This window comes from Neomonachus schauinslandi, chromosome 13 (genome assembly GCF_002201575.2).
Source record: "Neomonachus schauinslandi chromosome 13, ASM220157v2, whole genome shotgun sequence".
NCBI classification, from domain to species: Eukaryota; Metazoa; Chordata; class Mammalia; order Carnivora; family Phocidae; genus Neomonachus; species Neomonachus schauinslandi.
In genome coordinates, this window is record NC_058415.1 from 72,686,673 (window position 1) to 72,830,851 (window position 144,179).

The 144,179-nt window shown below is 39.6% G+C and overlaps 1 protein-coding gene across 1 annotated transcript; it reads left to right on the forward strand.

Annotated features, from left to right (window-relative positions):
• The first annotated feature begins 4,142 nt into the window (after positions 1 to 4,142).
• Positions 4,143 to 68,027, forward strand: HSDL2 (hydroxysteroid dehydrogenase like 2). Its single transcript, XM_021691508.1, has 11 exons — positions 4,143 to 4,246; positions 17,510 to 17,673; positions 19,306 to 19,404; positions 23,528 to 23,642; positions 31,563 to 31,666; positions 32,357 to 32,455; positions 43,608 to 43,802; positions 45,784 to 45,855; positions 51,799 to 51,948; positions 55,250 to 55,378; positions 67,297 to 68,027. The coding sequence occupies exons 1-11, from the start codon at positions 4,230 to 4,232 to the stop codon at positions 67,407 to 67,409; spliced, it is 1,257 nt and encodes a 418-aa protein (XP_021547183.1). The 5' UTR covers positions 4,143 to 4,229; the 3' UTR covers positions 67,410 to 68,027.
• Positions 68,028 to 144,179: the final 76,152 nt, after the last annotated feature.

The window sequence follows — 144,179 nt, forward strand, 5'->3', positions numbered from 1 at the left end:
AGATTTGGTACATTATCAGAAGGAACTGCCATACCCTCAAAACCCCAGGGATTTCCCCCATTTAATCTGGACCAGGGTGAGCTGTCTTGTGGGTGAAGGAAATTGAAAATTTCAAGAGCCTTGACTCTTCCAAAGCCATTGAAAGCATCTGCATTGTTTGTTAGTCTCTGACCATTCATTAGTAATTTTATATTTGACTGGAGAAACCTAGAATATCTTAAAAGGCAAGCTGAAAAATCACAATGGTAAATAACAACACACTAAAGCAGTGTTTTCCAAACAGTAGGTTATGATCCATTAATGAGTCATCAAAATAATTTAGTAGGTTATGATCAACTTGATAGAATATAATAGATTCAATAAAATAGAAAACTGTGTGTACTGGGTCTAGATGAAAAATTTCTTTCTTTATGGGGCACCTGGGTGGCTCAGTTAGTTGCGTGTCTGACTCTTGGTTTCCGCTCAGGTTACGACCTCAGTGTCATGAGATCAAGTCTTACATCGGGCTCCGTGCTCAGCGGGGAGTCTGCTTGAGATTCTCTCTCCCTCTGCCCCTCTCCCCCACTCTCTCTCGCTCTCAAATAATCTTAAAAAAATTTTCTTTCTTTATGTGGGTGTGGTCAACAAACTTGAATGTTACTGCATTATATACCTAAAAAAAGATATTCTTACAATGCCTGGGTGTGTCGGGGCGCCTGGGTGGCTCAGTCGTTAAGCGTCTGCCTTCGGCTCAGGTCATGATCCCAGGGTCCTGGGATCGAGCCCCACATCAGGCTCCCTGCTCTGCGGGAAGCCTGCTTCTCCCTCTCCCACTCCCCCTGCTTGTGTTCCTGCTCTCGCTATGTCTCTCTCTGTCAAAAAAATAAATAAAATCTTTAAAAAAAAAAAAAAAAGAAAAAAAAAAGAATGCCTGGGTGTTTCAGTTGGTTAAGCATCCAGCTCATGGTTTCAGCTCAGGTCATGATCTCAAGCCCCATGTCAGGCTCCCTGCTAAGCAGTGAGTCTGTCTGAGGATTCTCTCCCTCTTCCTCTGTCCCTCCTCTCTCTCTAAAAATAAAATAAATCTTTAAAAATATATATATTCTTATGCAAGATAGAGTTAGAAAAGTCCTTATTTGATAACTTTAGATTGAAGTTGTTCTCAGTGTCATACCTTCTTTTTTTTTTTTTTTTTTATGTTTTTTTTTTAAGTAATCTCTACACCCAACATGGGGCTTAAACTCTCGACCCTGAGATCAAGAGTCACATGCTCTTCCAACTGAGCCAGACAGGCACCCCTCAATGTCTTATCTTTTAATATTTCAGCTTAAGTCTGCATTTTCAATTTCCCATGCATTTGAAAATTACTTTTTATTTTTATTTTGTAATAAATTCTATTTATTTTTTTAAAGATTGTATTTATTTACTAGAGAGAGAGAGCACAAGCAGGGAGAGGGAGAAGCAGGCTCCCTGCTAAGCAGGGAGGTTAATATCCAACAATTACTAATAAAATAGTGACTGGGAATAATTCTTTGAGTCACCCAGGTGCCCCTAAGCAGGGAGCCTGATTCATGGCTTGATCCCAAGACCCTGGGATCATGACCAGGAGCAGAAAGCAGACACTTAACCAACTGAGCCACCCAGGTGCCCCCAAAATTCCTTTTTAGTATTGGTAATATTAATAATTAATTAATAATTAATTTAGATAATAAAATGAATTAGTATCACAATCCTGTTTTTAATGATACAAAGTATTTTAAGGAATTTAAAATATGCCTCCTCTTATTTCCCCTTAATAGGAGTCCTGTAGAGAACTTCATGCTATATTTGTCTTAATCAACTCAGATTATAATAGTGTATCATAATAATAAATTGACATTTTGCTTTATATAATTTGAATTTTAAAATAACAGCGCCATCTGGTGGTTCTCCTGAACATGTTTACATTTCTCTTGGGGATATATCAAAAGGTACGATTGCTCTTTTGCATGTGGATCTCCAGTAGATGATAATTTTAACTTTTTGAGGGGCTGCAAAACTGTTTCCCGAAGTGGCTATGCCTTTTTACATTTCCACCAACAATGCACGAGGTTTCCAATTTCTCCATATCCTGGCCAACACTTGTTATTTTCCATATATCCTATTATAGCTATCTTAGTATGTGTAAAGTGGAATCTCATTGTAGTTTTGATTTGCAGTTCCCTAATAACTAATGTTGGGCATCTTTTCATATGCTCGCTGACCACTTGCATATCTTCTTTGGAAAAATATCTATTCAGATTCTTTGTTCATTTTTTTTTAAGGCTTTATTAGTTTATTTGACAGAGACACAGCGAGAGAGGGAACACAAGCAGGGGGAGCTGGAGAGGGAGAAGCAGGCTTCCCGCTGAGCAAGGAGCCCCACGCGGGGCTCCATCCCAGGACCCCGGGGACCATGACCCGAGCCGAAGGCAGACACTTAACACTGAGTCACCCAGGTGCCCCTTTGTTCACTTTTTTAAAAAAGATATGTTTGTTTATTTATTTAAGAGAGAGTGAATGAGAGAGAGCACACGTGTGTGTGAGCGGGAGAAAGGGCAGAGGGAGAGGGTAAGAGAGAATCCCAAGCCAACGCCGAACTCGGGGGACGCTCGACATAGGGCTGGATCTCACCACCCTGAAATCATGACTTAAGCCGAAATCAGGAGTAGGATGACTAAGCAACCAAGCCAGGAGCCCCTGTCCACTTTTTAGTTGGGTTGTTCATCTTTTTATTGCTGAGTTCTAAGAGTTCTTTATATATTCTGGATACTAGACCTTACTGGATATATCACTGCAAATATATTCTCCCATTCTGTAGGTTGTATTTTCACTTTCTTGAGTGGAGTAAGCTTTTATCTAACAGTCCCTCTCAACACTCCTTTTGAAACACTTAATATCTACAACAGTCTAAGTAACACATTGGCTACTCCTCATTCCTCCCACACAGGCAGACCTTGTCTTTTTTTGTTGGGCTGCATCTCCAGCGACCAGCATGCACTAGGTGCTACTATTTGTTGAATAAACAAATTCTTCTGGAGTCTCTAAGGACAATATCATAGACCACCAACTCAAATGCCTATAGGAGGCTGGCAATATACATGAATAAATAGAACCATTTAGGGCTTCCAGTAAATGGGAGAGGACATATCCCATCTCCAAGCTAGTTTAACTAGTCCTCATGTAACCACCTCATTGTCCTGTTCTACCCTTTCAAAATACAATTTCTTCACGTCTCCCTAAAGATATGCCAGTCTTCAGTTCATTAGGGTAGCTGAGTAATGTCCAAGGTATACTATAAAAAACAATACTAGAGTGCACTTGTGATGAGCACCTGGTGTCCTATGGAAGTGTTGAATCACTATATTGTAAACTTGAAACTATTATTACGCTGTACGTTAACTGGAATTTAAATAAAAACTTAAAAAAAAAATCCGCCGTGCTAGATCCCAAAATTCACCTTATTCCTGTACTGAGTTTGGGCGTTTCTTCTGGAAGACCAGAGCTAACTATGCATTCTTCCCCAGGCTATTGCGAAGAGTTCAGATCCAGAAGTTGCTGCTCATCACAGGGCTATCTTTAGACGGGTGAGGTCCGGCGGGCTTTAGTCCAGATGCCTTGCGAGAGTCCAAATGCGATCCTGGCCGGCTTCTGGCAGCAAGTATCTGGCGAGGAAAACTTGTCCCTCTTTGGAGCGCGTGCAGCCAGACAGGCACCCAGGCTCGGGCCACGGAGGGACAGAAGAACGAGAGCCAAAGTACTTGCAGGTCAGGTACTCCTCTGCAGAGGAGGAGCTGCACCCTAGCCCTTTAGGTCCCCAGCGCTCGACTCAAACGGCCACCCCACCAGCGCAGTAACGAAGCAGGGAGCAGCGTACGTAGTGGCTGACGCGCCCACTACGCGGGACGCCGGCGGGAGACCGATTGTCACCGCAAAGCCCCGCGAGAGGGTGGGGTGGAATTGCCTTTCTTTCCCAGCGCTTGCGCAGAGAGCTCGTTTCCTGGAGCCAGGCCGGGGAAGGTGGAAACTAGCGCCGAGCGCCGGGAGGCCCATTGCGTGCGCAGGCGCACTCAGAGATCTGCCGCTACCTCCGACACCCATTCCCCGCAGGCCTGGGGGTGGGGAGTGGGGGGTGGGGCTCAAGGGACTGGGCTAAATGAGGCGAGAAGCCCCGCCTCTCACTGTACGCTCGCTGCCGCAGCTGTCGCCGTCGCCTCTGCTCTAAGAAAATCATGTTACCCAACACGGGGTAAGGGCATGGGGGCGTCGCGGGGTGGGGAGGGGGAGAGGGGGAAGACTCGGCCGGGCGGAGTGCGCGGCTAGGTGGGGCCAGAGTGGATGGCTCGGGGGTCGCGGCCCCGGAGGTGGGAGGGCGAGCTCTGGAGTGCTGGTCCACGCTGGCCGCAGTGTTCCTGGAATCCGCTGTGACGCGTGAAAGTACCCCAGAATTGTGTCCCTCAGGGTGGCAGCCACGTGCAAATCTCTCCCACAAATAAAGGATCCAGAGTGGGTTACCCCGCCGCTCGCGGGGCGGGCCCTATCTTGGGTTTTTGCATTGTTTTGCTGAAGGTTTTGTAAGTTCTGGGTGAAAGGTCACTGTACCGCTAATGGTTCTTCACGTTTTCCGAACTCACAGTTCTGAAATAATGACGGGGTGCTTAAAAAGTGATTTTCAAATTAGTAACAAATTAAACTAATCTTAAATATGGGTATCTTTTTCTCGGGTTCTCGGGGGCAGTTCACTTAAAATTTTTTAAAATATTGGTAAAATACACATAGCAGCATCTGCCTTTTTTTTTTTTTAAGATTTTATTTATTTATTCGACAGAGTGAGAGAGTACAAGCAGGGAGGAGTAGTAGAGGGAGAGACAGAAGCAGGCTTCCCGCTGAGCAGGGAGCCTGTCGCCGGGCTCGAGCCCAGGACCCTGAGATATGACCTGAGCCGAAGGCAGACACTTAACCATCTGAGCCACCCAGGCGCCCCAGCATCTACCATCTTAACCATTTTTAAGTGTACAGTATATTCACATTGTCTGCAACCATTCTGCAGAACTTTTTCAACTTGCAAAAGAAACTCTGTACCCATTAACTCCTCCCTCTCCTCCTTTCCCTATTTAGCCCCTGGCAACCACCATTCTACTTTGTTTCTAGTGTAAATGGCTTGAGCGGAGTGACTTGTCTGTTTTATAATTTGCTTGAAACATACAGGCACATGGCGAAAAGACTTAAAAAAGTCCAAAAGGGTGTAAGGTAGAAAGTGAGTTTCCCCATCCCCAATATTCAGTTTCCCATTTACTCTCTCGTATGTTTCCAGAGATAGTCTCTGCGTTTATAAACATTTGTACACCCCCCTAAACACACACAGAGACACAGACCACTTTTAAAAAAATCGTAGCACACTCCCTTTTTATTTTTACATAATATGTCTTGGGACACGCATACATTTTAGGTATGTATATGCAGATCTTCTTTTTTAGTGGTTACATGGTATTCTATTGATGTACCATTATTCGTCTAACCAGTCCCCTATCATTGGATACCAGATCATTTCTAGTTTTTTATTACTGCGTAATTGCTGCGTGATTAAACTTGTATCCACTGTTTGCACATATTTGAGTGTGTCTGTGTGACACATTCCTGGAGGCGAAGTTCCTGGATGAAAAAGTATGTGCACTCTGTACTTCGATGGCAAATATCCTTGGCGCTCCAAAATAAGTTGCACACCCAAAAGATTGAATGAGAGATTTCTAATCTCAGACGTTGGCAAACAACAAAATGTTTGGTAATAAAAATAGTTGTTTTAATAATAAAAACCTAATTGAAAAAAATGGCACTTCATTACAGTTAAATTTTGCATCACGAGTGAGGATGGGGATCTTTTTAAATGTTTAAAGTCCACATCAAGGAGCAATTTTGACCCTTATAGGACATTTTGCAATATCTGGGGACATTTTTGGTTGTCATAATTGTGTATGCATGGGGGTATGTGCATCTTTCGAGTCCAGGAACGTTGGTAAATGTCCTGCAATGCACAGCGTAATCCCTTACAGTAAAGAATTATTTTGTCCAAAATGTCAATAGTGCAGGTTGAGAAATTCTGGTTTAAAGCCATCTGTGTATCTTTTTTCTTTGCCTGGCTTACAGGATTCTTTTTTCATTGTGTCTTGATTTTGACTATACTGTTTGTTTATCATGCAGAAACATGTTTTTATTGAGTCAGAGTTAGTCTTTTTTTTTTTTTAAGATTTTATTTATTTATTTGAGAGAGAGCGCCAGAGAGAGAGAGAGAGCACAAGCAGGGGGAGCAGCAGAGGGAGTGGGAGAGGGAGAAGCAGGCTTCCCGCCGAGCAGGGAGCCCGATGCGGGGCTCAATCCCAGCACCCTGGGATCATGACCTGAGCCGAAGGCAGACGCCCAACGACTGAGCCACCCAGGCGCCCTTTTGCTTACTATTTTGACATAGGAAGTGAGTTAGGAAGCTCTCTTCATTTTGGTTCAGATGGCTGGCTGTACAGTTGTACTAGTACTGTTGATTGACTAGTTAATCTTTCTGTTAGAAATTCCACCTCTATCATATAACTGAAATCTTGTGTGATAGGGGTCTGTTTTTGGATTTGCTATTTTATTACTTTAGTCTGTCGATTCATGCACCACTACTGAACTATTTTAATTGCTCTAGTTTTATAAAATGTTTAAATATCTGGGAAGGCTAGTTTCTGCCTCATTTGGAATTTTTTTCAGAATTTTCCTGGTTATTCTTGGATGTTTATTTTTCCAAGTGAACTTCAGAGTAGCTTGTATAGTTTTTTTTTAAAAAAAGTGATTGCGGGGCGCCTGGGTGGCTCAGACGGTTGGGCGTCTGCCTTCGGCTCAGGTCATGATCCCAGAGTCCTGGGGTCGAGTCCCGCATCGGGCTCCCTGCTCCTTGGAGCCTGCTTCTCCCTCTGCTTCTCTCTCTCTCTCTCTCTGTGTCTCATGAATAAATAAATAAAATCTTTAAAAAAAAAAGTGATTGCTTTTCTTTTTATTTATTTATTTTATTCTTTTAAGGTTTTATTTATTTGACAGAGAGAGACACAGCGAGAGAGGGAACACAAGCAGGGGGAGTGAGAGAGGAGAAGCAGGCTCCCCGCAGAGCAGGGAGCCTGATGGGAGCTCGATCCCAGGACCCTGGGATCATGACCTGAACCGAAGGCAGACTCTTAACGACTGAGCCACCCAGGCACCCCTTGCTTTTATTTTTAAAAAACAAAAACTTCATCACATTTATTCTGATTTTGAGGTACCAGAGAAGTTTGGTAAATTGTAGTGTAGATTAACTCTACATTAGCAGGTTTTAGCCGTCCACCAATGGTACTGACAAATTTGGACTCTTTCTTTCTTGCTTGACTCCCATGGCTCTAAGGCTTTTGAGCTGGAGGGGGTTCCTTAGTAGGACAGCCCAGGGCTTCAGGTTAAGAGGAGAAACTGTCTTTGCCTTTCTTTTTGCCAATGCCTGAAACTCTTTGTGAGGAGAAAAATGTCCTTTATCCTGCTGGGAATCAATCCAACTACACCAAAGGCAAAGGGATGAGGCTTTTTTTTTTTTTAAAAGATTTTATTTATTTATTTAACAGAGAGATAGTGAGAGCAGGAACACAAGCAGGGGGAGTGGGAGAGGGAGAAGCAGGCTTCCTGCCCGGCAGGGAGCCTGATGTGGGACTCGATCCCGGGACCCTGGGATCATGACCTGAGCCGAAGGCAGACGCTTAATGACTGAGCCACCCCGGTGCCCGGGATGAGGCTTTTAAAGCAATAGTTGAGACATACTCATCTCAATACTTACATTCAAAAAATCAGTTTAATAGTCTGTGAAGAAAGGAAAATTACACACACATACACATGATGTGTTTTTATACATATATGTGTGTGTATTTGTGTATTTTTGGGAAAAAAAAAAAAAAAACTACAAGAAGGATAAGCCAGAAATAATTGAAGCTGGTTACCTACAGGTAAGAGATTGGACTTCTTTGTACATATTTATAAGGTTTAACTTTAAAATCATGTACATGGGGGCGCCTGGGTGGCTCAGTTGGTTGGGCGACTGCCTTCGGCTCAGGTCATGATCCTGGAGTCCCGGGATCGAGTCCCGCATCGGGCTCCCTGCTCGGCGGGGAGTCTGCTTCTCCCTCTGACCCTCCTCCCTCTCACTCTCTGTCTCAAATAAATAAATAAAATCTTTAAAAAAATAAAAAGATAAAAAAATAAAATAAAATCATGTACATGTTTTACAACGTCCTTCACTAAAGATGAGAGAAAAGAGATAAACTAAAATGGAATGCAAACATTAACAAAGGAACTTAACTATGTATCCGGTGTATCTCAAATATACAGAGAAAAAGAAATAATTCAAATAATTTGTAAAAAGATTTTATTTAATAAAATCTAAAAAAACAAACAAAAAAGAAAACAGGGCACGTGGGTCGCTCAGTCGGTTAAGTGTCTGCCTTCTGCTCAGGTTATGATCCCGGGGTCCTGGGATCGAGCCCCGCATAGGGCTCTCTGCTCAGTGGGAAGCCTGCTTCTCCCTCTTCCTCTGCAGCTCCCCCTGCTTGTGTGCGTGTTCACTCTCTCAAAATAAATAAATTAAATCTTAAAAAAAAAAGATTTTATTTATTTACTTGAGATTGAGAGAGAGAGGAGGAGCAGAGGGAGAGAAACAAGCTGACTCCTTGCTGAGACCGATATGGTGCTTGATCTCAGGACCCTGAGATTATGACCTGAGCCTAAATCAAGAGTCGGGTGCTCAGCCAACTGAGCCACCCAGGCGCTCCAATTAAAAAAATTTTTAACATAGTAATTTGTATATCTTCAGAAGGATTTGGCCTAATGACAGAAATGTTCAAGAAAACTTGAATTTAGTAGATTTATTATTGGTAGTGGTATTAGTGCAATAATTTGAATACTGTTGTATTTTTATAGTATATACCTTCCTCTTGTCTGCTTCCATAACAGAAGAACAGATGAAGATCTTTACTCTCCCCTTTGCCTTGGGCAAGAGCATGTTACTGGGTTTTTTTTCACATCCCCTAACCTGGCTCTTGGTACTTTTGTCCTTTTTCTTGTTGAAAGCCATGTCACTCGGCATCCCATCCTTGTCTCCCAGAACTGTTAAGGTCTTGGATTTCTTTAAAAAAATTTTTTTTAAAGATTTATTTATGTATTTTTTTAGAAGATCTTATTTGTCAGAGAGGGAAAGAGCGAGCATGAGCACAAGCAGGGGGAGCTGCAGGCAGAGGGAGAAGCAGGCCTCGCCCCCGCCCCTCAAGGAGCCCGACGCTGGGACTCGATCCCACAACCCTGGGACCGTGACCTGAGCCGAAGGCAGACGCCCAACCAATGAGCCACCCAGGTGTCCCAAGATTTATTTATGTATTTTAGGGAGAGAGAGAGGGTATGTGCACAAGCGGGAAGAGGGGCAAACGGAGAAGGAGAGAGAATCCTCCAGTAGACTCCCCACGGAGTGTGGAGCCCTCGATCTCACAACCCTGAGATCATGACCTGAGTCGAAATCAAGAGTTGGATGCTTAACCAACTGAGCCACCTGGGCACCCCAAGGTCTGGTATTTCTATTTGTCACATTAATGCAGAAATTTTAACGTGTAAATAGCTTACAATGTCTAAAGTAAATAAAATTTTACCATTCCCTCAAACAATGCAAGGACCTAGAAAAGTTAAAACTCTAATCACTCTGTTTTTAATTTATGTTATTCTAACAATATATTTTAATTCTGTGCAAATATTGTGTTATTACTAATTATTATTATAAATACATTTGTAGATTTCTGTACTTAATTTACCAGTACTTTTTTTTGTTTCTTTTGTTTTAGTATTTTTGTGGGGTTTTTTAAATTAACATATAATATATTATTTGTTTCAGGGGTACAGATCTGTGATTCATCAGTCTTACACAATTCACAGTGCTCACCATAGCACATACCCTCCCCAATGTCCATCACCCAGCCACCCCATCCCGCCTGCTCCCCTCCACTCCAGCAACCCTCAGTTTGTTTCCTGAGATTAAGTCTCTCATGGTTTGTCTCCCTCTCTGGTTTCCTCTTGTTTCATTTTTCCCTCCCTTCCCCTATGATCCTCTGCTTGTTTCTCAAATTCCTCAGATCAATGAGATCATATGATACTTGTCTTTCTCTGATTGACTTATTTCGCTTAGCATAATACCCTCTAGTTCCATCCACATCGTTGCAAATGGCAAGAGTTCATTTTTTTTGATGGCTGCATAATACTCCATTGTATATATATACCACATCTTCTTTATCCATTCATCTGTCAATGGACATCTGGGCTCTTTCCATAGTTTGGCTATTGTGGACATTGCTGCTAAAAACATCGGGGTGCAGGTGCCCCTTTGGATACTATATTCGTATCTTTGGGGTAAATAGTAGTGCAATTGTCTGGTCATAGGGTAGCTCTATTTTCAACTTTTTGAGGAACCTCCATACTGTTTTCCAGAGTGACTGCACCAGCTTGCATTCCCACCAACAGTGTAGGAGGATTCCCTTTCTCCGCATCCTCACCAACATCTGTCGTTTCCTGACTTGTTAATTTTAGCCATTCTGACTGGTGTGAGGTGGTATCTTGTTGAAGTGTTTTTTTTTTTTTTAAAGATTTTATTTATTTCAGAGAGAGAGAATGAGAGAGAGCACATGAGAGGGGGGAGGGGCAGAGGGAGAAGCAGACTCCCTGCCGAGCAGGGAGCCCGATGCGGGACTCGATCCTGGGACTCCAGGATCATGACCTGAGCCGAAGGCAGTCGCTTAACCAACTGAGCCACCCAGGCGCCCATCTTGTTGAAGTTTTGATTTGTATTTCCCTGATGCCCAGTGATGTTGAGCACTTTTTCATGTGTCTGTTGGCCATTTGGATGTCTTCTTTGCAGAAATGTCTGTTCATGTCTTCTGCCCATTTCTTGATTGGATTATTTGTCCTTTGGTTGTTGAGTTTGATAAGTTCTTTGTAGATTTTGGATACTAGCCCTTTATCTGATATGTCATTTGCAAATATCTTCTCCCATTCTGTCTGTTGTCTTTTGGTTTTGTTGACTGTTTGCTGTGCAAAAGCTTTTTATCTTGATGAAGTCCCAATAGTTCATTTTGCCCTTGCTTCCCTTGCCTTTGGTGGTGTTTCTAGGAAAAAGTTGCTGCGGCTGAGGTCGAAGAAGTTGCTGCCTGCGTTCTCCTCAAGGATTTTGATGGATTCCTATCTCACATTTAGGTCTTTCATCCATTTTGAGGCTTTTTTTTGTGTGTGGTGTAAGGAAATGGTCCAGTTACATTCTTCTGCATGTGGCTGTCCAATTTTCCCAACTCCATTTGTTGAAGAGACTTTTTTCCACTGGACATTCTTTCCTGCTTTGTCAAAGATTAGTTGACCTGTCGCTCCCCTGTCATATGGGGAGCGACAGGCAGAGGGAGAGGGAGAAACAGGCTCCCCACTGAGCAGGGAGCCTGATTCAGGGGCCCTAGGACCCTGGAATCATGACCCGAGCCAAAAGCAGATGCTTAACAACTGAGCCACCCAGGGACCCCAGATAAGCTGATTCTAAATTAATGTGTGAAAAAGCAAAGGTCCAAGCATAGCCAAGAAACTCTTGAGGAAGAACAAACTGAAAATACTTGCCTTATCAGTTATTAAGACTGATAAAGCTATTACACTTAAGACAGTGCAATCCATGTGGACCAATGGGACAGAAGAGAAAGCCTAGAAACAGCTCTATATTTATGGAGACTCATCTTGACAAAGCTAGAATTGAAGATCTGTAGGAAAGATGGGCTTTTCAGACTGGGACAGTTGGTTGTCCATATTGGAAAAAAATGTAATTGGATCCCTACCTCAGTTCATACATAAAAGTGAATTCTAGGTAAATTAAAGACTAAAATTTAAAAGATAAACCATAAAATTTTTGAAAGACAAATTAATACAGTTGTGATTAGGGAAGGATTTTTTTTAACCCAAAAGCACTGGCTGTAAAAGAAAAGATTCATAAATTCTACATGAAAATAAAGAATTTCTGCTCATCAAAAGATATTATAGGGGTGCCTCTGTGGCTCAGTTGGTTAAGCGTCTGACTTTGGCTCAGGTCATGATCTCAGGGTCATGAGATGAGCCCCATGTTAGCACCCTGCTTATTGGGGTGTCTGCTTCTACCTCTCCCTCTGCCCCTCTCCCCACTCATGCTTTTTCTCTCTCTCAAATAAATATAATCTTAAAAAAAAAAGATAGTATAAAGATAGTGAAAAAGCAAGCCACAAATGAGAAGATATTTTAAGTATATATGATTTATAGATACATGTAATGCATATATTTGAATATGTAAATATATACGAATATGTATTTACATAAGTGAATACTTTTTAAAATCAATTATTTGAGAGAGAGCAAGAGAGAGAGAGCATGAGCAGGGGGAGGGGCAGAGGGAGAAGCAGACTCTCCACTGAGCAGGGAGCCCAACATGGGGCTCAATCCCAGGACCCTGGAATCATGACCTGAGCTGAAGGCAGACGCATAACTGACTGAGCCACCCAGGCATCCCCATACATGAATACTTTTTTGGTGAAGTTTATTTTTAGTAATCTCTATACCCAGTGTGGGGCTTGAACTTATGACCCCAAGAATAAGAGTGTCTTGCTGTTCTGACAGAGCCAGACAGGTGCCCCAGTATATGAATACTTACATAGTTTATATGTAGTATATAATTTACATTTACATATTTATAACATTTAATCTATACAATTTTAAATATATATGATTTATGAATCATTAAGAATATTAAGATGAACAAAACAATAGAAATTACACAGAAAAAGAACATGACTGTTAACATAGGAAAATATTTTTAGCCTTATTAAGTAATCAGGGAAATCTAAGTTGAAACAACACTGAGATACCATTTCATATCTACCAAATTGGTACAAATTTTAAACGTCTAACAGTAAGTATTGGGGAAGCGTGGAGTTATGGAAACTTTCATATATTACTGCTAGTAGGACTATTAACTGCTTTGGAAAGAGGTTTGGCATTATTTGGAAAAGTTGAGCTTCGATGTGTGTTTCAGTTACCTGTTGCCGTTTAACAAATGACTCCAAAACGTAATGGTTTAAACAACAGTGATTTTTTTTTATTATCCACAGTGTGGGTTAACTGGATTCTTCTGCTCTGTATACTCTAAGTTGAGTTCATTCATACGGTTGCATTTAGCTGAGTCCTTGGCTGGGGCTGAAACATCCTAGACAGCCTCTTACCCTCCAGGGCCTCTCTCACTTGACTGGTCATCATTTGGTAATCTGTCCCACTTTGTATCATGGCATCCGGCTACCAAGAGAGAGACAGTGGAAGCTGCCAGCCATCTTACGTATGGGGTTGAAAATCTCAGAATATCACTTCCATCACATTCTATTGCTCAAAAAAAGTCATAAAGCTAACCCAGACTCAAGGGGAGGGGAAAAATACATTCTTCCTCTTGATGGAAGGAATGCCAAAGGATTTGTGGCCATGTTTGATCTACAGCAGTACCCTATAATCCAGCAGTTTCACCAGCAGGTATATATGCCTTAGAGAAATTCTTGCACATGTGACTGGAAAAAGTGAATAAGAATATTTTTTTCAAAGATTTCATTTATTTGAGAGAGAGAGTGCGTGAGAGAGAGAGAGATCATGAGCAGTGGGGAGTGTGAGAGGGAGAAGCAGGCTTCCCGCTGAGCAGGGAGCCTGATGCAGGACTCGATCCCAGGATCCTGGGATCATGAGCTGAGGCAAAGGGAGACACTTAACTGACTGAGCCACCCAGAACAGGAATATTTTTAGCAACATTGCTCATAATAGAAAAAAAAGAGGGATGCCTGGATGGCTCAGTGGGTTAAAGGTCTGCCTTCGGCTCATGTCATGATTCCAGGGTCCTAGGATTGAGCCCCATGTTGGGCTCCCGGCTCAGCAGGGAGTCAGCTTCTCCCTCTCCCTGTGCCCCTCCCCGCTGCTCGTGCGCACTCTCTCTCTATCTCAAATAAATAAATAAAATCTTAAAAAAAAGAAAACTGGAAGCCATCACCCAAATGTATAAATAGTAGAATGAATAAATAATTTATAGTATGTTCATATGTAGATATTATGTATTAATTAAAATAAATGTAGCTATCTGCACCAACATGGATAAATCTCCACACTATTTTGTGAAAAAAGCGAATCGTACAGTAACATACTATATGAATCCATTATATAAAGTTCAAATTTAAGCAAAAATTAAACCGTATTTTTTTTTTTAAGTAATTTATATGCCCAACATGAGGCTTGAACTCCTGACCCCAAGATCAAGAGTTGCATGCTCTACTGGTTGAACCAGCCACACACCCCAGGCAAGCTTTTCCTGTAAAGGGCCAGATAGCAAATATTTTAGGCTTCATGGGCAAAAGGCAAAATTGGAGGTAGTATGTAGGCATGAGATGTATATATGACATTATATGTAAGTATATACATGTACCTGACACATACGTATAACAAGAGAGAAACCAATTTCCACAATATTTTTTATGAGTGAAGTTCAAAATGACATATATAAGTATATACATGTACCTGAGACATATGTATAACGAGAGAAACCAATTTCCACAATATTTTTTATGAGTGAAGTTCAAAATAAGTACAATTTTTTGACAATACAATGAGAAGAATTAAATTCTTTCTTGGGGGGAAGAGAGAGGGTTTATTAGTTTCCTAGGGCTGCTATAACAAAGTACCACAAATTGAGTGGCTGCAAATAAATTAATTCTCTCACAGTTCCGGAGGCTAGATGTCTAAAATCAGGGCGTCACCTGGGCCATTCTCCCTCTGAAATTCTGGGTAGAATTCTTCCTTGCCTCTTCCACAGTGTGAGAAAGCTTCTGGTGACATCCAGCAATCCTTGGCATTCTTAGCTTGCATCACTCCAATCTCTGCCTTTGTCATCACATGGTATTCTTGTATATGGGTCTTCATGTAGTCTTCCCTCCTCATTTTCAATCATACTGGATTAAGGGCCCACCTGACTCCAATATGACCTCATCTTATCTAATGACATCTGCAACAATCCTGTTTCCAAATAAGGTCACATTCTGAGGTACTAGAGGTTAGGACTTCAACATATCCTTTTGGTAGATACAATTCAATACACAGCAGGGAGGTAATGTTTGGCTTCATTGGGGTTCTAAATTAGTGTTCCCAGGGCACCTGGGTGGCTCAGTAGTTAAGCATCTGCCTTCAGCTCAGGTCATGATCTCAGGGTCCTGGGATTGAGCCCCGTGTCGGGCTCCCTGCTCAACGGGGAGCCTGCTTCTCCCTCTCCCTCTGCTGCTGCTCTGCCTACTTGTGTTCTCTCTCTGTCTCTCTGTTAAATAAATAAATAAAATCTTAAAAAAAATTAATGTTTCCTATCCTCAAATTGATCATAAATATTAATCTGTAAACTATTCTTAGCTTTAGGACTATACACAAATAGATGGAGGGTCAGATTTGGCCCTTGGCTTAGGCATAGATGTGTTGGTATTAGGAATAGTAAAAAACAGGGGAATGAGGAATCATATGTAAACTAGTTGTTACTTTGTGGGGTGGGAGAGAAAGGAGGATAGAATTAGAGGAATAGACTGGTGGCTTCTGGAATGTTGGTAATATTGTTTCTCTTCACCTCTTCTCCACTCCCTTCTTTCCTACCAAAATAATTATTTCTTATTTCAAAACCCTTCCCCATGTTCACCTCTGACCTTTTCTGGAGTGTAAGTCCTATAGATCTTGGCAGAGACCTTATGTTCTTTTTTGTTAACAAGTCTGTTTATCTGGTTACTGTCCCCTTTTCTCTTTGCTGTTGTCACTTTCACTGTATTCTCGTTATCCTTCTCCTTCGACAAGCTTTTTTTTTTTTTTAAGTAGGCTCTACACCCAGCAGGCAGCCCAACATGGGGCTTGAGCTCACAACCCTGAGATTAAGACCTGAGCTGAGATCAGAAGTCAGATGCTTAACTAACTGAGCCACCCAGGCGCCCCACCACAATCAATTTTAAAACCTTTTCATCATCTTCAAAAGAGACCCCACACCTCTCAGCTATCAACTCCAACCCCTGCACCCCTAGGCAACCACTATCCTTGTGTCTCAATAAATTTGCCTATTCTGGACATTTCATATAAATGCAATCATACAATGTATGGTCCTTTGTGACTGGCTTCTTTCACTTCGCATAATGTTTTCAAGGTTCATCCATGTAGCATGGATCAGTACTTTCTTTTTATTGTTGAATATATTTCACTGTATAGATATACTGCAATTTATTTATCCACTCATCAGTTGATAGACATTTACATTTTTCCCAATCTGGCTATTATGAACAATGATGAGCATCTGTTATGCAATGATTTGCTTTTAGATAATTTCTTTTAAGTGGTATGTATTCACTGTAGAAAATTTGAAAAAGCCTGAAAAATATAAAGAATGTGATAAAATTTATTCATAATCGCATCACTCAAAATAAGCTTTGTTAACACTTTCTCTGTGGGGAAAAAAATACATGTGTGTATAGTTTATTAATTCCTCATTTCTTGTTAAGATTTACTTTTTATCTGGGGGTGCCTGGGTGGCTTAGTTGGTTAAGCGACTGCCTTCAGCTCAGGCCATGATCCCAGGGACCTGGGTTCGAGCCCCATGTTGGCCTTCCTGCTCGGCAGGGGAGCCTGCTTCTCCCCTGCACGCCACCCCCCACCGCCCCGCTCATAACTCTTTCTGTCACTCATTCTGTCTTTCAAATAAATGAATAAAATCTTTACCCAAAAAAAAGGTTTACTTTTTATCTGGCCAGATTTTGTTTGCCAAATCAGAACAAGACTGGCCAACTGCAGTTGTAATAATTTATAAATCATTGTGCAATGGCAGTATCAGAGCTGTTAGCTTTCAGGGAGGGAGAGAGGGAGGTAGGAAGGTTTAGAGAAAGTTTGTTTTTATGTTTTTAAAGATTTTACTTATTTGAGAGAGAGCATGAGCGGGGATGGGGCGCGGAGCAGAGGGAGAGGAAGAAGCAGGGAGCCCGTCTTGGGCTTGATCCCAGGACCCGAGACCACCACCCAAGCTGAAGGCAGATGCTCAACTGACTGAGCCACCCAGGTGCCCCGGTTTAGAGAAAGTTTTACTTATTTATTTTTAAAGATTTAATTTATTTGTTAGAGAGAGAGAGAGTGAGAGCACGAACAGGGGCGTGAGGGGCAGAGGGAGAAGCAGACTCCCCGCTGAGCAGGGAGCCCGATGTGGGGCTCCATCCCAGGACCCTGAGATCATGACCTGAGCCGAAGGCAGATACTTAACCAACTGAGCCACCCAGGCGTCCCTAGAGAAAATTTTAGAGGAGGAAACATATATATTGTGAAAATATGCAGAAGTTCCTGTTCCTGATAAGTAAATAAAACATTGAGGTTTCTTATAAGGTCATTATTTGTTCTGTTCTAGGAGGCTAGCAGGATGTACAGTTTTTATCACAGGTGCAAGCCGTGGCATCGGCAAAGCTATCGCATTGAAAGCAGCAAAGGATGGAGCAAACATTGTCATTGCTGCGAAGACCACGCATGTAAACCCCAAACTTCCAGGCACAATCTTTACTGCTGCTGAAGAGAGTGAGTGAATGGGGTGATGCCATTTCATGGAATGTTTTAACCATGGTTTCAAAACACAGAGAATTTGCTGGAGAGTTTAATTCTAGCTATTTGAAAGCTACTCTAAAAATAATTTTATCTGGTTAAAGAGATATTTTGTCACCTTAGGGCAGTGATTTAGGAACTGTTTTTTTTCCCAGCACTTTTGTATGATATGAGAGACTCCCCTTAAAAATCATGTCTCTTGAGGGCAGTGGTTCTTGGATCTGTGCAGAGAATGGGGGAGTGGAAATGAGAGGTGGATGATTGAACACTTTGAAAAAGTTCTCCATGTTATTTATTCTCTGTGCCATTTGAAACTCATTATCTTTATACTTCCAGTTCACAAATAATTATCAAGTGCTTCTATTCAAGGCATTGTGCTAGGCACAATATCAGGAGGGAGGGCTTAAAATGCAACTTCAGTGAATATTGCCAGTTTTGTTAGTCATGTTAATAGCATTGTGGTTGTGTTAGGGGAACACATATGAGGTATTTATGAATGAGATGATGCCTGAAATTTGTTTTAAAATACACACCAGCCAAAAACAGGATTGGGGGTAGAAAAATTAAACAACTGGCAGAGCATTAACAATCATTGAAGATAGGTGATAGATTCATCGTAGTTTATTATACTATTCTTTTTTTTTTTTTTTAAGATTTTATTTATTTGGTAGAGAGAGACACAGCGAGAGAGGGAACACAAGCAGGGGGAGTGGGAGAGGGAGAAGCAGGCTTCCTGCCGAGCAGGGAGCCCGATGCGGGGCTCGAACCCAGGACTCTGGAATCATGACCTGAGCCGAAGGCAGACGCTTAACGACTGAGCCACCCAGGTGCCCCTATACTATTCTTTATATTTTTGTCTATTTCTTGAATTTTTTCATAATGAAGTTTTTTTAAATTAACTTCCTTTTTTTGCTTTTTAATAGAATTTTTTTAAATTACCTTTTTGTTTTGTTTTTTTTTAAAGATTTATTTATTTATTTTAGAAAGAGAGCACGTATGTGCACTCGAGTGGTGGTGGGAGGCAGAATCCTCAAGCAGACTCCCTGCTGAGTACCGAGCCCAAGCAGGGGTCAGTCCCATGACCCATGAGATCATGACCCCAGCTGAAACCAAGAGCTGGATGCTCAACCGACTGACTGAGCCACCCAGGCGCTCCTCCCCCGCTCCCCCCCACACTTTTTTTGTTTTTTAATAGAGTTGGTCTCTTTACTTGGAAGCTGGATATGGGTTTGTCTGTCCTACTGTAGGGTGGAGCCACTAGTAGTTATAAGAACATAGTTATTTTTTTTTTTTTTTAAGATTTTATTTATTTATTTGACAGAGAGAGACACAGCGAGAGAGGGAACACAAGCAGGGGGAGTGGGAGAGGGAGAAGCAGGCTTCCCGCAGAGCAGGGAGCCCGATGCGGGACTCGATCCCAGGACCCTGGGATCATGACCTGAGCTGAAGGCAGTCGCCCAACCAACTGAGCCACCCAGGCGCCCCAAGAACATAGTTATTTATATTGATTTTCTGAAAATAGGGTACTTATTTCTTTTGATTCATATCAGAATGAAAAGTTTAGTATTTGAATGTCTCAGTGCTTTTTTGTTTGTTCATCCTTTGTAGTTGAAGCAGCTGGAGGAAAGGCCTTGCCGTGCACTGTTGATGTGAGAGATGAACAGCAGATCAGTAATGCAGTGGAGAAAGCAGTGGAGCGATTTGGAGGTAGTGCCTTAATTCTGAAATAATTATTGAATATTGTAACTATAATTTGAATTAAAATTTTTTTTTTTAAATTTCCTGAGTCTCTGGAGTATAACCAGATATGAGTATTCACTTATGTAGAAATGCAGCTTAAAACCATCTGATGACTTTTTTATTATTAAAAGTTATTTTGAATAATATAGCACATCTATAAAGTTAGGCCCTTGACAATAACATATATCTAACTAGTTTCCCAGATCGCATCCTCTTGCCTCTCCTCAATTGATGTAGCCATCATTTGATGACTTTTGATATTTATTGGATTAAGTGTAGCTAACTTACTGGCATTCAGGATATTTCACATTCTGATCTCAACAGACTTTTTTGGTTCCGTCATTTTTCTATGCCCCTATATAAACACTTTATTCTTCCCCAAATAGTTTACTTCCAAATCCTTGCCTTGACGTTTTTGCCTCTTAACTTTTTCTCCTCCCCATCCTGAGGCTTCTCCAGTGCCCACCTCTCCATCTCCAGTCCTACCTGAAATCCTCCCTTCTCTGTATCTTTTGAAATCCCACCTTTCTGTGGTTAAATCTCATCTCCTCATGAAGCCAATTTCCTCACCATGCCAACTAATCAGAAGTGTATTTTTCTTTCTCTGAATTCCAAAACATTCCTTTGATCCTTACCTTGTACTACTTTATTTTTTTTTTAAAGATGTATTTTATTTTAGAGATAGAGCAGCGGAGAGCAGAGGGAGAGAATCTCAAGTAGACTCCCCACCGAGCATGGAGCCTGACACCGAGTTCGATCTCACAACCCTGAGATCATGACCTGAGCCTAAATCAAGAGTGGGACACTTAGCCAACTGAGCCCCTCGGGTGCCTCTGTTGTACTACTTTAGATCTTAGTATTTTTTTTCCTCAATTAGTTCATAAACTCCTAGAAGGCAGGTGTTAGGGGTTGAGCTAAAGCTTTGATGGTATTATAGCAAGGCACCTGGCCGTGTCCAAATCCTGCCCAAACCGTTACCATGCTTCCCTGCTCCCCCCATAATATTCCAGAGACTGTATGTATGTACATGTGAAAGATATTGATCAATGGGAAGAAAGGTAATATTTTATTATTAGCATGGCTTATGCTTATAACCTTCAATGCCAAGCACTATGTTATAAAGGACTGGAGCACAGAGTTTAATTTTCAATTAAGAGGATATGTTTTCAATACCTTTGAGGGGAAAAAAAATCTTCCAGTATATTTTGCTACTTTTTTTTAAGATTTATTTATTGGAGAGTGAGAGAGAAAGCTTGTGCTCGCGTGGACACAGTGAGGAGGGACAGGGGAAGAGGGAGAGAGAAACTGAAGCAGACTCTGCGCTGAGCACACAGCCCGACACAGGCTCAATCTCATAACCCTGAGATCAGACTGAGCCAAAACCAAGTCGGATGCTCAAAGGACTTCACCACCCAGGCCCTGCCCCTGCTTTATTTGAGAGAGGCATCTGAAACACTTTTATCTTCTTGATAAATTTACAGATTGGCAGTGGAGTTACCTCTATTTTGAAGTCTTTCCTAAGATTTCCTTTCCTCCTCCTTAGTAACCACTTTGATGTATTTCAGTTTTTTTTGCTTTACTTTTACCCATCAGTTTCTGCTTTCCTGGCATAATACTGCACAATGAAGAGGGAACTCTGTTAAACTACTCAGCTGCCACTCTCTCATAATTATTAAGATGCCTCCTTTATAAGAGATGATTCATAAGCTGCTCCTTTTTTTTTTTCCTTTCCCTCTGTACTCTTTTTCCACAGAGAGGCCAAGCTTTTATTTTTTGTTTGTTTGGTTTTAGTTCCATACTGTGGTTCCTACTATTGTGGCCGTCTGTTTTGGAATTCTATAGGCCTTTGAATTCTGCCTTTTGGGAAGACTTTACCTTTTCCTGATATTTCTCTCTGCTGGAGAATTGTCTTTAACAAAGTCCTGAGCAGTTGATAATGCTTTCAAACCTGTACCCTCAGGGTTCTCTGCCACAGGGTGCTCCCTATCACCTTGCCTTCCCTCACCTTCAGAGTTTTCCAGGCCTTGAGTAAATTATGCTATTTCGTAAACCACAGAATCATTCTTTCCTGCTAACTTTTTTTTTCTGCAGCAGGTATATATATATATGTATGTATACACACACACACACACACACACACACCTGCTTGTGCATTATTTTTCACTATTATTCCCTGATCCATTTTAATTTGGCCCATCTGAGTTTGAAATTTTAACCTACCTCTTAATTGGAGCTATTTTTTTTTTATCACTGGCAAGTCAACCATAATTTACCATGTCAGTATATCCTCATTTCTCATCTACTTTCTTTGCTTTTGGGCCCAGATGTTTGCTCTGCTAACATACTTGTCACTTGTTGTCACAAAGTGAGAGAGATGAAGTCAATAAAGTCTGAATTTGCTTAAGGAATCTATTGATTGGATCAACCCTCACTAGCTTCATCTCTCTGAAGAGGGTGATTCTACACAGGGTGGTGTATATACCCATCAGCCCAGCATCTCACTCAGACCTTCATTCAATTCGCTTTGCTTCCACCTGGCTTCTTCTTTAGTGAGTATCCTTTTTCTTGCCTCATAGGCCCTAGCAGAGTACCTTATGTAGCATAGCCACTCGCTGATTATCTTTCAGTGATGTGGCTGAGTAGCTCATAGGTTTGTGGATTGACAAGTATGCCCTAGATTTAAAAATTCTTTTCACAGGTCTTTGCTACTTGTGAAGGCAACCATCATTATGTTCATCCTAGAAGGTTGGTAGTCACAGGATCTAGAACTTGTCTCAGATATATGGATGACTTACTTGAGTTCAGTTTTGTTATAATGAAGCTATAAAATGTAATATAGTTGAATCCAAAGTTATCCTAAGGACACATTTTAAGAAAACACTATTAACACAGAGTTTATACAAAAGAATATAGAAACTGAAGAATGAGGATGTGATCAAGATCTTATACTGCTATATATGAAGAAAGGGTGCTTATGACTAAAATGTTTTAGAGAGTATAATAGCCTTATTTAAGCCCTTATCCACATATTGTGAGAGAGGGGCATAGTAAAGAGGGTAACAAAAAATGTCTATTGCAACAGTCTAAGCCAGCAATAGTAGAAGTTGTGATGGTTCTAATTAACTGAATATTAAGTACCCTTTAAAAAGAATTTTGAATCATGTAGAACCAGAGAAGTGTTTAAGATACTTTTGTATTTTACTATTTTCATTTAACATTACTTAACTAAACTTGTAACTACAACTTATAACTAAGCTTGTAAACAAGATATGTTACATATAGAGGGACTGGACAGAATGTGCATAAATAATCATTATTCTAGATTAATTTTGTGTATGAATTACTGAAACAAACTTGGTATACTTTGATGATTTGCCTAGAATTGAAAATTCACTCTAGGTCTTTTCTCTTTCCCCGGTTCCCAAGACCAGGAAGGACCTCTTTTATTAAAGTGAGGGTCTTAGGGCGCCTGGGTGGCTCAGTCGTTAAGCGTCTGCCTTCGGCTCAGGTCATGATCCCAGGGTCCTGGGATCGAGTCCCGCATCGGGTTCCCTCCTCGGCGGGAAGCCTGCTCTCCCTCTCCCACTCCCGCTGCTTGTGTTCCTGCTCTCGCTATCTCTGTCTCTGTCAAATAAATAAATAAAATCTTTAAAAATAAATAAATAAATAAATAAATAAATAAAGTGAGGGTCTTAGGAGGGAGACTAGTGAGCTTGGAAGGAGGGCCTTGGAAAGATGCTAGAGAGAAGGGAAAACTTTAAGGAAGTTAACCTAATGTTCTTGGAGACAAGGAGGGAAGACTGGGAGGTAAGAGAACAAATAGGAATGAAGCTACAAACCACTGAGGACTAAGCCTCCTTGTAGTTTCACGTGGAGCTCTGGCAATTGGCTTTCTCCATTGTGCCAGTGAAAATCATTTGGGTGTTTTGACACAGCTGTCGAGTCTTGCATTGGTATATCGTCAGTCATGTTACCTAAAAGAAGTATTTGTGAACCAACTTAGGGTTCAACTATATACACTAAATGTTTTTATTTCTTTTTGTTATAAAGTTCAAATTACATTAATGGGAAGTTGATTATTTGAAAACAGGAATTGATATTTTGGTGAATAATGCCAGTGCCATTAGCTTGACCAACACATTGGAAACACCTACAAAGAGAATGGATTTGATGATGAATGTCAACACCAGAGGCACCTTTCTGACGTAAGTTACAGTGGTTGGGGAGAACCTTGCAATGTGTTCTCAGAGAACTAGTTGTAAACAGATTTGAACCAGATTAGCAATACAGTTTAAAACCTACTAAGTTGTTACAAAGGCCTAAAATGCTCCAAGTCAATAAATAGTATTTTAAATAGTTTTATTCAGAGCTCCTTTTCTCTGTAAATCTAATAAAGTCTAAAGTATAGCTCCAGCATTTTCAGACATTTGAATGAATAAATATATACATGCATGCCAATTCTTCTGATTATTCAAATCAGCAAGTCTTTCCTTTCTCTGAAAAACACTGGCTATAGTTATGTAAATCATAGGAAGCTTATTATGAATCACATTTTTTCCCCATTTTTATTAAGTTTTTAATTTTAATTCCAGTATATAGTTAACCTAAGTGTTATATTAGTTTCAGGTGTCTATGAATCACATTTTAATGTAACAAAAGGTTAATGCTATCTTGGGGAATATCAGGGGGAATACAGAATACAGAATGAAACCAAATGTAGTCGTGATCTGTTCTGGATCAGTCAGACAGTCCACTCTTGTTTGTCCATTTTTTATCTGTTTATTTACCCTCAGGTTCTATCACTTTTTCTTTTTCTTTTTTTATTGTTATGTTAATCCCCATACATTACATCATTAGTTTTAGATGTAGTGTTCCATGATTCATTGTTTGTGCATAACACCCAGTGCTCCATGCAGAACGTGCCCTCCTCAGTACGCATTACCAGGCTAACCCATCCTCCCACCCCCCTCCCCTCTAGAACCCTCAGTTTGTTTTTCAGAGTCCATCATCTCTCATGCTTCGTCTATCCCTCCGATTTACCCCCCTTCATTCTTCCCCTCCTGCTACATTCTTCTTCTTCTTCTTTTTTTTCTTTCTTAACATATATTGCATTATTTGTTTCAGAGGTACAGATCTGAGATTCAACAGTCTTGCACAATTCACAGCGCTTACCAGAGCACATACCCTCCCCAGTGTCCATCACCCAGTCACCCCATCCCTCCCCCCCCACCCCCAACTCCAGCAACCCTCAGTTTGTTTCCTGAGATCAAGAATTCCTCATATTAGTGAGGTCATATGATACATGTCTTTCTCTGTTTGACTTATTTCGCTCAGCATAATACCCTCCAGTTCCATCCACATCGTTGCAAATGGCAAGATCTCATTCCTTTTGATGGCTGCATAATATTCCATTGTAGATATATACCACATCTTCTTTATCCATTCATCTGTCGATAGACATCTTGGCTCTTTCCACAGTTTGGCTATTGTGGACATTGCTGCTATAAACATCGGGGTGCACGTACCCTTTCGGATCCCTACTTTTGTATCTTTGGGGTAAATACCCAGTAGTGCAATTGCTGGATCATATGGTAGCTCTATTTTCAACTTTTTGAGGAACCTCCATACTGTTTTCCAGAGTGGCTGCACCAGCTTGCATTCCCACCAACAGTATAGGAGGGTTCCCCCTTTCTCCACATCCCCGCCAACATCTGTCGTTTCCTGACTTGTTAATTTTAGCCATTCTGACTGGTGTGAGGTGGTATCTCATTGAGGTTTTGATTTGGATTTCCCTGATGCCGAGCGATATTGAGCACTTTTTCATATGTCTGTTGGCCATTTGGATGTCTTCTTTGCAGAAATGTCTGTTCATGTCTTCTGCCCATTTCTGGATTGGATTCTTTGTTCTTTGGGTGTTGAGTTTGATGAGTTCTTTATAGATTTTGGATACTAGCCCTTTATCTGATAAGTCATTTGCAAATATCTTCTCCCATTCTGTCAGTTGTCTTTCGGTTTTGTTGACTGTTTCCTTTGCTTTGCAAAAGCTTTTTATCTTGATGAAGTCCCAATAGTTCATTTTTGCCCTTGCTTCCCTTGCCTTTGGCGATGTTTCTAGGAAGAAGTTGCTGCGGCTGAGGTCGAAGAGGTTGCTGCCTGTGTTCTCCTTTAGGATTTTGATGGACTCCTGTCTCACATTGAGGTCTTTCAACCATTTGGAGTCTATTTTTGTGTGTGGTGTAAGGAAATGGTCCAGTTTCATTCTTCTGCATGTGGCCATCCAATTTTCCCAACACCATTTGTTGAAGAGACTGTCTTTGTTCCATTGGACTTTCTTTCCTGCTTTGTCGAAGATGAGTTGATCATAGAGTTGAGGGTCCATTTCTGGGCTCTCTATTCTGTTCCATTGATCTATGTGCCTGTTTTTGTGCCAGTACCATACTGTCTTGATGATGACAGCTTTGTAATAGAGCTGGAAGTCTGGAATTGTGATGCCGCCAGTTTTGCTTTTCTTTTTCAACATTCCTCTGGCTATGCGGGGTCTTTTCTGGTTCCAAGGTTCTATCACTTTTTCATGTGGAGGTAAGGAAAGCTAGCATAGAACTTGTTTATCACCTCACATGCATCTTATATGTATCTGCCGTACGGTTATACATAAAATCGGTTAAGACCAATTAGGACCTTGGGCTTTGGAGTTAGACTCCTTTGAGGATGTGCTATCTCATGACTTTGTGCAAGTAACTTCTTGCAGATTCTCTTTCCTTATTTGTAAAATAAGGATGTGAAGTATGTCGTAGGATTGGTCATGAGAGTTAAATGTAAAATTTGTTGTTAATCTGGAACTTTTCTCTTAGAGATACATTTTGTTGGGTCTACAAAACTGGTCCCTGACAGTGTAAAACAATGTTTTTATTAGCTCCTTTATTAGCTCAGAATTTTATTAGTTACCCATATGAAAAAGATCAGATTTACACAAAAATCCAGATTTCTGGCTTTTCTTGAAATTGGAAAATCTGGTCACAGCATACCCATATGGCAACAGTTAGCTGCTGTAGCTGAGTGGCAGAGTGTTAACTGCCTCATTAGAGACATTAGCTATGGCCTTTTGTTACATTACAGTGTGATTCATAGACACCTGAAACTGAGGACAGGCTAAAAGGTTGCCATTTTTATCTTGTTGTGTGCTTGCCCTGCTATTTTTCTTAAAGAGGGAAGTAAAATATTTCTCATACCCATGTGTCTGTCTGAAGTGGGAGAATGAGACATATGCCAAGAGAGCCATATGTTCAAGTAAAATGAGTGAGAGCCTACTTCTTTATAGATGTGGGGCGTATTTCTATAAATTCAGTATGTAAAGTACATCTCAATTGAATGGAAACCACAGTGAGTCAAACCATGGTAAGAACTATGGCAAACATACAGAAAAGACTGTGGTGAAAAAGGACTAACACTTCAATAGGATTTGTGTTTATTTTCAAATAAAACAAGCAGTGCTGCTCTGTGTTGCAGTCATGTGTTACATGAAGAAATTATCTGGGCCTCAAAATCTTTTACAGATGGTAACTTGTGAAAGAATTTTGATTAAATATAAACACTCATTTAAACAAGCATTTAAAAATATAAACCTAAGCAGGAATACTGTTGCTCAGCATGTTGAATTAAGGCTTAGAAGGACACGATTTGTGAAAAGTTAAATCATTTGTGGCAGTTTCAATTGTAGGTGATGAAGCCAAGGATATAAATATTCTACTCACCAAGTTTTATTTACTTAAGGTGTCAGGAGAATTCTGAAGTGATTAAAAAACTTTTAGACTGGTACCCATGACATGAACATGAAAGTGACTTGTTAAGTGTTGAGAAACATCTTAGGAAGTTTAATATAGATTTGTCAAAATTGTAATAACCGTAACTGTGGACAGTGCTGTTGCAATGGTCGGGGTTAACTTTAAGCTGTAATGAATGGTCAGTGTTAGCTTTAAACTTATTAAACTAATGTAGAAATGTTTCACAGAGTTGCAGAAAATAATTTTGTTCATCGTATTGTTCATTAGGAGTTGCTCTTGCTAAAAAGTTAAAGATGCACTGTGTTACGAACTTTAAGAACTAAACACACTTCTTTTTTTTTTTTTTTAAGATTTTATTTATTTATTTGAGAGAGAGAGAATGAGAGAGCACATGAGATGGGGGAGGGTCAGAGGGAGAAGCAGGCTCCCTGCCAAGCAGGGAGCCCGATGCGGGACTCCATCCCGGGACTCCAGGATCGTGACCTGAGCCGAAGGCAGTCGCTTAACCAACTGAGCCACCCAGGCGCCCCTAAACACACTTCTATGGTTTAAACCACAGTTATGTGCTTTACAAATGTGGACTACAAACATGATAGTCTCCTCTGTGAAAAGATTATGTGGCTATGGTGTATTGTTGAAGAGATTTTGTTTGTTTTTTAAGATTTTATTTATTTATTTGAGAGAGTGAGTGTGTGTGTGTGTGTGAGAGAGAGAGAGAGAGAGAGAATGAATAGGGGCAGAGGGAGAGGGAGAAGCAGACTCCCCACTGAGCAGGGAGCCCAGTGCGGGGCTGGATCCCTGAACCCCGAGATCATGACCTGAGCCGAAGGCAGACGCTTAACCGACTAAGCCACCCAGGGGCCCCGAGATTTTGGTTTTAATTGGAAAGAAATCAACTGTTTTTTGCCACCCATGAGAGAGTTCCCAGCTCAATTCCCATACAAAGACTGGATCAAAGACTTGACTTTATTAGTCGACATTATGACTAACGTAAACACAAATGTCTGACTCTCATTGCTCATTCCTTGTGAAATTATGTCTTTGGAAAACCCATTTGGCAAGAACAACCTGGCCCCTTTCCTATACCATGATCATTTTCCAAAAATGAAACTGATGGCTTAAACTACGTTCCTGCAATTATAGATTTGAAGGTTCAGTTCAAAACAAAGCAAAAACCTGATTTCAAACTGAGAAAATGAACTAACCTTGTTCAGGTACCTTTCTCAATGAATACTACTTGTGTAGTTGGAGAACTACAGATGGAACATATGAGCCATAGGGCACTAATGTACTAAAAACTAAATATGAGTACATTGGAATAGCAGATCTACAAATATCTCAGGAAGAGATACACTAAAATAAAAACCCTTTTTTAAAGCAAAGATTCTATTCATTTTTGAAAGTTCCTACATTTAGGGACAGGTATTATTTTATTTTACTTTAGTTTATTTTATTTACTTTTTTAAAGTAGGCTCCATGCCCAACGTGGGGCTTGGACTCATGACCCTGAAGATCAAGAGTCACATGCTCTACTGACTGAGCCAGCTAGGTGCCCCTGGAACAGCTATTTATTTTTTTATTTTTGGGGGGGGGGACAGCTATTTTTAAAACAATACTAAATATTTTTCCCAGTTAAAGCCATATTGCAATGCCAAATGAAAGACCCGATATTGACCTTTGGACCAAAGAACAGGTGTCAGGTTTTTGGCCCTCTGTGGAAGTTATAAGTTATAAAAGAGAAAATTGATAATGAAACACTTCCATTTTAATTTTAATTTTATTTTTTATTTAGTGATGCTCATTTATTCATGGAAGGAAAGTATAGATTGTTTCCTCAGGCAAGTCTGAGAAATATCGTCAGGGAGAGAATGGGGACAAGGCCCAAAGAATTGACCTGTTTGGAGGTTTCAGCAAGGATCTAGAGCTGTTTCCTGATCCCTGGCACCCAGGGCCCCATGGCCTGTGACTTGTATCACAGGTTTACAGAAATAGGGTTGGAAGGCAGAGATGAGGTAGAAGGCAAATCCTTAATTTGTATTTTTATTTTATTTTATTTTATTTAAAATTTTTATTTATTTATTTGAGAGGGAGAATGAGATAGAAAGAGCATGAGGGGGGGAGGGTCAGAGGGAGAAGCAGACTCCCTGCTGAGCAGGGAGCCCGATGTGGGACTCGATCCAGGGACTCCAGGATCATGACCTGAGCCGAAGGCAGTCGCTTAACCAACTGAGCCACCCAGGCGCCCCCTTAATTTGTATTTTTAATAAAAGTTTTAAATATGTAATCTCCAGTGTAATGCTTATAGAAATTCAGTAGTAAAGTTTAATTGCATTTCTGAACAGTTAATTTTTCTTTCCTATACACAGCTCACTTTATTCATTTGCTCAAATGCCCCATAGGCATTTGAGCTTGTAACCCTAATTAAATAACATAATTCATGTAAGAGTAATAAGGGCAGTGCCTAGCACACAGTAAGTTTTCAGTAAGCTTAACTATTTTATTAAGCTGGAAGTATTAGTATTTAAGTGTGGTGCTAATAGTCTTTAACAAAGAAGATTGAGCATGTTGCTGTTAAAAATGCAGCTGATTTGGGATTAGTAAAGCTGAGGGCCAGGCAAGCAAAGTGCAGGTGGAAAGGTTTTATCTAATAGATCAAAGGAGAAGCTCATGTTTATAATGTAAATGAAATAAGCTCTTTTCTTGGATGTAAAATGTAGTCATGGTCTTATTGCCTGGAATAGATTTGGTTTTTCCTGTTCAGATTTTGAGGTGCAGCTTCATTGTTTTAATGAATATCAGCTGTAATATTGTTTGCCCCTCCCCAACTCACCCCCATGAAAGTGAAGCACTTTTGGAAAGGAAAAACAATATGTATAAAACCCTTTAGTGATATTGATTATATTTGGTTTCTAGACCTGAAAAGACGTTGCAGATGGTAATAAGAATGTCGTACATTAGTTAATAAAAAAAACTGAAAAGAATTAACTAGTTCAAAGTCCTAGAAATTATTGAATGTAAAATAAAACTAAAAGCTATACAGCTTTAAGCTACGTGTATGTTATAGCTTAATAACACAGTGTAGCTTAATCATTAATAAATTAAAAATATTGAACCTGAGTTTTAAAAAAAATGAATTGCCTACCTTTTTGGACAGTTTTTAAAAAAACATATAAAAACTAAATATTCCTCTCAAAGGCATACTGCATTGCATATTGGTGCAAATTAAATTTGGGAATGTATTGGGAGTTATGTTATTAAATTACAGTTCCAGCATAGTAGGAATACCACACCTACTAAGATGAAATAAATCAGCATACATAATACTAATAATAGTGGTTGTTTATTTCATGTTTGACATATGCACTGTTCAAAGTGTTGCATATTTATCATCTCATTTTAATACCTGGGTCAGTCCTAGATGGTAGCAGGTATTACCAATACTTACAAATGAGAAAACTGAGAATATATTTTGCCTAAGATCACACAATGAAGGGGAAGAAAAAGGATTTGAACCCCGGTGTGTCTGGCTTGAGCACCATATTCTTTACCGTAGTGTAGTGCTGCCTGGCAAGGACATTAACTTGCTGAAAATTATGCGTGTTTGTGTGTGTGTGTGTGTTGGGTGGGAAGAATTGAAAGGATGTAGTTGAGGATAGCTTCAGTTGGATTTAAGGCTAATGTGCCAAGGATTTGATATTTTCATCAAGCAGATCATTTTGTCAGGCTGTTAAGCAAAGTTTCAAAAAATGAAAATTAATTGCTTTTCCTACCTTCATTTTAAAAAAGTAAACACAAACAAAAGTACCCTACATATTTCTGACCAAGTTTAGTTGCTTTGTAGAAGTACTTTAAAATATAATTTTAGGGACACCTGGGTGGCTCACTGGGTTAAGCGTCCAACTCTTGATTTTGGCTCAGGTCATGATCTCATGATTGTAAGATCGAGCCCTGCATCAGGCTCTGTGCTCAGCAGAGAGTCTGCTTGAGATTCTCTTTCTCCCTCTGCCCCTCTGCTCTCGTGCACGTTCTCTCTCTCTCAAATAAATAAAATCTTTAAAAATAAAAAAATAAGGGGTGCCTGGGTGGCTCAGATGGTTGAGCGTCTGCCTTCGGCTCAGGTCATGATCCCAGGGTCCTGGGATCGAGTCCCGCATCGGGCTCCCTGCTAGGCGGGGAGCCTGCTTCTCCCTCTGCCTCTGCCTCTCTCTCTCTCTCTGACTTTCATGAATAAATAAAAATAAAAACATTTAAAAATAAAAATAAAAATAAAAAAATAAAATAATTTTGAGAAGTGGGGAAGTTGTTAGAAAGCTATTAACTTGATGTGTTTTCTTTTGCTTTCAGATCTAAAGCATGTATTCCTTATCTGAAAAAGAGTAAAATTGCTCATATCCTCAATCTCAGCCCACCACTGAACCTAAATCCATTGTGGTTCAAACAGCACTGTGGTAGGTGGTAGGTTGAGGGAATGGTTTGTTTGGTTAATTTGTTTTGTATTAAATCAGTGTTTCTATGGTGTAATCACAATTTTTACATAATATTCAACATTAAATTTTCTATGTAGAATCAATAGCACTTTGGAAACTAGATTCTTAAACTTTTATCTGTAATTTAAAACATTGAGGTATAATTTACATTCAGTAAAATGCACAGATCTTAATGGTTCAGTTTGAAGAGTTTTGACAAATGTATACATCTGTATAACCAATAGCCAAATCAAGATATGGATTTCCATCATTCCAGAAAGCTCCCTCAAGTCTCAATGGGTGTGTTTTATTGTATATAACTTAGTCTTCAGTGAAGTTGGTTAGAAACTATGAAGTACTTTTCCTTTCACAGCGAACTAAGATTTGAGGTGAGTATGCATTAAATTACAAGATTTATGTAGAGGTACCTCCTTTAAAATAGTTACATCAGGTACTTACTCCTCCTTTGTACATAATTCACTAAAATTTGGACAGGTAATTAGAATAGAAAGCCACAGGGCAAAACTGAAAGAAGTTCTGTTTTAATTGACTAGGTTAGCAAATCTCCAACTTTTTGTTCTTGTTTTACTAGCAGTATAGCCATAGAAAGTGGTTATTTATACTCACAAAGTTGTTTGTTAATTAAGCACTATTCTTTGTGGTTTCTTTCAGCTTATACCATTGCTAAGTATGGTATGTCTATGTGTGTGCTTGGAATGGCAGAAGAATTTAAGGGTGAAATTGCAGTCAATGCATTATGGCCTAAAACAGGTATGTATTTAAAAAAAAAAAAATCCAGTTATTGGATTCTCATTTATTGTCCTTGACACTTTTGAGATACATCTTGGGTAGGTAGGTTGAGGTGGGAAACAAGTTAAACTTTTTTTTTTTTTTAAAGATTTTATTTATTTATTTGAGAGAGAGAGAATGAGAGAGAGCACATGAGGGGGGGAGGGTTAGAGGGAGAAGCAGACTCCCTGCCGAGCAGGGAGCCCGATGCGGGACTCGATCCCGGGACTCCAGGATCATGACCTGAGCCGAAGGCAGTCGCTTAACCAACTGAGCCACCCAGGCGCCCAAACTTTTTTTTTTTTTAAGAGAGAGGGCGAGCATGCGCATGAGAGCCAGCCTGCACGAGCGGGCAGGGGTGGTTGGGGGGCAGAGGGAGAGGGAGCAGGAGAGAGAGAGACTTGGGGCTTGGTCTCATGACCCTGAGATCGTGACCTGAGCCAAAATCAAGAATCAGACATTCAACCGACTGTAACACCCAGGCACCCCTAAACTCTCTTTTTAAAACTTAGAAGTTGGGGAAGGGTGAAATATGGAAGTAATTGAATTCTGAAGGGCTTATAGGAGCATGGGAAGATTGGGGAAGGAAAAGTATTCTAATAGTCTCATCTTGGGGCAGCCACAATACTAGATGGTATGTTTTTTAAAAATTATATTTTCTGTTTGGGGCTAGGGTATAGAAGTGCTTCTGGATATTAAAATTATAGACAACTACCTACCTTTTTTATTTAAATTAAATTTTTTATTTTAATTCCAGTATAGTTAACATTCATTGCTGTATTAATTTCAGGTGTGCAATACAGTGACTAAACAATTCTCTATGTTACTCAGTGCTCATCCAGATAAGTGTACACTTAATCCCCTTCACCGATTTCACCCATCCCTCCACCCACCTCCCCTTTAGTAACTGTCAGTTTGTTCTCTGTACTCAAGAGTCTGTTTCTTGGGTGCCTGGGTGGCTCAGTCGGTTAAGCCTCTGCCTTTGGCTTGGATCATGATCTCAGGGTCCTGGGATCGAGCTCAGCAGGGAGCCTGCTTCTCCCTCTCCCTTTGCCCCTTCCCCTGCTTGTGCTCTTTCCCTCTCACTCTCTGTCAAATAAGAGTCTGTTTCTTGGTTTGTCTCTTTTTTTTTTTATTCTTTTGCTCATTTGTTTTGTTTCTTAAATTCCACATATGAGTGAGATCATATGGTATTTGTCTTTCTTTGACTGACTTATTTTGCTAAGCATTATACTCTCTAGCTCTTTCCATGTGTCTCAAATACTTTCTCCGCAGTTGGTTTATTCAAATCAGGATATAAACAAGTTTCACACATTATATTTGTGTGATATGTTTTTCATGTATAGTAGTTAACACTTTTAATTTTTTTTTCCTTGCCACTGATTTCTTGAAAAACGAGGTCTTTTTTTTTTTTTAAAGATTTTATTTATTTGACAGAGAGAGACACACAGCAAGAGAGGGAACACAAGCAGGGGGAGTGGGAGAGGGAGAAGCAGGCTTCCCGCCGAGCAGGGAGCCCGATGTGGGGCTCGATCCCAGGACCCTGGGATCATGATCTGAGCTGAAGGCAGACGCTTAACGACTGAGCCACCCAGGCGCTCCGATAAACCAGGTCATTTATAGAGTTTCCAACATTCTGGATTTTCCTGATTTCTCCCCGTTGTGTCTTTTAACATGTTTCTTTCTTGTCTAAGGACCTTTCTATTGTTTATTCCTATTCTTCTTTCTGGAATTATTTTGTTCATTTATTGGTCGACAAATATCTGTTGGACAGTTATTATGTGGAGACATCATGCAGGGCATGATGGATGACGAGGTTGGTAAGAATTGGCCATGAAAACACATTTAATCCAGCATTTTTGCAAAGTATTATAGCTCTAGGGGTACTCTTGAACTGAAATGCCACATACAAGAGTGTGAAACTAACCCAGAGTTCTAGTTTAGGGACATTTGAGGGATTTCTTTTTATCTTTGTTCCCATCTGCTGTCTGCTGGGTGAAGGGATTTTATCTGCTCCAAGCAGAAGTGAAAGGGCCAATGACCTATGGTATTAATGTGGGGGAAATGGGAGGCTATGGGTGAGAATGTATGGAGCACAGGGGCATGTTGCTAGTGGAACTTTTAGGAGAATTTAGCTGTTGCAACCACCTCTGTAGTCACCACCTTTGTTTTCTTCTAAGGGCTCAAAGGATCATTTTTTTTTTTTAAGATTTTATTTATTTATTTGACAGAGAGAGAAATAGTGAGAGCAGGAACACAAGCAGGGGGAATGGGAGAGGAAGAAGTAGGCTTCCCCGCGGAGCAAGGAGCCCGATGCGGGGCTCGATCCCAGGACCCTGGGATCATGACCTGAGACGCTTAACGACTGAGCCACCCAAGCGCCCCTCAAAGAATCAATTCTTAAAAATTCCTTTCTTCTGCTATTTGACCAAGATTCCTTTCTTCCATGGCCCACTGTGGGATCGGAACCATGTTTTATTGCTTCTTCATTTTTCCTTATGTTTCTGTAGCAGACACAGTTCTTCTAAGATTTTCTGGAGAATGATATTCTTTGCAGTGGGGCAAAAGATCAAAGTGAAAAAGTGCTTCTGTAGTGTTTTTCAAACTGCATGTCAAGACTCATTGGTGAGTCATGAAATCAATTTTGTGGATTGTGAAATTGAGTTAGAAGGTAGCAGCCAGAATTTTGTTGTTTTATTTCTAATGGAATGAGATAGAAAATAGTAGGGAGTATTGCAGATTGTCAATATTGGTTTCACATATAAATGAATACAAATGTAGTTGTGAGTGTGTGTATATGTAGGTAGTATGTATTCTTAGTCATTCGGTAAAAAGTGTTACTGATTATGGATCACAGTTAAAAACTTTAAAAGCTCACACTTGACTGTGCCTTTCTTCTTCAACTTCCTTTCCTTCTCTCATCCGTTCTCAGCCTCCTCCTCTTCCCACTTCAATCATTGCTGTTGTTGGTAGATAGAGTCAGGAAGTTAGTTTGAAAGGCAGGTCTCCCAGAAAATGAAGTCCTAACATAGTATTTTCCCTTTTTTATACCTCTGTTATGTTACTTGTCATTTTCTATTCATTCATTTTCCAAACATTTTTATATGCCAGGCAGAGTTCTCTGTACTATTTATTTATTATGCATCCACAGATAATTTATTAAGTGTCTATCTGTGTACAAGGGATTAAGGGGTACTAAGATGAATAGGATGTAGATCTTACCCTTAGAGTTTACTCTTCAGGGTGGTTACCATCATCTGCATTTTGTCCTTCCCTTCTCACCTCCGCTCCCCTAACCTTTAGGTCTTTGGGATCCTGGGGTAACAAAGTTAGAAAAAGCCTAGAATGACTCTAAGAATTAAAGATTTTATTCATAAAATAGATAATTATTTGACACCTTTTATGTGCCAAGTTCAGCTCTAGTAGCTTAATATGCATCAGAGAACAAAACAGGCATGAAGCTCTGTCCTTTTGGAACTTACAGTTTCATTGGGAGAGATACAGTAGACAGTTAACATAATGAATAGTAAAGTATCTAGAAGGTGATAATGCTATAGAAAAAAATAGAACAAAGTAAGGGGGATTGGGAGTCTCAGGGACTGGAAAGATAGATTACAATTTTATTTTATTTTTTAAGATTTATTTATTTGAGAGAGAGAACACGTGGAACACATGAGCAAGCAATGGGGAGGAGCAGAGGGAGAGGGAGAGAATTTTTTTTTTTTTAAGATTTATTTATTTAGGGCGCCTGGGTGGCTCAGTTGGTTAAGCGACTGCCTTCGGCTCAGGTCATGATCCTGGAGTCCCGGGATCGAGTCCCACATCGGGCTCCCTGCTCGGCAGGGAGCCTGCTTCTCCCTCTGACCCTCCCCCCTCTCATGTGCTCTCTCTCTCTCATTCTCTCTGTCTCAAATAAATAAATAAAATCCTTAAAAAAAAAAAAAAAGATTTATTTATTTATTTGACACAGAGAGAGGGAGGGGCCAGGCAGAGGGAGAAGGAGAAGCAGGCTCCCCGCTGAGCAGAGAGCCTGATGTGGGGGCTCGATCCCAGAACCCTGGGATCATGACCTAACCTGAAGGCAGACGCTTAACGGACTGAGCCACCCAGGAACCCTGGAGAGAGAGACTCTTAAGCAGACTCCCTACTGAGCGTGGAACCCAACACGGGGCTTGATCTCATGACCCTGAGATCATGACCTGAGCTGAAATCAAGAGTCTATGCGTAACCAACTGAGCCACCCAGTCACCCCTAGATTGCAGTTTTAAAAAGAGTAGAAAGAAAGGTTTGGCCTTTTTGAGAAGGTGACATTTGAGCATGGACTTGAAGGGGGTGCTGGAGTTAGCCTTGGTGATGTGTTAGCTACAGGGTATGTGAGGGAAGCATTGAAGGCAGAGGAAATAGCCAGGGGAAAGGTCCTAAGAGGTGAGCATGCATGGCATGATGAAAGAGCAGGGAGAAGGCCAACGTGGCTGGAGTGAGGGGAGAATAGCAGAAAATGAGATGATGCCCATAAGGAAATGGGGAGCAGATGTTGTAGGTCCTTGCCAAGACTTGGGTTTTTATTCTTAGTGAAATGGGGAGCTTTTGCAGGGTTTTGTTTTGATTTTGTTTTAAAGATTTTATTTATTTAGAGTGTGTGTACACATACGCAGAAGCGGGTAGGGGCAGAGGGAGAGGGAAGAGAGACTCTGAAGATTCCACACCCAGCACGGAGCCCGATGTGAGGCTGGATCTCATAACCCTGAGATCAGTATCTGAGCCAAAATCAAGAATTAGATGTTTCACCGACTGAGTCACCCAGGCACCCCTTTGGCAGGGTTTTGAGCAGAGGAGGGACGTGATGATACTTGAATTTTTTAAAGGATCTGTCTGGATGCTCTTTTTTTTTTTAAGTTTGTTTTTTTTTTTTAATATTTATTTGACAGAGAGAGAGAGAGAACAAGTAGGCAGAGAGGCAGGCAGAGGGAGAGGGCGAAGCAGGCTCCGCGCTGAGCAGGGAGCCCGATGCGGGGCTCCATCCTGGGACCCTGGGATCATGACCTGAGCCGAAGGCAGCCGTTTAACCGACTGAGCCACCCAGGCGCCCAGGATGCTCTTAAGAATAGATTCTTTGGTGGGTGGGTGCCTGGTTGGCTCAGTTGGTAGAGGACCCGACTCTTAATTTAGTCTCAGGTGCCATGAGTTCAAGCCCCACCTTGGGTTTGGAGCCTACTTAAAAAAAAAAAAGAATAGAGTTTTGTTTTGTTTTTCTCCCGACAAACCCTTGTGTCGAGGGCTGACTTTCAGTAGATCGCAGCGAGGGAGCTGCTCTGCTACGTTCGAAACCCCGACCCAGAAGCAGGTTGTCTACTAATGGTTCAGCACCAGGTTCCCCACAAACGTGCCTTGCGTGACGGGCGAGGGGGCGGCCCCCTTCCGGTCGTGCCTGTTTCCCAGGAGGAGGGGCTCCCCACAGCTGACCCTGGTCCCCATGTGCAAGGCTGCGACCTACCTGCAGGAAAAGAATAAGTTCTTGAGGGTCAAAGGGAGAAATAGGAAACAGAGAGACCAGGTTGGAGACTATTACAGTTACCTAGACAATATGTCTTGGTAGCTGTGACCAGAGTGATAGCAGTAAAAGCAGTGGAGAGTGGTCAGATTCTGCTGTATTTTGAAGGTGCAACCAATAAACAGGGAAAGCTGCAGATGGGGCAGGTTAGGGAGGTTAGGAATTCATGTGGGGGCATTGTGTTTGTGCATCCAAGTAGAGATGGTCAGTAGACAGTTGGATTTGCAAGTGTGGGTGTCAGGAGAGAGGTCCAGGCTGGAGATAGAAATTTGTGGGTTATCAACATGTAAATGGTATATAAGAAGAGAAGGGACCATTGGCCATTGCAACATTCAGAGATTGGGAAGAAGAAGAAAAACTAATTTGGAGGGAAAAAAAGGAACTATATAGGAGAGTAAGGTAGGAAGAAAATTAGAGTATGATATCCTGAAAGCCACTTGAAGAACCTGTTTCAAGGAAGAAGGAGTGATTCATTGTGTCAAATGTTGCTGATGGTTCTTACAAAATGAGGACTGACCCTTGGATTTAGTAGTCTCTACATCTCCTTCATATTACTTACAACATTTGTAATTAAACTATTGATTTTATAACTTGGCTAATGTCTTTCTTGCTGGAAAGTTTCTTAAAGGTAGAGACAGTATCTGCTTTGTTCATTTTATTGTAGTCCTTGTAGACATTCAGTAAATATTTGATGAATTAATGAATGTACAGTATGATTACCTTCTGCCTAGCTCCAAATTAGACATTCTGAACAGAACATTGCATGACAGCTAATGTGGAGGACACTACCAGGATTGACAAGAGAAATCAGTTCACTTCCAACGTCTTTGCTTTAGCTTTGAGATATTCATTTTAGAAGTTTTACTAGACATCTTGGAGCTATTGGTATTATTTGGGGCCTAGACTTGATGGCACAGTAAACTGAATTACAGCCCTGTTCCTTGCAATACATGACACAATGAGTACAACTTGAGCAGTTGTCTGGAATGTTGGGTAGGTGTGAGGTTGTTGTGGGGAGGTGGATGACTAAGCCCAAGGTCTTGATTGCCCAAGTTTAGGAGCTTGAATTTTAACTTGTATTCAGTACAGAGCCACTTCAGAATTTCAGAAGCAGGAAAGCAGAGGAAAAATAGGAGCAGTGGAGTGATAGGGTTGCTGATGAGGTTTAAGAAGTTTAATTTGGCATCTGAATGTAGGATGGCTTGTGAGATCGTGGAGAGAGGAGGCAGGAAAGCTAGCTAGGATATTGCATTATTCATGACTAAGGCAAGAAAATGGATTCGAGAGGGTGTCCAGGCTCCTGGCTGTTTGTGAGGCTTCTTTTTTTTTTTTTAATTTTTTTTTTTTTTTTTTAAGATTTTATTTTATTTATTTGACAGAGAGAGACACAGCGTGAGAGGGGACGCAAGCAGGGGGAGCGGGAGAGGGAGAAGCAGGCTTCCCGCTGAGCAGGGAGCCCGATGCGGGGCTCGATCCCAGGACCCTGGGATCATGACCTGAGCCGAAGGCAGACGCTTAACGACTGAGCCACCCAGGCGCCCCGTTTGTGAGGCTTCTATTTAAAAAACAACAACAACAGGTTTTCTCTTCCTAGACTGTATAGAGCAGCTCTTTATGCTTGCTGGAACCAGTAATCTCCCAACATTATTCCCTTCAAGGAAAAGGAGATTTATTGCACTTAATGGGATGGACACAGTGTAACCTATATTAACCACGATCAGAACAGTGTCCTGGTCCACTCTTTGTCCTCTCTGGTTCAGTGTTCCTTCTGTACACTGGCTACATTTTCCCGTCTGGATTTAGAACTTTTCACCCCACTGAATTCAACTCATCCAGAGAAGTGGTCAGAGAACAGGCCTTAGTAGTTTAATAACATGAGGATCTCAAGCCCCAGCTAGGTCAGCTTCAGAAGTGTAAGTTTTTCTTTTTACAAGACTGGCTTCATAATTTCTGCCAAAATGGAGGGCGAGGAGGGGGGTGGCCTGCTGTTCCGAATGCCTGCTGCCTCTTACATCTTGAGCGTTCAGAAGGAGCGTGGTAGAGGAGGGAAGTCCACTTGGGGATAGAACTCACGGAGGCTGGGTTGCGGAGCCTGTGAACCCAGCTGCTGATGGTGGGCCTGGCAGCCGAGACAACGATAGCAGAAGTGTCACAGAGCAGCTGCAGTCCTCTGTCACCTGGACCACGCTACAAATAGACACGGGGACTCAGCTGACCAGGGAGGTCAGGGAAATGAGGTAATAGCTGGTCTCCCTGGTGCTAGAAACCAAAACTAATTTCCCTGTTTTTTTAACGGACTTGCTTACCAACTTGTTTAAGTAACAGTTCATCTTTATTTCACTGATTCTGAGATGCCCATGTTTTCACATTTTTAGATCTTGGATATCAGGATGCTCTTACTATTGATGATGTACCATAGTTTAATTTGGCACGTGTTCTTTTTTCTCAGCGGTACACTTTATAATCAGTGATATCTTTGGTTTCTGTCCAGAGGAGGAGGAGTCAAAGACAATGCTGATGTCTTAAGTCTGATATGTACTCTATATGTTAGTGTGAAAAGGACATCTTTGGTGGATTTTTTTTTAAGAGATTTTATTTATTTGAGAAGAGAGAGAGAGCATGGGGGTTGCAGAGGAAGGAGGGAGAAGCAGACTCCCCACTGAGCAGGGAGCCTGGCACCAGGACCCTGTGATCATGACCTGAGCTGAAGGCAGATGCTTAACCAACTGAGCCACCCAGGCGCCCTTCTTAGGTTGATTTTAAGGCTCTTCTTACTGTTTTGTGTTTTGTGCAGTCTGCAATCAGGAGAATCAGTTGGAAGCTATTAGATACTTCTCCAATTATTCCTTAATAATACTTAAGTTTAAGGGTCACCTTTCGGATTCTTGTGATCCAAGGCATATCAGGTGTCTTTAAAATTTTTGCTTAGTTTTGCTTATTCATCAGTGAATTTTCATTTGATGTATTCTATTGTGAACCTGCTTTTATTGTCAGTTTTATAACCTATTAGGGTAGCCTATGACATTGCAAAACCTTTGTTGAAAATAACTCTGGCTTATTTCTTGATTTTGAGCATCTGTGCCTTCTTCGTATCTTCCATAGAAAGATTACTGAAGTAAAGATAGGTTTGGGGAAATCATTCATTGTTCTTAGGTTGTGTATATGTGTCTATACATATGAACACACACAACATATGTATACATCCATGACATATTCTTAATTTAGAGTTTTAAGAATTCTTACACCATTCATGTAGTCTATAATGAGACTTAGTGTATACATATGCATATAGTTTTAAGGTGCACTATATTGAAATCTTTTTTTAAAAGTTTATTTTTTTAGATTTTTTATTCATTTAAGAGAGTGAGAGAGAGAGAGAGTGAGAGAGAGTACAAGCTGGAGGAGGGGCAGAGGGAGAGGGGGAAGCAGGCTCCCCACTGAGCAGAGAGCCCAACGCAGGGCTTGATCCCAGGACCCTGGGATCACGACCCAAGCCAAAGGCAACTGCTTAACTGACTGAACCACCCAGGCACCCCAAAAGTTTATTTTAAGTATCTCTGCACCAAACGTGGGGCTCGAACTCACGACCCAGAGATCAAGAGTTGCATGCCCTCCTGATTGAGCCAGCCAGGTGCTCCTATATTGAAATATTTTTAGAAAAATTCTACAGTTCGAGTGCCTGGGTGGCTCAGTCGGTTAGTGTCCAACTCTTGGTTTCGGCTTGGGTCATGACCTCAGGGTCCTGAGATCAGGGCCCATGTCAGGCTCTGCGCTGGGCATGGAGCCTGCTTGGGATTCTCTCTCTCCCTGTCCCTTTCCCCCTCCCCCTGCCTGTGTGCATGTGCGCTTGCTCTCTGTCTCTCAAAAAGAAAAAGAAAAATTCTGCAGTTTATGGGAGTGAGATAACTGAACTCTAAGAATGCTCTTTAGTTTCATGGTTAAGATCCTGGCTCTGAAGTCAAGTCAAGCTGTCAAGTGTTTGAATTCTGGCTCCTGTAATCTTGGACAAGTTACTTAACCCCTCCGTGCATGAGTGCTCTCTTCTGTAAAATGAGAATGATAACAGTACCTACCTCATAGAATTCATTCAGATAACTTATCTAAAGTATGTAGCAACATGCCCAGCATAGGGCACACTTGATAAATATTATCTGCCATTTTTTATTAATAAGGTATCACATCAAGAGCAAAACCAGAGCTCTTCAACTTGGTTAAGCAAAAAAAATTTCTTCCTAGTAAAGGAACTGTAGTTATAAGGAAGGGACATATTTTCTAACTTAATGCTTTTAGGAAATTCCCCAAGTTAATTGTGCTGTCTTTGCAGTAGGGATTTATGCTAGAATGTAATCACCATGAAGGTAGGGGCTTTTGTCTGTTTATCAACTCATTTGTTCCCAATCCCTACAATAATGCCTGACTTATAGTAAGGACTCTATCACTATGTGTTGAATGAATGGAAAGGGGTCAATGGCTCTTGAAAGCTACAAACTTTTCATCGTAAATTATGTAATTTATTCCAGTATGTAATGATTTAAAATGATGGTTTAACAGTGGTATGGAGAGAACTTTAAATTACTAGAGACTGAAACCTAAAGTACTTAAACAAGTTGATTTTCATTGTTCAAAATATAAGCTAAAATATAAGTAAACTGAGATAAGTTACTGTTCACAACTTTGACAATGTATAATTAATAGTGTACTATGAATGGCAGAATTTCAAGTTACTTCATAAAAAAAAAACAAAAAATTTAAAAATCACATGCACCTAAAACAAGGGTGCCTGGGTGGCTCAGTCAGTGAAGTGTCTGCCTTCGGCTCAGGTCATGATCCCAGGGTCCTGGAATGGAGACCTGTATGGGGCTCCCTGCTTAGCAGGGAGTCTGCTTCTCCCTCTTCCTCTGCCCCTATATTCTTTTTTTTTTTTAAGATTTTATTTATTTATGTGATAGAGAGACACAGCGAGAGAGAGAACACAAGCAGGGGCAGAGGGAGAGGGAGAAGCAGGCTTCCTGTGGAGCAGGGAGCCTGATGCAGGGCTCGATCCCAGGACCCTGGGATCATGACCTGAGCCAAAGGCAGCCGCTTAACGACTGAGCCACCCAGGTGCCCCTGCCCCTATATTCTAATAGGGATTGTCTAATAGACAATAAATTTAGGGAATGAGCTCCATATTTAGAGACAGGGAACTGAGGCCCATAGAGGTTTAAGTGACTTACCAAAAAGCACAACATAGTTGGCATAAAAGTCCCGCTCACCTGCCTTACTGCTCAGTGCTTTTCCTGTTACACCTTCTTGGCTTTCTTAACTTTCAGTACTCATATGCAAATTCTTGAGCATTCTAAATCAGAAGTCTAATTGAATTTTGCAGTGAGTCTCACAAAGGAGTTCTATTTTATGAGGCAGTGTTGTGTAGAGTAAGGAATGTGTATTCTACCCAGTCATGTCAGAGCATTTGGCAAGTCCCTTAAGCTCTCTGGATCTTGTTTTCATCACCTGTGAAGTAAAGCGATCAGCTGTCTTGTTTGTTACTTCCACAGTCCTCTTGTTTTCATTTGGAGTTCTCTGTGTGTGTTCTCTCCACAGCCATCCACACTGCTGCTATGGATATGCTGGGAGGATCTGGTATTGAAAGCCAGTGTAGAAAAGTTGATATCATTGCAGATGCTGCCTATTCCATTTTTAAAAAGCCAAAAAGTTTTACTGGAAACTTTATTATTGATGAAAATATCTTAAGAGAAGAAGGAATAAAAGATTTTGACATCTATGCAATTAAGCCAGGTAATGCTTCCAGTTTTTAAAAGTAGTGATGTATTTTTCTACATTTCCTGCAAGGAACATACATCTGTTTTGTGTGCAAGTTTGTGTGATCATAAAACGAATATGTTCTTTTTTTTTTTAAGATTTTATTTATTTATTTGACAGAGAAAGATAGCAAAAGCAGGAACACAGGCAGGGGGAGTGGGCGAGGGAGAAGCAGGCTTCCGGTGAGCAGGGAGCCTGATGCGGGGCTCGATCCCAGGACCCTGGGATCATGACCTGAGCCGAAGGCAGACACTTAACGACTAAGCCGCCCAGGTGCCCCCGAATATGTTCTTTTAAAAGTATCCTCCCAACGAAGGGGAAGACCATACCAGCACAACTTCAAGAAGAGAGAAAGGAAAAATGGAAGTGAATTGAAGACTTTTAAAGGGATGTACAGATACAGAAGGCACATCAGCTATTAGCCATTTCCAAATCTTGAAACTAAAAATGAAAATTGGTTTTTAAAGTTGATCTTAAAATCACAGATAAAGACTTTATTCAAGGATGTGGTAATAGGTGATACAGGAGTGCGTTTTCTATGAAAACTTTTTAGGAATATGGACTCTTTCCAAATGTTTTTCTCTTAAGTGCAGTCTGTTAGAGTAGCTAGCTTACTGATGGATGGTGAAGACGAGGGAACACAGTCTGCCCTTTGTACAAGAGTATGATCTGAGAAGTTCTCAGATGGCCTCCTTGTTCAAAAATCATTCTTCCTCTCTGAAATTGCAGTCATGATGGTGATGATCAGGCATTTTTACTTTATGTATGAAACATAATCTGTATTAAATAGTAGACAATGTAGGCATAAGCAGGAATTCTATTTATTGGTGCAAAAGTGTGTTCTAAATACTATTCATTAGGTTGCGCTTCCCCATGTTTATATTTGTGTCATCCCTGTCTCTTCAGTTTGAACTGAATTAAATAGCTCTTTATGGTTTTACAAAGCAGTTTTATATACATTATCTATTTAACCCTCACAGCAATCCTGTGAGGGAAGCAGTGTTGTTTAGGGATTAAGAGCATGGAGTTTGGGAGAAGACAAACCAGGTTCAGATTCCAGCTCAGCTGCTCACAAGCTGTGTGACCTCTGGCACGTCACCCACTTTCTCTGAGCGTCTCTTTTCTTACTGGTAAAATTAAAGGAATAGCTTCCATACAGGATTTTTGTAAGAATGAAATGCAATAATGTGTATAATGTGCTTGGCACAGCGCCCAGCATATGACAATCGCAGTACTCAGTAGTTAATATTTACAGTAGAAAAACAGGCTCAGAGAGATTAGTCTTTGCGTAAGAGCAGTCAGCTAATAAATGGCAGAACCTGAACAAGATGCAGGTCTTCTGGGTCCTGAGACAGTGTAATTATCACTTTAGGTTTTAAAGACACAGTGTCATTGTGCACAAAATCTTAAATTTGATTTAAGATTAAAAATCCTATCAAGTGTAGAGAACATAAGATGAATAGGTACTTTGATAAGCATTAGGATATAACAAAGACCAATGCATTCCTGACCTCCAGTTTTTTTAATCTTCTGAGAGGGAGAGACAGAGATGGGAAACAAGTCCTTCTTAATGAGGAACCCCCTTCTCTCAGGGGGCCAGGTAAGAAATGAGTCCTTAGCACTTTGGAGGGATGTAGGACAGAAGGGTTGCATAGATAGATGAAGAGGGGGCAAAGCCTCCTGGGACAGCAGTTGAGGGCTTAACGTAACAGGTGGCTCTTTGGTTGGATCTTAGAGATGAAATTTGCCATAGGAGAGGAGGATAATTTGGTGATGGGAAAAGTATTTTAGCTTTGTGAAGGTCAAGTAGTTTGACAGTTCTCACGGGAGTCTTTCCCATTGCACAAGAATGATCATTACAATAAAAACAGATATAATGTTCATTAAACAGGTGTTAAAATTTTAATGTATTGATGTTGTCATAGTAACCTGAGTATTTTTGGGGTCTATTTTCCAGGCCATCCTTTGTTACCAGATTTCTTCTTAGATGAATACCCAGATACAATTACCAAGAAAATGGAATCACATGGTAAGACATAGAACATACTTTATGTAGGAAAATAAAGATGCTAAGTATGTATTTCTTTCAGAATATAAAATTGGACATTTCTGCCTTATGCTTTTAAACCGTTTTGTAATTTAAACTAGACAAGTAATATGTGGGCTTAGTTAATTCAAGCAAGAATGGTTGTCTTTTCCTTCTACCGGTAAGAAGTTATTAATATATTCTTTTCATTTGATTATTTAAAAAGTCTAAAAAGAAAACAAACCCTTTTTAAGGTTTTATTTCTTTTCCTTGGCACTGTCTTTAGGTTTTCCATGTTGATGTATTATTTTATTTTGAGGGAAAATGTGTCACATCAAAGTACACCTAACACCATTCTCAGAGTTTGTGCTGTGTGACTACTTTATGGGAGAAATTAACTTCAAAGGAGGTTTTGGTTTTACTTTATTTTGTTTTTATAATTGGTCCAGAGTTCAGTCTTTGTGTTCGACATTATGCCACTAGCTTACTGAAAGATGTCAGAAGAAACACTCTTTAACAAATACCCATGAGCTGGGGCGCCTGGGTGGCTCAGTTGGTTGAGCGACTGCCTTCGGCTCAGGTCATGATCCTGGAGTCCCTGGATCGAGTCCCGCATCGGGCTCCCTGCTCAGCGAGGAGCCTGCTTCTCCCTCTAACCCTCCCCCCTCTCATGTACTCTCTCTCTCATTCTCGCTCTCTCAAATAAATAAATAAATCTTAAAAAAACAACAACAACAACAAATACCCATGAGAAGAGTCTCTCTCATGCTTTATTAACAAGAATAGCTGTGCTTCTCCTGGGCCCTTACCTTATTTTTATCTTGTAGACACTGTGAATCTCCTAAGTGATCACAGATTCTTTAGATGGCTGCTAGAAAACTTAAGAACAAATTTCCTCTCTACCTTCATAGCAGATTTATAGAACCTTATACCACAGTGCATTTTAGTGCCATCCTTTTTTCTGGCTTACTCTTTTCTAGCTTTATCTTTTCTTTGTCCGAATTCTTGGAGATAGTTTAAGAACTTATTTAATAAAAATGGCAACTTTTCTTTTGTATCATAAAAAACTTGAAAAATATACAGCTTATCAAAGTCTGAAAGAGTCTAGTCTTCAGGTTAGGCAAGAGCAAAATTCTGATTTTTGATCATCACCTTAACATTGGATCTGAGCTCATTTAAATTCCAAATTTAAATTAATAAGAACCACGTATTGATCACGTATATTCATTTTGTTTTTCAACAAGTATTTATGGGGCACTCCTATGTATCAAACACTATGCTAAGTCCTTTGCATTCATTGTCTCATTTAACACTTATGAACCTACAAGTCAAGTGTTATTATCTTCATTTTACATCTGAGATCATGTGGGTGGCAGAACCAGGATTTAAATTCATAGTTCTCCAATTGCAAAGCCCATAACCTTAACCAGTAGATTTAAATTGCTTTTCTAACTCCCGAATACTTAAAAGTCCTTTAAATTAGCATATTTCCCCCCAGTAATCCAATTTATTAGTTTGTAATGAGGAGTTGCCATCTCATGGACTAAGCGTGTAGTTGCTATGATCAGCCCATTCTCTCCCTTGGGTCATAATGACAGGGAACAGAATCATAATCAGAAGGTTGTTTCATGACCGTGGAATCAGAACAAGAGGGGTTAAATAAGTAAAATGTAAGATAAATGTTTATTAGCATCAAATTTCAATAGGAGTGATTTTGCCTTTGGGATCAGAATATGTCAAGTGCGTTGCTGCAATCCATATATCCATCTCCACATGAGGGATACCCTCATCCTTGAGGTCACAATACTCACATTCCTTTGGCTAAAGCTTCTCTTCCCCATATGATGCTGGAGAGAGCATTTGCTACTGTAGCTCTCTTGTCCCTATTCTTCCTCGTTCATTGCAATTCTATTCAGTATTTTCTGTAGATATATTAATATATTCATATAGGTAATAGTCCAGTATATCTGGCCTGGGATCTAACATCTCTTTTAGGTGATTTTTTAGTCCATATCCACATCCACTCTATGTTGACTTCACACTTCCTCTCTCCGAGGTCTGCGTGTAATCCCTCATTTCTCAAGTGGGAACGGCTCACCTTTCTATTTAATAATCCTATTTGATTGCACCTTTTCTGGTTATTTGTGCTGTGTGTATTTGTTTTATATAACATATTTGTAACTGTGAAGTATAAACTATGCACATAACTTCACATTCATGGTTTTTCTCATATTAAAAACAATACTGTCGTTTTTTCATTGATCTCCCCTCCTGGCACCACCCCATTGCAATGCAGGGAGCCCACAGATTCTTATTTGTTGGTTCAGTTTATTGTTGTTGTTGCTGTTGTTGTTATTTTTCTTTAGTTCTAGTTTTAGTTGCTTCTGTTACAGTTGTTCTGGGTTCTCCCCAGAAACACTTACTCTTAGCCTGGCTGTCCTTTTCCTTTACCCTGTAGTTGTCACCATCTTTTCTTATTTCTATCTTACGGTTCTTTCCTTCTGTGTTCTGGGAGACCTTTTCAAGTTTGAACTCTACTGATAAGACTTTGACAGGGTGCCGGCCTGGCTCAGTCGGTAGAGCACGTGACTCTTGATCTTGGGGTTTGAATTGAAGCCCCACGTTGGGCGTGGAGCCTCCATTAAAAAAAGACTTTTGCCACTTTCATCTCTTCCCTATGGCCTATGATGTTTATTTTAATTTTGCTGTTGTACGTTTTGTTTCTCATGTTCCCTATTTCCTTTTTCATTTTATTCCATTGGCTTTTCATCCCAGCCAGTTATATATGACTCTGTGCCCCTGTTTCATAGAGTTTTCATGTGGAGGAATCCTTGTGAGTTTCACAGTAAATTATTTTTAGAGATAAGTTGTTTTCTCTTCAGGATAATTTTCCTTTACCTTGTGGTACATTGTTTTTCATAGGCATCAGGTTATTTTTTTCCCCCTGTTAATTCATCTTCATATTAGGAGCTATCTCTAGAGCTAGCAGAGCCAGATGACAGACATGCGTAGATTGCTTTTGGCTCCACTCCTTGTCCATCTGGTGGAATTCCTTTCTCAAAGCTGTAGCTTCTGTTGTGGTACCTGTTAGGCATATAGCTAGTGCCAGTGTGCAAGACTGACATGGGACCTTCTTTTACTTCCTACTGTCCCCTGCGTGCCCTGCTCCCAGGGTTCTTCCCCTCCCCACTTTTATCCGTAATGCTTTGAGGCAGGTACTTTGCAGGATGAACCACTATCAAGGCTCCCTCTACTGTCTGCTCCTCTGGTATTTGGAAACTACAAGCTTTGAAATTGGATTTGAAAGATGGAGGAGTTCCTAAAAGTGGCATTATAGAACAGAGGGATGGATCCTAGTCTTCTAGCTGGCACAAGCCCAGAGTCTGGTCCAGTGTTTTAAAAATGCGAAAACCAGCGGAGCCTTTGATAGCTCAGTTGGTAGAGCAGAGGACTGTAAAAATGCGAAAACCTATCTTGTTTAGGTGAGCAGAGCTATTCTTTCTCTGAGATCTTTCAGGAAGCAAAGCATAGGCATTCCTGTGTTCTTAGGCTGACTCTGTCTACCTTAGAGTTACTGAACATTTCTTCCTAGATTCTGACCGTAGATTGTGAGTCTAGCTGATGTTTAGTATTTGTTCACATGTTTATATTTATTTAAGTGTGAAGTTAGGAGAGGCTATGACAGGGGCTGCTAGCCATGTATCTTTTTTTTGTTGTTGTTACTGAAATGTTCTTTCTCAGTAAAGCTTACATATTTGTAGTCTATTGACAGTACCTTTCAAATATACTACTGATTTGTTTTTTGTCTCCTGCAGTTTTATTCTCTTGTGAAGAGTCATCAGGCCATGTCTAAATATTCCAGGTGATAAATTATGCAATTTACATAAAAAACTTTACACTAAAGATTTTGCTGTGGTCTCTTTGACACCACAGGCTTCTGGGGGACTTGTTATGTCCTCTTCCTTGACCTAGGTGATGATGACACAGTATAGTCACTTATTGATAACTTCTTAAAAATATATTGAAGTATAGTTGACACAGAGTATTGCATTAGTTTCAGGTGTACAACATAGTGATTGGACAACTCTATACGTTATGCTGTGCTCAGCACAAGTGTAGCCACCATATGTCACCATACAGTGTTATTACAATACCATTGACTGTATTCCCTATGTTGTACCTTTTATCCCTGTGACTTACTCATTCCATAACTGAAAAGCCTGTACCTTTCACTCCCCTTGACCCTTTCTGCCCATCCCCCAATTCCTCTGAGAACTTTTTGAGCTGTATACTTATGGTCATGGTTCATACATGTTGCCCATCAATAAAAAGCAGCACCATGCCAAGGGCAAGGCAGTCAGGGTTGTTTGCTCTGGGTGTAGGCAGTAAAGGGGTGCACTATCTGTAATGAATTTAAAAATAATAACAAACTGACTCCAGGTTTTTTAAAGAGTGTGTATCTTCTTTGCTCCATTGGATCTTGAGGATTTCATCGTTAATATCTGTTTGGATTTTAACTTGTAAGAAGAGAAGGATTTTATTGTTTTTGTCTGTCTCTGGAATCATCATAGTGAAAGGTAATTTATATCCAGCAAATTTGGGATACTTTTATATTGCTTCTGTTGTACCATGGAGTATCTTTATGCTATCAGTTAGATTTCATTTAATAACCTTTGGTGAGTTATATTGGACAGTATGGCTGGGTATAATTTGAGTTGGGAAGTAGATGGAGAGTTAAATTTCAGCCTAGGGCACAGATTGGCCTTGGAGTTAATTTAATTAATGAATTGTTCTCAACTTGTTTCTGGGGCAACTGCCAAACTACGCACAAGTGGTTCCCAGAGGATGAATAAAGGAACAGAGGTTGGTATTGAGGGACAGCTTCATGCTATGGGAATTGTCCTATGGACTGCAGATCCCCTGGCACATTATGTGCTGAATGGTTATGGTTAGTGGGTTAAGTGGATACAAGTTGAAAAATACTGTAATTCCCCTGGCCTTGTGTTTCTTGGCAGGGGGGGCTTTCGTGAGGCCGATAGTCTCACCTCCCTCTTCATCCAGTGGGAGGAACCACGAGGCTGATGAAATTGGAAGAGGAAAGGACTGTGTGGTTTAGACTGCTGTGAAGGTTCTTTCTTTCTGAGCAGGTTTTCCCTGTTCTTCACATGATCTTTACTTTCAAAGGCATTTCTAAGCCCTGATGGGAGGAAGCAGGTTCAATCCAGGGATGAAGGAACTAAGTTTAGTTTAGAGGCAAAGTTATCAGGAAGTTCACTTGATTGTTGATTCAAGCTACAATCTCCAATTCAGCTCCATTGATTTACATGGTTGATGTTCTGATCTCCAGTGTCGTCTTTTCTCATTTGGTTTTAGAACTCGGAGGGGGTAATAAAGGAGTGATTAATTATTACTCCTAAAAGTGTGTTTAGGTCTGTTTTAAAAAAACAAACAAAAAAGCCACTACAGTTTAGTAGTGGTTTGGATTTTTTTTAACCTAATCTGAGAGTCAACCTTTTACTTGGAGAGTATAAACCATTTACATTTATAATCATAACTAATGTGTTTGGATGTTATTCCATCAATTTGATTTATGCCTTTTGATGTCACCAAATGTATTTAAAGTCATTTTTTTTTTTTTAATTTTATTTATTTATTTGGCAGAGAGAGACATAGCGAGAGAGGGAACACAAGCAGGGGGAGTGGGAGAGGGAGAGGCAGGCTTCCCGCTGAGCAGGGAGCCCGATGTGGGGCTCGATCCCAGGACCCCGGGATCACGACCTGAGCCGAAGGCAGACGCTTAACAACTGAGCCACCCAGGTGCCCCTAAAGTCATTTTTGTCAAACAAGTCTAGTTGGTGGCCAGTCTTTTCTGCTAATTAATTAATTCTGTGTGTGGCCTTATACTGCCTAGGCTTTCAAACCATTTATATCAGTAATATTTTACAGATGCTGTTCCGGAATTGAAAGAAGAGAAGTCACAGCCACCACCAAAACCATGTTCTGGAGCCGTGGCAGAAACATTTAGAATTGTTAAGGACTCTCTCAATGATGACGTTGTTAAAGCCACTCAAGCAATTTATCAGTTTGAGCTCTCAGGTAAGGAGGATATCTGGGAATGTGGTGCTTTTATGAAATAAAGTAGGATATTTCCCTCAGAAGAAAACCAGCTTCCAATAGCAATCACCTTGATAGTTGGCTGTATCCAGAACCCTTAACCCTAGAATGTAGACATTCAAGAATAGCAAATAACTACTGATTTGTATTTTTTAAGTTAATATCAGTGCATATGGACACATGTAACATAAAATCTCATTACATAGACTTCCAGTGTTAAATAAATTTTTGGCATATGTAGTTGAGAGAAAATCCTACTTAGGAGGGCATATGGATCATGACATGTGGTGTAATACAGTAATGTATCATCAGCCACGGCACCTTGCCATTTTTATCTTTGAAATTAATCAAGTCAGTCTGCATGTAGTCAGCTGAAATTATTCAAGTCAGTCTGCATGTAGTCAGCGTTTTCAAACTTATCAATATTTTTCTTCTCAACATAGTATTAACACATATTTTTTTTTTTTAAAAGATTTTATTTATTTATTTGGGAGAGAGAGAATGAGAGAGAACACATGAGAGGGGATAGGGTCAGAGGGCAAAGCAGACTCCCCGCCGAGCAGGGAGCCCGATGCGGGACTCGATCCAGGGACTCCAGGATCATGACCTGAGCCGAAGGCAGTCGCTTAACCAACTGAGCCACCCAGGCGCCCAGTATTAACACATATTAATGATAGCTTTAAGAACTAGCTACTTCAGTCCCATTGAATGCAAACTTTGACATTATCGGCTTTTTCCTTTGTCTCCTCTGTTTCCTCTCTTCTTCCTTTTTTCTCCTTAGCGCCCATGGTCCATTGCTTTAATCACTCTCTTGCCTGTGTCCTAAATTTCCTGGCCTTTTTGTACTTATGTCACCACCTGTCAAAAGTCTAGTCCTGGGGCACCTGGGTGGCTCAGTTGGTTAAGCGACTGCCTTCGGCTCAGGTCATGATCCTGGAGTCCCGGGATCGAGTCCCACATTGGGCTCCCTGCTCAACGGGGAGTCTGCTTCTCCCTCTGACCCTCCCCCCTCTCATGAGCTCTCTCTCTCTCAAATAAATAAATGAAAAATCTTTAAAAAAAAAAAAAAAGCCTAGTCCCGGATGAATCACACTATCTGACTGTCCCACAGTTGCATCCAGGCTGCTCCGTACTCCTGGGGCAATGGAAAAAACCCATCACACTACCAGTAGATCTGTACGAGTAGACATTCATCATCGCCCTTCTTCATCTGGGGTCTCAGTGCGCCTCAGAATTCTGTATTTCTGTGGTCAGCTTCCTGCCTCATTTTCCACAGTGACTATTTTAACACTTCCCAGTGTTCCACAAATCTCCCATCTCTCCCTTCACCACTTCCCTGCCAGTTTCAGCAGATAACCCCACCTCCTCTTTCACAGAGATAATAGAAACTGGCAGACAAAGTGCTTCAGCTTCCTGTCCTCTGATACCAAATCAGCTGTTAATGAGCATCGTTCTTCCTTCCTTCCCAATAGAATAGAGCTCAGCTCTAGATTTATGCATCTCAAGCTTTAATGTTCATAGTGATCATCTGGGACCCTGCTAAAATGCAGAATCTGATTCAGCATGTCTCAGGTAGGGTCTGAATTCTGCATTTCTGACAGGACTGCAGTCCACAGATTGCACTTTGAGTAGCAAAGTTGTAGATCCCATTTCCTGTGGCCTCCTAAGGGACTTTGTGCTGTTATTTATGCCCTCTCTCTCACCTGCGTATGCTGCAGCCTGCTTTCCGGTGATAATTTAACATTCTCAAAGTCGATTTCATCTTTAAAACAAAACACAACGCCCCGAGCCCCACTTCTTACCCCCACCATTCCTCTCCCTTTCAGAGCCAAACTTCTTTTCATCTAGAGTTCACTCTACTCAGGTATCGTATTTCTCCATTCCGCTGAATTATGCTATTACCAGGGTCCTTGGTGACCTCTATATCATCAGTGGGCCTTTGTCATTCTTTTTTTTTTTTTTTTTTTTAAAAAGTTTTTTTTTTTTTTTTTGAGAGAGGGAATGAGAGAGAGAGCACATGAGAGGGGGGAGGGTCAGAGGGAGAAGCAGACTCCCTGCCGAGCAGGGAGCCCGATGCAGGACTCGATCCCGGGACTCCAGGATCATGACCTGAGCCGAAGGCAGTCGCTTAACCAACTGAGCCACCCAGGCGCCCCGGGCCTTTGTCATTCTTACCTTGTCACCACTTTACGGCATTTGAAGTTGTTGACTGCTCTTGCCTTCTGGAAAGGCTCCTGTCCTTGGCTTCCCTGACAGCAGCTCTCCTTGCTTTCCTCCTTTGTCTGTGATCATCCTTGTCAGTTACAGACTTGCCCTAGGAAACCTCAGTCACTCACACAGCTTCAGTGACCATAGGCAGTGATTACTTACATATCTATATTTCTAGCCTCGTCAGACGTCATTTGACATTTTCACTTGGTTGTCACAAAGATGCCTCAATCTGAAAATGTCTAAAACAGCTCACCATTCCCAACACCTGGCTCAGACACTGCCTATTCAATCTGCTCTTCTCAGTAGTCCTCTCTCAGTACAAAATACAGCCATACTCACCTGGTTTCCTGAGCCAAAAACTGGCAAATCATTTCTTATGCACTCTCCATCCCTTTTCCTCATCATATTCATTTACTGAGTCTTGTGTTTCTGCTTTGAAGTTATCTCTCAAATATGCCTACTTCTCCCCAATCCCTACGCCACAATCCTGGTCCAGGCACACATCCTCAAGTTCCCAAACTACCCAAACACCATCCTAACTTGCCTTTTGCATCCTCTTTATCCCTCTCCAGTATATTCTCCACACTGCTCTTAGGGTGATCTATTTAAAATACCAGCCTTATGTCATTCTCCTTCCATGGCATATCCCTTAGGATGAAGTCAGTGAATCTTTCAGATGGCCCACTACCCCCTACGTCTGGGCTGCTTCATGAGCTCATCTCATGCCACTCTTCATTCTCTTTCTACCTTCAGTCCTCCTACACTGTTTTCAGTTCCTCATCTGGCTAATTCTTACCTGACTTTTCAATCTCATCTTCCACGGGGCTTGCCTGACTCCACATTACCCTGTACTTCATCTTGTGTAAGAACCATGTTACTCCAGGGTCTTCAGAGCCTAGACCAGTGCCTGGCATGGAAGTACTTAATCAATATTTACTGAATTTGATAGAGGCCTGAGGGTTTTAACCTGGAAAACAGCATTATGTAAAATTATTCTAACTATAGCAGTTACTAAGTTTAAGAAGAATGGGGCTTCTTTGGCATTTTTTCTGTATCTTTGTATTTTGTGTAGGTGAAGATGGTGGAACGTGGTTTCTTGATCTTAAAAGCAAAGGTGGGAATGTTGGATATGGAGAGCCCTCTGATCAGGCAGATGTGGTGATGAGTATGTCTACTGATGATTTTGTAAAAATGTTTTCAGGTGAGTTTTCAATTTTATTAATTGACTGATTGTTCAAGGAAAATTTACTTCTAACTTTATTCCTTTCCAAATAATCAAGACTTGTGTTTGTAGCCGTAGAATCTGAGTGGCTATTGATGTTAAAGAGCACATAGTCTTCAAAAGGTGGGTCTTACTGTTTGGTAAGTTCTGACTGTTCAGCCAACAAGTGGGAAGTCGAAGTCAGAATTTCCTTTTTTCGTGACTGAGAAGCCCATAAGATAATCTTGGAAATAGAGAGGTAATTCAAAAGGACTCCTAGGTGGACTTTATTTCTACTAGTTGGACTAAGATAGCCCTTCCAATAACACCTGGGACACAGGAGGTGCTGAACTCAGCTGCACCTCATTTATTGAGAGTAAGGTTCTGCTTTGATCTTGCCACGACTGTAATAGGAAACAGGGGCCCTCTCCTGTGGCCCTGTGATCCTGCTTTCTGTGAAATCCTTAACCAAGAGAACCTTTTGCATAGTTTTCTGTTCTGCCTGTGTACCTCTAACTATGCCAGAGAATTTTAAGGGAATCTTTTCTATTTTCTACTCTTAGAATACTACTCCAAATTGTAATTATCACATGTATTTATTAGAAACAACACTTTAAACTAAGACATTATAACATTCTAGTAAAAAAAATTCACTTAGTGATCTATAAATGTAATTCATTCTTTGTTCTGTTTTAATCTTCATAAATTGAAGATCACAGTGTACTCTGTGCCATCTAGATCTTGCTTTCCAGTTCCTTTTTTTTTTAAGATTTTATTCATTTATTTTTGAGAGAGAGCATGCATGAGCGGGGAGGAGGGGCAGAGGGACAAGCAGACTCCCCGCTGAGCAGGAGCTGGATGCGGGACTCGATCCCAGGACCACAGGATCCTGACCTGAGCCGAAGGCAGACGCCCAACCCACTGAGCCACCCAGGCCCCCATTGCTTTCCAGTTCTAATCCAGGATGCTAATGGCCTACATATTATCTGAGCCAGTCTGTGTATGTTACTAATCATTGAGGTCTCTTCAACTTTTCCTTTTTTTTTTTTAAAGATTTATTTATTTTAGAGTGCGAGAATGGGGGTGGGGGCAGAAGGAGAGAATCTTCAAGCAGACTCCCCACTGAGCGCAGAGCCCAGTGCAGAGCTCAGTTTCACAACCCATGAGATCATGACCTGAGCTAAAACCAAGAGTCAGACACTTAACTGAGCCCCCCAGGCGCCCGACCTTTTTTTTTTTTTGTACAGTAGTATTAAATAACTCATGGTACAAAATCAGAAAATACACTTAAAAAAAAGCAAAATAAAGGTACTTCTTTTTTTAAATATTTATTTTTATTTATTTTTTTAAGATTTTATTTATTTATTTGACAGAGAGACACCGCGAGAGAGGGAACACAAGCAGGGGGAGTGGGAGAGGTAGAAGCAGCTTCCCGCTGAGCAGGGAGCCCGATACAGGGCTTGATCCCAGGACCCTGGGATCATGACCTGAGCCGAAAGCAGACGCTTAACGACTGAGCCACCCAGGTGCCCCTATTTATTTATTTTTTAAGACTTTATTTATTTATTTATTAGAGAGAGAGAGCATGGGCAGGGGAGAGGGGCAGAGGGAGAGGGAGAAGCAGACTCCCCGCTGAGCAAGGAGCCCAATGTGGGACTCGATCCCAGGATCCTGGGATCGTGACCTGAGCCGAAGGCAGCCGCTTAACCAACTGAGCCACCCAGGCACCCCAAGATTTATTTATTTTAGAGAAAGAAAGGGAGAGAGAGAGTGCATGAACAGGGGGAGGGGCACAGGGAGAGGGAGAGAGAATCTCAAGCAGACTCCCCACTGAGTGTGGAGCCTGACATGGGGCTCAATCCCAGGACCCTGAGATCATGACCTGAGCTGAAATCAAGAGTCAGCCGCCTACCTGACTGAGCCACCCAAGTACCCCTAAGCAAAATAAAGATACTTCTTTATCGCACTACTGAGAAATCAACCATTAGTTGATTTTGGTTTAGAGTCATATATTTCTGTGAATGTATATAAATATACACGTGTGCTTATAAAAACAGGATTATAGCATTACTGCTCTTTGGTAGTCTTTTTCACTTATACATTATAACATCTTTCAGTGTTAATAATTATCTCTTTAGTCATTTTCAATAGTGTCTTTAGTGTTTTAGTATTCCAACAACTATGTCCTCATAAAACTTAAAGTGCTTTGGACATAGCTAGATGCTCAGTAAATGTTGGCAAATTTATATTTTATAAATAATATTTTGAACTTAAAGATCATTTAAAATAAAAATTGTCAATTTCTAAACTGAAATAACAATAATTATAGCTAATATGCATTGTATGATTGCTATGAGTTGAGCAGTACTCCAGGGGTGGAGTTGTTAAGCGTCTGCCTTCGGCTCAGGTCATGATCCCAGAGTCCTGGGATCGAGTCCCGCATTGGGCTCCCTGCTTAGCGGGAAGCCTGCTTCTCCCTCTCCCACTCCCCCTGCTTGGGTTCCCTCTCTCGCTGTGTCTCTCTGTCAAATAAATAAATAAAATCTTAAAACAAAACAACAATCCTCCAAACAGTGCTTGGAGATAAAATATTTTCTCCATTTTACAAAAATGGAAACTGAGACACCAATGGATTAATCAAGGTCACATAGTGAAGAAATGTTGAAGCCAAAATTTGAATCCAAGCTAACTCTTGGGCTCATGCTCTTTTAATCATTATGGTACTCTGCCCTCCAAAGGTGAGAGTCAAATGACTAATTTATATTTTATTTATGTATCATTAACCTGTAGTAATGGGCTTTCCATTTATATCTTTCTGTGATTGTGCTCCTGGATTGACTGGGGGAAGTCAGTCAGATAAATGAGTAACTTAAAAAAATATTCTTACATGGTTTCTTATAGCGATAGTGAGTTTACTTCTGCTTCTTATGTCCTTTTGTTCCACTCTTGATCCCATCTGCTTTCCTTTGAAGGGGCACAATTTAGACCTTATATCCTTATATATTTCTGACCTAATTTATATAGTGGATACTTTATAAATAGAAAAACTTGAAGCAACTAGTGATCATCTAATCAAAATCTCCTTTTGGCCAGTAGAGGCCACTGTAGGGTTGAGCATTAGAATAGAAAGGAAATAAATTGTATAAGATCACCTGTTTAATATAGGGAGGAGATAGGATATTGTGCTTACTAGCTATTTTAAAGTTATTTTTTAAACAGTTTTATTGAGGGATAATTTACATATCATAAAATCCACCCAGTATAAGGGTTAAACATGATTTTTAGTAGATTTATAGAGTTGTACACCCATCACTTACAATCCAGTTTGAGAAATTTCCATCACGCCAGAAAATTCTCTCATGTCTAATTGTAATCATTCCCCATTTTTACCCTCAGCTAGCCAAACACTAATTTGCTTTCTGTCTCTATAGATTTCTGAATAGTTGATGTAAATGCAATCAAACAGTATATAGTCTTTTGTATCTGGCATCACTTACCATAAGGCTTTTGAGATTCATCCATTCATGTTGTAGCATGTATCAGTAGTTCAGTTCCTTTTTATTGCTGAATAGTATTCGACTGTATGGATATACTACATATTATTTATCCACTCACCAGATGGTGGACATTTGGATTATTTTAAGTTTTGGGCTATTATGAATAATGCTGCTCTGCGTATGGTCATACATGTATTTGGGTGGATGTATATTTTCATTTCTCTTAGATAGATTCCTAAGAGTGGAATTGCTGGGTCATATGGTAAGTAGATAACTTTTGAGAAACTGCCAAACCATTTGCTAAAGTGGCTGTACTAATTTTACCTTCTCATTAGTAATGTATGAAGGTTCCAGTTTCTCCAAATTCTCACCGAAACTTATTAATGTTGGGGGTTTTTTTTACAGCTTTATTGAGGTATACTTGACAAAAACTATATATATTTAAGGTATAAAACAGAATGACTGGATACATATAAATACATTGTTAAATAACTATAATCAAGCTAATTAACACATTCATCATCCTACATAATTACCTATTCTATGTTTGTAGTGAGAACATTTTAAGATCTACTCTTAGCAAATTTCAAATATGCAATACAGTATTACTAACTATAGTCATAATGCTGTACATTAGATCCCCAGGAATTACTCATCTTATAGCTGAAAGTTTGTACCCTTTGACCAACATCTCCCCATTTCTCTCACTCCCAACTCCTGGCAACCACCATTTTACTCCCTGCTCCTGGATTCCACTAAAAGTGAGATCATGCAGTATTTGTCTTTCTGGGTCTAGGTTCATCCATGTTGTCACAAACGTTAGTGTCTTTGATATTATAGCCATTCCGGTGAGTGTGTGGTGATATCTTATTGTGACTTTGTATTTCCTTAATGTTGAGCATCTTTCCATGTGCTTAATAGCTATTTACATTGATGAACTGTTCAAAACTTTTGCTCGTCTTTAAATTGACTTGTCTTTTTATTATTAAATTGCAAAATTCTTTATAAATTCTAGATGCATGTGATTTGCAAATATTTTCTCTCAGTCTGTGTGACTTATCTTTTCATTTTCTTGATGTCTTTTGAGTTACAAAAGTTTTTTAGAATTGATAAAGGCTAATCCATCAATTCTTTCTTTTATGGTTCATGCTTTTTCCCTGAAGTATTTCATTCTTTATGCTATTGTGAATGGAATTATTGTCTTTAATTTTATTTTTGAATTATCTGTTCCTAGTATACATAAATACAGTTAATTTTTGTGAATTGATTTTATATCCTGTGAAAAATCAGTGAAGCCATTTGGACCTGGGATTTTTTTGTGGGAAAATTTTTAATTAATTCAATTTATTGTTATATCTAACAGTAGCTTTTATTTTTTTACCAGCTTTATTGAGGAATAATTCACATACCATACAATTCATCCATTTAAAGTGTACAGTTAAATAGTTCTTAGCATAGTCACAGATATTTGCAACCAGCACCACAGTTGCTTTTAGAACGTTTTCATCACCTCAGAAAGAAACCCCATACCCATTAGCTGTTAACCCCATATCTCCCATCAGCCTGCCTTCAGCTCTAAGCAACCATTGATCTACTTTTTGTCTCTATAGATTTCCCTTTTCTGGACTTTGATATGAACAGAATAGTGGACTTATGTTTTCATTTCTTTTGCAATGCTGGCTCATGTGGTAAATCTCTGTTTAACTCTTTGAAGAACTGCTAGATTTTTCCACGGCAGCTATACCATTGATATTCCTACTAGCAGTGTATGAAGGTTTCTATTTCTTTGTATTCTTGCCTTACCAGCACTCCTTATTTTTGTTTTTGTTTTAATAGCCATCCTAGTGGGTGTGAAGTGATACCACATTGTGGTTTTGATTTGCATTTTCCTAATGACTAATGATGTGTTCAGCGTTTTTTCATGTGCTTGTTGGTTACATGTACATCTTCCTTGAAGAAATATCTATTTGGGTCCTTTGCACATTTTAATTGGGTTGTCTTTTTTTTTATTGAGTTTTAAGAATTCTTTATATATTCCAGATATAAAGCGGATATCCTTTATGAAGTGTATTATTTGCAGATATGTTTTCTCAGTTTTTTGGGTTATCTTTTCACTTTTTTGATGATATAGTTTGAAACACAAAAGTTTTAGAATTTGATGAAGTCCAATTTGTAGTTTTTTTTTCCTTTGTTGCTTGTGCTTTTTCATTGTCATATCTAAGAATCTTTGTGAAACCTAAGTTTTAAAGATTTGTGATTCACTTTTTTTTGAGGGTTTTTTTTTTTTTTGAAAGAGAGAGTTGAGGGGGCAGAGGGAGAGGAAGAGAGAGAATTTTTTTTTTTTTTAAGATGTTATTTATTTATTTGAGAGAGAATGTGAGTGGGGAAGAGGGGCAGAGGGAGAAGCAGACTCCCCTAGCAGGGAGCCCAAGGCAGGCCTTGATCACAGGACCCAAGATCATGACCTGAGCCGAAGGCAGCCGCTTAACCAACTGAGCCATCCAGGGGCCCTGAGAGAGAATCTTAAGCAGAACCCACGCCCAGCGCAGCCCAACATGGGATTCGATCTTACAACCCTGAGATCATGACCTGACTCAAAATTAAGAGTCAGACACTTAACCAACTGAACCACCCAGGCACCCGAGAGGGTTTGTATTTTTATTTTTTTAAAGATTTATTTATTTATTTTAGAGAATAAAGCGGGGAGGGGCAGAGGGAGAGGGAGAGAGAAACTCAAGCAGGTCCGCGCTGAGCGTGAACCCAACGTGGGACTCAGTCTCACAACCCCAAGGTCACGACCTGAGCCAAAACCACGAGTCTGACATTTAACTGACTGCACCACCCAGGTACCCCTTTTTATTTTTTTAAGATTTTATTTTTATTTATTTATTATTTTTAGTTTTTTTTTTTTTTAATTTATTTGACAGAGAGAGACAGCGAGAGAGGGAACACAGCAGGGGGAGTGGGAGAGGGAGAAGCAGGCTTCCTGCAGAGTAGGGAGCCCGATGCGGGGCTTGATCCCAGGACCCTGGGATCATGGCCTGAGCTGAAGGCAGACGCTTAACGACTGAGCCACCCAGGCGCCCCAAGATTTTATTTTTTAAAATAATCTCTACACCCAACATGGAACTCAAACTTACAACCCTGAGATCAGGAGTTGCATGCTCTTCTGACTGAGCCAGCCTGGCGCCCCTTTTTTGAGGGTTTTTAGATTTAACTCTCATAGCTGGGTCTCTGACCCATTTTGAGCTAATATATATATATGGTGTGAAGTAGAAGCCCAACTTCATTTGTTTGCATGTGGATATCCAGTTATCCCAGCACCATTTGTTAAATAGATTATTCTTTTCCCATTGAATGGTCTTGGCAACCTTGTTAAAGATCAGTTGACCATAGATGTTTGGGTTTGTTAAACCCATAAAATATATAGGTAAAGTTAATTTAGAATTACCATATGACCCAGCATTTCCACTCCCATATTCAAAAGAAAATTCTCAAATATGTATATATATATATATATATATATATATGTATATATATATATATATATGTTCATAGCAGCACTATTCACAGTAGCCAAAAGTTGGAAACAACCCAGGTGGTCATCAACAGATGAATCAATAAACAAATTATTTGTGTGTGTCTGTGTGTGTAATGAAATATTATTCAGCCATAAAAAGAAATGAAGTACTGATTCATCATACGATATGGATGAACCTTGAAAACTTAATAAGCGATAAAAGCCTGACAAAAGATCACATATTGTATGAATCCTTTCATATGAAACACTAGAATAGGTAAATTCATAGAGACAGAAAGCTGATTGGTGGTTGCCAGGGTCTAGAAGGAGGAGAACTGTTAATGCATAGTGGGTACAGGGTTTCCTTTTGGGGGGATGGAAATGTTTTGGGACTAGATAGAGGTGGTGGTTGTACGACCTTGTGACTGTACTTAAACGCTACTGAATTGTTCACTTTAAAATGGTTAATTTTATGTCATGTGAATTTCACCTCAGTTTTTAAAGTACCTATTTTTATTTTATTAAAAAGTTTTTAAAGTAATCTCTATACCCAACATGGGGTTTGAACGCATGACCCCAAGATCAAGAGTTACACGCTCCACCAACTGAGCCAGCCAAGTTCCCCAAAGTATATATTTTTAAAAGGTGTTCTTTGGGGGCGCCTGGGTGGCTCAGTTGTTAAGCATCTGCCTTCGGCTCAGGTCATGGTCCCGGGGTCCTGGGACCGAGCCCCGCATCGGGCTCCCTGCTCGGCGGGAAGCCTGCTTCTCCCTCTCCCACTCCCCCTGCTTGTGTTCCCTCTCTCGCTCTGTCTCTCTCTGTCAAATAAATAAATAAATCTTAAAAAAAAAAAAAAAAGTGTGGGGCGCCTAGGTGGCTCAGTCGGTTAAGCGACTGCCTTCGGCTCAGGTCATGATCCTGGAGTCCCGGGATCGAGTCCCGCATCGGGCTCCCTGCTCGGCAGGGAGTCTGCTTCTCCCTCTGACCCTCCTCCCTCTCATGCTCTCTGTCTCTCATTCTCTCTCTCGCAAATAAATAAAAAAAATTAAAAAAAAAAAAAAAGGGGTGTTCTTTGGCCTTTCCTGCTTCCACTGCACAGAGGTGATCACCTTCAGGTCTTTCTGGTGTCTCTTTCATTCTGTAACTCCGCCTTTTTCAATATGATCACATTTCTCAATGTTAGATGTATACTTAAGCACTGTTTTGTTTAGATTCACTAATCTAAAGACTGGTAGGTGAGATTTAAGTTCTCTTACAGCACCTTGATTTTGCTTTACCTCCCCCTTACCTATCCCCCCAATATAATTATATTATCATTTTTGCCTAAATCAGTACTCTGTGTTTAAATAATTATGATTCTGGTGTAGTTTGCTGCTGAGTCAAATAGTATACTATTATTATGTTTCCTCTCAGAGGACTTTTCTTCTTCCTGGATATAAATAATTGTCCTATTTTCCCCCCCACTAAAATAGGTATAAAGAAACTAAGCAGAATCTTCCTATGCTCTTCCCACAAGCTTTTGATACAATTTTCCACTGCCAAATGTGTCAGATTACCTGTCGGTCTGCTTTTTTCCTGGAGCCCTTTGTCTTGTTATAATAGATAGATAGGCTTATTAAGCCTGCTACACAACTGTGATCCTAGAAATTTTTAACTCTCTCCTGCACTGAATCTCTTTATTTCCTGTGTCCCATGTTCTTTCTTGGTTTACATCCTCTTTTGGCGGCACACATTCTCCAGTAGCTTCATGAGAAAGGAGATTTATAAGAGATAGTATTTTTTTAGTATCTCAGACTACTTGTATTCTGCCAGCACACTGCTTGGCTGGGTAGAGCTTTCTGGGTTGAAACTCATTTTTCTTCAGAATTGTGAAGCCAAGGGGCGCCTGGGTCGTTCAGTCAGTTAAGCGCCTGACTCTTGATTTCGGCTCAGGTCATGATCTCAGGGTTGTGGGATCGAGCCCTGCATTGGTCTCCACACTCAGCGTGGAGTCTTCTGGAGTTTCTTCCCCTCTGCCCCTTCCCCTGCTCACATGCTCTCTCTCTCAAATAAACAAATAAATAGAATCTTAAAAAAAAAATAATGAAGCCATTGCTCCATCTTCTAAGATTACCATTGAGAATTTGATACTATTGTTTTTCTTAATCTTTTGTGTCTACCCTCTCTTCTTTCCAGAAGCTTTGGAATCAGAATGCTCTCTTTCTCTATAGTGGTTTGAAATTTCATGATGATGCAAGGTAGTGTGGTCTTTATTCTTTCATTTTCCTGGGTGTTTGATGGACTCCTTGGGAATGTATCTTATATTATTTCTTTGATAGTTCTCTCAGTTCTCACTTTCTGGAGAAAACATTCGATCTTTGATTCAATCTTTGACCATCTCTTTCTCCTATTGCACATGTTTTTATATGACTTTTTTACTTTTGGGGAGATTGATTCACCTTATTTCTACTTACTATCTTTTTTTTTATATAGTAAGGAGAAACTTTATTTGTAAAGAGTATTATGGGGGGGGGTGCATGGAGAGAGACTTTTGCAGTAGTGGGGGGATGGTAGCAATGAAGAAGATTGACTTCTGTGACCAGAAGATCTGCAAGTGCCTCTTGCCTTTTGTATTTTAATATTATCTCTCAAATTTTTAATTTCTAGGAGTTCACCATTGTGGTCACTGTTTCTTCTTCTCTTATTGCCCCCTTTCCACTCACTGGATCCCATTCCATTTGCCTTCTCCTACTGCTTCTTTCCCTTCCTCTCATTCTCCTCCCATACCCCTTTAAGTGTCTCCTCTATTTCTCCCTCTTACCTGTGCTTCTCTTCTTCCCCTTTCTCCAGCATACTGTTCTTGATACATTGCTGCTGTATCTTCTCTTATCGATACGGACATGAACTGTGGAATTTTTTGTTTGTTTACTTTGTTTTAGCTTTCTTCAGTGCCTGCCAAATGGCTTTTATCTGTTTTTGTTTTTTGTTTTTGTCTCCATTTGATGTCCATTTGTCTTTATAGGCAGGGCTCCATAAAGCTAGTGGAAGCTGTGTATGTGTGAGCAAGGCTTATGGACTGGTGGGTTTCACTGTAGGGTGACAGAACAGGGAGCCAGTTTTTCAGCAGGAGGGCACCCAGATGTCAGTATTTTTGTTTCTGGAGGAGCTGTTCTGTTCCTTTATTATTTTTTTTAAGACTTTATTTATTTATTTAAGAGAGAATGAGAGAGAGAGAAAGAGAGCACATGAAAGGGAGGAGGGTCAGAGGGAGAAGCAGACTCCCCACTGAGCAGGGAGCCCATTATGGGACTCCATTACGGGACTCCATTCCGGGACTCCAGAATCATGACCTGAGCTGAAGGCAATCACTTAACCAGCTGAGCCACCCAGGCGCCCTGTTCTATTCCTTTAAAGAACAAAGATTTTCCGGTATCTTCTATGTAAATCAAAACTATCCCTTAGTTTATTATTTGTAAATTTAGGTATTTTAACATCACATTTCCATAGAATAATGCGCAGCTATTTATTCATTAAAGAATTGGACTTGATTCTTTCTGTCCCTAAGCAATCTATAGTGCTTTGTACAACCCCTACATAGAAGAATTTAAATGTATTTAATATCTCAACACATATAAATACATTAACCCACACATTTTTTTTTTCTACAAAGAGCCCATCTGCGTGTGGCTCAGTAGAAGTTTACTGATGCACCAGACACATATTGTGCCTGCTGGAGAGATGATCTACAGATAAATTGGCATCATATAGCTCAGAAAACTATAAATAAGAGTCAGGGGCACCTGGGTGGCTCAGTCGGTTAAGTGTCCAACTCTTTTTTTTTTTTTTTTTTAAGATTTTATTTATTTATTTGACAGAAAGAAACACAGGGAGAGAGGGAACACAAGCAGGGGGAGAGGGGGAGGGAGAAGCAGGCTTCCCATTGAGCAGGGAGCCCGATGCGGGGCTCAATACCAGGACCCTGGGACCATAACCTGAGCCGAAGGCAGATGCTTAACAACTGAGCCTTGATTTCTGCTCAGGGTCATGGGATTGAGCCCCACATCCGGCTCTGTGCTTAGCACAGAGTTTGCTGGAGATTCTTTCCTTCTCCTTTACCCACTGCCCCTTCCCCTGTTCACATGTGTGTGTTCTCTCTCTCTCAAATAAATAAAATCTTAAAAAAAAAAAAAATCAGAAACACCTGGCTTTGAATTGTACTGTGTCATATACAAGCTGTGTGACATTGAGTGAGTCAGAATCCTCTCTGAGCCTCGGTTTCCTCATTAATTCCACCGTGTGCCTGATCCTGTACTAACACTGGAATAAGAGTAGCAAATAAAGTTTCCTCCCTCCATGGAGCTTCTGTTTCTTTTATGTTGTTAATAACTACAATTCTGTTGTAATGCTCATGTTTTCCATCCTGGCATTTCTGTGGTTAAAATACTGCTAGCACATACTTTTGTTGTCTGTACACTATGTTTTTAATGATAATTTCTTAAGAATATTATATGCATTTATACCATTTGATTTTTTGAATCTAAACCTGAAATGTTAAAAGTTTAATGAACTATAATAGATTGGAAAATTAACTAAAATAGTATTTGTTTACTACAATTCATCTGAGGGCCATGTATCCTTTAATGCGTTGTAACTAGTATATAAATGTTGCATCTTCAGCTTTTTGGTATAATCTTTCGCTGATTGTTTTTACATTATCTCTCATATTATAAGATATTGTTAATATCTAAGTCAAGGAATTGGGATTCCCAAGATACTGATAAAAAAAATTATGGAATAGAAATTTGTGTGCTTCAGAGGTTTATAGAACTAAAGAAGATTCTTTTTATAATGCATGTTCTTGAAGTGGTATCTCCTTAAGGGCACTAATGGATGCTTTTCCTTCCCTCATTTTCTCATTTTAGGGAAACTAAAACCAACAATGGCATTCATGTCAGGAAAATTGAAGATTAAAGGAAACATGACCCTAGCAATCAGATTGGAGAAGCTAATGAATCAGATGAATGCCAAGTTATGAAGGAAAAGAAAAAAAAATGTCAATCACTAAGCTCAAAAAGTAAAAGGGATCAACAGTTAAAATCTGTTTGTTTTCTTCCCTTTCGTATTATAAGGATATGCAAATTTGTTTTGGAAAAAACAGAATTTCTGTATCTGTAAGACTTGAAATTGTAATTTAAACGGCTAGCTAATTAAACATAAGCTTCATTAAGTGGAATTCTAAGACAGTCTGCCTATGGAATTTTCTGAGTGTTGCCCTCTGAGAGCTAGATTTCATTCATTGTGGGAAAGGTATGATCAGGTTCAAGCAGTAAAGTTAGCTCTTTTCAGTACTTCCCATATAAAAGGAGATTAATCTGTTTTAAATTTTTCAGTTTGGGATTGTATGCTAATGAAATATTAATGATATTTTAGATTTTCATATACTTGTTTTAAGGAAGATCTTCTATAATGCATTTTTGCAGAAATCACATAAACTAATAAATAGTGAAGACTAATGAAACAAAAACAGTTTTTCATTCTAACTAGCTTTCCAGGTATAAGTTACCTATTATTAATGTAATTTCGCTAATGTAATTCAATATGTATCCTCTTTTAAATGTGTAAAAATATCTTAAAATAAAATAATTTCTCCCCAGAAGTATGCACTTGGTCACAGTGTTGTAAAAAGAGAACATCAGAATAGATGGTTGTTTAGTGCTGAATTGTAAACCTCCCAAGCTCATTTGTTGAAATCCTAACACACATGCACACACACGCACACACAGAAGTCCCCCCCCGACGTTGAAAGAAGTGATTAAGTTAAAATGAGGCTTTTAGGGTGGGTTCTAATCCAGTCTGACTGGGGTCCTTTTAAGAAGAGGAAATTTGGAGATAAAAGACCAGGGATGCACACACAAAGGAATGACCATGTGAGGACCAGCAGGCCTCAGAAGAAATCACATCTACCAAGACTCCTGTTCTTCAGAACTGGAAGATATCTGTTGGTTTAGCACCCCAGCTAAGGTTTAAAAAAAAGTCCTTTCCTTTCACTTTAATCAGTTAAAAATACTTGTTCAGTATAATTCTTTTACTTATCTTCCGTTCTGTAATATTACTGTGCTTAATTCTGACATTTCCTAGAATTGTAATGTTAGAAGCATTTAATGTCTATTTTACAAATGAGGAAACAGGATCAGAAAATGGGAAAATTAACAAAATCCCTATCCAGCAAAAACCTCCCAGGACATTAGCCTTGAATAGAACCTGAAGACCTTACCTCCCCATCCAGGAAGCCCAGATGGATTGCCTTTGGGATGGCAGCCTCACAACTCCCTTTGCATCTGCCAGTCATTCCTAGCTATGTGAAGATCCTGGTCAGGTGTTGCCAGCCGGCTCGTTTTCTACTGAAGGTTATTAAAGGCTTCTCTCTTTGCATTTTCCAAATGGTCTCAAAGCTTTGGGAAAATAAAAAGAAAATATGGTGAGACAGGAATTCTGGGTTCTAATCACTAAAATATGAACTGGCTTACTAAGAGGCTTTGGGATATCGGGAAAAAATATTTTCACAGGACCCTGGTTTCCACATCTATAAGTGAGGGAGTTGCATTAGGTCCTCTGCAGCCCCTTTGTGCTCATTATTACTAAGGAGTACCAAACAATTTGCAGTATCCTATCAGAAATAAAGATAGCCACACCTAGATTCCTGAAGCCTTCTCTTGCAACATCCCCCTGATACCTTAATGAATTCACATGTTCCCTTTCCATGGATCTTGCCCATTAATTGCACTGAAGTTGTAGAACCTCCCAGAAGTTTTGGATGGCCATTTTGTGTGTTGTCCAGCAGCCAATTGAGCCCATTTCTGAAATTAAATGGTATGGAGGTAAATCAAGGCCATGGGTCTTTAATTAATGATTGAGTGAAGTTATTTAGACATTATTTTTAAGATGGTTTGTTGCTAGTAATCCAGTATTTCAACAAATCCTCTTATATAGTGCCTCTTAAATAAACCTCTTAAGTAGAAGAAAAAAAGTCTTTTACCTCTACCTATCAAGTTTTCAGCTGGGGTCCTGTAAATTAGATTAACAAAAGATAGCTTAACAAGAGAAGAAGAAATTGAAGTTTACTAACATGTGCATTACAAATATACATGGGAGTATTAAGACATGAGTACCTCCAAGGAGTGGTTAGAACTTGAGCTTATATAACATCTTAACAAAAGAACAATAGATTTTTGGAGAAATAATACAAAAGAAAAGAACTTTGAGTTTCTAAAGTGGCAAATTGTGCAAAGGAAAATACATGGTAGTAGGTTTAGTTTTATAAGAAACTGAAACTGTCTTCCAAAGTGGCTGTACTATTTAGCATTCCCCCCAGCAATGAACTTGTGTTCCTGTTGCTCCACATCCTCTTGGGTATTTGGTATCGTCGGTGTTGTGGATTTTGGCCATTCTAACAGGTATGTAGTGGTATCTCCTTTTAGTTTGCAATGTTGAACATCTTTTCATATGTTTACTTGCCTCTGTATCTTCTTTAGTAAGGTGTCTGTTAAGGTTTTTGGCCCAGTTTTAAATTAAGTTGTTTTCTTACTGTTGCATTTTAAGAGTACTTTGTATATTTTGGAAAACACTCCTTTATCATATGTCTTTAGCAAATATTTTCTCCCAGTCTGGGACTTGTTTTCTTATTCTTTTGACATTGCCTTTTGCAGAGCAGAAGTTTTTCATTTTTTTTTTTAAATCTTCTTAAGTTTATTTATTTTAAGTAATCTCTACCCAGTGTGGGGCTCGAACTCACAACCCCGATCGAGATCAAGAGTTGCATGCTCTTCTGACAAAGCCAGCCAGGTGCCCTGAAGTTTTTCATTTTAATGAAGTCCAGCTTAGCAATCATTTCTTTCATGGATTGTGCCTTTGGTGTCCTATCTAAAAAGTCATTGCCATACCCGAGGCCATCTAAGTTTTCTCCTGTCATTTTCTAGGAATTTTATAGTTTTGCATTTTGCATTTAGATCTGTGATCCATTTTGAGTTAATTTTTGTGAAAGGAGTAAAGTCTTTGTTTAGATTCTTTCGTGTGTGTGTGTGTGTGTGTGTGGATATCCAGTCCCAGCGCTGTTTGTTGAAAAGACTGTCTTCTCCTTTGTCAAAGATCAGTTGACTGTATTTATGTGGGTCTATTTCTGGGTTCTCTATTCTGTTCTACTGATCTATTTGTTTATTCCTTCACCAATATCACACTTCTTGGTTACTGCAGCTATATAGTAAGTCTTGGGAGTCAGGTAGTGTCAGTCCTCCAACTTTGTTCTCCTTTAATACTGAGTTGGCTATTCTGGGTCTTTTACCTCTCCATATAAGTCATTAGAATCAGGGTCACCTGGCTGGCTTAGCTGGTGAAGCATGTGACTCGACCTTGAGGTTGTGAGTTCAAGCCCCACATTGGATGAAGAGCTTACTTAAAATGAAAAACTTTGAAATCAAAAGTACTTCTCAATTAAAAAAACCTTAGAATCAATTTGTTGATAGCCACAAAATAATTTGCTGGGATTTTGATTGGCATTGCATTGAATCCATATATCAATTTGGGATAAACTGATATCTTGACAATATTGAGTCTTCTTATCAATGAATATGAACTATCCATTTATTAAGTTGTTCTATGGTATCTTTCATAAGAGTTTTGTAGGTTTCCTCATACAGATCTTGTTAGATTTTAAGAGTTGTACCTCAATATTTTGGGGGGGGTGCTAATATAAGTGGTGATGTGTTTTAAATTTCAAATTTCACTTCTTCATTACTGGTTTTGGAAAGTGATTGACTTTTGTATATTAATCTTATATCCTACAACCTTACTGTAATCATTTATTAGTTCCCAGGAGGGGTTGGTTGGTTGGTTTGTTTGTTTTTTGGTCATTTTTTTCAGGTTTTCTACAGAGACAATTATGTCAGCTGTGAACATAGTTTTATTTCTTCCTTTTATTTCCTTTTGTGGTGTTATTGCATTAGCTAGGACTTCCAGTATGATGTTGAAAAGCATTAATGAGAAGGGACATCCTTGCCTAGTTCATGATCTTAGTGAGAAAGTTTCTAGTTTCTCACTATTAGCTGTAGGGTTTTTGTAGATATTCCTCATCAGGTTGAGGAAGTTCCCTCTATTCTTAGTTTACTGAGAGATTTTATCATGAGTGGGTGTTAGATTCTGTCAAATGCTTTTTCTGCATCTATTGATATGATCTTGCCTGTTGATGTGGTAGATTATTAATTATTTTCGAATGCTGAACCAGCCTTGCATACCTGAAATAAATCCCATATGGTTGTTTTTATATGAATATTCAAGTCTTCCCCCCATTTCATATGTTGAAATCCTAACCCCCAAGACAATGGTATTAGGAAATGGGGCCTTCAAGAGGTGATTAGATCGTGAGGGTGGGGCCCTCGTGATTGGATTAGTGCCCTTAATAGACCCCAGAGAGCTAGCTGGTCCGTTTTACCATGTGAGGACACAGTGAGATGGTACCATCTATGAACCAGAAATCAAGCCCTTACGTCTACTGACTCTGTATGTGCCTTGGTCTTGGACTTCCTAGCCTCCAGAACTGTGGGAAATAAAGCTTATTGTTTAGAGGCTACCCAGTCTCTGGTTCGGAGGGTCCCTGATTTAATGATGGTTCAACTTACAATTTTTCAACGTTGTGATGGTGTGAAAGTGCTAGACATTCAGTAGAAACCACACTCTGAAATTTGAATTTTAATGTTTTCCTGGGGTAGTGGTATGTAGAATGATACTCTCTCTCATGATGCCGGTCAGTGGCAGTCAGTCACAGCTCCCAGTCAGCCACTCGGTCATAAGGGGGGACAACTGATACACTTAACAACCATTTTGTACCCATACAACCATTCAATAAATTACATAAAATATTCAACACTATCATAAAATAGGCTTTGTGTTAGATGATTTTGCCCAACTGTAGGCTAATGTAAGTGTTCTGAGCATGTTTAACACAGGCTAGGCTAAGCAAGGGTGTTTGCTAGGTTATGTGTATTAAATGCATTTTTAACTTATGATATTTTCAATTTACGATGGGTTTACTGGGACAACCCCATGGTAAGTTGAGGAAGATCGGTATTTTGTTATGGCAGCCTGAACAGGCTATCACAGTTGTAGCATATAGTTCTTTTTATACATTGTTGGATTCCATCTACTAATATTTTGTTGAGGACTTTAGTATGTATCCATGAGAGATACTGGTCTGTAATTTTCTTGTAATGTCTTTGTCTGGTTTTGGATTAGGGTAATGCTGGCTTCATAGAATGAATTAGGAATATTTTCTCTATTTCTGTCTTCTGAAAAGGACTAGAGAGAAATGGTATAGTTTCTTCATTTAAATGTTTGTTAGAATTCATAAGTGAGGGGCGCCTGGGTGGCTCAGTCAGTTGAGCATCTGCCTTCAGCTCAAGTCATGATGTCAGGGTCCTGGGATGGAGTCCTACATCAGGCGCCCTGCTCAGCAGGGAGTCTGCTTCTTTCTCTCATCTGCCTCCCCCACCCCCTGCCCTCATGCTCTCTCTCACTCTCCCTCTTTCTTAAATAAGTAAAATCTTTTTAAAAAATGAAGTCTCTTTAGAGAAGATTTGCTATTTTTCTTGCAGGCAGATAGAACTTTATGGAAAGATCATCTTGACCCACCTAGTCACTGAAATAGTTCAGGCTGTTTTAGGCATTGTTAGTGCTGTTTCTATTTGCTTTTACTCTCAGGGTATAGTTCTTCAAGGATCTCAGTTGAGATTCTTGAGGTGTGTACCAGGGCTCCTCCTTCCTGTTTAATTCTTTCTAGCGCTCTGAGACAGCAAAGTGTTAGTGCTCAGATTTTTTTTTTCTTTTTTTGTCTTAGCAGTTGGTTTCCTGGCTTCTTGCCCCTTGTGTGTACAGATCAGGAATTATCAAATGCTTTGAGGATAAATGGCGTGTAGAGTGATTGGCTCTTCTTGCTGTGACTGCCTTTTCTCTGGGATCTTGGGCTTTCAAGTCCTAGCTGTCTTGATAGACTTGACCTCCAAATTTTGTATCTGTAGCCCAATCAGACTGTCGAAAATTCTAGGATGTTTCTCACTGTTTGGTTTCTATACTCCTAGACACAAATCAACAATGCCCTAAGAAAGAAAAGTGGTTGAGAATGTAAGATTCACTTCAGTGTGTTTCTCTTCTTGCTGAGCTCTTGGACTCTCAAGCCTTGGTTGCTCTAGAATAGCTTTAAACAACCTTTGTTGTTTGTTGTTTTAAATACAATGTTTATAGTTCCAGTTCTTAGTGGGAGAGGTAGTTTATTCAACAAGGTAGCCCATCATAGCTGGAAGTCTACATCATTAAAGAAATTCATCATGATGGATATATCCTTTAAATGAGATTGTATTTTCAAAAAGTTATTTGTGGTAAAAAACACAATATAAAATTTATCCTCTTAACCACCTTTAAGTATACAGTTCAGTGGTGTTAACTATATTCACATTGTTGTGTGACAGATCTCTCTAGAGCTTTTTCATTGTGTCAAACTAGAATTCTATATTCATGGAACAACTCCCCATATTCCCCTCCTCCAGTTCCTGGCAACCACCATAATACTTTGTTTCCATGATTTTGACAACTCTAGGTATTTCATGTAAGTGGAATCATATAGTATTCCAGTAGTCCTTTTGTGACTGGTTTACTTTACTCAGCAGAATGTCCTCAAGGTTCATCCATGTTGTGGCATATGACAGGATTTCTATCTTTAATGAAGAAATATAAGATTTAAGTCTGAGTAATATTCTATTGTATGTATATGCCATATTTTGTTTATCCATTCATCCATCTATGGACATTTGGGCAGCTTTCCCCTCTTGGCGATTGGAATATGCTGCAGTGAACATGGGTGTGCAAATATCTCTTCAAGTTCCTGCTTTAATTGCTGGATATATACCCAGAGGTGGGATTTCTGAATCATAATTTTATTTTTTAAAGAACCCCCATATTGTTTTCTATAGTGGCTGTACCATTTACATTTCCACCAGCTATGCTTAAGGTTCCAATTTCTCCACAGGATTACATATTTGAAATATGTGGCAATTAACTTTTTTTTTTTGGACAGACATTATTCTGTCAAAAATGTTTACATTTTTTTTTTTAATTCAGCCTAGACCAGGAGTGTTGACAGAACAAGGTGTTAAGAATCCTTTCTTTTTTGTTCAGAAGTTAGTCTCTTTCTCTGCCTCATATTATTCTCTCTCCTCATGTATGGCAAGGGTAAGAGAGACTGAGGTTTCCTTGTCACAGTGGGGTGAGGTCAGGATGAGCACATTTGGCTAATCAGTCAGATATGCTTTAAATGTTATTTATTACCACTATTATTATTTTGGAGATACTTAATGCTGTAAGTAGAAAGGGGGTTAAGAGCATGGAATCTGGCTCCAAACCGCCTGGGATGAATCCGGGTTCCTCCAGCTATTACATGATCTTGGGCAGATGTCTTAATTCCTCTGTCCCTCAGTTTCCTCATCCATAAATTGGCAATGCTAACAATACCCACTGCATAGAGTTCTTAGGATTAAATAAATTAATATCCCCTAAGCACTTAGTGTAAACCCCGGTCACATCTAGTCAGTACTATAAAAGTGTTTGCTAGGTAAAATAAAGGTGGAGGGCTCCAGCCTTACCTCTATGATCCTGAGCTGTGTAGGTGGTGTTATTGTATGCCTCCCTGGTCCTAGTGTGTTTTAGGTGTTATTAAAATGCCCCCCACTCCATGGGATGGATGCGAGTGTTGTAGTTGGACTGGGAACTTCCACGGGGCAGCAGTGACTGTGGGTTGTAAGTCAGTAGATGTTCCTGAATATGCCTACTCGGTGCGTTAAAACAGGTGTTAAACACCAGACGAACGGAGCAGGTTCTTGCAAGGTCCGCTCCTTGCGTTTAGGTGAAGCTCTGCGGAGCTCCAAGGGGGCAGCAGGGACCGCGGGCCAGGGCGCGCGGCAGGACGGAGTGCTGCCCACTTCAGAACATCGCGGGGACCGTGGGTTCCACACCTGTCTGGGCACAGAGACCGAGCTCGTGAGCGCCGGTGTGTGCTAGGAAGGTCGGTCCACACCTCCTCCCGGCAGCGACGACCGCGAGCTCGGAGCGCTTCGTAGGAGGTGTCGTTACACACTTCCTGTGGGTCTCGCGGACCACGGCGCGTTTCCGGTGCCGTCTGGAGCCCGGGGTCCAAGCCCCCGCCCCGTTCGCCAGCCCCGCCCCGCCCGCGCCCCGCCCCCCGCGCTCCGAGCCGGGCGCGCGGAGCCCGGGGCGCACGGAGCGGCGCGCGCCGGTCGGCAGAGCCAGGCTGGCGCCCCCGCCCCCCGCCCCGCGTCTCCGTCCGCCGCCCGCCCGGCGCCTTCCCCGCTCTTCTTGCCTTCGTTCCCCGTTCTCCCGGCCACTTTCCCTCCCTCCCCTCGGTCCCGCCCCGTCCAGCCCGGGCTGCCGGCTCCCGCAGGCCCCCCCGCCGCCCGCGTTCCTATGGACAGACGCACAGACACCTGCAGGTGGGTGAGAGCCCGCGCGCGGGGCGGGGACGAGCGCGCCAACGCTGCGACCTGGGCCGGGGAGCCCCTTTGTGTGGGGGGCGGCCGCGCTGGGGTCCGCGCTGCCTCCCTTTCGGCAGCCGAGCAGTGACCCGGCTGAACCCTCTTTTGTCTCCTGGGGGGGCGGGGTGGGAAGGCCGAGAGTCAGGGCAGCGACTCGGGCGGCTGGCCGTCGCCGACGACGGGCTTAGGGGCGCGAGGGGTGAGACCCCGGGCGGCCGAACGGGCTCCCGGAGCGAGCGCGGGCGGCCGCGGCTCTGGTCAGCCTCGGCGGAGCCGGCCCGCCGCCTAGCATCTCCTGTCGCCGCCGCGGGCGCGCTGCGTGGGTCTGGCTCGCCTGCTCCTGCTCTTGGGTCTGTTTGGAGGTGGGAAGGAGAAAGAAAAGATCTGCCTTCTTAGTTTCCAAGTCTTGAGACGGTTGTGGAGAGAGGGAGAGAGGTGGTCCGGGTCTTTGCCCGACTTGTTTCCCTCGCGAGAGGCACGCTGAGGTGCGTGTGGGGCGTGTGTGGAGGAACGTGCATCGCTTCGGTCCCTTATTTATTGTTTCTAACGGAGGAGGGCTTTCTCCGAAGGGCTCTTCCGCCCCCTCCCCCATCTGAGGCTGCGCGCAGTGATTTGTGTTTGTTATCAAATACATCGACAAATGTACTCCCCTGGGTGCGAGGAGGCTCGGCTGACCGAAATCAAACCAAAATCACAGACTGTTTCTGGTTTTCAGGTGGCTTTTCTTCTTTTCTTAAGATTAAGTAGGGACTTACAGGCAAATCAAAGATAAACATGACTGTGATTTTTACGCTTTTTTTTTTTTTTTACATGTATACCTATTTTAAAGTTTGATGGTAAAGTTTTGTTATTTCCCGTGGTCGTTAGGATTAGCATGACAGAATCTTCTACCTATTAAGTAAACAGTTAACAAGCGAGTCAGATAGTGACAGCTCCCACAGTGGAGGTTAAATTGGAGTGCAATAAATATCTAGCTTTCCGTTTAGGCTGAAACCTGTATTTTTGCTGGTTTAAAATATGAGGTCTTCCACAGCATATGGGGACAACGTGAATGTTAGAACTGATTTTTCTCTCTGTGATTGTGCTTTCCCTCTTTTATTGTGTTTTTATGTATTCTCTCTCTCTATAAAACCCAACGATTGGGTTGTACATGGTGGATATAGTTTTTGAAAAGTACTGTAGGTGATATTTCTGAATTATATTATTTATCTGGCTGAGTTTCTTATGAAGAGTTGATATGTATTTGTAGATATTCAAATTATAAATGAAGTTGAATAAGCACCCAGAAACTTCATTTTACAGATTCAGATTTTTAATGCAGGTATGGATTTATATCTTTGTATTAATCTCAATCTAGTGCTCACTTCTGGAGACTTTTTTTTTGCCTATTGTGTGAGAATCCATATTGACAAATTTAAATCTGATGGTTATCAAGGAGATTAAAAAAATAGTTTTGGGTGCACTCAGTTATATATATAGCTATATGTAGAAAGAGGCTTTCTTAAACATCTGAACTTAAAGGAAAAACATTGTGGTGGAAAACAATTGATTTAAATCTTCATCAAGTAAGATGTAGAAATTCATCAGAAAGCAATGTACAATTTTAATGCAGTTTTAATTAGGCAAACTGATTTTTGTCATTATAAAGAGGAGACCGTTTTAGTGTGCCGAAAAGAGTGGTCTTTTTCTAGGAGAAAAAATTAGCCTAGATTCTTGCCCTAGTTACATTAACAGACTATTATTATTGCATGCCTAATTTTGTAAATATCTGGAGTGTACATTTTTGTACACTTAAAACCTAGAAGAGGCTACATCTAACATTAATTTCACCCTTTGAATTTATCAAATTTTATTCTTGCTTTGACTTCCTGTCTAGATTAGCTAAACGAATTTAGACTGCATAGGGCTCAGTGCAAGGCGCTAGTAGGCCCCTGAGGAAGGTTCCTCTTTCTTTTTCAGTAAGGATGGCCCAGAGAGCATAGGTATTGAAATTTGTTCAGGCTTTATTAGGAATGGTGGGATGGAGTTCAAAAATACTCCCAGAGTGTTAGATTACACACTCCTAGTTCTTAGAAGTTTTAAAAAAGATAAGCTAACAACTTGAATTGTTTGTTTAGGTATTTATTTATAGGACTGTCAATCAGAGGAATAAGGCTTAACAAAGAGTCACTGTGTAAATTAAATATTAAGAGTGTGGCCTGTGTTGAGAATTGCTTGGCAACTTGTAGTTACGCCTAACAGTTTTTTGGGATTGGCAGTGTAGTGTCTTCACGTGGGTTGGCTAAAAGAGAACAACTAGTTTTTTTCTGTTTTGTTTTTATTTTTGGCTCTGAAAAGTGGATATTAATTTTTTGGTTTTTGTATAATTAACATTAATATTTTCGTGTAACCAGAAGCAGTCCAGAGAACCTTACATATTTTCAACTGATTTCTCTTCTGGTTTGTTGGTGTTTAGGAGGGTGTATAAATTATGTTTCACTCTTCATGAATGAAATTTTTTTCTGATACTTTTGATATGACAAATGTTACTTTCAGAAATTTTGAATATGTAAAGTTGGATTTTAAATATAGCTAAGCAATATAAACTAACATTTGCCAGTTTCTTTTTTTTTAAACAACGCTAAGCTGCCCAGTTAAATTTGATAGGCTTGAAAATCCATAGACTTTTCCTGCTTGTTAGTTATCAGTGTGGTACCATGAAAGGAAACTCAAAATGGCCACTTAAGGTTACCTGGAACCCTCAAAGGACTAGTATTATCATTAGTACTAACCAAATGGAAAACTGAAAAGTAACAGTTTTATTCTTTGTAATAGATCTGTGACTTTCAAATACTTCTTTTTCATGAAGTTTTTTATAGCGTAGTGTGGAAGCAGGTCTGACTGTGAGAAGTATGGACAGTGACCTCTCATTCCAGCCTTTATCGGCCTGCATTGTTTAAGAATGGCATAAACTCATGCTGCTCTTTGAAAATGCGGAATTCATTCTTGGATTAATATTATGCTACCAGATGTACGAGGCTGGCTCTGAAGAAGCTTTTTCTCTTAAATACTGTCAAAAATAGAGAAGCTGAAGATTGGAGAGAAGCCATTTATTTTGAACAGTTTATTTTCTGACAGTTTGTGTTTGTAAAGAAACCTGCTCATAATATTTACGTAAGAGATCTACATAGTTGCCCGAAGAAGCCCCACAGGTTTCTTTTTTTCCTTTAAAAAAGTTTCCATAGAGCTTAACTCTTATGTGATACTTCTTGACTTTGCTTCTGATTAGTTGATTTATGGACTTTATTTACCAGCATGATTGGAGAATTCTTTTGCTATACAGAAATTGCACTCTGCCTGTGCTCTGGTCTGTTTCCTAGGTAACAAATGTACTGCATAGATTCCATAATGAGGACTGTGGTTGGCTAGTTACAGTGTAAATTCTGTTGTTTGGTAAAGCTTAGTCTCAAATTCAAATAAAGGTCAAGAAACCAAAGTACTCAAGATGCGAATTTTTGAATTTTATTTTGTATCCAATGTCAACAAAGTTTAATACACTTTTCTGGAGAAAGGCAAATTATGCAGCAGTATTCAAGTGTATTTTGTAAAGTCTTAAATAGTTGGAGAGCTTTTTGACTCTTCCATATTGGTAATACCAATGGCTCTAGTAACAAAGAAAATATTTCAAAACACTTTATCACACTTTATTTTTTATTTTTTTATATTTTTAAAGATTTTATTATTTATTTGACAGAGGGAGACACAGCAAGAGAGGGAACATAAGCAGGGGGAGTGGGAGAAGGAGAAGCAGGCTTCCCGCTGAGCAGAGAGTCCGATGTGGGGCTCCATCCCAGGACTGTGGGATCATGCCCTGAGCGGAAGGCAGACGCTTAACGACTGAGCCACCCAGGCGCCCCTATCACACTTTAATATAGAAAGCAAAGGGATATTGTCTAGGATGTCAGTAACTGGCTTTTTTATATTGAAAGAAAAGTAACATGATATATGTTGCTAAAGATAAATTGTGCAACTTCTTGTGAAGTACAACTTTTAGGGGGTCCTGGGTGGCTCACTTGGTTGAGCATCAGACTCTTGTAAAAAAAAAAAAAAAAAAAAGAACTTTAAAAAACTTTAAGAAGACATTAAAACATTTTAAGAAAACATTAAAAGTCTTGGGACACCTGGGTGGCTCAGTCGGTTAAGCGTCTGCCTTCGGCTCAGGTCATGATTCCAGGGTCCTGGGATCGAGTGCCGCATCTGGCTCCTTGCTCAGCAGGGAGCCTGCTTCTCCTTCTGCCTCTGCCACTCCCCCTGCTTGTGCTTGCTCTCTCTTTCTCTGACAAATAAATAAATAAAATCTTTAAAAAAAAAAATTAAAAGTCTTACTGTGAAATGATACATTGGTACTCTAGCTATTTTCTCTCTGATCAGCCTGAATTTTGGCCTGCTCAGCACCAGGGAGCAAGTCTGTCTTAGGTAGCTACAAATTGGAGAATAGCTTTCCGCTCCCCCTTACTCTCCTCTTGAAATCTATAGCTCTAGATGCAGGGCAAGAAATAATATATGTGCAATTGCTAGTAATTATTACCTGTTTGTTAAAAAGAAAATTTACAGTGAACCAGAATTCCATTAATACCCATTGAAAATATCTTTTCATTTGATGCCTGAAAGTGTTTTGTTGATCATCAGGGATTCTATTAGGTGAAAAAAAAATTTTTTTTAAAGATTTCTTTATTTTAGAGAGAGAGTGAATCTTCAAGCAGATTCCCTGCTGAGTGCAGAGCCTGATGCAGGGCTTGATCCCAGGACCCTGAGATCATGACCTGAGTGGAAACCAAGAGTTGGATGCTCAACCAACTGAGCCACCCAGGTGCCCCTGAAAAAAAAAAAATTTTTTTTTTAAGTTAATTTGAGGGGTACCTGGCTGACTCAGTTGGTAGAGCATGTGGTTCTTGCTCTGGGGGTTGTGAGCTCGAGCCACATGTTGGGTGTAGAGCTTACTTAAAAAAAAAAGTTGGGGCAACTGGGTGGCTCAGTCGTTAAGCATCTGTCTTCGGCTCAGGTCATGATCCCAGGGTCCTGGGATCGAGCCCCACATCGGGCTCCCTGCTCAGCGGGAAGCCTGCTTCTCCTTCTCCCACTCCCCCTGCTTGTGTTTCCTCTCTTGCTGTGTCTCTCTCTGTCAAATAAATAAATAAGATCTTAAAAAAAAAAAAAGTTGGGGTGCCTGGGTGGCTCAGGTGGTTGGGTGTCTGCCTTTGGCTCAGGTCATGATCTCAGGGTCTTGGGATCAAGCCCCATATTGGGCTCTTTGCTCAGTGGCGGACCTGCTTCCCCCTCTCCCTCTGCCTGCCACTCCTCCTGCTTGTGTGCACTCGCTCTCTCTCTGTGTCAAATAAATAAAATTTTGGGAAAAAAAGTTAATTTGAATTCTAAAATATTATCCAAATTGCTTCAATTGCTTTCCCTTGCTTAGCAGGATTGGTTTGGATTATTTATTTACCTTTTTAATTAATTTTAATTTCAGGGATAAGATGTATCTTGTTTGGGTTTTCTTTCTTCTTGGTTTTCCTCAAAACTGACAACTACTTTAAACCTTTCTGGCCTTTTCAGGTTGCAAATATTGTACCCCTTCAGTTTTCCCTTGTATTTTCTCTATAAATATTTACTCTTTAAAAAAAAAAATTTTTTTTTTTTTTTTTTACTTTTTTTTTTAAAGTAGGCTCCATGCCCTGTGTGGGGCTTGAACTCATGAGTCTGAAATCAAGAGTCTTATGCTCTACTGACTCAGCCAGCCAGGCACCCCTATTTAAAATTTTTTTAATCATTGCGTTATTTAAGGCATAATCACTACATATCAAAAGCTCTACTTTTCTGAGACTTCATACTTCTGGGACGGAGTTAACAGTATTTGTGAACTCCTACCTAGCCAAAACAACTTCCTCTCCCCAGCCAGTATTAGTTAACAAGGGCTGTCATAACAAAATATAAGAGACTGGGTGCCTTAAGCAACAAAATTTTCTCATAGTCTGGAGGCTGGAAGTCCCAGATCAAGATGTTGGCAGAGGGGCGCCTGGATGGCTCAGTTGTTAAGCGTCTGCCTTCGGCTCAGGTCATGATCCCGGGGTCCTGGGATCGAGCCCCTCTTCGGGCTCCCTGGTCAGTAGGAAGCCTGCTTCTCCCTCTCCCACTCCCCCTGCTTGTGTTCCTTCTCTCGCTTTGTCTCTCTCTGTCAAATAAATAAATAAAATCTTAAAAAAAAAAAAAGATGTTGGCAGAGTTGGGTTCTTCTAAGGCCTCTCTTGGCTTTTTTTTTTTTTTTTTTAGATTATTTATTTATTTGACAGAGAGACACAGCGAGAGAGGGAACACAAGCAGGGGGAGTGGGAGAGGGAGAAGCAGGCTTCCCCTGGAGCAGGGAGCCCGATGTGGGGCTTGATCCCAGGACCCTGGGATCATGACCTGAACCGAAGGCAGATGCGTAATGACTGAGCCACCCAGGCGCCCCACTTCTTGGCTTTCAATTTCAGTCTTCTCAGATGTTTTCACAATATGCCTGTCTGTGTCCTAATCTCCTCTTCTTATGGGAAATCTATCCATAGCCTTAGAACTCACCCAATGACCTTGTTTTACCTTAATTACCTCTTTAAAGGCCCTATCTCCAAATATTGTCTCATTTTGAAGTACTGGGTATTGGGACTTTAGAGTATGAATTTGGGGGGGAAAAACTATACAGCTCATAAATATAACCTATTCCTCCACTCATTGTCTTTCATACATATAGACATACTTTACTCCATATGTGTGATATAATCGAGCCCTTAGACTCCTTGATTCCTACTCCCTAAGATTTCTCAGTTCTGTTTGCCCCCATACAAATCACATACTACTCTATCACCTTTGCCTATCATTAGCCTTGGTTCTACAGTTAAATTTATTCAATGCACAACACAAATCCTTGTGCTAAGGCTTCTGTAATCATCATTTGATAGTCTGAAGCTCTTTGAATCCTCATAAATGGCTCATGTGAATAATGTGTCCTATCTTTCATGTTTAAAGCTGTTTATCTGGGGTTTTTATACTTGAAGGCCAGTGTTGCTGAATAGAAGTACGTGGCTCACATTTTCTTTCCTCAAGTTTCTTAAATATGTTACTCTGTTGTAGGGTTTGGCAGACCTTTTCTTGAAAGGCCAAATGGCAATTATTTTAGGCTTTGTGGAACATGGGTCGCTGTCACAGTTATGTAACTGCGCCACAGCAGTGCAAAAGCAACCATATAGAGTATGTAAATGAACGAGCATAACTGTGTTTGGTAAAACTTTGTTTATAGAACCAGACAGTGGGCTGGATTTGGTGCACAAGCCATAGTTTGCTGAGTCCTAAAAAAACTAGTTTTTTTTAGATTTTACTTATTTGAGAGAGCGAACATGCATGAGAGAGCATGAGCAGGGGGAGGGGCAGAGGGAGAAGCAGACTCTCTGCTGAGCAGGGAGCCTGATGTGGGGCTCCATCCCAGGACCCTGAGATAGTGACTTGAGCCAAAGGCAGACGCTTAACCAACTGAGCCACCAGGTGCCCTGGAGTCCTACTCTATTGTATTATAGTAAAAAGTGTTATTGTCAGAGTCTAGTACCACTATGATTTTCTTTTTTTTTTTTTTTAAGTGACTTTATCTTTCTCTTAGATGCCCAAAGGACTTTTTTCTTCATCTTTAAAGGCTGGTAATTTTACTAGAGCATGTATTAAGTGTTGGCTGTTCTCTGTTAATTTTTCCAGATACACAATGTGGATTTTATAATGTTGCCTTAAATATTTTTTCATAAATATTTTCATCAGTGATAGATTTTAGTATTTAATCTGTTTTATTGCTTTCATTTTGTTTTTGGGGGGATCTCCTGTTACATGTATGTTGGATCTTCTTTGCCTGTCTTTTATACCTATACCTTTCTTCAAATTCTTTTTATCTTTTTTAATAATTTGTTTTATTTTTCTATTTTTTCCTTTTTATCCTTTATGAGGCAATTTCCATGGTATCTATTAAGTCCAGTTTTGTCTTCCTTTCTGAATTTTTTTCTTTCCTATTCTGTCCTGAATTCTATCATTTCTCTTTGTAAATGCTCTTGTTCTGTGGCCATTCCCTTTTTTTCCCACTTTTCTATTTCTAATGTATATTTTATAGCTTCTATCATTTTCTTAATTTCTTTTAATATTAAAATATTATGCTATCGGGGCGCCTGGGTGGCTCAGTTGTTAAGCTTCTGCCTTCGGCTCAGGTCATGATCCCAGGGTCCTGGGATCGAGCCCCGCATCGGGCTCCCTGCTCGGCGGGAAGCCTGCTTCTCCCTCTCCCACTCCCCTTGCTTGTGTTCCCTCTCTCGCTGTGTCTCTCTCTCAAATAAAGAAATAAAATCTTTAAAAAAAAAAATATTATGCTATCATTCTCATTGTACTTTATGGCCATATTTTTGTGATGTGCCTTTATTGACTATTGGTACCTTATTTGGTTCTTTTCCATCTTTTTCTCATAGTACCTCACATGGGATTAGATTGCATTCCTTTCTCTTGTTCATGTTTAAATTAGATGGATTTACCTGTACTTTAGGAGAAGGTTTCTGTGATGGAGATGGAAGTAGACCAAGGTAGTTCTTTTTTAAAAAGTTTCTTGGTGTGAAATTTTTTCCTTTGTTGCTTATGTGAAATATTAAAAAATATGGCCACTCAATTAAAATTAGAGTGAGATACCATTGCATACCCACTAGAATGGCTAAATGAAAAAGATGAAAAATATTAAGTGGTGATGAGAATGCAGAGTAGCTGGAATTCTCAAGCACTGCTATTGGAAGTATAAATGGGTACAGAAATATAAATGGAGGGACGCCTGGGTAGCTCAGTCAGTTGAGCATCCAACTCTTGGTTTGGGCTCAGGGTTATGATCTTGGGGTCGTGAGATTGAGCCTCATGTCAGGCTTGGCACTCCACACAGTCTGAGATTCTTTACCTCTCCCCCTCTTCTCTTCCCACCTTCCCCCCCCCAAATAAATAAATGAATAAAATCTTTAAAAAATATAAATGGATACAAGCAATTTGGGAAGCTGTTTGGCAGTATTTACTGAAGCTATGCATATGCTTGTTCTATGGTTCAGTAATTCCATTCAAAGATATATGCTTACCAAAATAAATGTACTAGAATGTTCATAGTACTGCTTATAATATCCCCCAAACTGAAGTCTGCATAAATGACAATCAGTATAATATGTGGTAGAGTGTTACATTGATGGCCCCAAGTAAATGACGTTTCTTGGTGTCTATGACCATGTATTATCTCTGCACAATGATTCTGATTTTAACCATGTAACTTACTTTGGCCTGTGGGACATTAGGCAAGTGTGGTGCAGCAGTAGCTTGATAAATGCATACACATTGGAGGGAAATACTGCCCTGAGACCATAACCTAAAGAAATACTCAAGTAGGAGAGGTCAGGTGGAAGAAAATTGAGGTACTCCAGTTGATGACCAGCACTTACTGCCAGAGAGGTGAGTAAGACCATCTTTGACCTCCCAGTTCACCTGACCCTCCAGCTAAAAGTAGTCACATGAGCAAATCCAGGTAAAGCCAGGAGAAAAACTGCCCAGATAACCCACAGAATTGTGAGAAATGAGGAATTATTTTAAGTTACTAAATTTTAGGGTGATTTGTTATACAGCAATAGGAAACTGAATCAGAATAGATAAATTGTTCTATATTCATGAAGTAGAATACTGTGGAGCAATGAGAATGAACAATCTTTAACTACATAGTATGTATGAATCTCACAGACCTATGTGGAGCTAAAGAAGCCAGGCAAAAAGAGTTCAAACTGTGTGCCTCCACATATATAAATTCCCCAAGCAAATTCTGTTAGAAGCCAGAACCTTGAGGAAGTAGTGACTAGAAAGGAGAAAGTAGAGGCTTCTGGGGTGCTGGTAATGTTCTGTTTCTTGATCTGGTTGCTGGTTACATACATGTGTTCTGTTTGTGAAATGTGGCATATCAGCAAGTTGTTCACTTATTATTTCTCCTTTTTTGATTATATATTTCTTTTTTTTTTTTTTTTTAGACTTATTTATTCATTTTAGAGAAAGAGCAAGAGCGAGTGAGCACAAGCGGGAGGGCCAGAGGGAGGAGGAGAGACAATCTCAGGTAGACTCTGAGCTGAGCATGGAGCCTGACTGGGGGCTCAATCTCATGGCCCTGAGGTCATGACCTGAGCCAAAACCAAGAATCGGTTGTTCAACCAACTGTGCCACCTAGGCGCCCCTATTTCTTTCTTTCTTTCTTTCTTTCTTTCTTTCTTTCTTTCTTTCTTTCTTTCGTTCTTTCTTTCGTTCTTTCTTTCGTTCTTTCTTTCGTTCTTTCGTTCTTTCTTTCGTTCTTTCGTTCTTTCTTTCGTTCTTTCTTTCTTTCTTTCTTTCTTTCTTTCATTTATTTATTTTAGAGAGAGTGCATGCAAGCAGCGGGAGAGGCAGAGAGAATCCTCAAGCAGACTCCCTGTAGAGCATGGAGCCTGGCGGGGCTCTATCCCAGGGCCCTGAGATCATGACCGGAGCTGAAATTAAGAGTCCATGCTTAACCGATTGAGCCACCCAGATAACCCTGATTTTATATCTTTCAACATAAAGGAAGAAAATGTCCTTTTTATTTAGTCTCCTTTTTGTTATTCTCTGAGATTGACCTCCTTTGGGTCTCTCATTTATCCCTAGCAATGCCTTTTTGTTTGATTTGGATTTTATTTTATTTATTTTTAAGATTTTATTTTTATTTATTTAAAAGATTTTATCCATTTATTTGAGAGAGAGAGAGAGTGTGAGCTGGGGGAGGGCAGGGGAGAGGTACAAGCAGACTCCCTGCTGAGCAGGGAGCCTGAAAAGGACTCCATCCCAGGATCCCAGGATCATGACCTGAGCTGAAGGTAGACGCTTAACCAACTGAACTACCCAGGTGCCCCTTAAGATTTTATTTTTTAAGTAATCTTTACACCCAGTATATGGCTTGAATTTACAATCCCAAGATCAAAGTTACATGCTTCACCAGCTGAGCCAGCCAGGTGCTCCGATTTGGATATTAATTCCAACAGTTTTCTTTCTCAGGCTTCTTAGTAGGTCTTGTCTCCGTAGAAGCCTGACAAACTACTTTTCTTGATCCAATTTCACTTAAGTAGGATCCTCTCTTTTTTAGAGTGATTATTGGTAATTTCCTGTTCACCAGCTTTGTTAATATCATAAGTCTCCTTTTTCTCCCCTCATCTGCTGATCCTGAGTTCTATTTTTATGTGTCCTTTAGTTCTGCCCACTCATCTGGGGTTCATGGGGCTACCTCATCACCTAATTTTGTTGAACATTGTGTCTTTTGTTATCCTTGTTGTTCCATCTGTGTGTTTGTTTTCTACTGAGATAATTGTAGATTCACTTGCAGTTGTAAGAAGTAATAGATTCTTTGCCTATTTGCCCAGTTTCCTTAAATGGTAACATTTTGCAAAACTATATTTATAATACCACAACGAGGATATTAACTGTTATGGGCTGAATTGTATTCCCCCCAGACTGATATGTTGAAGTCCGAACTCCCAGGACCTCAGAATATAGCTGTATTTGGAAGTAAGGCCTTTGAAAAGGTTATTAAGTTAAAACAAGATTGTTAGGCTGAGCGAAATAAGTCAATCAGAGAAAGATATGTATCATATGACCTCACTGATATGAGGAATTCTTTTTTTTTTTTTTTAAGATTTTATTTATTTATTTGCCGGAGAGAGATAGAGAGAGAGAGATAGAGAGAGAAAGCACAAGCAGGGGGAGCAGCAGGCAGAAGGAGAGGGAGAGGGAGAAGCAGGCTTCCCGCGGAGCAGGGAGCCCGATGCGGGACTCGATCCCAGGACCCTGGGATCATGACCTGAGCCGAAGGCAGACGCTTAACCGACTGAGCCACCCAGGCGCCCCGATATGAGGAATTCTTAACCTCAGGAAACAAACAGGGTTGCTGGAGTGGTGGGGGGTGGGAAGGATGGGGTAGCTGGGTGATAGACATTGGGGAGGGTATGTGCTATGGTGAGCACTGTGAATTGTGTAAGACTGTTGAATTACAGACCTGTACCTCTGAAACAAATAATACATTATATGTTAAAAAAAAAAAAAGAAGATAGCAGGAAGGGAAAAATGAAGGGGGGGAAATCGGAGGGGGAAACGAACCATGAGAGACTATGGACTCTGAGAAACAAACTGAGGGTTCTAGAGGGGAGGGGCGTCGGGGGATAGGTTAGCCAGTATTAAGGAGGGCACGTACTGAATGGAGCACTGTGTATTATACGCAAACAATGAATCACGGAACACTACATCAAAAACTAATGATGTAATGTATGGTGATTCACATAACATAATAAAATTTTAAAAAAACAAAAACAAGGTTGTTAGGGTGGCCCTAATCCAATCTGCTGTCCTTGTAAGAACAGGAAGTTTGGATGCAAAAAGAGACACCAGAGATGTTGTATACAGAGCAAAAACCATGTGAGGACACAGTGAGAACTTGGCTATCTGAAAGCCAAGGAGAGGCTTCAGAAGAAACCAAACCTGCTGACACCTTGATCTTGGATTTTTAGCCTCCAGAACTGAGAAAATGAATTTCTGTTATTTAAGCTACCCAATATGGTATTTTGTTATGGTAGCCCTAATAAATGAATACTTTGGCATTGATACAGTCCACCACTCATATTCAGATTGCCAGTTTTATTGGTACTCATTTGTGTGTATTAGATCAGTACAGTACATTTTATTACCTATGTATGTTCCTGTTTCTACCAGCCCTTCTATTCTGCTCACATCCTACCAGCCTATTCCTCAGCTTTGACAACCATTAATGGGTCTTCCATTTCTGAAATTTTGTTGTTTAAAAAAATACCATATAAATGGAATCATATGTAACCTTTGAGATTGGTTTTTTTCAATAAGCATAATTCCCTGGAGATTCATCTAGGTTGTTTCATGTATCAGTTGTTTTTTTTTTTTTTTAAAGATTTTATTTATTTATTTGAGAGCGAGAGACCACAAGCAGGTGGAGGGGCAGAGAGAGAGGGAGAAGTAGGCTCCCTGCTAAGCAGAGAGCCAGACGTGGGGCTCGATCCCAGGACCCTGGGATCACGACCTGAGCTGAAGGCAGACACTTAACTGACTGAGCCACCCAGGCGCCCCAGTAGTTTGTTCTTTTTTATTCCTGAGTAGTAATCCATGGGTGTATCCTAATTTATTTAACTTCATCTGTTGAAGGACATCTGGATTGATTCCATTTCTTGACTTACAGATAAAGCTGTTACAAAGGGCGCCTGGGTGGCTTAGTCAGTTAAGTGTCTGCCTTCAGCTCAAATCATGATCCTGGGGTCCTGGGATTGAGCCCCACGTGGGGCTCCCAGCTCAGCGGGCAGCCTGCTTCTCCCTCTCCGTCTGCTGCTGCTCCTACTTGTGCTCTCTCTCTCTCTTGCTGTCTCCCTCAAATAAATAAATAAAATCTTAAAAAAAAAAATAAAGCTGTTATGAACGTAATTTGTAATCTCTCTGGGATACAGACCCAGGAGTGTAACTGCTGTATCACATGGTAATTACATGTTTAGTCTTTTAAGTAACTGCCAAACGTTTCCAGGGTGATTGTACCATTTTATATTCCTACCAGCAATATATAAGCTATCCAGTTTCTCCACATCCTTGCTAGCATTTGCTGTCATTATTATTTTAGGCATTCTGATGTATATGTAGTAACATTGTGGTTTTAATTTGCATTTCCCTAATGGCTAATAGAGCACATCTTTTCATGTGCTTATTTACCATCTGTATATCCTCTTCTGAGAAATGTCTCTTTATGTCTTTTGCCTATTTTCTAATTGGATTTTAAATTTTTTTACTATTTGGAGAGTTCTTTATATATTCTAGTTACTAGTCCTTTGTCCTTTGTCAGATACATGGTTTGGAAATGTTTTTTTCCTGTCTGTGCCTTGTCTTAATCCTTTTCACATGGGCTTTCACAGAGCAAAAGATTTTAATTTTAAATTTTACCAATTTTTCCTTTTATGGATTATGCTTTGGTATCAAATCCAGGAACTCTTTGCCTAGCCCCAGATCTCAGAGATTTTTTCCTGTGTTGTTTTCTCCACGTTTTAAAGTTCTACATTTTATTTTTATTGTTTTTTAAGATTTTATTTATTTGAGAGAGCGAGAAATCACCAGTGGAGGGGGAAGGACAGAAGGAGAGGGAGAAGCAGACTCCCTGTTGAGCAGGGAGCCTAATGTGGGGCTTGATCCCAGGACACTGAGGTCATGACCTGAGCTGAAGGCAGATGCCTAACCAACTGAGCCACCCAGTTGCCCCAAGTTCTGCATTTTATAGTTAAGTCTGATTTGTTTTGTATTAATTTTTATTTAAGGTGTGAAGTTAGGTTGAGGTTCATTTTTTTGCCTATGAATGTCCAGTTGCTCCAGCACCATTTGATGAGAAAGCTATCCTTCCTCCATTGAATTGCTTTTGCATCTTTGTAAAAAAGCAGTTGAGCATACATATGGGTCTATTTCTTGGTCTACTTCATCTGTTTTGTTAATTTGAGGAGAGTCCAAACTAAGCCTTTGCTACTATTTAGCTTGCTTAGAACTCCTTGTTCATTCTTAAGCTTGATTTTTTTTTTTGTTATTATCTTGGAAAACCTTTTTTTTTTCTCTTGATCAAAAGGGACAAATATCTTATTAGGTAAAAAGTGTAAGATATGCAATAATTTGATTACTAACAGTTTTTCGAGTTTATCTTCTCTATAATATAGTGATAAGTCAACATATTTGTTTCAGAGAATTCAGTTCTTTTCTAAATTACTTGGGTTAACATTTTCATGACAATTATGGCTCAATAATAATAAGTACGCTTTGTTTATCTGGCATCTTGAGAAAACGGAGCTCTGCATTAATGGATTTTTGTATAACTAAAGTTTATCTCTTGGACAAAACTTAAAATTTTAATTATTTTTAGGGAAAATGTTTCCCACATGTGGTTAAATTTAAATAAAGGGTGGCAATTCAGTTACTTACGGAAATCTGCCAAGAATCCTTTTCTGGCATCTGGATGAACACAAGCAGATAGAGAGAAATTTGTTTCTCTCCCCAGAAAAGTCTCTTAAGCTTTCTGGCTCTGAAGTTTTGCAACTTTAGACCAGTTTCCTACGACCAATGCAAGGAAAGTTCCATCCCCCAAATGACAAATCTGTCAAATTCATGGATTTACCAAACCTTGTTTAAATAGCCTTTGAAGATTTCTGTGAAATTTTACCTGAAGGTATTCCCATTCTACCTTCAGAGCAGCATTTTAAGGAATGTTCTGGTTTTGAAAGCTAATAGTTATTTGATGGCCTAGCCTTCTTGTAAATATTTTTTTTTTAATATATGTAATGCAAGTGAATATATTCAATGAAAAGTATATATTTTATAAATAATATTCTTTCTATGAGTATATTACGAATATAGTATATGTGAATATATTCTTGATATGTAATATTCTTTTTTTTTGCTAACTGGCTGGCTTCTTTCTGATGGATGAAAGTCTTACCACAAATTATATTTCCTGTATACTTAGTATTTAATGATGTGTTTATATACTGATAAGTTATAAAATCTGTGCTTTCCGTTAATAAAATAATTGCCTCAAATGTTTAGGGTTTTTTTCTTTTTTAAGTAAACTCTACTCCCCTCCCCCCCCATGTGGGGCTCAAACTCATGACCCTGAGATCAGGAGTTGTTTGCTCTACTGACAGAACCAGCCAGGCGCCCCTGGGGTTTTTCTTACTTAAAAGTAATTTTTAGAGTCAAAATTCATTCTATAGATTTGCCTTATTACCATTTTAGTTGATGCCTTCCTGTTAATCATCCAAATAGATATTTGTCTTTCTAAGAGCAAACTATTGGCCTGAGAAGTAAGGATATCCTTATACATTATGTAGTAAGAAACAGTATTTTTGTTAAAAATGAAAGAATAATTCTGTATAATGTTTCTTGAGAAAAGTGTACATAGGTGAAAAGGTCAATTTGGCTATGTGAAAACTTAAACTTTTAAAGCTTGTTTTTTAAAAAAAATGAAATCAAAAAGGAAGGCAACAGTTTGGAGAAAATGCAGTGATAGATAGTTGAGGTCCTCATGGCACTATATTATCTTAATGATTTACAAAAGAATTAATAAAACTTTGGGGAAGAATAGGTAAAATGAAGAGCAATTATCTGCCTCACTGATAATTAAGCATAAAATAATACACAATCCATTTACTTTTAATTTTCTTTTTTAAAATGTTTATTTATTTTAGGGAGAGAGGGAGCAAGAGGGCACGCACACGAGTGGGAGGGGCAGAGGGAGAGAGAGTCCCAAGCAGACTCTGGGCTGAGCGTGGAGCCTGTTGTGGGGCTCGATCTCATGATCCTGAGATCACGACCACCATAAACCAAGAGTTGGAGGCTTAATGGACTGTGCCACTGAGGAGTCTGTCCGTCGTTCGTTCGTTTGTTTGATCGTTCCTTCCCTCCCTCCCTTCCTCCCTCCCTTCCTCCCTTCCTTCCTCCCTTTCTTTCTCCCTCCCTCCCTCTCTTTCTCTCTTCCAGTATAATTAACATACAGTGTTATATATTAGTTTCAGGTGTACATTAGTTTCAGCAATTCTATGTTACTCAGTGCTCATCACCAAAAGTGTACTGTTAATCCCCTGCATCTGTTTCCCCATCCCCCCACCTGCCTCCCCGCTCCTAACCATGTTTGTTCTCTATATTTAAGAGTCTGTTTTTTTGTGGGGCGCCTGGGTGGCTCAGTCGTTAAGCGTCTGCCTTCGGCTCAGGTCGTGATCCCAGGGTCCTGGGATCGAGCCCCGCATCGGGCTCCCTGCTCGGCAGGAAGCCTGCTTCTCCCTCTGCCACTCCCCCTGCTTGTGTTCCCTCTCTCGCTGTGTCTCTCTCTTCAAATAAATAAATAAAATCTTAAAAAAAAAAAAAAAAGAGTCTGTTTTTTTGTTTGTCTCTTTTTTCCCATGTTCCTTTTCTGTTTCTTTTTTAAAGTTTTTTTTTTTTTTAAGATTTTATTTATTTATTTGACAGAGAGAGATACAGCGAGAGAGGGAACACAAGCAGGGGGAGTGGGAGAGGGAGAAGCAGGCTTCCCACCGAGCAGGGAGCCCGATGCGGGGCTCGATCCCAGGACTCTGGGATCATGACCTGAGCCGAAGGCAGACGCTTAACGACTGAGCCACCCAGGCGCCCCTCCTTTTCTGTTTCTTAATCCATTTATTTTTTTTTAAATCTATCAAATTAGCAAAAGTATAAAATGAGATAATGCCCATCGTTGGTGAGGGGAAAGGAAGGGAGGAGGTTATTCTCAGATATATTGCTGATGGGTATATAGCATTCTTTTTTTTTTTCTTTTAAATTTTGAAGGTGTAGGGGAGGAAAAACTTTATTCTACCCTCTTCGATTCTGTGGCTTGGCCTAAGTAATAAACAGATTAACAGGAGAGAAGCATACAGATGTTATTTAATATTTTTATGTGCGCACAGGAGTCTTCATAAGGCAAATGAAGACCTGAATAAACAGAACTGAGAGCTTATATATATTTAAAACAAAGAATATATTTGTGAGGAAGTGACTAGACAAAGGAGTTTTAGCTAGAGGCCATAAATTGTGAGAAGTGACTAGAAAAATATATGGGGGATACTAATGGAAGATAAGGGTTACTTTATTTTTTTTAGATTTTATTTATTTACTTGAGAGAGAATGAGAGAGAGAGAGCACATGGGGCGGGGGGAAGGTCAGAGGGAGAAGCAGACTCCCTGCCGAGCAGGGAGCCCGAGGTGGGACTTGATCCCCGGACTCCAGGATCATGACCTGAGCTGAAGGCAGTCGCTTAACCAACTGAGCCACCCAGGAGCCCCAAGGGTTATTTTAGTAGATATATTTGTACAGATCCATTTTGGCATCATCTCCCGGTCTCTAGTGCTAAGAATGTTCTTCTCTTCTTATATAAGAAGGGCACCTTTCTCATGGGAAATTTTGTGACCTGCTTTTAGGTAGAAAGAGGGAGGTCAGAGAGACCTTCCTGCATTTGCTATTTCTCACATGCTTTCAGCCCAAAATAATCACTATGCCAAAGTGACATATTGGCACCTTCTGAACCCCTTCAAAATATAATACGTATACCAATAATGAACATATTGTGTATACAGTTGATGAATTGTTACAAATTGAATAAATGACTGGCATTCATATGAGAAGCTGGACTTTATCAGCACCTTAGAGGAACCCCTTATACTCCTTCCCATATCTAACACAGGTCTTCCTGAAGGAAAACAGTATCCTGACTGCTGAGTCATAGGGTATATACGCTTAGCTTTAGTAGAGACTGCCAGTTTTCCAGAATGATTGTATCAGTTTATACTGCCATTGGCAGTGTGTCAGTGTCCCAGTTGCTCTACTACTTCATGATTATCATTTTGAAAAGCATTTTGACAGAATGTATCAAGAGCTGTAAATATATCTATACCCATTTATCTAGCAATTCTACTAATTGAAAGGATGGAAAAAGATACATGCACAAAAACATTTCGCGAAGCAGAGGTCAGAGACCACAAGCTAAATCTGGCCAGCTGTAGCCCAAATCTAGTTACAACCAGTTATACAAGTTGTTTGTGGCTGCTTTTGTGCTACAATGGAAGAGTTTAGTAGTTATTTCAGAAACCTTGGAAAACAGAAAATATTTACTATCTGACCCTCTCCAGAAAAAGCTTGCTGGACCCCTACATTAGAGCACTATTTAGAGTAGTAAAAGATTAGCAATAACCAGTATATCCATCAGTTGGGGAATTACTAGATAAATCTGGTGTAAGCACTTGATGGAATAGGATATAGCCATTTAAAATGATGATGATAGAGATTATTCATCCAGCAAATATTTATTGGGCATTTGCTACATGTTAGGTACTTTTCTAGGTGCTGGCAAATCAGTAAACACTAGAATTCATGCCCTCATAGAACTTTAATTTTAGTGGAGGAGATAGAAAATAAATAAGTACATGAAATAACATGTTAAGAGGTGAGTGCCAAGATGGGAAAAAAAGGGAAGGAAGATATGAAAAATTTCAGGGTGAGGGCTTGACATTTTAGATTGCCTTCTTTTTTCTGAGAAAATGACTTTTGAGTAAGGACTTGAAATAAGTGAAAGGGCTTGACATGCAAGTAGCTGGAGGAAGAGCATTTGAGGCAGAGGAAAAAGCAAGTACAAAGGAACAAAGTTGGAAATGTGCCTGATGTGTTCTAGGAACAACAAAAAGATGAAGGGCTGTAATAGAGTGAAGGAGGGAGAGAGTAGCAAGGGATGAGGTTGGACAGGTAAGGGGGGTGGGGGTGGCAGTGAGGACGCATCATGGTCAACCTTGTAGCAACAGGAAAAATCCCTATCATAAATTGTTCAAGTAAAAAAAGAATGCTTTTCTCACTTCCATTTTCCCTCCCTCCCTCTCTGCTAGGTAATGACAGTCATGTAAAGCAATGCACAATAAGGAAAAGACTAGAAGAAAATAATGCCAACATTCTTAATGTCCACGGATTATGAATTATGCTTCTTGCCACACTTAATATAATTTGGCTATCTCTTATAATAAAATGCATATTTAGAAACTTGAATGATTTTGCATACTTTAGAAATCAGTTACTTTAGTTGATTGTAGCCTGCCAGTGGATAGCACTTTTTTTTTTTTTTAAAGATTTATTTATTTATTTGAGAGAGGGCACAAGCATGCAGTGGGGGGAGGGAGCAGAGGGAAGGGGAAGAGAGAATCTCAAGCAGACTCCCCGCTGAGTGCAGAGCATGTTATGGGGCTCAATCTCAGGACCCTGAGATCACAACCTGAGCCAAAACCAAGGGTCGATGCTTAACCAACTGAGCCACCCAGGCGCCCCAGATAGCACTGTCTTAAATCATCTAAGGAGTTGCTGGTTTTTTGATTATTAATTTTTCAGTGTTTGAACCAGAAGGAACTATGGATATTATCTATTTTAACCCCTTCATTTTATGTTTTATAGGTAAGGAAATGATCTGGAGAAGTGAAGGAACTCAGGCTTTCAGTTCTTTTTCTTAGGTGTTTATATGTTCCCTCACTATTTAATCGGAGGTTATTCTGCACTTTAGTGATTTTTGTGATTAATGACTTACTTAATCTTTAACATAAAAAGAAAGTCCTTGAAAATAATGAAATCTAAATCTGTGTTGTCCGGATCTTCTTAGTGTGAAAACTAAGGTAGCAAATATGGTGTTAATAATGAATTCTTTTGGCTAGCATCTGGATTAAGACCATGGATGTAGTAGAGCTCAGACTGCCTGGGTTTGTTTCTGGCCCTTGTTAGTGCTTAACCTCTCTGTGCTTTGGTTTCCCATTCACAAAATGATTTGTTACTAGGTATATACCTCATAGGGTTGTTGTGAGGATTAAATGAATTCATGTGGGTAGAATGCCAGGCACCTAAGCCAATTTATTATTGAGGCTTAAATATCAGGAAGGGAAGCTATTTGAACACTAGGTACCAGAGAAAATTGAGTTCAACAAATACTTGAATTGTGTTGTTGAAAGTGTATATATCTCTCTACTTTGACTTCATGGGTATCATGTAGCAGTTTATTAACATTTTAAAGCCTATCATCTTAATTAACACAGTGGCTTCAAATTGTGCTTATGCTATAAACCCTTCACAGATGGTTATCAAATTTGGGGGGAAATAATACTTTTTATTTGAGTAGGAGAAATACTGTGACTTAGTGAATGGCCTGAGTAAGTGGGTCATGTTACAAAACAGAGCAAGATGAGTGGTAAAAAAAGCTGGGTGGCACAGTGTCCAGCCAGCGCTAGGAAAGATAGCTTGTTTACTAGAGCATGCAGGAACTTTGTTTTGTGCCTATATAGGTCAGGGCAGTAAAGAGCTCCGTATACACAGACCACACTGGTGAAAGGGAATCAAGTAGAGACTGATGAGGATGTAACCTTGTCCTTTGAAGTATGCCATCAAAATTTTAGTATTTGAATGCCCTTAACCTCAGAGAGGCAGAGCACCGTAGATCTCACATAATGGGTATAGTTAAGAATTAACACTTTTAAAAAAAGTTTTTCTAGAAAATGATTTTCAAAATACATGATAAAACTTGTGAAAATTTGAAGTATGGGAGCACCTGGGTGGCACAGTCAGTTAAGCATTGGACTCTTGGTTTTGGCTCAGGTCATGATCTCAGGGTCGTGAAATCGAGCCCCCAGCTGGGCTCTGTGGTCAGCTCGGAGTCTGCTTAAAGTTTTTCTCTCCCCTCTCCTCTGCTTGCTCCTCCCCTCCCAAATAAATAAATCTTTAAAAATTTTTTGAAGTATGGATAAAACAAACTTTAACTTAGGGTACTTTGACAATTTGTGAAAAAAAAAGTTATATTTTTCTTAGAGGTGTTTATCTTAGTGAAGGAAAATTTTATACACACGCTGTATCCCTAATGTATTTTGTGTTTGTGACTATCTGGGGATTGCATAAAATTCTATTACTTTTTAGTGGGAAAAATCTGAAATCTTTTTGATATGTTGATTTTGTTTTCTTCAGTACTTAAGTCTTGAGAAGTTTTAACCTGCTCAAGCTGCTGTTTTTTTCTTTTTTCTTTTTTTTTTTTTAAAGATTTTATTTATTTATTTGAGAAAGAGAGAATGAGAGACAGAGAGCACAAGAGGGAAGAGGGTCAGAGGGAGAAGCAGACTCCCCGCCGAGCCGGGAGCCCGATGCGGGACTCGATCCCGGGACTCCAGGATCATGACCTGAGCCGAAGGCAGTCGCCCAACCAACTGAGCCACCCAGGCGCCTGTTTTTTTCTTTTTAACATAGCTGGATTAATGCAGTTGTAGTCAGCAGTGTTTCTGCCACACTAGCTTCATAAGAAAGTTTCTGCCTTCCTTGCAGAATCATGGGTTATAACTTAGGGTTTCTGTGGGCACATTAATTCTGAATAGAACCTGGGGATTGTGCTTAACTAGAAGTGTGGTGGTTTTGGTAGTGAGTTCCTAACAGGACTCAGGTACTTATATGCTCAGTAAGACATAGCTGTTGTAGCAATTGTGGTATTTAATTGAACCTGAAGGTCCCATGGAATTTTCCTAGTCCATTATATTAAACTGAGAAAGTTTTTTAAAATGCAATTCAGTATTTATGATTTAGTTAATAGTTAAGCTAAGGACTTTTAGAAGCATTTGGAAGAGGGAGGAAGGAAGCCATACATTTACAGAGACCTTCATGAAACACAAAATTGTGACACTGAATTAGCCTTTCTTTCCCGGCCCTCTGCTGTACACCAGGCTCTGGTCCAAAGAGTAGCGTATGACTCAGATTTCCCCTTAACACCGTTGTTGTTGGGTTTGTTATTCTTTTCAGGGTTGGGTTGGTGTATCATATGCACATAATTAATCTGAATACTCAGAAAGGATGTATGGAATCTCTCTTTAGGTTTTAAGAAATGACTATGATTGACTATTTTAGTTTGATTCTTTTGAGTAGGAATTTTTTGTTCTTTGTGATAAATATACAGCATTAGCACCAGGGGAATTAAATTCCTATCAACTAGGATATCAGTCAACCTTTTTGTTCCTGTAAGATCAAGTATGACTCTGAGATATTGTGTCTCTTAGCTTTACTTGGTAATTCTTAATCTTTTGGGGGGGGTTTTCAACCCCTTTGAGAATTGTATAAAAAATTTGGATTCTCTTCTTAGAAAATGCACATCTGCAAATACAGCATGCAATTTTGTATAAGTTTTAGGAAATATGTGGATCTTTCTGACATGTTATGCTAACAACCTCTATTTTGTGTATTTACATTTTAACATATGACTTTCTCCTGTTTTCTTTAGAATGGAAACCTTAAAGGTTTGAGATAAGGATTAGGAGAGTGAGCTTATGGGTTTCCACGGAAAATTTATGTTTTTGAAGGAGGGGATACCATGGTATTTTTCCATCAGAAATCCATTTAAACTGTTGTTTCTGATAATGTACGAGTAGTGCATCTGGTTAAATCATGCTTCTGCACTGTAGGTTATGAAAAAATAGTGTCTCACTACTGGTACATTCACAAAGGCAGTCTAGCAAGGAAAAATTAAAAAGCTTAAACTCTCATTCTCATTTCTACGGGAATAAAGAGGGAGAATTCATTATGTCAAGCATTACAAATAAGCATGTATTAAAGCGGCTACATATGATGATGGCACATTGTTGGAACACCCCATGAAAGATAATTTGCATGGAAGATGATTATTCAATAGGGCTTTAATTTACAAGAAACATTCCACAATTTAATTGAGCCCTTTTCGCACACACTGCTTTGCTTCAATAGATTGCATTTGCTCCCTGCATATGTACAATGCCATAAGAGTGGTTAAAATCTGATTCAGTCTAGCTGGAAGGTGAAACAACAGCTGAAAGTCATGTCATAAAAATATACATTATTAAACATTTGAGAATTGTTTTTGAAATCGGTTTTCTGTTGGCTGATTTGTACCATAAAGCTGATTGTCTAGTTTTCTCTTTTCTAATAAGATTTGTATAAGATTATTTGGCCCTGCTGGCCACTAGTTAAACTATATGGTTCAATTTAAGAATTTTTCACTTTTACAGGCTAGTCACCTATATTGTACTTTTGCAAAATGAGCATAGATAGCCTGCATTTATAGTTATTATAGAAAGAAAATTATTTGGTGATAAAGAAGACACTAAAATAAACATTTCAACAAATAGCTGACTTATGATTAAAATGCCTAGAAAGTTAATGCAGTTAATCTGTCTCGCCTTATCCATGGGGAGATAGATTCCAAGACCATCAGTAGATGCCTGAAATTGCAGATAGTACCAAATGAGATATCTATATATCTGTATATAGCTATATAGATATATATAGATACACACACTATTTTTTATTGATGTATATGTATGATAAAGTTAAATTTATAAATTAGACTCAGTAAGAGATTAACAACCAACAGTAATAGAACAATTATAATAATATACTGTAATAAAAGTTATGTGAATGTGGTCTCTCTCAAAATATCATCTTGTACTGGACTCACCCATCATCTTGTGATGATGTGAGATGATAAAATGCCTAAGTGGTGAGGTGAATGACGTAGTGTTGGGCTACTATTGACCTTCTGACACTGTGTCAGGAGGATCATCAGCTTAAAGACCACAATTGACTGTGGATAACTGAAATATTGGAAAGCAAAACCTCAGATAAGGGGGGCTACTATATATGGTTAGAAAAAAAAGATAAAAAAGAAAGTAATGTAGGTATGTCTAGTGTCTTCTCTGTCTGTATTAGAATAGTATATGGATAAACTTTATCCTAGAGAGGAGGTTTTGTGTGAGCCTGAACTGACTCCTTATGGATGTTCCATCCTTGAGCATTTAAAATAAGCCTTGTTGTGAGAAGCCAAGCCCATTCTTGGTGGGGAAACACTAAAGGTATGTCCAAATAAGGAAAACATGGAAGACCTGCAGGTTAAGTCAGGAGGAGCAAGATAAGGATGTCTGTTGTCTCCATTGTTTTGGAGTCCTAAGATAAGGCAAGAAAAATGGATATAGATGTTGGAAAGGAAACCATATAATTATCACCATTTGTAGGAATAGTGATGGCATAGAGAAAAAGAATATTTTTGAGAATAAGATGAAGTTTAAAGTGGAGGGGAGGGAGGTTGAAACATTTTTTATTGAGTACCCTCCATGTTTTTTGGTGAATGAAGGCTTTCTGCTGAAAGGGGAGGGGCTAAGAGGGAAATGGGCAACTAAGAAGAATGAAAAGAAAGGATTTAGAATAGCTGTGGTGAAAAAGTATTTGGTGTAGCTCTAAGAGTTCTAAGAGGGTAAATTGTATGAAGGCGGTATGGAGTCAGTCAAGAAAGGTTGGTTCCTGTGCGTCAGGGTGATCTCTGAATTCTCTGAGCATAAGCAGTTGATTACCTGTGTGGGCAGCTTGATGACCACCTTAAGGTGATAAATAAGTGGTTCAGCTTCTTCCACAAAAGTTTGCTTCTGAGATCTGATATTTGACTCCGTGAGACCCTGAAGTTGGAGATCCTATAGGATGAATTATAATTAAGGTAAGGGAAAAAGGAAGGATGAAACTATTTGGAGGAGAAGCTGTGTTATTTTTGTAGTGGGCCATCTGTTAGTAGAGGTCTCTGATTATGTACAAAAAAGTCTAGATGGAAATTCCCACTTCCCAGGGTTATTGTGGAGATTAACTAAGTTAGATGTGAAAGTGGATATTTATTGTTTCCTGCAGTGCTCTGCATTATAGTAAGCTCTTAGTAGATATCTGCTTTAAAACAAAAGCAAAAATCCTGTGCCCCGTGAGCCCATTCTTTCCAGATATTTAAGCGATTTTATCTCCCATACATTCTTTCAATATCAGCATCTTTAAACTTTTTCTTTGCACTGGTCCTGGCCTCTGTTCCTTCATCTCTGCCTCTGCATCCTGAGAAACCTGTGCTTGAGCCTGCTATTTCTTATCCGTTTCCTTCTTTCATATCCAGATTCTTAAATAAATGGATTACAGTGCTATCTTTTCTTTTATTACTAATTCTCTTTAGTCCCAGGGAATTTGGCTGTCTCTACCTCCCTTCTACTCAAAGTCTCCACAAAATTAAACATACCTAATAGACAAATAAACACCGAAGTAAATGATCAGGTGATAATAAGTGCTGTGGAGAAAAAGAATTCAAGTTAGGGAGTGCCAGGCACATGTTGGGGATTGGGGGCTCTGGGATGGTCAGGAAGGTGTCTCTCTCTTTTTTTGGGGGGGGGGGTTCTCTAATAAGTGGACACTAAAGCAGATTTAAGGAAGTGAAGGAGCAAATCATACAGATATCTGGGAAGAAAATTCCAGGCAGCCAATGCAAAATCCCTGTAGTGGGGGCAAGGTTGGTGCATTTGAAGAAGAGCAGGGAGGGTTTTGCAGATGGTATAGAGTAAGAAGGGGATGATGTCAGAGAGGTAAGTAGATTGACATTGGGAGCATGTGGAAATTGTCTTCTGATTGCTTCTTTTTCCTCAGTGAGAGTGAGAATGAAGCAGAAGGGATTGGAGATCTGAAGAGATGTTCAATTAGGACAGTAGAGAGAGAATGGACTTGAGCAAAGTGTTATCCTTCAACCAGCAGCACCAGTATCATCTGGGAATGTGTTAGAAGTGCAAATTCTTGGATCTCATCCCAGACCTACTGAATCAGAAACTCCAGAGGTGAGGGCAAACAGTCTGTGTTTTAACAAGCTTTCTGGGTTACGCACAAAAATGTTTGAAAGCCATTGGACTAGAGAGTTAAGTACAATTACTAGGTAGCCCTGAGGACCTACTTGAGCTTAGTGATGTTAGATTTAATGTGAAAATAGTCATTAGGTTATGTTGAGGGAAGAAAGGGAGGAGGGAATTGAGTGTGTACAAGGAATTGTTTTAAATGATGTACTGCAAAATCTAAACTGCATAAAGAAAGAAGTAAGAATGGGTCATTGGGACAGTGAAAACATGCTAGGATCAATGGACTTTTGGTCCCAGTGGGTCAAAGAATTGGTCAGTGAAAGAAATTCTGACACAGATCTGATTGATTCTAAATTACAGTTATTTTTCCCTTTAGTCAAGTATCTTCATAAATCAGTATTTCTGCTTGAGAATTATATGTCAGAGCAAGTAATTTTGAGTCAAAAGTTTTGAGTTCAAGTCCTGCCTTTGTTAACTGACTTTGGGTAAGTTACTTAACTTTTCTCAATCAATTCAGTATCTGCACAATGGGACTTAAAGTACTTAATAGCTTAGTCTCACAGTTGTTCAGAATATGAAGCAAGAGACAAGTGTATGAAAATGTTTTATAAAACATGAAGTCCCATCTCTCTTTTTTTTTAAAGATTTTATAGAGAGAGAGAGCGAGCACGAGTTGGGAGAAGGGCAGAGGGAGAGGGAGAAGCAGACTACTCACTGAGCATGGAGCCGATGGGGGGCTCAATCCCAGGACCCCGAGATCATGACCTGAGCCAAAGTCAGACACTTAACTGATTGAGCCACCCAGGAGCCCTTGAAGTCTCCTAATCAGTGCTCTCCACTGTTTTCCACACCGACCTCCTCCTCTTCTGTATCCTTTTTTTTTTTTTTTTAAAGATTTTATTTATTTATTTGACAGATAGAAAGCGAGAGAGGGAGCACAAGCAGGGGGAGTAGGAGAAGGAGAAGCAGGCTTCCCACTGAGCAGGGAGCCTGATGCGGGGCTCGATCCCAGGACCCTGAGATCATGACCTGAGCCAAAGGCAGATGCTTAACGACTGAGCCACCCAGGCACCCCTCCTCTTCTGTATCCTATATTTTGTTTATGTAGTGCAAAGAATCTTGCCTTGTGTCTATTACAAAAACACGAATCTTGTAGAAAAGTAAAAAAAAGTATTCATGACTGTTGTTACAACTTGTCTTGTAATAAAATGTCTTAAAAATACATTAGACTTATGCCTCTGGCCAAGGCAGAGTAACTGGGAGCAGATTTATCATCCTACCTGTATTATTAGGGTTCTGCAGAGAAATAGAACCAATAGAATGTGTATGTTTATATATTTATTATAAGGAATTGGGTCACTTAATTGGGGAAGCTGAGAACTCCCAAATTCTGCAGTCTGCAAGTTGGAGACCCTGGAGAGCCAATGTGTAGTTCCAGTCCAAGTCTGAAGGCCTGAGAACTAGGAAAGCTGATCATGTACTTTCCAGTCTGAAAGCCTGAAGGCTCAAGATCCAGGAAGAGCCAATGTTTCCTTAGAGTCTGAATGCAGGAAAAGACTCAGCTCATTCGTCAAACGGGAAGAATTCCTTCTTACTCAGCTTTTTTGTTTTATTAAGGTCTTCAATTGATTGGATGAGGCCATTCACATTTAGGGTGGCAATCTGCTTTATGTAGTCTACTGATTCAAATGTTAATCTCATCTGGAAGCACCTTCACAGACACACCCAGCATAATGTTAATCAAATGTTGGGTACCTGTGACCTGTCAAGTTGACATAAAATTAACCATCCCACCACCTGAAACAATTAAGAAACCAGACAAAATATATTAAACAGTGATTTTTAAAACATTGGCTATTAGGCATTGAAGTAACAATGACCTCTGAGAGATGAGAAACAAACAAGATGAACCCCATGACTGCCTCAGCTTACTTCCTGGAAAGGGTTTCTGCTTTCCGAGGAGGGGGGAACCCAAGTGGAGGCTGCCAGTTTCCCTGAGTTGAGAAGGTGGGGATGGAAGTCTGAGGAGGCCATGGTGACTAGAATTCATAGGAAGAAGCAAAACTGTCTATTCGCAGATGACATGATCCTATATATATAAAATACCAAGGAAACCACAAGAAAACTAGAGATAATAATATATGAATTCAGTAAAGTTGCAAGGTACAAGATCAACACACAAAAGTCACTTGTATTTCTATACACAAGCAATGAACAATCTGAAAAGGACATTAAGACAGCAGTTCCATTTATTATTATTATTTTTAAGATTTTTATTTATTTGACAGCACAAGCAGGGGGAGTGGCAGGCAGAGGGAGAGAGAGAAGCAGGCTCCCCATCAAGCAGAGAGCCCAATGCTGGGCTCCATCCTAGGACCTTGGGATCATGACCTGAGCTGAAGGCAGACATTTAACTGACTGAGCCACCCAGGCACCCCAGCAGTTCCATTTATAATAGCATCTAAGAAAATAAAATAACCTAGGAATAAATTTAACCAAGATGGTGAAAGACTTATACACTGAAAACTATAAAACAGCGCTGAAAGAAATTAAAGACCTAAATAAATGGAAATATAGCCCGTGTTCATGAATAGGAGGACTTAATATTGTTAATATGTCAACATTCCCCTGAGCTATTCTTATCGAAATTCCAGTAGCCTTTTGTACAGAAATTAAAAAGCTGATATTTAAATACATTTGGAATTACAAAAGGTCTTGAATAGTCAAAACAGTTTTGAAAAAGAGCAAAGCTGGAGGACTTGCACTTCTGATTTCAAAACTTACTACAAAGCTATTATAATCAAAACGGTGTTGTATTGGCATAAGGATAGAAATAGAACTACTGGAATAGAATTGACAGTCTAGAAATACACCCGTATATCTAGGGCCAAATGGTTTTTGACAAGGGTGTCAAGTCCATTCAATGGGAAAAAAATAGTCTCTTCAACAGGTGGTAGTGCTGGGACAACTGTATTTCCACACATAAAAAAAATGAAGTTGGATCCCTGCCTCATACCGTATATAGAAGAATTAAAATGGATCAACAACACCATGTAAGAGCTAAAACCATAATACTCTTAGAATAAATGACTGCTAAAGAAAGCAGAAGAAAGGGGCGCCTGGGTGGCTGAGTCGGTTGGGCGTCTGCCTTCGGCTCAGGTCTTGATCCCAGGGTCCTTGGGATCGAGTCCCACATCTGGTTCCCTGCTCGGTGGGGAGTCTGCTTTTCCTTCTGCCCCTCCCTCTGCTTGTCCTCGCCTTTCTCTCTCTCTCTCTCAAATATAAATTTAAAAATCTTAAAAAAAAAAAAAGCAGAAGAAAGATCATTCTTTGCTGTTTTTAATTTATGATTTCTCTGTTGATTGCTCTATGAAACATCATGTGGCTGTTACTAATCTATGCTGTTATCATACTAACATGAGATTTAACACAAATGAAATGTTCCTTTACGATGTCTAAACTTGTGCTCATAACATACTACACTGTCCCGGATCCATTTGGAAGTTTCACGATTTAGTTTTTGTGTGTTGATTACTACCAGGACATTACATGTTCTGGTATTTAAATATAATTTCACAGTAGCAAAATCTTTATCAAGCTTAAATATAGATGACTTTTAGGCTTTTAGGAATTGGTTGTCTTGAATTATTCTTATGATTCTTCTGAACATTTCAATACATAAGTTTGCCTTCCTTAGTACCTGGTTATGTAGGTACTCTGATTACTTATTGAATGAGCAGATATTGTGTTAAAGTGTGATTATCATGAAAATTAGTTCCAGATCCTTTAGTTCTTTGAGGCATTTCCAGCAGATACATACTACTGTTACAAGTCATAATAGTAAGAAATGCTGGTGTACCTTTTGGAGTTCAAAGACCTTTTTGTACTAACTTGTTTCTGATGAAACAATTACTATATGGGAGTAATTTGATCCCATTGGATTATGTTCATGTAATTATTGGATTATTAAAGCATTTAATTTGTATTTTAGTAAGTGCTGGTATAAATACATTACCTTGTGTCTTGTTCCTAATTATACTATACTGCAGGAAGTGGACCAGTATAATAGAGGAGAGGTGGTTCAGTCCCCTTGGTGATGTGTCATCTTAATTAAGATCAAGGAGTTCTTAAATTTGTGTGTTTGGGAAAATGACAAAGTGAAAACATTTTTTCACCATTTTACACTTGGCTTGATTGAATAGATTGGTTTGTAGAAAGGAAGCAGCAAATTAAATTGCTTTTACATTTTTAAAACACTTTAGATGGAAAATAGAAAAGACAGAGGTAGATAAACATACTATATTACTTTCAAAGAAATTTAATTTAGTCTTTAGCAATGGCTTTGAGTAGAAGTACTACCTTCAGTTGTAGATAAGATAATGCATGTGGTATAGTCTCAAGTAACTAGAGACTGAATGGAATCGATATTTTACATTAGTTATGCATTATTTATCATGTCTGATAAAGCAACAGCATACGCCTGATGCTTTTACCACCATCTGCATGATACTCTATACTCCAAGTGAGTGAGTATATTAATCCTAGGTTAACTTTTACAGTAAGAGTTGTGGACTTCCTTGGTAAATTAACATCCACAAACTTAAAACCACAGGTAGGAGAATGATAGAGGACGCAGAAGCACTGATAAGAAAGAAGACTGAAGGAACAGAGAAATGAACAGGGTATTGAAACTGTGAGAAATACACTGATTTTCTTTTTTACTGTAACTGTTCGTTATAAGTGATTCTAAAGGAAGAAATCCAGATCATCAAGAAAATTCTGAATACATGTAAATGTTAATGATTATTTTTCAATAAGAACAAAGTCAAACTGTAAAGATTAAAAATGGAAATTAGACATACTAAGGTCCTATGTTTTCTTTTTAGGAATCCTTTCTAGACCATCTATGGTTTGGGTCAGATAAGCATATGTTTTTTTCCCCCAACATTCTGTTCCTAGCACCTGTCATGCATTACTTGGGAGTTAGGAACTGCTCAGTAAATAATGTCTACATTTGATCTTTTTTTCCTCCCTGATATTGTGACTTGTTAGATTGCCGTTTCCTCTTTCATTTTGTTTTTGGTTTAATTTCTCCTTTACCTATAAGCCTTTTCTTCTAGTTTCTTTTATCATGTTTCAAGCTTGAGTTTAATATTTAGTTGACTTATTTTTCAATCTCAAATTTTTTTTTCTAATAAAAGCATATAAGGCAGTTCATTTTCCTGGATTCTAGGAATCCTGTTCTCCTTGGATTTTAATGTGTGTTATTCTCAGTGTTTTGTATTTCTGAATAGTGTATACTATTTAAAATAGTATTTTTTAAAGATTTCTTCTTCTTTTGATTATTATGCTTATTTTCAGTTTTATTGCATTTTGGTCATAAATATGGCCTATATAGTCTTTGCTTTTTAGAATTCTGAGATTTTTCTTTTTGGCATATTGCACGATAATTTTTGAGAAAGGTTTTATCAGCATTGGAAGAAAATGTACATTCTTTATTTGAAAAAACTCAGATCTAATTGTGTTTTTCTGATTTTTTATGTCTGTTTTGAATCTTTGTTGAGATTTATTTTTCATATCACCAGAATACATTCTCTATTCTTTTTTCCCCCCAGTAAAAGTGTATTGGGCTTCTTATTGCCTTAACTGCCCTAAATGAAATAGCTTTATTTTTGTCCACACACTTGAATGATCACCCTGGGCATAGAATTCTGATTTCAGATAGTTTTTCCCTAAGAAACTGTAGCTCATCTTTATTGTCCTCTAGTATTTCATGTTTTGCAGGTAAGGTATGTCATATTTTGATTTAGTACTTTATCCTCAGTACTACTTTCCCACGACCACAGCTACCCAAGTCTTAACCCTATTCTGTTTTGTTTAGTATCTCTACCATCTCTAGGTAGCCCTGGGCCTAGTTTCCTTTAATCTAAGTCACATTTGAGATCTATCCAGTCTCTATTCTTCATACACCTATCTCAGCTCCTTATGCCTTTGAAAAGGCCAGGATTCCCTCCTTCTTGGTTTCACACCACAGAAATGATAAGCTTGACATGTGCAGTCATTCCCATTGCTTACTTTGACCTTGAACCCTGGTCCTTGTTGATCCATTTGGTATCAGCTTCCTTATTTCTACTTGGCATATTTACTCTTCTGTGGCTTGATCCTTGGGTATAGCCATAGAGCATATCCCCCTTACCCAGCCCATAGTCTAAGCTGGGCAAAATGAATGTACTGAATCAGAAGGTCTTGGCTCAGCCTCTAGTGGGTCCTTTGAATAGCTGCCCAGAGCACCAGTGCAGGAACTTACTCTTATTGTGTGGACCCAACATCAGTCATCTGTCTTTTGATCACATTAGATGGAATGGAAATTTGAATCCACATGGCTCAGACTGCTTTTAGAGTTGAGTGGATGGTGGGAGTATCCCCAGGTTAACAGGTGTGGGTGGCCTGAATTAGCAAGATACAGGGCTGTGTGATGACAACTGGGCAATATCTTTTCTACCCATAGCATAGCCACCTGCCATCACAGCCACCCATCAAAAACTGATTTCTTTTTGTACTTATGACTCTTAATTTGAGAAGTGACAAGAATGAGATGCTGAGGGTGGAGGATGGTCCTGGTAAGATGCTCAGACTTTTCAGATACATGCATAATTGGATGTGATGATTTTAAAGCATCAACCAGTAGATATGTGGTTTTAGAAGTTTTGCCTTGGATTACATGAAATTTAAGCCATTTATCAGATCTGATCTCTGGCCTGGAATTTCCTCACCTCATTCTGTGCTTTTGAAAGTCCTGGGAAAGATAGTTTAGAATTTCTTAGTGAAATACTTTTCTAAAAATAATTAAAAGTGAGACCTTGCAGAAATCTTTCTGGAAGGTGTGTATATGAGCACATGCTCTAGTATCAGATTAGTATAGATTGTTCTATAACCTCTACAATTTTATGGACCTGTCCCTAGTATTAATAGCCACTTATGGATCAGCTACGGCTGGCCAGAGTGCCACTTGGAGAGGGGCAGGGGCACTGGTTGGCTATAGAGTGTGCTCTGAGATGCCACAATTAGTGAGTAGATGGGGTCAGCGAATCTGCAGACTAGCACAGGTAAGGTCAGGGGATAGAGCTGGTTTGGATGAGGAGTATAGTACTATAAAAAATAATAGCTACCATTTATTAATGACAGACTTTGTGAGCTCAGGTGAGTGCTGAACATACAGCAAAACCTGAGAGGCAGTTGGCTGAATGAGACAGTGGCAGTCATGCAGAGAGAAGTTTCTTAAAAAACCTTTTTGCTGGGGCGCCTGGGTGGCTCAGTCGTTAAGCGTCTGCCTTCGGCTCAGGTCATGATCCCAGGGTCCTGGGATCGGGCCCCGCATCGGGCTCTTTGTTCAGCAGGGAGCCTGCTTCTCCCTCTCCCACTCTGCCTGCTTGTGCTGTCTCTCTCTGTCAAATAAATAAATTAAATTAAATTAAAAACAAAAACAAAAACAAAAACCTTCTTGCTGGATGTGGTGTCAGTCTTTTACATAGGTTATCTTGCTGCAGTTATACAACTAAGTTATTGTTACTGTTTTGTTTTTTTTTTTAATTTTTTTTTTTTTAAGATTTTATTTATTTGAGACAGAGAGAATGAGAGACAGAGAGCATGAGAGGGAGGAGGGTCAGAGGGAGAAGCAGACTCCCTGCTGAGCAGGGAGCCCGATGCGGGACTCGATCCCGGGACTCCAGGATCATGACCTGAGCCGAAGGCAGTCGCTTAACCGACTGAGCCACCCAGGCGCCCTAAGTTATTGTTACTGTTATTTTCACCTTATAAATGTGAAAATTGAATCTCAGAGGTTAAATAAATTGTTCAAAGTTATACAGCTAGTAATTGCTGGAGCCAAGATTTGAGTCATGTCTCTCTGGTGCCAAACTTTGTGCATAGTGTATTGAACCACTGTGTATAGCAGATAAGACCCATGGGGTGATGTGCATCTGTAACTTTTCTTGAATTCTCCTATTAAAAAAAAAAAGCTTAGAAGTTTGCCCAACTATGTCTTAACAGACAGATTTAACGGGAACCTTGACCTGAATGGAAATTTGCAAGTAGCTCTTTGGTTTAAGATTTGAGGATTGAATGAGAGATAGTGCAGTAGGTTCATTCAGCATCCATCCAGCAGTAAATCTGAGTGTGTCGCCAGGTGGTTGCACTAGAGCCCACGTCACACATGTAATGCCATTTTGGGAGAGTTGGCTTCTTTCAAAGGCCAGGTTTTCCATGTTTACAGACTGCTGACGAATGGGATTAAGAAAGTAGTGTGGGTGGTTTAGCAGAACCATAGAAGACATAGTGTATATGACCTAAGCATGGTTGATGAAGTTGTTAGCATTTCTCTGTATATAAAAGAAATGCTAAAACAAAACTCAAGATGAAGATACAGTGATAAAGTTGGCTCTGATTCAGATGGCTTTGCTTTTATTCTGGGACCTCATGGATGAATAGGCATTGTTTATGTGGGGAGTTGCTTTCCTAGAAGTCACTGTATACATCAAATATGCCTCAGGTGGGGGAGTGTGCATAATATGCCGACCCCCTGTAGGTTTAAGGCAGGACACTTGAATAAGATTTCATAACTGAGGGAGCACTCCATCTTATTTCTCCCATTTCAGCTCTTTTTTCAGTGTTAATTGATCATTTCCCATCCATATTTTCCCATATGCAAAGCCAAGAACACACCACCAGTGGCACTGGTATTAGTCCTGAGGGTTAACATAGCTCTGAAGGACAGAATTACGTGTCGTAGGAATTTGAGAAGGGGTCTAGTTGAAATAAAATGTGAATGGATCCAAGCCCCAACTAATGATATGTATAAACTCAGAAAACTGAAGCATGAGCAGTAGAACCGGACTCTAGGAATTGCCCCTTTCTTGTGTGTTCACAACCATGTACAAATTCTTGGTGTTGGTGTGTCTCATACTTGCAGGGGGTCCAGTTTAGCAACCAGTTGCAATTCGTGCCACACCTTGGAATATAAGGAAAGAGTGTAACTGAGCGATCTGGCTTTTTTTTCCCCCTTTTGTTGTGGTGAAAATACATATAACATAAAGCTTACCATCTTAATCATTTTTAAGTATGCTGTTCAGTGGTATTAAGGTCATTCACATTGTTGTGCTATCATCACCACCATCCATTCCTCACAGAGCTATTTTCTTTTATGATGCTGTTAGAAAAGTGAGAAGCCTTAATTCATAAAGATGTAAAGTAGTGAGTGCTGTTTAGTAGAACTTGAGGCAGTGATGGAAACGTTCTCTTCCTGCACTTCCCACTGTGGTATCATTAGCCACATGTGACTGTTGAGCTCTTGGAACGTGGCTGGTAAGGAACTGAGATTTTAATTATATTTAATTTTAATTATTTTATTTTATTTTATTATTATTATTTTTTAATTATTTTAAGTTTAAGTTAAAATAGTCACTGTAGAAGAGAATTAGTAAGTCTTTAATGACTCCTGCTGCTGCCCTGACATCTTGGGATGGTTGCTGGGTAGGGCTTTGATGCCTACAAAGGAGTCAGAGTTTGCCATCTGGGATAACTAGAGGTGCATTTTCTCATAGACATAATAAAAATTCTAGTTGGCAGTGATATGTAGTAATAATAGGTCTGTGTTTCTAGTTAGCAGAGGGGGTTAAATGAGATTTTGGTGGGTGGCCTGAGAACCTAATTATAATTTGTGTAGCACTGTTTTTATGATAAAATTCTCATTCATATTCAAAACTAATTAATTTACCACTTTTTGGACCTCAGTCTCCTTGTGGGGACTTGTCATGTGTTTTATTTCCCCAGAACCCCCTCCACAGCAGATTATAGCACATTTTTTTTTTTTAAGATTTTATTCATTTATTTGAGACAGAGAGAATGAGAGACAGAGAGCATGAGAGGGAGGAGGGTCAGAGGGAGAAGCAGACACCCTGCCGAGCAGGGAGTCCGATGCGGGACTCGATCCCGGGACTCCAGGATCATGACCTGAGTCGAAGGCAGTCGCTTAACCAACTGAGCCACCCAGGCGCCCAGATTATAGCACATTTTGTGTACGGCTCACTACATGTTGATTCTTTAACTGGTGTGCCAGAGGTCATTTCATCAATGAAGGTTTTTGGGTATGTGTTCTGTATATACCGAATAATCAGAGAACATTTTACTGTGCTGGCTATGCGTTGACATTTGACACCTTTCCTTTTTACTTTGCTCCTGATTTCCCATCAGTCACCCCTTGCCCATCCTCTCAGGACTACAAACACTAGAAATACATTTTCTCCTGAAATCCACAGCAGTTGACCTCCCTGTAAGCATACAAATCTTGAGAAAATGAGCATATCCTGTGGTTTTCATTTATTCATAATGGTATGTTCCCAGTAATGGTGAAGTAGACTGATTCTGGGGACCACCAGTGGTCTGTTCATTGTCTGAATTATTTGGCTGTTCCTAATGATGCCATTACTCCTGCTTTATTGGTGTTTATTATTGCAGTTATTCATATATAAAAGTAATTTTGCCTAGGACCTATTATATGAAGGATTTATTACGTATTTCTTTTTTATGTAATTTTCTAGTCCTCATAGAATTGCACAGTTTTACTTCCTTGGAATGAGAGAAGCCACATTGTGTCCTTGATTATTGTTGCAGTTTTGCAAACTTACTATATTACATAACCAAAATAGGAACAAATAGACCCTCAACTTACTGAGTCTAGATAAGCATAGAAGAGAAGGAATAGGACAAAGGGATTCAGGGGCTATTATTAGGGACTGTGGGAGTGGGACAAATTGGGAGGCTTCTTTTAAGTTTTTTATTCTGGTGTGCTCCATCAATGAATTCTCACAGTGCCACCCGAATCATCGACTGTCAGTGGTCCTGGTGTCCATATTTATCTGAGTTGTTCTACAGGGTTTAAGGAAAAGGAGTCCTCTTTGTACATCTCTGGGAGGTGCTAAACAGGTTGAAGTTACTGCTGCTTTATTATAAAGAAGCCTAGGAAGTGTTTGTGATGAACTCATACAGGTACTAACATGTTCATGTACTGGTTTTTTCATCTCAGCATTTAAATAGACAGTATAGTCTAGGCATGAAGACACCTCTCTCCCTCTCTCTCTCACTCTCTCTCTCTCTTATGTAAAGATTTTATTTTTAAATAATCTCTACACCCAACATGGGGCTCAGACTCACAACCCGGAGATCAAGAGCTCCACCAGCTCAGCCAGCCACGCACCACAAGACACTTTTCTACTTCAGCATCTTTACACTTAGTGTTCTCCATCTCTGGAATCCACCCCCCCCACACACACTTTACATGGCTTGTTCCTTCATATTTCTTCATTTTCAGCATAAAATTCACTTTTTCAGGGGGGTCCCTGGGTGACTCAGTTAAGTGTCCGACTCTTGATCTCAGCTTAGGTCTTTTTTTTTTTTTTTTTTAAGATTTTATTTATTTGAGAGAGAGAGAGAGAAACAGCATGAGAGGGGAGAGGGTCAGAGGCAGAAGCAGGCTCCCCGCTGAGCCGGGAGCCCGATGCGGGACTCGATCCCAGGACTCCGGGATCATGACCTGAGCCAAAGGCAGTTGCTTAACCAACTGAGCCACCCAGGCGCCCTCAGCTTAGGTCTTGATCTCAGAGTTGTGAGTTCAAGTCCCATGTCAGGCTCCATGCTGGGCATGGAGGCTACTGAAAAAAAAAAAAAATCACTTTTTCAGAAAGGCCTTCTCTGACAATCCTCATTAGGTCTCTCCTGTAATTCTCTATCATAGCATGTTGTTTAAATTCTTTTTAGCATTTATTACATCTATGATTATTTTGCATGTCTTTTTTTATCTTAAGCTTCTCATCTGATTAACCTTCAGGTTTATATATCCACCTACCTGTTGGGCACTCCTACATTTATTTATTCTCAATTATTTATTGAATGTCTATTCTATTGTGTGCTGGATGCTAAGAGGACAGAAAATCCTGGCCTCTGCCCTATCCTTGTGGTTTTACGGATTATAAAGCAAATAATGGTAGTCAAATACAATTGATCTTCATTATTGGTGGATTCTCTATTTGTGAAACCACCTGCTCACTAAAATTAATTTGTAACTGCAAAATCAGTACTTGCAGTACTTTTGTAGTCATTTGCAGACACAGAGCAGTAAAACATTTGAATTGATGCACATGTTCCCAGCTGAGGTTGAAGAAGGCGATGCTCTGCTTCTTTTAGCTCTCATACTGTAAGCAAGTGTTCTTTTCACGCTCTATGTAATGCCACACTTTTTGCATTTTTCTGCTTTTTGATGGTGATTTCTTTTTTTTTTTTTTTAAGATTTTATTTATTTATTTGACAGAGACACAGCGAGAGAGGGAACACAAGCAGGGGGAGTGGGAGAGGGAGGAGCAGGCTTCCCGCAGAGCAGGAAGCCCGATGCGGGGCTCGATCCCAGGACCCTGGGATCATGACCTGACCTGAAGGCAGACGCTTAACGACTGAGCCACCCAGGCACCCTTGATGGTGATTTCACTGTTTAAAATGGTCCCCAAGTGTAGTGCTAACGTGCTATCTAATGTTCCTGAACACAAGAAAGCTGTGATGTGTCTTTGGAGAAAGTACTTGTTAGATAAGCTTTGTTCAGGCATGAGTTATAGGACCGTTGGCCAAGTTCAATGTTAATTATTCAACAATATACAGTATATTAAATTAGTATCTTTAAACAGAAACACAAATAAAACAAGGTTATATGTTGACCAATTGGCAAAAGTTTTATGACCAGTGGCTCACAGGAACCTAACCCTATATTTCCTCTAGGAATTTCAGTGTTTAGTGTTGGCAGTGACTTTATAGAACATAATTACTGTAGATAAAAAGAATCAACTGTACTTGCAAATTATCTTAAGTGCAAAGAACAAACAGGATGCTATGGTGGAGAATAGTAGTGGTAAGACAGAGACTTCCCTTTTTTGGGGCCGCTTGGGAGGTAACATTTATGTTGACATCCATGAAACAAATTAGGAAGAAGAATATTTCAGGCATAAATGGCTCTAGAACAGGAAGACACTTGACATTTTTAAGGAATTGAAAGAAAAGCATTGTAGTTGGAGGAAGGTAACACAGAGTGAAGTTGGAGAAGAAAATAGGAACTTGATTATGGTGCCCTTTGGAGACCACACTAAAGAGTTTGGTTTTAGAATATGTAATGGGAAGCCATCTGGAAAGTTTTAAGGGTGTGTATGTTTAAGATGGTCTGCTTTATTTTTTAAAAAGATAGTCTGTTGTGGGGGAACAGGTTGAAGAGGGCAAAGGGTAAAGTGGAGAAATGATTTAAGAGCATGGCTATCCGTATTCAGTAATTGCCAAATCTGTCTATATTATGTCCTGCATAGTTCTCACTTCTGTCCCCTCCACACTATCGCAGGTCACCATCTTTGCCTGTTGTGCTCTCCCAACTCCACACCAATCACTCTGCCTAAACATGCTCCACTGTGTCTCCAGAGAGATGCGATCTATTGAAGTTACCCCTCTTATCATGCCACTGCCCTCCTTAAATCCCCACCCCCACTCACGGTGACTCCCTAGACCTCTAGATGGTCTGATGCCTCCTTGCCTTTCAGGCACCATCCATCACTATGCTTTGTCTTGCATTTAGTGCCGCATAGGCAGAAATGCTGTCTCTCAACACATCAGTTGTTTTGGGCCTGCTTGACTTTCTTTGCCTATGACTCCTTTCCCATTTACCATCCCATGCAAGATTAAGTGACCCTGGTATACATTTTCATAATAACCCAAAGCAATTGTGAATTTCATGTTTTGTTTTTGAATCCCCAACATACTCTTTTTGTGAATGGAATTATAGAAATAAAACCAGGGTCACAAAACATATATGTTCATTTATTTCAAAACTTTTTTTTTTTAAGATTTTATTTATTTTTGACAGAGAGAGTGTACAAGCAGGGGAAGCAGCAGGCAGAGGGAGAGGGAGAAGCAGGCTCCCTGCTCAGCAGGGAGCCCGATGCGGGGCTTGATCCCAGGACTGTGGGATCACGACCCAAGCCGAAGGCAGACACTTAACGTCTGAGCCACCCAGGCGCCCCTGAAAACATTTTTTTAAAAGATCTTATTTATGTATGTGAGAGAGAGCACAAGTGGGGCGGAGGGGCTGGGGGAGAGGGAGAAGGAGGCTCCCCACTGAGCAGGGAGCCCAACGCAATGCAGGCCCAATCCCAGGACCCTGGGATCATGACCTGAGCTGAAGGCAGATGCTTAACTGATTGAGCCACCCAGGCGCCCCTCATTTCAAAAATGTTTATTGATTGCCTAAAGGTGTTCTAACTTGGAGTAGTTCACTATGGAGTAGTGAAAAAAACAAAGTTTCTACTTTTTTGGAACTTAGATGTGTGATACTTATATATCCATTTCAAACCAATTTTTAATTCTAGAATACTGTTAGATTTACAGAAACCCCACATACAGTTTCTTGTATGATTGACTTAACATTAATATGGTACATTTGTTACAACTAATTAACCAAACACATTACTATCAACTAAAGTCTATGCTATTTTCAGATTTCCTACATTTTTACATAATGTGCTTTTTCTGTCTAGGATCCATCCATGATACCAGATAACATTTAGTCATCATGCCCTTTAGGCTCCTCTGAGCTGTGGCAGTTTTTCAGACTTTCTTGTTTTGATGACCATGACAGTTTTAAGGATATTGGTGTATTCTGTAGAATGGAGAATGTCCCTCAGTATGGGTTTGTCTGAAATTTTTCTCATGATTAGATGGGGATAATGGGTTCTTGGGAAGAAGATCACAGAGGTAAAGTGCCATTCTCATCATATTATATCAGTGGTACATGTTATCAACATGAATTATTGCTGTTGATGCCGTGGTCACTTGACTGAGGTAATGTTTGTCAGGTTCTTACACTGTAAAGTACTCCCCTCCACCACATACTTTACTTTTTGGTAGGAAGTTACTATGTGGAGCCCACTTAAGTGATGGGGCGTTATGCTCTACCTTCTGTAGAGTAGAAATTCGTCTGTAAAGTAGATTTGTCTGTTCTCTCCCAGTTATTTAGTCAGTCATTTATTTATATCAGTGTGGATTCATGGTTATTTATTTTGTACTTTGGTTTATAATCCAATACTACTTTATTTATTGCTCAAATTGTTCTAGATTGGCCATTGGGAACTCTTTGAGTTGGCCTCTGTGTCCCGTTGGCATGCTCCCATTGGTTTGTTTTATGAACACTTCCTTATTTTCTGGTACTATAAGGGTATTCAAGTATGTATTTTTGAAAATTTGAGTAATTTCCCTGCAATGATTTTGCATAGAATTTGAAAATAATTTGATGTGCTTATATGAACTCAAGATTATTAAGTAGATAAATTTTCAATATTGTTTTCATTTTTTTGTGGATTTATATATAGTAGGTGAAAATATATATGAGTATGAATTTTCTCAGAATATATTGTGTTTCTTGGAATAAATAATGTATAAATACTTCTCAGAATAATATTGTGACCAGTTTATACTTTCAATTTGTCAGGTATAACTTTCACCTTGCAAATCATATTAGAAAATTTTTACATTTCTCTAGGTTTCAGGGACATTTACAGTTGCCAGTGGCTGAGCAGATATTATGCAGGAAGTGTTTCAGTGATTATATATGCTGAGTGGTAAGCTTGCTTAGTTTAAAAAAAGGACTTCATAATATTTGGCTTTTGGTTATAATTACCAGTCATGCTTGCCAGAAATTAAGTTTAGCTTTTAGAAGCCTGAAATTCTTCATATGTTTATCTCTAACTAAATATTTCAGAGACTGTTAGGAAACTGTCAGTAATTCCATTATATATTATATGTTCAGCTTATTTTTGAGTTATAGATGATGGGATAACATATAACAAGTGATTGTATAGCAACATGGGAAATGCTTAAGATAACAGTATGTAAACAATAATATTTAGTTTGATTATAACTTTTTTTTTTTTAAGATTTTATTTATTTATTTGACAGAGAGACACAGCGAGAGAGGGAACACAAGCAGGGGGAGTGGGAGAGGGAGAAGCAGGCTTCCCGCTGAGCAGGGAGCCTGATGCGGGGCTCGATCCCAGGACCCTGAGATCATGACCTGAGCCGAAGGCAGACGCCTAACGACTGAGCCACCCAGGCACCCCTGATTATAACTTTAAAAGGGAACTGATTACAGATAATAAAAGACCATTTGGAAAATACCAAAATGTTAACAGTGAATGTCTTCTTAGGTGGTGTGACACGGCTTTTCTGTTATTTTTCACTTTTAAAAAATGGCCGTGTTACTTGTTTAATGAGGCAATGAGGACATATTTTAGATTTAGGAAAAAGCATATTCTGTAAGGATTTTTATCAGGTGCTAATTTGTTTGTTCCATTTTAGATACTGAAAGTTCAAAGGCCTTTAAAAAAATATTCTGTAACTCAGTTTGGTTTTCTCCACTGGTGAGCCAGTTCTTATAATAATAATAACACTTGAGAGTTTACAAGTTTTTAAGTACATCTTATTTCATTAAAGAAAAATCTGTATCAGATGGATTTTTACTTCAATTATATACGCAAATGGGCCACAGTATAAAGGTTGACATTCAGTGTTGATAGATTGAAACCAGGACTCCATTAACGTCTGCTCAGCTGGACAGAGTTGGAGGCTGAGGGCTCTAAAAGCCGTGCAGTGACCGTGCAGGGAAAGCCTGGCTTTTACTGCTGTTGCTGCTGCCGCCACTGCTGCCAGGCAGACCACATTTTGAGGGACAACCTCACATTCCTCTCTTTGGAGACTGGTGGCCTCAATAGATACCTTGGGGAGCCTTTTGGGGTTAAAAATACCTAGCATTATCGAGCTGCTTCTAATTTTTTTTAGCTTCTGGTGACAAGGGGGAGGTGAATTGAGGCTTGGAAGTTATAGTCTTTTGCAGGCTGATGTCTCTGCATGTCCACAGAATGGGTCATAGATAGAAGACTATAGTTTACAAAAAATATGTTCCAGTTCTCAAAAAATGTGCAAAGGTACCACACTTAAAAACAGATGCATTTTGTATCTTTTCTTTTTGTAAAGCCTTTTTAGAAATTTTTAGTAAGGTAAACCATACATTTCTTTTTAACTTAATGTTTATAGATAAATTCAAAGACAATGTGTTTTTTTGTCCTTAAGTCAGAGGAAAATTCCTTTTTTTTTTTCTTCCTAATATGACCCTGGTCTCTCATGGCCAGAGCCCAACCGCTTGTTCTTTCTGTTGCTAGGAAATATCATGATATACAAGAAAATATGGACTAGAGTGGTCATTTCCCTGGTTGTCTCCTTGGGGGTGGGGTAGACTGTTTTGGTTTTGGTTTTGTTTTTATGATTTATTTATTTGAGAGAGAGAGCATGCATAAGCGGTGGGGAGGGGCAGAGGGAGAGGGAGAGAGAGAGAATCTCAAGCAGACTCCCTGCTGAACTTGGAGCCCATCCCAGGGCTCAGTCTCACAAACCTGAAATCAGGACCTGAGCTGAAATCAAGAGTCAGACTCTTAACCGACTGAGCCACATAGGCGCCCCTGGGGTAGACTGTTTTAATAGAAGATTATGATGTAACAGTGGTGAGATTACTATAGCATTTGATAGCTCAGCCCTGGAATTAGGATTTCAACGTCAACAACTGGGTTTGTATTCTAGGTAGCCTGGTTTCACGATGTTAGTGGGATTATTCCAGTCTGCCTGTGTGCCACTGTGCATGGTATAACGTCGCCTTGTGTGCGCCTTGATAAACAAGTGTGCCTTCCAGTAGAATGCCCATGAATTCTTCATAATGAGATTTATCGGTACACTAAAATGATAATCAAGAACTGTGCAGAACAGGGGCGCCTGGGTGGCTCAGATGGTTAAGCGTCTGCCTTCAGCTCAGGTCATGATCCCAGGGTCCTGGGATCAAGTCCCCCATTGGTCTCCCTGCTCAGCGGGGAGCCTGCTTCTCCCTCTCCCTCTGCCTGCTGCTCTCCTGCTTGTGCTCTCTCTCTCTGTCAAATAAATAAAATCTAAAAAAAAAAAAGAAAAATTGCTCTAAAGAGAGAGGGAAAGTTGATTTCTGTGAAGCCGTGGAGTGGTACCAGAATCTGATTTTATTTATTTATTTGAGAGAGAGAGAGAGAGCACAAGAGGGGGTAGGGTCAGAGGGAGAAGCAGACTCCCTGCCCATCAGGGAGCCCGATGCGGGACTCGATCCTGGGACTCCGGGATCATGATCTGAGCTGAAGGCAGTCACTTAACCAACTGAGCCACCCAGGCGCCCTCCTTTTGATTTTTAAGTTAAATTTCCAAGCTATTTAGAATTTCATATTCTGCTTGTTAATTCCATTTAAAAAAATTCATTATTCTTTTTCCGGGTAGACCAGCATATGATCTAGAAATAATGCTGGTTTTGTGATTCTTCTGCAATATTTTTGTCTATCATTTTGTGTTATTGCATAGGCTAGCACAGAACAGTTTTGAATGATAACAATGAGTAGGCATCCTTATTTTTAATTTTTAATGTCAATCTCTTGTTCTAGTGTTAAGGTTTTATGTTTTTTGATAAATACTGTTGATTGGGTTAAGGATGTTTTCTTTTAACATTAAAACAGTTAAGTGAAACAGAGTAGTCAAATCAGAGAATTAAATGGAAAAAATATATGATGAAAAACAATTCTAAAAGGTAGAATGGAAATGATACCTGAGGATAGATTGTGAAAATCAGCTGATGGGGCTGCTAGAAGTTTTAACATTGTTAGTCCTGTATATATTCCAAATCAATGTGTTTGAGTAAAACGAGAAAACCATACATGTTATAGAGCCTGTGAGAGCTGAGAAATCCTGGGACATCACTGGCACATGTCCAAATGAGTTTCATTGGGTAAATCCTGGGGCTGATACGTTCTTGGTTGGAGATAAAAACCCTTCTAAAAGGCAGTGTGTCAGTTCACCAATAAAAACAAATTTATTCTTAGCACTGTTTTTTTTTTTTTAAAGATTTTATTTATTTATTTGAGACAGAGAGAATGAGATACAGAGAGCATGAGAGGGAGGAGGGTCAGAGGGAGAAGCAGACTCCCTGCCGAGCAGGGAGCCCGATGCGGGACTCGATCCCGGGACTCCAGGATCATGACCTGAGCCGAAGGCAGTCGCTTAACCAACTGAGCCACCCAGGCGCCCTTCTTAGCACTGTTTTAAGGAATGTTCATTTTGTCAAAGGTGAAAATTATTGGATGGGTCTGTTGCCTTGTGAATATATTCTTCTTGAATATATGCAGTGAATATGATTGTATTCTTATGAATGTCTTCTTAATGAATCTATTGATATTCATTAAATTTTAAACTGAGCTCAAAATTTTCCAGTATGGGTTAAGAGTACAGGCCATGAATATGAATATATGCTGATGAAAATATGAATATAGTCTTAGTGAATATATTGATATTCATTAAATTTTAAACCAAGTTCAAAAATGTCCCAATATGGTCAAGAACATGCCTCATGAATGTGAATATAAACTTATGAAATCTTCATGAATATATTGATATCCATTAATTTTAAACTACATTAAAACATTTTCCCAATAGGGCAAAGAAGAATATATTCATGAATATATTCATAAGGAGGATATATTCATGAATATAATCATAAGGAATATATTCACATCTATTGAATATATTCATGAAGAATATATTCATAAGAAAACTAAACCACTCTACAACTCTTTGCTTTTTGCAAATTAAATAGTTCTTAAAATGCTATGAAGCAAATACTAAAATTCCACTGAAATATTGAAAAAGTGAAAGAGTATAAATTTGGTATAGTCAGTGAATTGATCTATTTATGAATTGGCTCCTAGTGAACGGTTTTGGCAAATTAATTTAGAGCCCTCTGTCTGAACAAGCGCCATTATTTATTGCAGCATCTATTCTGGGAAAACCAATACAAGAAAGAGAGGGTATTGAAAACAGCTGGGCTATCAAAATACTCAGAGATTGATTGATAACACTACAGAAATGATGGTACCTCTTAGAAGGGAGGGCTTCAAGCCCAACATAACATCCAAAGAGCAAAGTACTCAGGTAAATGAGTTAGTATGCCAGTCAGCGAGTGTAGCCAGACATTGTTATTTTAACTTCCTGTTCATTTCCCTTGGATTCACATTCATGAAACTATAGTTTTTTTTTTTTAATATTTTTATTTATTTGACAGAGAGTGAGTGAGTGAGAGAGAGAAAGCACAAGCAGGGGGAGAGGGAGAAGCAGACTCTCCACTGAGCAGGGAGCCCAACGTGGGGCTCAGTCCTAGGACCCTGGGATCAGGACCTGAGCCGAAGGTAGATGCTTAACTGACTGAGCCACCCAGGCGCCCTGAAATTGTACAGTTCAGTAATAAAGTAATAAGAGTGGGTTTCTAGAGTTGGACTACTTACAAAAGACTCCAAGTCTTTTTTTTTTTTTTTAATTTAGGTATAATTTACATCCAGTAAAATGCACAATTCGTAAACGTATATAGATTGAAAAAAAAAGTGTATAGATTGATAAATTCTTACATATGTATACAACCATGTAAACACCATCAACATCAAATTTGGAATACTTCCTTCACCCCAGAAGGTTTCCTTGTGCCTCTTTCTGGTTGATTTTTACCGTGTAGGGACAACCACTATGCTGACTTCTGTCACTATAGATTGTTTTGCCTGTGCTTAAAATTCATATACATGGAATATACAGTAAGTATTCTGATGTTCCTTGCTTCTATCTCTGAAGTTTATTCACTGTAGTTGTGTATATCAGTTAGTATATTATTTTATTATTGCTGCCCATTGTATGAGTATACAACAAATTTTTAACCCATTCTAATTTGGGGCTATTTCCAGTTTGGACTGTTAGGAATAAGACTACAAGTTATATTCTTGTGCTTTTTGTGGACACATATACTCATTTCTCAACATTTTTTTGGATGAAAAGATTATCAGTTATAGTGTATTAAATACCTAGTAGGTATTAAGCAGCATATCTACTCTGCTTTGAGACAAATACAGTGGTTAAAATGAAAGTTTTAGCAACAAAATACAAAATAATTATGAATATAACTAAAAGGACTGCCATCCTAATATTTATTAACAGATTTTAGTTTAGATATGGACTGGAGAAGTTGGAATGGGTCATTTCAGAATGAGCTTTGCAGGCCACTCAGGGATCTAGGTTTTTGGGGGTTTTTTTGGTAGTGAAGTGCCAGATATTACATTAGGTGCTTTACTATACCTTCTCCTTTAACATTCACAGCGACATTAATGAGTGGGTGCCACTTATATTATTAGATTGCAAACACATCTAGGGTGTACTTGGGAGAGGCACATCTCTTTCTTTTGCTATAGGATAATTTAATGTATTTTCAGACCTGGAGCTATTGATATTCTGGAGTTTACTGTTTTCTTTTGTTGAATTTGTAGTATTTGGGGGGCTGAAGAGTTTAGTTTCCATCTGCAGGATGAGCGTGCTTAAACTCAAAACGGAGGGACTCTGGGAATCAACATGGCTTGCTTTGTGTGTTTCTTACCTCATCTTCATGTTTTGGTAGTTCAGAAAGGAATGCTGAGGCCTCAGACAGTTTGCTACTCTGAGATCTCATAAATCAAGCATTTTTCATGGTCTTTGTTCACCCTGAGTAGATTGAAGCTCTGGATAGCTTGAACACTGCTCATCCAGAGGCTTCCTGCCAGCAACAACCCAAATTTCTCAACCCATTTATGTTAAAAAAAAAAAAAAAAGCCACATTATAGGCACAGCTTTTGGAAAAACAGTATTATTAAAATCTCTTAACATTCCATGGATATTCAGAAATAACCATCTACTTAACATACATATCTTAGTAAACAATTAACCATTAAAAGTTAAAAAAAAGCTGAGTGGGCCAGATCCTGTGAATACCTTGGTTATATAATGTTTTGCATGTGATATTGTCTGGTGTATGTACAAAGAATTCTGTAAAATGCTTAACTCCTTCATTAACCACTAAGCCATGAGCTTCTTAAGGTCAGTACCCATGTCTGATTTATATTTGCTGTGCTATGGCATCTGGCACAATTTATTGTACATAGAAGATGCTTAATCTTTATATTTTTAAATGAATAAATATATGAAATATTGATTGTAGAAATACCTTCTTATGGATGATTATCATAATGTTTGTAAAAGATTTCACCTGAAATACCAAGTCATTGGAACATAAATTTTCCTATAATATTTATATTTCCCCTGTGATGTTTGCGTTGCTGTTTTGCCCATTAACTAGTTTGAGGAGGTAGGTGTGAACCCTTGTCTTTGTCTCTACTGTCTTGATAAAAATGTCCTCTTTTTGTCTATGTACCCAATCTTTGTGCACTAAAATCCTCCTTCCCTCAGTTCCGTAGTATATTAGATACATTTCGGAGCCCTTTTCTTATCTGTGGCCTTCTTTACTATAAAACGGAGGAAAATGTTTAGCAAGTTGAAAAGTTTTTAAAAATTCTCTATACTGGTAGACTTGAAGTGAATGTCAGATCTGAGATGGTCGTGAGAGATCATCATTCAACCCCTTTATTACACTGATGGAAGAACCTTAAGTTCTAATTATTTCCTCACTATAGCTCACACCACAGTGTTATAGAATTGCTTAATTGTAAGCATTTCTAGCCAGACCTTAAACTCAGTGGGATGGGGACTGCATCTCTCTTATTTAATACTGCATCTCTGGCACAAGCACAGTACTTGGAAAAGAAAAGATATTCAGTTATTGGTGTTGAATAAATAAATAAGTAAATGAATCAAGCTTGGTGAAGGGACTTGCAGCTCACAGCTGTTGAATCCCTTTTCAGCACACTAAAAGTTGGACATTTGTCATCTCTTCCACCATCCTAGAGAGTAAGGGCTGGTGGAAATGATTAATTTCCTTAAGTGCATGCCAAACTCTACAACTTATACATTTCCAAACATTGGCTTTCAACATGCAGAGTACTGCTGTACAGAGCAGCAGTTGACCAAAGAAACACCAGAGGATGTGCTGTCTTGTTTTTGTTCATGCTTGCTAACATATAAACTCACGAATGGCATATGTAGAAGGGACTGTAACAAATACCGTCTGTTTCAGTCCCTTGATTGCTCATTCCCAGTAAAGTTCATGCTCTTTAGCTTGGCCTTTATATCCAACCTATTTTTCTTATCTCATATCCTGTTACATACCTTTTTTTTTTTTTGAAGATTTTATTTATTTATTTGACACAGAGAGAGAGCGAGCACAAGCAGGGGCAGTAGCAGGAGAGGGAGAAGCAGGCTCCCCGCTGAGCAAGGAGCCCAACATGGGGCTCGATCCCAGGACCCTGGGGTCATAATCTGAGCCAAAGGCAGAAGCTTAACTGACTGAGCCACCCAGGCACCCTCCTGTTACTTTCTTTTACCCACTCTATAAGCAAATGAAAATGTTTGCTATTTTTCTGTACACCCTGAGCTTCCCACCTTGCCTTTCTTCAACATTGTTTTCTCCCTGTAACTCCCATATTACTCTATATATCCTGATCCTATCCATTTAGTCTGCAAGCATTTACTGAGACCTCATTATGTGCCAGGTGTTGGGCTAGGAGCTGAGAGTATAATGATTAATAAAGTTATAAGCCTTATGCTCAAGGAGTTAACACTCTAAATGGAGGTGGTCATTTATTTAGGGTAACATAGGATCCCAGGGGAGCAAATGGAGTGGCACCTAAGTGAGTTTTGGGGACAGTGTTGAAGAAATGGCTAAATTAGTGGTTCTCAAATGGAGGCGGGGTAGAGGAAAGTGTTTGACAACGTCTGGAGATATTTTTGGTTGTCACAACATTAGGGGGAAGAGTATGCTTCTGGCATCTAGTGGGTATAGGCCAGGGATACTGCAAAATATCCTTTGCACAGGACAGTCCCCCAAACAAAGATTTATCCAGCTCCAAATGCCGAAGGATGAGAAACTACTAAATCAAGTTGTAAAGACTGAATACGAAGGTGTTTAATCAGGCCAAAAAAAAAAAAAAGACAATATTTTTTACTTACCTTTACGACTTGGATCTGAGATATCATAGTTTGGGGAAGTAGGATGAGTTTGTTAATATGACTGGAGCTCAGCTTTTGAATGGGAAGGAATTCAGTTTGAGAAGTAAGCTTCAGTGGCAGGGTCCAGATCAAGAGGCCTGAAAAGCCATGTTGAAAAATTGGGATGTCTTCTCTTTGGTTATTTGAAGCCTTTGATGGATTGATGTTACTGTAGGCAAAACCTTAAATCCACATTAATGCAAATGTAAAACAAGTGAACAGTTTGTACATTCTGGTGCTTTGTAACTAGTAACAAATCTGAGTTTATTAGTAGACACCCATGGCAGGGCACATTGGCTGAGAACAACCATTCTAGCAAGTCTGAACTCTTGGTTTACCCATCTACTAAGGATCACTGATGAGGATAAGGGATAAGGGAGTTCCTTGTTAGCTGAGTATAACTGGCACTTAAAGGGCATTTAAAGTGAACCCACTTCAAGTAGGGACAAAAATTTTAAAGTAGCTAGTGAGGGGACTTGACTGGGGCTCTGTGTTGGGAGTCCCCAAGAACATCCTAGGCATAATGATTTGCTAGAAGGACTGACAGAACTCAGAAAGCTGTTACACAGTTACGGTTACAGTTTGTTACAGTGAAAGAATATAGATTAACACTAGCAAGGGGAAAAGGCAGGTGGGTGACAATCCAGGAGAAACCAGGCATAAGATTGTCCGGGTGGAGTCACATGAAGACACATTTAATTCTTCCAGCCATGTATGTGACAGAACATGTACGATACTGCCAACCAGGGAAACTCAACTGAGCCTTGGTACTTAGGGTTTTTGTTGAGAGGCAGTCACACAAGCGTTGCAGTCTATCAGGTCTCCAACCCCCAAGATATCAAACTGATACAATGTGGCTCAAAGCCTTTGGCATACAAAAACACTCTTAACAGGCAAGATATTCCATGAATTTAGAGGTTATCTCTCAGGACCTAGTCAAGGGGGAGTTTTCCTTTCTTTGAATGTTCAGGGTTTAAGCAGCCCTAACCTGCTGAATTAATCTTTTACTGCGTGGGCTTTTTGTTTGTTTGTTTGTTAAGGAAAGTACATATTTCTGCTTTACTATGAGGTGTTTTGTTTTGTTTTGTTTTGTTTTAAGATTTTGTTTATTTGAGAGAGAGAGCACAAGCAGGGGGAATGGCAGGCAGAGGGAGAAGCAGGCTCCCTGCCAAGCAAGGAGCCCTATGTGGTGCTCAATCCCAGGACCCTGGGATCATGACCTGAACCGAAGACAGACGCTTAACTGACTAAGCCACCCAGGCACCCCTTACTATGAGGTTTTTAAAAATTGTGGTAAAATACACATAATATAAAACTACCATTTTAGCCATTTTTAAGTGTGCAATTCAGTGGCATTATAACGGTGTATTCACATTGCAAATTGTTGTGCAACCATAACTATCCATTTCCAGAACTTTTCATCATCTCAAATTGAAAACTTAATGTACCTATTAAACAATAACTCTCCATCCCACTCTCCCCCAGCCCCAGGTTGCAGTATTCAACTTTCTGTCTCTGTGAATTTGACTTCTCCAGTTAACTTATATCAGTGGAATCGTACAGTATTTGTTCTTTTATATCTGGCTTATTTCACTTAGCATATTTCACTTACCATCTACATGGTAGCACGTATTAGAATTTCATTCTTTTTTATTTTAAAGATCTTTAAAGATTTTATTTATTCATTTGTCAGAGAGTGAGTACAAGCAGGGGGAGTGGCAGGCAGTGGGAGAAGCAGGCTCCCTGCTGAGCAAGGAGCCCAATGTGGGACTGGATCCCAGGACCCTGGGATCACAACCTGAGCTGAAGGAAGACGCTTAACCAGCTGAGCCACCCAGGTGTCCCAGAATTTCATTCTTTTTTAACACTGATCCTGCACGGGCTCCATCTTGAAAACATAAACTGAAAATTTTTGATAGGTTTTCAAAAAAATCTTATATTTAACAAAGTTTATATAATTTGAAGCACTGTGCTAATCCTTAGAATGAACAAGAAGAGGCTTGAGTGTTCATTTGGGGAGCGTAGGTTTTCTGATGAAATCATATAAGAGCATAATGCAGTATCCTTCACCAAGTTCGTTTCATTCAACTAGGTCAGAAAGAGGGATGTTTTTGCAGAGACACTATTTGGCTTCTTCAGTTTTCCTAAGGGCCTCTCTGAGTTCTTGGAGATTTAATCCATTCTTTTTTATATTTACTGTGTCATCTTTGAGAATTCTCTGCATTTGCTAACTGCTGTAAGTCTGGCAGACATTTATCTGTTAAAATGGACCTACTTTGATTAAAGCAGTTCTCTAGCATTTTTCAGCAACTTGTTCAAGTCCTGCATTTTTTGAAAACTTTGTAGTTTCAGTTTACATTCATCCTCATTTTATGTGGTCAGGTGAGTGATGTAAACAGGTTCCCAGAAATAGACACTAGTATTTGAGGGAGGGGGAGTTTGACTGGAGACTGGTCAGCTCATTGGTGAATATTTTTGTGCATGACAGCTTTTGCTGTTCACAATCTCATGATTATAGGGTCATGGTTAATGAGCATCTGGATAGTGAGGACTCCTGTACTTTATTTGTGGGAGTACTGAGTGTGTGTTCAGTGATCTGTTAGAGAATTTAATTTAGTTCACTCACTCATTCAGGGCCTGAAGTGACTGAATGTTCCTTACAGAAATACTGGAACGTGCTTCTTTAAGTTCTCACACTTCAAACTTTCAAAAAGTTTGGCAGACTGACAGAGGATTAAGGGTGTTTTGTTTTAAGTCTTTACAGTTCCCTTGTTTCTAATGCCTAGTCTGCTTACACTATATTCAGAGTAATCCATCTTTAGTGTTTACAGGCTTACTGTACATGGCGAACATAAAAATAGATTGGCAGCCTATGGGAACCAGGCTTGTGTCAGGCAGGGTCACTATAAGAGGCAATCAATCATTCTTAGCCTGAGAGGCTTAAAAATCCGTAATCAATGGATTTCCCACCCACTTCCTCATGAAACAGTGGTGTTTAATGTTCAAATATGTGATAATACAGAGATGATTACCAAGAAATCATCAACATGGGTGTATTTGGGATTACTAGTTTAAAAACAAGGAAAATCCTCCTCCTGACTTGACTTCTCTAGCACCTTGGTCAGGTACTCTGGGAATTGTGGAGCAATGGTTGCAGCTCTGAAAGTGAGAGTGAGGAGCTATCCATCTTTAGTAAATTCTGTGATAACTCTTAGGAACTTCACGTCAGTGTAGAGCTTGCATGCCTTTCCTTTGGACCAGCACATCATCCCTTTCTGATGAGGCAAGGGGAGGGGAGCACGCTGAGTCTGTGTGGGCACAGGGTTCAGGAACATCACCTAAGAGGTGGTATAACATAGTGTTTACTAGCACTGACTCAAGTGGACTACTTGATTTGAATCCTGATTCCTTGACTAACTAGGAATGTGACATTGGACAAGTTTCCTAAACTGTCTGACTCACTTTTCTCATCTCTAAAGTGGAGATAGTAATAGTATTTCCTCATAAAGGTCAATGCATTAATATATCTGATGTACTTAAAGTCTGACACTAGTAAGTGCTGTCAGTGGGTGTTTTATTATCTTTACTGTTAACTTCATTTCTCAGGGGGGTTTCCTCTGACATTTCTGAATAGATCCAGTCTCTGCTTTATAAGATCTAGTGGCACTACTTATAACAGTGATGATAAAAAGTACCATTTACTAGGTTTATTTATTTGATTATTGAATTAATGACTTTTTTTTTTAAGATTTTATCCATTTATTTGATGCAAAGAGAGAGACAGCTAGAGAAGGAACAAAAGCAGGGGAGTGGGAGAGGGAGAAGCAGGCTCCTGGCTGAGCAGGGAGCCCGACGCGGGGCTTGATCCCAGGACCCTGGAATCATGGCCCTTTGCCGAAGGCAGACACTTAACTGAGCCACCCAGGCACCCCTTAATGACACTTTCTACATAAGTGAGAGTAAGAATCATATTTGGTTTTTCCCACATTGTTCACAAGGCGTGATAAGTGTTCAATAACTATTTATTGAATAAAAAAGTATTTTACAGTTATAAAATAACTATGCAGTGAGATGTCATTTTACCTCTACAGTTAGCAAAGATTTTAAAAAATAATGCTATCATACCGAGGCAGAGAGGTAAGGAAATAGACACTATGATGTACTGCAGTTGGGAGCTGTCTGTGGCAGACCTTACCTTGAAGGCAGTTGACTAAAAGGACTAAAGAAGTCTCTGCTTTTGACTCTATATCTAGGCATAGAGGTATATTTAAAGGTTAATATAGAAAGATGTTCATTGTAGCACCTATATTAGTGAATAAGTGGAGTGAAACTAAGGAAAATGTCTAAAAGTGAAGACTTATTAGTTAATTATAGTATATTAATTACTAAAAATCATATAGAACCATGGTCCTAAAATGGAGATTCTCATATTGGCTATAAGACAGTCACCAAACACTAGATAAAAGCAGATGCCCAAGGCCAGCCTCTTGGTCAATGAGTCAGAATCTTTACAGTTGAGCTAAGAAATAGGCCCTACATTTTCTAACAGGAAACCTGGGTGATTTCAGTGCGCATCCTGATTCGGGAGCCACTGTTGCGGTGGCTGTCATTATGCGTTGACTCTCAGTCAGCTGAGCCAAAGGTTCTACTCATCTCTCTCTCTCTCTCTCTCTTTTTTTTTTTTTTTTGAGAGGGAGAGGGTGGGGAGGGGCAGAGGGAGAGAGAGAATCCCAAGCAGGCTCCAAGTCCAGCACAGAGCCCTACGCAGGGCCCGATCCCACGACCCTGAGATCATGAGCTGAACAAGAGTCAGACACTGATGGGGCGCCTGGGTGGCTCAGTTGGTTGGGCGACTGCCTTCGGCTCAGGTCATGATCCTGGAGTCCCTGGATCGAGTCCCGCATCGGGCTCCCTGCTCGGCAGGGAGTCTGCCTCTCCCTCTGACCCCTCATGCTCTCTCTCATTCTCTCTCTCAAATAAATAAATAAAAATCTTTAAAAAAAAAAAAAAAAAAAAAAAAAAAAAGAGTCAGACACTGATCCAATTGAGCCACCCAGGCATCCCTCTACTCATATCTTAAAACCAAATGAAATACCAACTATATTAAACTCAAAACAAAAAGAGGACTTAAGGAGAACCAGAAAAAAAAAATATGCAAGGGAAGAAGATGAGATCAGATTATCCAGAAAGCTAATTAGTGCTGAGCATCTAATATAAGCCAAAGAAATGTCATTTCTGTACTCTCCACCCCCAAAAAATTAGTGGATGACTTTCCCCAAAAAAGAACAAAAGATTCTCCTAAATATTGGAGCAGCAAGCCTTGATTTGGAGGTGGTAGTTGTAGTTGCTGGTACCATCTTCCTGGTACAGAGCATCTACCTTAGAGCTCATTGCCGGGCAGCATTTTGAAGGAGTATCTCATTAAGAGTGAGTGAACTCATTTATAGTTTTGGTCACTGTGGACAGTCCTGAGATCCCATGAACAGAGGCTGAGCAAGTAAGAGAGTTAAGGAACAAACAAGACTGAGATACTGTACCACACTGAGTAGGTGATCATGGTGTTCATCCTCGTACTTCATAGGGTCCCCTGGGGAGCCAAGTAAAGTTTGTAATACTCTGTGACATCTCAGATCTCCCTTGAGAAGATCCAGGTTGTGTTGGTTTCTGCTTTTGTACTTCTCAGGGGGACCCAGCTGTCAGCCTTTCCCAATAAGCACCCTCTGCACTGAGGGCAATGTCTGCTGTCTTCAAAGCCACGTAGCTTCTGGCTGAGCTCCTTGAAGTAGAGCAGGGCACAGTTCTGAAAAGTTTACTATCTAATGTACACACACTTACTTACTCTTACCTAGTTCACAGACCTTTTCTCTCTGACTTGTGTGTTATTATACTGTCCTCTTCACTTAAACTTCTTTTGTGAGCAAGGCAAAAGATTGTAGCAGGCCTTCTGGGTCAATTTCCTTTCCCTTTCCTTTCCTTTCCCTTCCCATTTCCTTTTTCCCCTTTCCCCTTTCCTTTCCTTTCTTCCAATTTTATTTTTAAGTAATCTCTACACCCAGAGTGGGGCTCAAACTCACAACCCTGAACTCAAGAATTGCATGCTCTACAGACTGAGAGCAGCCAGGCACCCCTCTGGGTCAGTTTTCAATAAAGTATAATTTTAATTAAAGATGATGTATTCTTATCAAAGAAATTTTAGCCAGTGAGTATTTCACTTGGATTGTTGACCCATTCCCCTTCTCTGAATTGCTGCTGTGCTTCATGCAACCCTGTATGTGAGTGGACAAGAGTGGTATCTGTTCTTATCAGGTTGGTCAGGAAATAGGGGGGGCAGGGGAGAATCACAGTGCTAGGGTTCAGCTGATAGGTGGCAGATCAGGTGAGTAACATATTTCAAATCAGAATTCATGAGAACTCAGTTGAGTTGTTCATTTAGTATATAATGGTTTGATTTTTCGTTCAATATTTATGAACGTCTTCTCTTTGTCAGGTTTTGTTAAAGGTGGTAAAGACACAATGCTGGTCAAGGTTTCTGCCCTCCAGTAGTCTGCATTTAGTGCTTATAGAGGATTACAGGGCAAGAAGATGCCTGGTACATAACTGCCTAGCCCCTGAGCAGTGTATTTGTATAAAGAATCCTAAAAAAAATAGAGATCTATTTAGGATCCCCAAATCCTAAAAAAAAATAGAGATCTAATTATGGAATTTGGGCTTCAGTCAGGAGAATGGTAATGCCACTTTCTGAGATATTAATTGGGGAAACATTAGGGAATATTTGTCTGCTAACTAGATGCACAGAGATGGGTGAAAGTATCATCTAGTAAGACAGTACCATGAGAAAAGTGCCAGTTTTGAAGGTCAGAAGAGCCAATGACAAAAATTGAGAAGTAGCAGTAGGAATGCAAGGTGGGTCAACACTGAGCAATCTGCAGGTGTAACTTTTTAAAAAAAGATTTTATTTATTTATTTGAGACAGAGAAGGAGCGGGGGGGGGGAGGGCCAGAGGGAGAGGGAGAAGCAGACTCCCCGCTAGCAGGGAGCCTGCCATGCACACCCCCCCCATCACCCCCACCCCGTGGGGCTGGATCCCAGGACTCTGGGATCATGACCTTAGCTGAAGGCAGATGCTTAACCGACTGAGCCACCCAGGCGCCCCTGCAAGTGTAACTTCTAATATGAAAAAGAAAAAAGATCAGATGTATATTTGAGTAAATACTTGATAAAATTCAACATTCTTTACAGTTAAGAAACCAGACAACATTTTTAACATAGTTAAAGAAATTTATTAGGAACAAATAACTGATAATCATAATTAAACACCAGAAGCTTTGCCATAATAGTTAGGAATTAGGAAACAATTTTGAAAAGTAGGGATAATGAGAAGGAATTTGCCATCCTCAATGTAAAACCATATTCAGCTGTAGGGATTTTAAATGACGCAATATTAATTATAAAATAGATATAGATCAATAAATCAGAATATAAACTCTAGAAATATATGGGAAAGGACATTTTTGTGCCTTTGCAAAGGGACCATAATAATCAACCAAAACCATATCAATTTTTTTTAAGATTCTCTAAAATTTATTTATTTGACAGAGACACAGCGAGAGAAGGAACACAAGCAAGGGGAGTGAGAGAGGGGGAAACAGGCTCTCCATCAAGTAGGGAGCCCGATGTGGGGCTTGATCCCAGGACTCTGGGATCATGATCTGAGCCGAAGGTAGATGCTTAACGACTGAGCCACCCAGGTGCCCCGAAAACCAAATCAATTTTTAAATTCCTTTGCATTTTTCAGGGAAATGGTCTCATTCCCTTCCTCTTGTATGTTTTCTAAAACAAATGCTCTGTCTCCAAATTGGAAGGTTTAGTCCTATTACCAGTGCCCTGAAATTTAAGCTGTTTTGATGTCTGTTCAGAATTTCTAAAATATTTCTTTATGAACAAAACTAGGTTATTCACATTCCTACCCCATGTCACTGACTCATCATCTCATCGGAACAATGATACCACTTTCAGTACTCAACCATGCTTATTCCTAAAAATGAGAGTCAGAGTGGAGGACTATTAATATGATATATACATAGTAGCTTCAAAATTTCATTCCCATGAGCAGATATTTCACAATAATAAGAAAGACTGTCTTCCCTTTAACTGAGAACCAGTAAGGATAAAAGAATTATATATTTTAGAATTGTACCCATATATAAGAACTAAATAATTGTTATCCATATTTATTAATGTATTAATACATTTAAAATGTTAATTTAAGGTTTATCAACTATGCATAGAGAAAGTACATCTCTGAATGTTTCATTTTTTCTACAAACTTTAGAAGTATGCGATAATATAAACAAGAAGCTTTGTAAAACCTAGTAATTTTGGAAACCATGACTAGAGATGAATTCTTAGAATTAAACCTGTCCTGCAGATTCCTCTACATATAAAAATGTGAAGGACACTTTGTGGAGTCAAAGGTGACTTGGAGGATTTAGACTTCAGCAGCTAAGGAGGTAGTAATGCCACTTACTGAGATATTAATTTAGATGTCAGTTGTCAGGGTATATACCTGATAACCAGATTCATAGGGATAGATGAAAACAAAACATTGTCTAGTGAGACAGTAATATGAGAAGACTGCCAGAACCACTGGTAAATTCTAGTGGGTTTTTTTTTTAAGATTTTATTTATTTATTGGGGAGAGAGAGCACAAGTGGGGAGGAGCAGAGGGAGAGGGACAAGCTGACTCTGCGCTGAGCGGGAAGCCCAACGCAGGGTTTGATCCCAGGACCTCAAGATCATGACCTGAGCTGAAACCCAGAGTCAGACACTTAACCAACTGAGCCACCCAGGTGCCCCTGATAAACTCTAGTTTTAAAGGTCAAAAAGAGGATGATGAGCCCCAGCAAAGGAAACTGAGAAATAGCGGAGTGTACTGGAAGCCAAGGCAAGAGAGGATTTCAAGTAAGAAAACAGCTGTTTGAGCTGTTGAGAAGCCAAGAAAAGAGAAATTGAGGAATATCCATTGAAATTCTTAATGTGAAGATTATTGATGATCTTGGTTAGAGCAGTTCTAGTGGAGAATGGAGTGGCATGTATATTTTCACATTGTTTTCTGAAATCTGGGATCAGCCTGCCTTTAGTTCATCTACTGAGATGGGGCTATATTTCCAGCACCTAGGACCGAGTCGTCATTATAAGACTCTGCTACTCAAGTCTTAGAAAATTCTATCAGTAGAATGAGGGTATGTAAATTTAAAAGTAGCTAAAAATGTTAACATCACTCACTCACTCTGAGATAGAATTTTCAGTTTTTCCATTTATAATACTTCTTCTTTGAGTGGGCTGTAAAAAGCATGAACCATCATGTTGAATCATGCTCATTGATGGGAAAACCACTTTAAAATGTGATTGGATAATATTACTAGTCAATACATAAGGAACAATTTGTATGAATGGAATGCCATTAATTAATTTTAATCCTTTTCTAATAGTATGTAGCACAAATTCAGTATAAACTGTAGAAATTAAAAACATGAATAATTGGGAGTCATTAAGAATTCTGAGGTATTTATGGTATTTTAGATGCATTAATATATTTTTTAAAGGTTTTATTTTTATATTTGAGAGAGAGCAGAGCAAGAGAGAGAGCACAAGTGGGGTGGGGAGAGGCAGAGGGAGAGGGAGAAGCAGACTCCCTGCTGAGCAGGGAGCCCAATGCGGGGCTCTATCCCAGGACCCCGGGATCATTACCTGAGCCGAGGGCAGATGTTTAACCAACTGAGCCACCCAGGTGCCCCCTAGATGCATTAATATTTTGGGGAGCATTTTTTTATATAATGTCAGTATCAAATTATTGACTAAGGTTAAAATCAGGGAGGCAAACGGTAGAGACTCTTAACTATAGGAAACAAACTGAGGGTTGCTGGAGGTGAGATGGGTGGGGGAATGGGGTAACTGGCTGATGGGCATTAAGGAGGATACTTGAAGTAATGAGCACTGGGTGTTATATGCAGCTGACGAATCACTGATTCTACGTCTGAAACTAATATACTATATGTTAATTAATTTGATTTTAAATAAAAATTGACCAAGGTGTTTGTTTTCCTTGACAGTAGGAATTTTGTTAAGAATTGTTTTTTTAAGGCGGGGCGGGGGGGGCAGATGGAGAGGGAGAGAAAGAATCCCAAGCAGGGAGGGACCCAGCGTGGAGCCTGACATGGGGCTCCATCCCATGACCCTGAGATCATGACCTGAGCTGAAATCAAGAGTTGGTGGCTCAACCGACTGAGCCACCCGGGCGCTCCTAAAAATTATTTTTAATAATGAATTTGTTTTCTTGGCAAATGCATAATTAGCTTGCATGATATAAATGTGTATTTCAAGTTAAAATTTCTACTGGATCAGTCTCTCAGGAAATGGTGAGCAGCATTTGTTAGGAGGGTGTAGGTGAACTATGGTGGAATGGATAGGGCAAGAAGTATTTCGGGTAGTTGGGTCTATTATCCTGACCTCTGTGTGGGGTGCTAGAATGTTTCAGAAAAGTTGCTAAGAGTGGGTATATCATGGGATTCCAGAACTTTTCTGAGGCCCTTTGCTTGTACTTGAATTACTCGGAAATTTCTTCTCTCCGTCTACCCTTTCCCCCTTTCATCTGTGAATTCCTACTAATTCTTCAGTTCTTAGCTTAAATACTACTTTCTCAGAAGAGCTTTCTCTGATCCCCTGAATAGAACAAGTCTCTCTAGTTTTATGCTCTCTTAGCATAAACTAGATAAAGTAGATTGTCTTTGCAGAATTTTTGTCAAAATTGCAACAAAATTATTTCCTTTTTTTTTTTTTTTAAGATTTTATTTATTTATTTGACAGAGAGACAGCGAGAGTAGGAACAAAAGCAGGGGGAGCGGGAGAGGGAGAAGCAGGCTTCCCGCGGAGCAGGGAGCCCGATGCGGGGCTCGATCCCAGGACCCTGGGATCATGACCTGAGCCAAAGGCAGACGCTTAACAACTGAGCCACCCAGGAGCCCCTCAACAAAATTATTTCTTATATAATTAGTTATCCCATCCCATCCTGCGTCCTTGAGTTCCATATAGGCACAGATCATGACTGCCTTGTTCATGACAATATTCTAGTGCTTAGTAGCCTAATGTCATTCAATATTTGTTGAATGAAAGGATGCCACTGAAAAGTCCATATGATTTAAAAGAAACTCTAGGACCAAAGTTTAAAGGTGGCTACAGAATAATAGATCCTATAGCTGGTCTAAGGCCTATTTGCATGATTCCCAGGGATGTCTGGGTAGCTAGGCCTTGTTCTGTAATGCTGCTCGAAATTTAATGTGAACTTTGATGAGTCTGTGTTAGTCTAAGGAGTCTGAGAAAGTTAAATGAGGACCTTATTCTTGACTGAGTATACCATAGTGTATTGTATGTTCTCTGGGTTTCATTCTTCCACAAGTGTACCGTGCCAAATTGTATGATCTCTATAGTTATATTGTAGACCATTGAAATGGGGAAAAGCCTCTAATTTCAGGTGAAAAATTATCAAGTGATTCTTCTAAGCATTTTTACAGTATGAATTAATTTAATCCTTACATTGGCACTGTGAGGTTGGGTTATTCTTATCATAATTTTACAGATTAGGAAACTAAGGTGCAGAGAGGTAAAAAGTAACTTGCCCAAGGTCGCATAGCAAGCAGCAGAGTTAGAATTTAAATTCAATCTGTCTGGCAGTGGAGTCTATGCTCTTAACCTCTGCACTGTCCCATCTTACATGGAAGTGGTCCCTCATGCACATCCAGAATAGTCTGTGTGCAGAATTTCTTCTGTTTTATGCATATTAAGATTGGGCTTGGAGGAAAGTGGTTAAGGCCCTTCTGGGAGACTCAGAAGCTTTTATCTCTATCAGTCAGTGGAGAAATGTTGCTGATACTCTGCTTTCTAACTGAGTGACCTGATTTCCTTCTGTAGCCATCCTCCTATAAATCTTGTTTTGATTTATCAAGTCTCATCATTCAGGTAACCTGAACATTGACACTTGCCAAATGGTGTCTGTGCAATCACACATTAAGTTCATACATTTAATTCCCTTTCATCTTAATTTCTTATATAAATGGCCAAAGAAATAGAAACATAAGGGAAAAATTATCACTGATGAGATACAGGAAGGTTAGCCATGAATTGGCAAGGTAAGACACCCCTTTCATCCCCCCAGGAACCCCCTACCAGATTTGAGTAAATCCCTAAATGAGCTCGAACTCCTCCTTGAGCTCAGAGTTCACAGGGCTATTGTTAGTGGTCAAGTCAGAATCTATAACTTCTTTCTTCCTCCCACCTCCTTTATCCAGTCTTTCATCTTTACCTCTTACTTGAGTTTCACATCTGTCCCCTACTTTCCATCCCTCTGCTACCATCCAAGGTAATTTACCATTATATCTTACCTGAATTGCTACAGTGTATCTCCTAACTGGATTCCTGTCTCTGGTCTTGATCTCTTCAGCTATAATCAGAATGATGATTCTAAAGTCACTTTGTTGCTTACAACCATGTAATACTTTTAAATTATCACTATAATAAAGTCAGGGGCACCTGGGTGGCTCAGTCAGTTAAGCATCTGCCCTCGGTTCAGGTCGTGGGATCAAGCCCTGCATCAGGAATGGAAAAGAAAGGAAGATGGCAGATCTGTTAGAAGATAACAAGCAGCAGTTGGTGTGAATCACTTGAGGGATGAGGGCAAATAGAGACTAGGCCAATATCCAGGTTTCTATCTCGGGAGCCAGGGTAGATTTGTTCTCAAGATAAACATCGTAAGAGAAGAGCAAATGTATAGGTTAAGAGTGATGATTTAATCAGTTTTCTTTAAAAAGACAGTGAACTCAGGAATCACTGATTTTGAGGGCATAACATGAGTAGTCTAACTTAAATATAAAAACCTCCCAACCTAAAGACAAGCGTAAGTACCCTCTCTATGAAAAGTATGTCCTGTCTGACTTTGGAGAATTACTTAAGATAATTTTAAAAGAATTTTTTTTAGGGCGCCTGGGTGGCTCAGTCATTAAGCGTCTGCCTTCGGCTCAGGTCATGATCCCAGGGTCCTGGGATCGAGTCCCACATCAGGCTCCCTGCTCGGCAGGAAGCCTGCTTCTCCCTCTCCCACTCCCCCTGCTTGTGTTCCTGCTCTCGCTATCTCTCTCTCAAATAAATAAATAAAATCTTAAAAAAAAAAAAAGAATTTTTTTAGGGGCCTGGGTGGCTCAGTCGGCTAAGCATCTGACTCTTCATCTCAGCTCAGGTCTTGATCTCAGGGTCATGATTTCAAACCTCTGTGTTGGGCTCCATGCTGGGCATGGAGCCTACTTAAAAAAAAAAAAAAAAAGGGAAAGAATTTTTTTTACTCTGCCCAAGTGAAAACCATTTCAGTTGACTTTCAAAGTCATTCTGGTTATTCTAAGCTTCCGAGTGAGAATATAAAATATGAGACTTCAGAGATTTTCATTGGTTCACCTAACTTACTTCCTTGAGTCAAACATAAAATGTCACCTGTCACCCATTCTATCAATAAATATGTATTAGACATTGTGAAGCATTGGCCTGACCCCTAGAAAGAGAAGGGTGACAAAGACAGACATTCTGTATCATCACAGAGCTTTATAGTCTTAAGAAAGAAGAGAAACAATAAAATAAATAATTTCAATAAAGCATAGTAAGTGCTGCAACACAGACAGAATAATGTGTTACAGGAACATAAGGCAGGGGCATCTAACCTAGACCAGGATGAGTCAGGGAAGGTTACCTAAAAACCTAATGATGTGCAAGTTGAGAACCAAAAGATGCATAAAAGTCAGGTGAGGGCGCCTGGGTGGCTCAGTCGTTAAGCGTCTGCCTTCGGCTCAGGTCATGATCCTGGGGTCCTGGGATCGAGTCCCGCATCGGGCTCCCTGCTCAGCGGGAAGCCTGCCTCTCCCTCTCCCACTCCCCCTGCTTGTGTTCCTGCTCTGTCTCTCTCTCTGTCAAATAAATAAATAAAATCTTAAAAAAAAAAAAAAAAGTCAGGTGAGAGGCAGGCAATGTAAACTGTGTGAAGGCCCAGAAGATACTGAAGAAACGGAAGTTGTTTGGTATGGCTGAATGGAAGAACAAGAGTATGTCTGAAAAAGTAGGCAAGGGCCTGATTATCATGGTCTTATAGATTATGTAAAAGACTTTTGACTTTATTATAGAGATAATTTTTAAAGATTTTGTTTGAGAGTGAGAGCGTGCACGAGCAGAGGGGAGGGGCAGAGGGAGAAGCCGACTCCCGGTGGAGCAGGGAGCCTGATGCAGGGCTCAGTCCCAGGACCCACTCCAGTCTCTGTCTTTGCTTTCACATGGCTTTCTCCCTGTGTCTGTCTTCACATGGTGTCTCCTCATAAGGACACCACTCATACGGATCAGGGGCCCATTCTACCTCTCTATGACTTCATGGAAACTTAACTAAATTATATCTGCAATTACAGGTTACCTAATAGATAACATTCTGAGGTACTGGAATTTAGGATTAAAACCTACCTTTTGTTTGTGGGGGAGGGAGTCCATAACACAGTATTTAGCATATAACAGGTACTTAATAGATATTTACTGAATTGGAATATAAATGAAATACATGTTATATATTCATGGCATAGAATTAAAAGCTTTCTTTATTATGATTTTTTAATTTGTTAGGTACAAAGTATCTTTTAGATTTGTCTGTTTCCAAAAATTACATGATGGATTACATGGTACTTGTAACATTTGAAAATTAATAAATATATTATCTTAAAGTAAAAGCACATATTGTATAGTCTGAATTCTTTATTTGTAAGCTCACTTTTAATGCTTGTACTAATTTATGTAACTTACAGAGACATTTTTTTAAACAATAGATGGGTTTTGGCAGCTCTTCTGCCCATGGGTCCTGTTCCCATACTTTAATAAAACCACTCCTTTGGCATCCTCCCCCCCACAAAAGATGGGTATTAAATTTTGGAAAGCACATTTTAGGCCTCAGTAGGAATAAATACCCTTTCCCTATCCTTTATATTTTTAAAGTAGTATTTTTCTGCACATTATTGTGCATTAATATTGGAACTTTTTTCTTCAGATGTTTTTTGGTAGAATTCCAGTTGTTTGAATATTTTTCCATATTTAGCATATATAATAAATTGCATCATTTAATGAAAATATGGATAAATTAGGCTCATATGAAACACTTTTTAGATTCTAAGAATTGTAACAGTTTGTTTTATTTTCTTTTGTTTCTAGCTTTGTTAGTCATTGGTCTGTTAGTTGAGACATCATCAGTGCTTTTTAGACCATACCCAAGTTTCCTTAGGTAGCATTGAAAATTACATAGGGGAATCTCCTGAAAGAAGGTAGCATTGTTGAGTGTGTTTAAGTTTGATGGATACCTTTGATGGATACCTTCACCATCCCTGGATTATTTATATTCCATTAGCAATTGATGTAGTTCAATTTATCACATTTTTTGTGGCTTGTGCTTTTTGCATCCTAAGAAACCTTTGCCTACCCCAAGGTGACAAAGGTATTATCCTATGATTTCTTCTGGAATTTTTCTAGTTTTAGAGTTTAGATTTATTTTATTTATTTATTTATTATTTGTACATACATACATGCATGCATGCATACATACATACATACATACATATATACTGGGCTCCACGCCCAGGGTGGAGCCTAGTGCAGGGCTTGAACTCACGAATGTGAGATCAAGACCTGAGCTGAATTGAAGAGTTGGGCGCTTAACTGACTGAGCCATCTGCCACCCCCTATGTTTTAGATTTAGGTCTGTGATCCATTTTGAGTTAATTTTTATGTGTAGTTTAACTGAAGGTTGTTTGTTTTTTAATGACTGTCCAATTGATTTAACATTGTTGAAAAAATTTTCCTTTCCTATTGAATTGCCTTTGCCTTTTGAAGAAAATCAGTTGACAAAATATGTGTGGGTCTGTTTCTGGACATTCATTCTGTTCCGTTAATGTATATGTCTATTCTTTTGTCAGTACCCCATGATCTTGATTACTATCACTTGAAATTATTCTTAGCCTTGAAATCAGGTATAGTGAGTTCTCCAACTTTATCCTTATTGAAAGATTTTGCTTTGGTTATTCCAGATCTTTTCCATTTCCATATAAATGTTAGAATTAATTTATCTATTTCTTCTAAAAAAGCCAACTGGAATTTTTGATTGGAATTGCATTGAATATATAGATCAGTTGGGAATAATACCAATCTAACAATATTGAATCTTTGAGTCCACAAATACAGTATTTATCTCTATTTATTGATGTCACATTTAATTTCTTTCAGCAATGTTTTGTAGTTTTTAGTATAAAAGTCTTGGATACTTTTGTTAGATATATTCCTAGATGTTGAATACTTTTGGCACTACTATAAATAGAATTTTAAAAAATTTAATTTTCTAATGTTTTGTTGCTAGTATATAGAAAATCATTGATTTTTTAAAAAATATTAATCTTGTACCTGATTACTTTGCTAATAAATTTGTTTATGAGTTGTAGCAGTTTCATGAATTCTCTGGAATTTTCAACATAAACAGAAGTATTGTCTACATGTAAAAACAGTTTGACTTCTTTTCTAATTTTTCTATATTTCTTTTTATTGCATTATTTCAGTGTTACAGTGTTGAATAAAAGTGATGCAAGAGCATTCTTGTCTTACTCCTGATCTTGGGAGAAAACAATTCAGTCTTTTATATTAAGTTTAATATTAGTTGTAGATTTTTTAAAGATATCCTTTATCAGCTTGAGGGAGTTCCTACTATTATTAGCTTACTAAAATTTTTAATTGTTAGTGAATATTTAATTTTGTCAAATGCTTTGTCTGCATCTATTGAGATGATCATGTTACGGTTTTTCTCCTGTGGACTGTTATTATGTTGAATTATATTGGTTGATTTTTGCATGTTCAGCCAACTTTGCATTCCTGGAATAAGTCTTAACTTGGTCATGATGTATTACCCATTTTATATATTGTTGGTTTCATTTTGCTAATGTTTTGTAAAGGGTTTTTTGCATAAAATAAGGAATGTTGATCTGTAATTTTCTTTATTGTAATATTTTTATCAGGTTTTGGTAGTAGGGTTATGCTGACCTCCTTAGACAAGTTGGATAATGTTCCTTTCTCTTCCTACTTTTTGAAAATATTTGCATAATTTTGGTATTATTTCTTCCTTGAATGTGTGATAGACTTTACCAGTGAAATCTTTCTTCCTTTTTTTTTTTTTTAAGATTTTATTTATTTGAGAGAGAGAGACAGAGAGAGAGCAAGCACCACCCGGGGGTTGGGGGAGAGGGAGAGGGAGAAGCAGACTTCTTGCTGGGCAGGGAGCCTGACACAAGTCTGGATCCTAGGACCCTGAGACCATGACCTGAGCCAAAGGCAGACGCTTAACAAACTGAGCCACCCAGGCACCCTGCAGTGAAATCTTTCTTTTGGAGAAGATTTTTTTTTTAAAACATTCAACTTCTTTTATAGATATATGGCTACTAAGATTTTCTTTTTTTTTTTTCTTGTGTCAATTTTTTCATCCATAAGCAATTGATATTTAGTGGTATTAAAACAACAGCAACACCAAATCCTTTGAAAGGTTCAGAGCCTTATAAAGAGAGAGACTATAAGGGCTGTGGGGCAGATTGTTGTAACTGAAGTGAGGTAAAAGCCAACTAGACATTCACTGGTATTTGGTTGGTAATTCATTTT

Coding starts and splice junctions, on each gene's coding strand:
- HSDL2 (XM_021691508.1), top strand. Junction 43,803..45,783: donor CATCTATGCAATTAAGCCAG/GTAATGCTTCCA, acceptor TCTATTTTCCAG/GCCATCCTTTGTTACCAGAT. Junction 45,856..51,798: donor CAAGAAAATGGAATCACATG/GTAAGACATAGA, acceptor AATATTTTACAG/ATGCTGTTCCGGAATTGAAA.